General features: G+C 32.4%; 16 protein-coding genes across 21 annotated transcripts; 8 read left to right on the top strand and 8 right to left on the bottom strand.

The window, feature by feature from the left end:
* Positions 1-8444: 8444 nt before the first annotated feature.
* Positions 8445-19305, top strand: Bm9539 (Uncharacterized protein; the record flags this gene model as incomplete). Of its 2 annotated transcripts, none has more annotated exons than XM_043075192.1 (7): positions 8445-8466; positions 16546-16779; positions 17149-17267; positions 17555-17733; positions 17922-18138; positions 18566-18916; positions 19159-19305. In XM_043075192.1, the coding sequence occupies 7 exons, from the start codon at positions 8445-8447 to the stop codon at positions 19303-19305; spliced, it is 1269 nt and encodes a 422-aa protein (XP_042931126.1). The 2 variants fall into 2 exon arrangements, with proteins under 2 accessions (XP_042931126.1, XP_001897988.2); XM_001897953.2 differs by lacking the exon at positions 8445-8466 and adding an exon at positions 14783-14888.
* A 2096-nt stretch (positions 19306-21401) lies between these two features.
* On the top strand, positions 21402-26098 carry Bma-hrpf-2.1 (Uncharacterized protein; the record flags this gene model as incomplete). Its single annotated transcript, XM_043075191.1, has 9 exons — positions 21402-21567; positions 21709-21873; positions 22125-22257; positions 22550-22687; positions 22862-23037; positions 23326-23506; positions 25228-25355; positions 25803-25843; positions 26021-26098. The coding sequence occupies 9 exons, from the start codon at positions 21402-21404 to the stop codon at positions 26096-26098; spliced, it is 1206 nt and encodes a 401-aa protein (XP_042931125.1).
* A 985-nt stretch (positions 26099-27083) lies between these two features.
* Bma-pus-1 (Uncharacterized protein) lies at positions 27084-32673 on the top strand (the record flags this gene model as incomplete). Its single annotated transcript, XM_001897951.2, has 11 exons — positions 27084-27129; positions 27386-27471; positions 28379-28528; positions 28613-28719; positions 28899-28992; positions 29127-29269; positions 30870-31027; positions 31117-31187; positions 31545-31735; positions 32100-32208; positions 32467-32673. The coding sequence occupies 11 exons, from the start codon at positions 27084-27086 to the stop codon at positions 32671-32673; spliced, it is 1362 nt and encodes a 453-aa protein (XP_001897986.2).
* Positions 32674-33799: 1126 nt separating this feature from the next.
* Bma-lcmt-1 (Uncharacterized protein) lies at positions 33800-36243 on the top strand (the record flags this gene model as incomplete). The annotated part of the gene is made up of 7 exons (XM_001897949.1): positions 33800-33940; positions 34311-34448; positions 34628-34817; positions 34997-35232; positions 35519-35628; positions 35857-35943; positions 36126-36243. The coding sequence occupies 7 exons, from the start codon at positions 33800-33802 to the stop codon at positions 36241-36243; spliced, it is 1020 nt and encodes a 339-aa protein (XP_001897984.1).
* A 1153-nt stretch (positions 36244-37396) lies between these two features.
* Positions 37397-41131, top strand: Bm1950 (Uncharacterized protein; the record flags this gene model as incomplete). 2 transcript variants are annotated; one of them, XM_001897948.2, is made up of 8 exons in its annotated part: positions 37397-37522; positions 37982-38065; positions 38183-38329; positions 38728-38840; positions 38968-39067; positions 39558-39659; positions 39907-40032; positions 41021-41131. In XM_001897948.2, the coding sequence occupies 8 exons, from the start codon at positions 37397-37399 to the stop codon at positions 41129-41131; spliced, it is 909 nt and encodes a 302-aa protein (XP_001897983.2). The 2 variants fall into 2 exon arrangements, with proteins under 2 accessions (XP_001897983.2, XP_042931124.1); XM_043075190.1 differs by lacking the exons at positions 37397-37522; positions 37982-38065; positions 38183-38329 and having other exon boundaries at positions 38770-38840.
* A 1380-nt stretch (positions 41132-42511) lies between these two features.
* Positions 42512-53133, bottom strand: Bm3335 (Uncharacterized protein; the record flags this gene model as incomplete). Its single annotated transcript, XM_043075189.1, has 30 exons — positions 42512-42617; positions 42704-42818; positions 43117-43236; positions 43384-43575; positions 43823-43934; positions 44057-44134; positions 44372-44462; positions 44711-44904; positions 45321-45467; positions 45564-45710; positions 46041-46147; positions 46326-46479; positions 46633-46713; positions 46876-47023; positions 47136-47241; positions 47511-47729; positions 47818-47925; positions 48163-48295; positions 48424-48547; positions 48667-48803; positions 48960-49194; positions 49472-49706; positions 49843-49983; positions 50210-50321; positions 50395-50520; positions 50708-50878; positions 51141-51326; positions 52246-52428; positions 52732-52944; positions 53125-53133. The coding sequence occupies 30 exons, from the start codon at positions 53131-53133 to the stop codon at positions 42512-42514; spliced, it is 4230 nt and encodes a 1409-aa protein (XP_042931123.1).
* A 1086-nt stretch (positions 53134-54219) lies between these two features.
* On the bottom strand, positions 54220-59244 carry Bm7569 (Uncharacterized protein; the record flags this gene model as incomplete). Its single annotated transcript, XM_001897946.2, has 6 exons — positions 54220-54664; positions 56607-56743; positions 56846-57087; positions 57582-57705; positions 58013-58112; positions 58838-59244. 6 exons carry the CDS (start codon positions 59242-59244, stop codon positions 54220-54222), a joined length of 1455 nt encoding a protein of 484 aa, XP_001897981.2.
* Positions 59245-61701: 2457 nt separating this feature from the next.
* Positions 61702-63849, bottom strand: Bm9538 (Uncharacterized protein; the record flags this gene model as incomplete). Its single annotated transcript, XM_001897944.2, has 7 exons — positions 61702-61897; positions 62072-62150; positions 62476-62650; positions 62837-62907; positions 63146-63325; positions 63479-63645; positions 63827-63849. The coding sequence occupies 7 exons, from the start codon at positions 63847-63849 to the stop codon at positions 61702-61704; spliced, it is 891 nt and encodes a 296-aa protein (XP_001897979.2).
* A 4102-nt stretch (positions 63850-67951) lies between these two features.
* Bma-npp-14 (Uncharacterized protein) lies at positions 67952-76984 on the bottom strand (the record flags this gene model as incomplete). Its single annotated transcript, XM_001897941.2, has 25 exons — positions 67952-67976; positions 68170-68331; positions 68761-68893; positions 69131-69420; positions 69610-69681; positions 69866-69932; positions 70284-70596; positions 70842-71156; positions 71438-71508; positions 71785-71831; positions 72119-72277; positions 72475-72618; positions 72913-73050; positions 73237-73343; positions 73425-73606; positions 73685-73964; positions 74074-74272; positions 74515-74632; positions 74838-74988; positions 75112-75365; positions 75472-75640; positions 75959-76099; positions 76226-76354; positions 76570-76818; positions 76943-76984. 25 exons carry the CDS (start codon positions 76982-76984, stop codon positions 67952-67954), a joined length of 3957 nt encoding a protein of 1318 aa, XP_001897976.2.
* A 4144-nt stretch (positions 76985-81128) lies between these two features.
* Positions 81129-86384, top strand: Bm3776 (Uncharacterized protein; the record flags this gene model as incomplete). Its single annotated transcript, XM_043075188.1, has 16 exons — positions 81129-81239; positions 81309-81438; positions 81712-81912; positions 82051-82223; positions 82482-82559; positions 82718-82870; positions 82976-83080; positions 83156-83325; positions 84214-84251; positions 84346-84456; positions 84608-84695; positions 84828-84935; positions 85065-85305; positions 85517-85684; positions 85932-86075; positions 86307-86384. 16 exons carry the CDS (start codon positions 81129-81131, stop codon positions 86382-86384), a joined length of 2097 nt encoding a protein of 698 aa, XP_042931122.1.
* A 1120-nt stretch (positions 86385-87504) lies between these two features.
* On the bottom strand, positions 87505-90801 carry Bma-sel-7 (Uncharacterized protein; the record flags this gene model as incomplete). Its single annotated transcript, XM_001897938.2, has 5 exons — positions 87505-87616; positions 87886-88037; positions 88481-88603; positions 89706-89831; positions 90331-90801. 5 exons carry the CDS (start codon positions 90799-90801, stop codon positions 87505-87507), a joined length of 984 nt encoding a protein of 327 aa, XP_001897973.1.
* Positions 90802-94950: 4149 nt separating this feature from the next.
* Positions 94951-96131, top strand: Bm9536 (Uncharacterized protein; the record flags this gene model as incomplete). Its single annotated transcript, XM_001897937.1, has 4 exons — positions 94951-95078; positions 95327-95431; positions 95616-95736; positions 95955-96131. 4 exons carry the CDS (start codon positions 94951-94953, stop codon positions 96129-96131), a joined length of 531 nt encoding a protein of 176 aa, XP_001897972.1.
* A 1792-nt stretch (positions 96132-97923) lies between these two features.
* On the top strand, positions 97924-98865 carry Bm2207 (Uncharacterized protein; the record flags this gene model as incomplete). Of its 2 annotated transcripts, XM_001897936.2 has the most annotated exons (3): positions 97924-98079; positions 98228-98443; positions 98671-98865. In XM_001897936.2, 3 exons carry the CDS (start codon positions 97924-97926, stop codon positions 98863-98865), a joined length of 567 nt encoding a protein of 188 aa, XP_001897971.1. The 2 variants fall into 2 exon arrangements, with proteins under 2 accessions (XP_001897971.1, XP_042931121.1); XM_043075187.1 differs by lacking the exon at positions 97924-98079 and having other exon boundaries at positions 98285-98443.
* Positions 98866-99303: 438 nt separating this feature from the next.
* Bm9535 (Uncharacterized protein) lies at positions 99304-101269 on the bottom strand (the record flags this gene model as incomplete). Of its 2 annotated transcripts, none has more annotated exons than XM_043075185.1 (7): positions 99304-99360; positions 99564-99742; positions 99915-99983; positions 100167-100267; positions 100470-100621; positions 100798-100857; positions 101120-101269. In XM_043075185.1, the coding sequence occupies 7 exons, from the start codon at positions 101267-101269 to the stop codon at positions 99304-99306; spliced, it is 768 nt and encodes a 255-aa protein (XP_042931119.1). The 2 variants fall into 2 exon arrangements, with proteins under 2 accessions (XP_042931119.1, XP_042931120.1); XM_043075186.1 differs by lacking the exon at positions 99304-99360 and adding an exon at positions 99415-99545 and having other exon boundaries at positions 99617-99742.
* A 465-nt stretch (positions 101270-101734) lies between these two features.
* On the bottom strand, positions 101735-104893 carry Bm4741 (Uncharacterized protein; the record flags this gene model as incomplete). 2 transcript variants are annotated; one of them, XM_043075183.1, is made up of 10 exons in its annotated part: positions 101735-101902; positions 102165-102286; positions 102383-102506; positions 102721-102821; positions 102931-103027; positions 103089-103280; positions 103550-103678; positions 103948-104161; positions 104399-104535; positions 104786-104893. In XM_043075183.1, 10 exons carry the CDS (start codon positions 104891-104893, stop codon positions 101735-101737), a joined length of 1392 nt encoding a protein of 463 aa, XP_042931117.1. The 2 variants fall into 2 exon arrangements, with proteins under 2 accessions (XP_042931117.1, XP_042931118.1); XM_043075184.1 differs by lacking the exon at positions 104786-104893 and having other exon boundaries at positions 104399-104466.
* A 1615-nt stretch (positions 104894-106508) lies between these two features.
* Bm5121 (Uncharacterized protein) lies at positions 106509-107785 on the bottom strand (the record flags this gene model as incomplete). Its single annotated transcript, XM_001897933.2, has 4 exons — positions 106509-106580; positions 107047-107157; positions 107343-107469; positions 107676-107785. The coding sequence occupies 4 exons, from the start codon at positions 107783-107785 to the stop codon at positions 106509-106511; spliced, it is 420 nt and encodes a 139-aa protein (XP_001897968.1).
* Between the last annotated feature and the right edge of the window lie 405 nt (positions 107786-108190).

The following is a 108190-nucleotide window of genomic DNA, read 5'->3' as shown; positions in this document are numbered from 1 at the left end:
TACAGAAAACTGATAGTTAGAGAAATTGAAGCAACATAGGCATCTTATTAGTTAAAATGGAACAGCATATTAGTTTCGTGCATGACATTGCAGTCTTTACCTCAAAAAGCTAATACTAAGCTTGTTGCTATGGAGAAATTGTATTCATATGATGCTGCGAAACATCCAATTTTATCCAAATAATTGAATTTGACAAAAATACCTATATCACTTCTTTTTTTAACTCTAAAAATAAGAAATGCTTATGCTGCTACAATTTCTTCTTTCTGGTTTCTGTAACACTATTTCTATCTTTCCGTTTTTTAGTCGCAATTATCGGATCACTTGTTACTTGATTAAATAATTGGAATACTTTTATCTAAACTAGAATTCTTTCGGAATTTTTTTAAAATTTTCTTAAGTGATTTTTTTTTTAAAACTCTTTTGCTATTAAATGATTTTAAAGAAAAGGTGTTGTCATTTGTTGTTATGTAAATAGATTAACCATTTAATATTAGATATATTATAATTTGTGCTCGATTTCAACAGAGATTGAAGTTTCACAGACTAAGTGAGTGTTAAGCAACTTGATAAGTATACTTAACATGCTTTTACGTTATTCGTATTATCTTAACAAATGAAAATTATAGTCAAATTTCATTTGTTAAAGTGAAAAAATAAAGTAAAAGTTTGGCGAGTCTATCAGGAGGAGGAAAATCATAGCATTTCGACTCCTTGAAAAAATTTCAATATATTTTTGATATCGCCGAAAAGGAGCAAAAGTTACTTCAACTACACGAACAAAAGGCTGTGTTAGGAACTTGAAACGATGAGTATGATGGAGGGAGAAGAAGAGACAGCGAAGTAGTGAAAAGCCTTCATCTAGAAAGGCCTGTGCCTATGATAGTGCAAGTTTCTGTTGAGAGGAAAAACAAATTGTCAGCAAGCCTATTTGATTCAGTACCTTTACTTAGTATTTGTCAAGCTTTTTTACTTTGCATAACTTAACTGCCTTCATTTTCACACAATTTCTAAAAGTAATGATCTGTATTGCTGTTTCGAAAGCAATCTTTAAGGCTCCAGTTGATCTTAAACTTCCTATTACTTCTTTTTTGATAATTTTGGAATTTATATAAGGCAGGCGAAAAAAGTTATTAAAGCAGATCTCAGCCACATCTGGTGATGGTTCATATGAAACCAGTAAGCCAATCTATATATATATATATTTTTTTTTTCTTACTTTAAAAGACATATTTTATTGAAAATAATTCTTTTTAGCAGCGAGAATTTTTTCGTGATTTGTCGATTACTGCATTACTGCATAAAATATTTCTGTTATTAAAATTTTATTGAAATTTCTGATAAATAATCCGATAGTCTCGGCAAAATCTGAAATGACAAAATTGTTAATCTTTTTTTGTGGTAGATGTTGCTGAATATTATTTAAAAGTCTTTTAATTTCTTTGAAAGTTGTTTCATTAAAAATTTAACATTTATTACATCTTGTTACAGATAGCTGTTCATCAATCTTCTATTCATAAATGATCTCACAACCAGAAAGAAAAGTTGAACGCTTCTGCGTTAGGAATAATTTTTTTAAATGTTTATAATAAAAACCACTCAAAACATTAAATAATTTAATGATGTAAGGAAAAAAATCCTTCGTACATCAAAAGGCTAGGAATATTTTTTAAAAAGATAATTATTTTTAAACTTTGTTCAAATCATTATTAAATTTAATTATTGTTAATTCTTTAAATCTAAATCAATTTTTCATCTGGTTTACCCTAAGGATATTACCCGTGTGGCAATAACAGAATCTCCATCCATCACTCTTTAACATAAATAACTCATACAATAACTCGAAACGATTTAGAAGACTTAAAGCAGAATTGATGAAACAAATGGTAAAAATTTATTGAGAACATTAGTCTCATTAAATTTGAACTGAAATTTGGAAGAAAGTGTAAGCTTGCGTGATGGAAGTAAACAGAAGTATTTAATTAGATTTGCAAAGTTTCTTTTTATACTGTTTTTGAACTGAAATCTTCCGTTTTTTCTATTTAACTCAATCTTCCACTCTTCCATAATCTTCTTTAAAAATGAAGTTAGTTAATATTATCTGAAGTTAATATTATCATCAAATCGATTTGCACCAAATCGTTGGATAACACTTATAGTAAATAAAATGAAATAGAGGAACCAATTTCGGTTCTCTTTCTGACCTTCCACTGTAAACAACTCATCAATTTTTAGTTGTTTACTCCTCTGAGTCTGCCAATTTCCATTATGTCATCACATCGTATCTTCTTAAGACCTAAAAGGGTTCAGAGGTCACATAGACAATAAGCTAATTTTGAGTTGCTAATTAGTGTGAATCATAATTAGCAGGAGCATTGCCACAACAACCTAGCTTGGTAGTTTTCCTAAACGGATTTACCAATCCACCTCATGGCCATTTTTCAATATCTTCTTTTGCTCCCATTTCTCTGCTGAATTCAGTTCTCCGTAGTTCTTTCAAGTTGCAAATTTTGTAATTTACTTAAATTTAATATTACTTTGCATTATTCTAATTTAAAACTCCCAAATTTTTGAGACTTCAGTATTCTGAAATTCAACCCTGATTTGACGGGAAAAAAGTAAATCACTATATTGCAAATGATTTTTCCCATCAGTTTTTGTTTCTTAAGCACTCTCAGCGCACCTATTTTCCCATGTTCGTAATTAATGCCTGAGCATATTTCAGGTTTCAAAAAACCGTTTCATTGTTATCTGAATTTCAGCTGTATCAAGAATATATCAAAAACTTCAATTGTATCAAAAATTAATATCAAGCAATTGCTGTGTTTCATTCAATGATTTCCTTTAAGATTTCTATAAATTCAGATTCGGTAAATCTTTAAATAGATTTAGAACAATTAGTTTCTTGATTAATAGAACTCGGTTCTTCAGATAGAAGTTTTTAAGCTGAAGGAGATTAAAGTCTGAAAATCTTTACAAATGTTCTTAGCAGGCTGATCGAAACAAAAAATCAAATTCTGCATATTTGCTCTCATATTAGAACTTACCTTTCGAGGCGAAGCACCATTAGAACGAAATTAGACTAAACTTCGAAATTAGCGGTTAGACTGCATTATTTGGATGCTGACATACCCTTCCTTAGGATTATTGATATAACAAGTAGATGTGCCTTTTGTTATATGTCATGCGTCTTTGAAACATCTCCAATTAGTTTGATTTCATTTTTGGCTTAGATAAACCAGGTTATATATGACACGTTAGCTTTATATAATAATTAATTCAATGAAATTAAATTAATTTGAAATGCTTGATTCTCTCACACTGCACCACGTATGTATGATTTCATGGCGTATTTGGTTGAAAAGAAAGGAATAAAGAAGTTAGTAGTTTCTTATTTCAAAAATTCATTACTTTAAAAATAAGAGAATGTAGTAGAAGAGTGGTATGCATGCTAGTTTGTGTTATCAATTTGTCTTATTTGTTCCTATTTTACTCATTGTTCACATTGTTAATTAATTAATCCATTTCCTATTTCGCTTATTTGTTGCTTTTTCTTACCTCCAATTCGAGTCATTAAACCACTTTATTTATTACTTTATATTTAATGCGTCTTTTTAAGTAGTAGAACACTGAACGATACTCACAAGAAGATGTGAAACGAAACCAATTCTAAAATAATTTTAATTAATAAATCCCTTTCTTGAACACTGTTTCACTGTAATCTATAAAATTTCTAATAAACTTAGAAAAACGATCTTTATTTTTTTGGACTTTCACCTTTTTATGGTTTTCCCAAATTCCTCATTTTCAAATGTTCAAAAAATCTCGATTTTCTCGAAATGAAGTGGAAGAAAAGCTTTTTTACAGTTCAAATTCACACAGAGTTGTTTTGAAAAGTCTATTCCATCGTGAAAATTCTTCAGTATTCTTCATCGCATAAATGCACAATCACTGTCGCCCTCCTTCAATTTTCGGAATATTTGGAAACTTTAATTTGAGAATAATTAGAAGGTTTGCTTAGTTCTTTAATGACTGATAGTGAAGTTCAAAATTTTCATTAAAAATGTATAAAGTTAGCAAATTTGTGTCTTAAAACAATAAACCATTCAAATTGCCTGGAATATTAGTGGAGAAAGTTACGTGAAGCATACTACAGCCAATAAGCAATGTTGATGATTTACACATGATTAGATTAATTATATCGTTCGCTTAATTAGCAGTAGATTTTCTAGAAAAGTTTCTACCATGATACTTTAAAAAGAACTAAAAAGTTTGACAGATATAGTATTGAAGAATTAATGCGTTAGTGTCACCATCATACACATCATATCACTCATATCAGACTTTGTTATATAGTGCCTTCTTAATTGCATAAATCAGGATAATAACAAGAGAAGAGATGGGCAAAGATAAGACCTGGCTATCATCTCAATCGTATTTATTTGAATATATCTGGTTGATTTCAAATCAAGGCTGATTGGCTGTGAAGGATAGCAAACAACCTGTCAAGAACGTTCTGTCCTAATGCCAATCAAATGTTGTTCGGTTTTGACAGTCGCCTTACCTCCTTAATATCCTCTGACCAAAATAACTTACTGCTTGAAATACTTCTATATGCCAGTCCATTTCAAATCTTTTTGCGTTGTTTTTTTAATTAGCTTTAAAACATTTGGTTCTTACAGAGAGATTAACAAAATAACTGTTTTATGAAGAGCTAAAATTTTGCTAGTGCTGTAACTTCTGTTATGGTTTTAAATCAAATTGATATGAGTCATTTCTGATATATTATTTTCTGAATTTCTTTTTACTACTACCTGAAATGACCGTATAATTCATATTTTTCTCTCCATAGATTTAAAATAAATAGAAAAGGACTCAAATTTAATTCTCAGTTAGAGGAAAATCGTTAATGTTGAACAACCATCGCAGTAAATAAGTAAATATGAGAATGGAAGGAATTTTTCTATTAAATCATTGAAATTATCTCCCCCGCAGTCACTTTTTGTTTGTGGGCTATTTTATTTTCTCTCCTTACAACCTTATCTATTCCTCCATCATCATGTTTGTTCACACAATTTATTTAAAATCATTTACAATGTATGTGGTAATACATTGTCCATTGTCCACCACTGCCACCATCTTCAATAATCCATTGTGCTTTTTAATTTATCATATTAACAACCTTAAAGCTCAAAATTTCTTGTGAAATTTTGTTTAATTAATTATTGCAAAGTATTGAAAAGATATACAATAAATTTCTCCTTTTACTAAGGTACAGGATTTGGAAATCTGAATAGTATCACACTATTAATTAAAAATTGTGTCAGATGGAAAAAAGAATTATTCCCTGCTTAAAAAATTATTGCTATAATAAAAATTATTCCTTGCTCAAAATTACGTCAAATGGAACTAACGTGCTAAGTGCTTGAAATCACTTATCTAAAATATAGCAGAATGCAAATTTATTTCCTGGGAGGATGGATTCTGTTTTTTCAGGAAGTTTTTTACGACTTAGTTTATAAATCAAAATAACTGAAGAAAATTGGGAAATGTGACTAATAATAAGGGCGAGGAGTAGACAAATAGTAAAGCGAAGAGTCATCTCGAATAGGTTGGCATAAATTATATCCATTATATTGCATTAAAGCTTCCGCTTCACTACTTTTCAATTATTTATACTTTTTATGGTGAACGAAATAGGTATGGTAGTGATCAGATTGTCTGCAAATGCGATGTTGTATAATGAATAGTAGTCTAAGTTATTATGATTACGTTTTATATAGCATACATCCGCAATATTCTGCTGTTCATCAACTTTTAGATCTTTTCTATGATTTCTAGAAATTGCCACATCTTTGAATTTAGTTATGCATATTAAGGCGGATTTCGATTAAGAAGGGAACTGGTTTCCTTTCTCTTTATATGTTTTCCACAAAACAGCCATAACCTCAAATTATATTGATGCGTATTTGTTCTCATTTTAGGAGCTTTATTACAATTTCTACCACTTTAAAATATTGAACTATCATTATCTCTATATCGGAAGCGTCGGTATGATTATCATCATAGTTCATGACTTTCATTTAATTGACTTCTCACTTGTTACAGTTATTGTCATAGTAATAAATCTCAACATTGTTACAACTATACTCTTTATTTCTATGATTATTAAACATGTATTTTGTTTTCTATTGATTTTATTGGAGCAAATTTTCGGAATGTACCTGGGCATTTGTTGCTCATGCTTTCTTTTTATTGTGTGTTGTATATATAGCAAATGTCCGATCGTATGATTCATTCCATGTTGGGTTCAGTTTCATCCCATTTTTTTCATCTATTTTTTCATCTATCTGGTCTTACCATTAATTTATAAAGTTAATTTAAGACGAGTATCTGTGTATATTAACAAGAAAAGGAATTTTAGAGAAATTAAATTTTAGAAGGATTAATTTGGTCTTTCATTAGAAGCATGCGGTATGAGATAATTTCATTCAAACAAATTATTAGTTGACGATAGAATGAACTTTGGTTCTATGAAATATCGGGAATCCAATGAATATTTGCTTAAACAGAAGTACTTGTAAGCACTCCGCAGAGATTCCTCTGCAAAAATTGATGAATGTTCCGACTTTGAAAACGAACAACGTCAACACCCTCTTCTTCTTCTCACTGATTTACTTTTCTTAGCGTCTCACAAAAAACTAGCATCTCTCTCCCTTTCTTTCCTTCTCACTCTCCCTCATCTCTCCCTTGGAAATGTGAAGTTTAATAGTTGGCTTCATTCTTCATTCACTTTTCTTTTCTATCTTAAAAGTTGACTTTAATAACATTTGATTTGAGTGGAAATATCATTAGAAATATAAGTGAGATTGCGGATAATAACACCTGCCAGGTGGTAAAAAGAATTGCCAAGTTTTTTTTTGATTGCATTCCAAATAATTCGGCGCAAAATTGATTCCTTCACATGTTTTATTAATTTTTTACTAAAAGAAGTAATTTTTGCCTTCGCTTTTGCTCATATATTTTTCCTTGTCTCAAGAAGGATAATACCACCAAATATAAATAAATTTATCAGGAAGGATAATAGCAATCATCAATGATTTGTTGTAACCAAAAATGTTTTTTTCTGAATTTTCCTGAAGCAAAAAAAAGCAAAGCGAAGGTTGGAACATTAATAAACAAAGAATAGATTCATTTCAAAGCTTCATTTGGTTATTTTTATATTTCTAAAATTAAATTCTGTTTGTTTGTAATCTAATTTTTTGATGTAATGAATATACGCCTTCATCGATTGCACAAACAAACGAAAGAAGTAAGAGTAAGTTTAAATTAAGTATAGCTGTTTACAATTGACTGTTCCTGAAAATGGATTACAAATGAAGTATGTTCTTTTGTGTCTTGGCGCCAGTGCATTTTGATCGTTAAAAATAAAATATTTTCTAGTGCATTTTGGCCATAAAATAAAAGAAAAAATATTTTTGAAGAGTTTTATTATATAACATTGAATAGTATCTTACCATCATTAGTTTCCCAAAATGGCATTTATAGATTTTCTGCGACAGTTGCATAAAATCATATTTCTCTTTCTAAGATAATGCGACCTGTAACTGTTGCCACTTTCTAGAGAGAATGCATATAATATAATTAACTTTCTAGAAATCCTTCATCGTGATTTTGTCACCAAGACATAAGCTATTGTTATAGTCGTAATAACGAGAAAACTAAACACTTTTATCATTTCCGGATACTGCCAAAAACTAAAGACAAACAACCAAAACACTCCGTTGTCTGTATAATTAAAATTTTAAATTTGTAAATTAAAACTTAAAATTTCTAGTGCAAAGAAAAATGCTAAACTATTTAGCTTGACAGTTCTCTATAGGCTATCAAAATTCCTTTTAATTTTTCAAAAATTCTGTAGTATTGGTCTGAAACGCATAAAAAATGCCTAAAATCTGATCCAAATCAGAAGTTGCATATTCTTAAATTCTAGCTATAGTGTATATTGCAAAGTTATATGCTCAGGAATACAAAATCGCTATTAAACAATATCTCAAATTCAATATACAGTAATAATGCGAGACAAAAGATCCCAGACGCTATCTTTGGCATTTCTTAATGCACAAAATTCATCATCATTTGCTTTTCCTCATTTTCATTCCCCTCACCAGCTGTTATCTTTCTTTACACTGCCATATGGTTTGCACCAGTAATTATTTCTGGCACTTCTTATTTTCCAGAATATATTCAAAAACATTTTTTTCAGGAAAATTTATCGAAACTCTAACATAAAGAATGGAAGCAGCTGAACGATTTAATTGTTAAGAAGTGCGTTTGGCTAATAATTTCTTGATAAGCGGCAATACGTTTGATATTTACTTTATTGATGGCGATGTGACCCAGTTCCAATGAAAAGTTAAAGTTAAAGTGGAACGTGGAGAATTATGCGCGGAGAAAAAAAGAAAAGTTAGTTTTCATTTACAATTGCTACTCTACTTGAAAACTAAGTCCAAACATAAATGAATTTAAAATTCTTGAAAACACCGCTGTTCATCTTTCAATAATATGTCAAGTTTAAACTTCTTGGCAGTAGTGAAGGCTGCTCAATGCTGCTGTTGTCATTTGTTAACAAGCTTCGCATAAGTTAGTACGCAAGTTTTGCTGAGGAAAACCATCATTACGATAGAATTTGCTAGAGAGGACAAGTCAAAAAGAACAAAGAATAGTGTTAATTTCTGGATAAGCAGCAATACATTTGATATTTATTTTGTTAATGGTGAAGTGGCCGAATTCCAATGAAAAGTTGAAGTGAATTAAAGTGAAACGTGAAAATGCGTAGCGGACGAAAAAAAATGACGCTTTTTGGAATTATGTTTTCGAATTCAAAAAGAAACCCTCATAACTTAAGCTCTTTTTTCTTTATTTAGATGTGAGAAGATTTTGAAGAGATTTTTCTTTTCTTATGAAAAGAAAAAAATGAGGAAGCTTTCGAGAAACAAGAAGTTTTAATATTTTTGAAATTATCATCATTTGGAAATTATTTTTTCTTGGAAAAATTTGAAATTTTGAGGGTCGTAATATCTTTTAGTGAATATAAAAACTACTCAATTTCAATTTATTCCTTTCAATGTGGAATTTTCAAACCATTAAGTCTCGTTCCTTTAATTAAATTTTCATTAGTATTGTGTAAAACATTTTTCCTATGTTGGGAATTTGATGAAATACTAAATTGATTTAGTGAGGCGCTAGATGCAGAATATTGGATACATATAGAGAATGTATTCGCCTGTTGATTTTTCATTTCATCATCAAGACAGCTGGGATTTGTATGTTTCTTTCAAGTTCTTTTGAAATTGATTATCACTTCATTTGTAGAATTTGTTGCATGTTTCTCATTTAAAAGCATTTCTCTTTAAGCGATCTCTTTGAAATTATAGTAACTAAAAACACTTTTCACACAAATTTAAATCTCAAAGTATCAATATAGCTACACTGATAAAATTTCCTTATTATTTTTGCTGTTATTCTGGTCAGATAGATGCATATTAAACAGTTGTCGTTCGAAAATTTTTCAACAATTTGTTTAATTATTTAAAATATAATGGAAGAATTGCTTGCACACAATAAACACAGTGTCAGCTGGATGATATTTGCAGTGACAGTAAAAGACAAAATCAGCCTATTTTAAGTGAAAGGTTGTTTATTGTAATTAATTAGTTGCTATTAAAAACAAATAAAAGCCAAATTCACCTTAAAAACATTATCAACTCGAAAATAATAGTTACTTAAGCTTACAAGCTCACAAATAACTGCTGTTTATAAAAGAAAATTTTGACTTTATACCGTGCAATTGAAAAAATAATTAATTAAATGACCAACTAAGTAACAATTTTTCTTTTGAACTCTCTTACTTTTAAAATGCCTCACGAATGCATTTATTAATTCGTTTCACTAAACTTTATGATTTCTCTCTTCCATCCATTTATTTTAATGAATTCATATTGTTAAAGTTTTTTTCTCGTCACTTCATTTTTTAATTTACAAACATATTTCCATATTTTTAGCTTATTTATCAATATCGTTGTACAACTATGATATTCTAGTGTAAACATTAAACTGAAAAGTTATGACGCTGTTATGAAATATATGAGAATTGAGATTATCACTGAAAATGTTCCATTTTGTAAAATACTAAAATTGATTGTTTTTGTTTTAACTCTTGAAGTAATAGCATTGACTCGTTTACAGTAATAGAAGCAATCATTTAACACAGTGTTAAATTCTCACGACTTATCATTTATTCCCGTGTGATAGCATATCTCGTCGAATGAGGAACAAAAATTGTCAGTGGGAAAGGTCGCCATCACCGTGTTATAGTGATCCATCAGAAAAAACTTTAAGACTATTTTCCTTATTTTTTAGTATTTTGAGATCTGTCCATTAGAGCATGAATGGATCATTATTTTTTGTTTTCAGTGCTAGAACAGACACCAGAGTTGTTAAAAAAAAATCAGTTTAATGCCTCTCTCATTTGCTGCACGTACTGCCGAGTATAAGATAATATTTAAGGCTCTTTATATCAATCCTTTTTAATTCCTTTTAATCTAATGGCTGATTAATTCAGCAGAAATCTTACAAAGGAAGTTATTTTTATTACGGTTGTTTTAATAGACATTAATGGTTGAGTATCCAACCAATCATTGTTAGGCTTTTTCTTCAACATTCAATGAATTCATTCCCTGATAATGATTTGAAAACTGTTTACATGTGGTTGATTTTTTTCATGATTCATGCAAAAGTTAATTTATTTCAAATGGTCAATAAAACTGAAATGTTAGACTTATTTCTGATAGTTTTATAGAAGTTAACATAAATATCATGTCAATCAATGTTTCGTCCCATATATGAAAGACGATTTCTTATAAAACTTGTTGTTTTTGTAAAGAATCGGTTCAGCAAACAGCTAAAAATTAAAAAAATATGCATCTTCTCTCAGTCTCATTTTATAAGCTCTCGAATTAAATGAACCCTTTTGCTTGAATGGATCCGGTGTGCAGAATAATGTTTCAGAATTGAGTTATCTAAATTTTCGAAGAAATGATTTATGTAGAATAGAAATATCCAAATACAGACATATATTGAATTAGTAAGTGCAGTGAAGTAGAGTGCATGAAAACTGCCTATTTATTAAAGTCCGGAGGGAAAGCTTGATTAGTACTGATTGAATTCTTCGCCTGGCTTCTAATGCTAATTCGTCTATATATTATCTTTTCCTTTCCTTTTCGCTTGTCACATTTCACAAATTTCCACTTATAAAACCACCAAACGAATTGAAGCGAGAGAAGCAAAGAGTCTTTATTCATTAACAAATTGATGACACATCTAACATGAAAAAGTTATTCCAGCGTCTCGTGTTGGAGTTAAGCTTTCTTAAGCTTAACAAAATGATGTAATTGTGTGAAAATTATTCTTTTTCAATAATTGCATCATGCACTAATGCGTGTATATGTGTTTGCATTCTAGGAAAGTAACAAGATAACAGAATTTTTGTGGCGAAAAATCGCTGTTTTGCAAATTTTTAAAAGCTTAAAAATTATTATAATGCTGATTACCCACTTGTGAACTGAGTACTGCTAAAATGAATTGAACGGAAGAAGTGGAATGTAGACTTGAACTATTAACTGACCTATTTCATCCTTTATCATTTATCAGTGGTTTGACAAACCAGCTAATTTTCCATATGATGTGGTTATTAACACTTCAAATTTTATGTTTCTTATCAGGAGATTAAACCATGCTTATTAATACCAATTTCAATTTATTCTATCATTATTTTATAGCAGATTGGAATCAAGTTTTTAGTTCTGTAATTAGTCAGCATGACATTCCACATGTAAAGCGTAAATTTATGAACTTATAATAATGTTTCTTATTCTTAACATTTTATTTGAAATTGCTTTATGTTATTTATTACTTGTCAAAACTGAATCCAACTAAATGTATCCTAATTGAACTTCTAAAAACCAATTTACCGGTTGGTATAATCAAGTTTTGTCCCAAAAAAGCGAAGAAAAAATTAATTTAACTTCTGTTTATCTATTTCCTTCCTTGCTTAGTTTTATCTCAATGTTTCTGCTCTCAGAAGAGTGACTGATAGGAAAACTGATTGATATTATTTTTGTCTACTGCATCCTTCAGTCTTCTAAAAAGCTTTGCAATAATCTGATTCTGAGGATGCTTAAATTACTTATTTGAAAAGAATTTAGATACTTTTTCCGAAGGAAATTTTGAAAATTGATCGAGAATTTCAATTCTCAGTATCAATCATTTTTAAAAAATGAAAAATGAAGCTCGTATGAGGAACAGCTCACCTCAGTTTAGGTATTACGATTAAATTATATTAAGAATTGAAGTACTTGACAATGCGTTATTAATGACGAAGTGCAGTCTTTTAGTCTTGCATCTAAAATATTTCTAGGAATGACGAATTTGCAAAATATCTTGTGGTTCGGTTTAAAACGATTTTTTTATTTGCTATATAACATTAAAGCAAACTTTATGGATTATTTGATTTTTTAAAGAATTTTGCAGGTTTTATACTATTTAAAAATTAAATATGAACGCAATATTTAAACTCATAATCGAAACAAATGATTAATGTTCTAAGAAGAATGTAAAAAATTTTAATGCAACATATTCGTCACATCCATCTTTTGCCTTCTCAAACGCTTCCTGGTAGAGATAAAGTTTGAAATATTCAGGATCTAAGTTGCATTACCGACTTCAAAAAAGAGAACTTGCTCTTATTATTTGTTTACTTCAAAATTAATACACAAACGCGTAGATTAGATTGATTTTCGGTTTGTCACTTCAAATGACAAAGTGGCTGAGTATTTCAAGATTTCAAAATTTTTAAGAGCTTTCTTTATTTCTGACTTTAGGTAGTTGTATTTATCAAAGTGTAATTTTTTCAACGAAATTTCACTTGCATACTCGAACTTAAACATATTTTGTTCGATGTCTATTCGATGTCTAGAAGGTTCTTGCTGATAACCAATATTATTTTGATTAATTGTGGTATGGACTAAACTAATTTATTATACCTGTTCACTTTTTATTGTGTCTTACTTTGTTTGATGCAAACGTCTCAAAGATTTCTACTTTCAATTTTCCCAGAATTATGCACTGCGGCATTAAAATGTGCAATGATCTGCTTTGACTTTAAGCTATTTCATTTTTTCAACAGTCATACGCTGAGAATATCACGATTAACCTTCTTTTTTTTGAATATTTTGGACAAACTTTTTATTTAGAAAATATATTTGCAACTAAAAAGTAGCTTATGAAACATCGATGAATGCCATCGTTAAAGAAGGAATTTGCTATACTCTATACGTTACGAGATCCAAAAACTTTTCTCCCTCATAAAAAGAAGTTTGAAACTAAAGTATCAAACATCTTCATTGTTTGATAGGTCGTCTTGTCTCATCTCGAAACGCTCATTCAAGTTACAGTTGCAATCACAAAAATCAATCTGATATTGTGAATATTTCTTGAAATGCTATTACTTTGAAAATAGAATTAAAAAGAAAAAAATCTGCTTCTGATTCAAGCAAAAGATATTGATCTCTGATTGCAAGCAGTGGTATTTCCATAAATGGATACTGATAGCAAAAATTTTGTATCTCGTACATATTATCTAAAATATTTTTCTCACCACATTCCGAAAAATCTTGCGCTTTTTGGGGTATCCAAAAATCACTGTCTTTTTATCCCTTCCCCTTTCTCTCCTCTCTGCCTTTCTTCAATCACTTCATACATCTATATACGTGCAAAATGAAGTATTCTCTAAAATCATAAATTCAATTTTATGACTTCTCTCCTGCATAACAGGCATCTAAATCTTTCTTAAGTGAAATATTTAAATTAAATTTAAATATAGATGAATTTCGTATCTCATGATCTCTCTATGGTATACCTAAATAACTTCTGTGAGTTCAATCTCACGTGTCACTTACGCTTGGCACTATGCTGAGCTATACTTGGCTACCAGTGAATAAGAAATTATCTCTATTTGGTAATGTTCGCAATGGTATGTTGTTCTTTCATCGATTGTTCGTAACAATCTTCTTACGACATTTTTATAGTTTCTAATTAGTTTCTATCTAAGCCACACGGAACAGTCCGTCCGTATCCGTTCCAATGAAGACGAGTAGTACCATAAATGACGGTTCCGTTGAGAAATGAGATGAGATGAGTCATTATTGTTTAAATGGACATACGACAGACAGAAAGCGAATAAAAGGAGTAGGAAGATTGTTATATATGAAAATATGAATGGACGAAGTGAGCATGAAATGCTTGATGGAATCCAATAGTTGTGATGTCTAACTGAAAAAGCGCTTCCGTCCAATCCTCGGCTTTTGTTATAATCCTACCATTCTATTTTATTCCATTTTCCTCTTCCTTCATTCTCTTTTCCACCTAAGTTTCTATCGGAGTGAAACATGTTGAATTCTAAAAATTTCACATCAATAAGAATAAAGATGATAGTGGAAGTATTAGTTGTGCTAATATTATTTGTAAATTATTCCAAATTGACGAGTTAATTTAATCTGTCATAAACTGCTATTGTGAACTACTTGCTAATATTTCATTTCGCATATCTGACACATACCGTAGTAATTAGATGTCAATATCACATCCAAAAAATTAATGCGAATGTCTTTTAATGAAAATGAATGCATCTTATTTATCTCATTTCATATTCTAGTGCACTACGATGTATGTCCCAGAGCAGTGGAAAGTTTTTTGCTTCTTTCTTGTATTCGTGCTCACAATCATAACGATCGGTAGAGCACTCTGTGGAGGAACTATGGAATCAAAAAGTTTGTAAATCATATTAATTTGATGAATTCCTGTTATGTGCGCTAATTACTGATATATTACTTAATTATTGTAAGTCAGTTTACGCACACATCACTTCTTGTTTAAAGAAACGCTAAAGTTTATTTTAAAAACCAAATAACAAATAAATCAGTGATATTATTCAGTAAAGGTTGCGATAAATAACAAATTCTTTGTCATAACTTAATCCCTCGTGTCGCTAAAAAGATGGATGCTCTTTACTTCATTCATTTTTTTCTCTCTTATTTTAATTTCCAAATGATGCTTATGCAATAATTTTCCATAAAATTATTAATTTAACACAGATTAATGAGGACACGATTTTATGCTTCAACTGAAAACTACTTCTATTCTAGAATTCACTTCGCTTTTAATACAGTTTAGTCGACTCCCTGTCGAACCTCTTTTTCAAAGAGTATTCTTAAAGAGCATTTAAAGAGAAATCGGGAAATTACTTGCCAAAGAATAATAAAAGGCCCGTAACCGAAATGTTTATTTTTTAGCGATTTTTTGTGATTCACTGTAATATTAATTTGTTTCAGAAATTGGAGCTTAGAGAGGATTTTGCAGTCATAATGAATTTCGCTTGTAATATGTTCTCTTTTCTAGTTGTTTGTCACTTGTTTCACAAAATATTTCCTAATTTATGCTCTTCTTCTATTGTGGATATACTAGTTTATCTAAGATTTTGAAAAGATATACAAGCAGTACAGAAATAAGAGATGGATGTATTGTGAATTAATAAAGCAATCTTTGTCTTGTTATAATTTGGAACTGAAGTGGATGATCAAAAAGGCATCATGGTGACATAATGAGCGAAGTGATGTACAAACATTACTTGGCTTATGCAGTTCATTGGAAGGCTGCTGAGCTAATTGGATAGATGCCTTACTTCCTCCTAATTCCCTTCTCCTTCTCCTTCCTTTCATTAGAGATCCCACTCCCAATGCATTTAACAATATTAAATTCATCCAGTCTGATGCAACGATGCAACGATAAGCACATATCCTCCAATTAGACTTCAGTGTGCGGAAAGCAAGCCATTGTCTCGTTTCACCAAATTTTCTTCAAAACCGATGAATAATTTTTGTTGAGGAAAGGAACCGTTGTTTATATTTCCAAGAGGAGGAAACGGTGTGATGCCTTTTCATTTTCTGCACCATTTCCATCAATTTTTGAATTTGCAATAAGGAGCATAAAAGTTGAATAAATTAAAATTTATACTAGATTCATCTATTCATATCCGGATACATTACTCTATATTAGGAAACCATTAAGAATTGATTGATTTACGGCTCTAGCATTGCGTCTTAGTCGAAATGTTAAATCTCCTTTGAGTGTTGATCGGATAGCCAATAGCATCTTATGGTTTCGAAGTCCAAAACTTTCATAGAGGGAATTTTAATTATAGAAATTTGTTAAATTTAATTACGATTTTGTAATCGCAAGAATTGTTGTTTCCATAGAGATTTCAGTCTCCTTCTCAACCAGATAAAAAGACAATATTTTCAAAAAAAAAAGAAAAAATTTGCTTTAAGATTGAAATATCGAAGCACACAATGTACGCTTTATGGAGAGCAAATGTAAGAGCAACATTTTGTTTTCATTGGCAATTTATAACATTTTTCCATAACTCAGAATTTGGTCTGATGCAGCGTCTCAGCTCATGGTTCGAACAATTGCCTTTGCGACGTCGTGGATCTTCTCGTCGACTACAGAATTGCGATTCAGGATTACATCCACACAAGAGGCAATCCAAATCAGTAGCACCGCGACTTCATTACAGTGTCAGTGCGGTACAAAGTAGTAATTATCGAGACCATTCTGTTGATGCTCTGTCGCAATCTCTGATTATTAATGACCAACTGCATGGTTTGTAACATTTTGCACATGTAAATATAAAATGTAAATAGCAGCTTATAAAGTTCTCTACTTTAGAATAAAGTTTAAACAAAAATATGACCAAGAATTGTTTATAACTTTCTATAAATACTGATCCTGAACTGTTTAACTATAGCTTATAACTTACAATCTGTATATTGTAAGCAGAAACATCATTTCACTTTCTAGAACTTAACTACAATGCGTTCTGTGTTATAACCTGAGATAGTCCAGTATCCTATTATGAATTCCTAGTTGTGAGGCGAGTTAAATTAATAGAAGTTATGTGCAGTCGCAATATTTCTACTTATAACATTTTTATTTATTCAGTCACTTCATTTCAATTTTCTTCCATTGCAGCAATAATGCCGTCTTCTTGGAACAGGCAAGAAACGGTAACTCACTCGTGTCACGACAGTTCAAAGCTTGCCACATCTTTCTTAAAGTCATTCTCTACACCAGCTAGTTCTGGGCGAAAAGTATCTTTTCATGCTTCTTATGGACTAGACCTCATTTATGAGTAATGAGTAAAACCTATTGATTTCGTGGAACTAGCCTTGCCTCTAACTTATAAAAGTTTATCAGTTATACATGGAATAAATAGGCCAACAAATAGAACTGGAGTGACCCGACTTAGTCTCACTTAATCCGATTTAATTTCAAATAATTTGAACTGGACTGATTTTATCACACAATTGTTTGCTGTTTTTCCTTTCTTTCTCAGGCGCCAGCTTGTCTTCTCGAATTTTTCACAATAATTTTTCAGAATATACGTACAAATCCATGGATTTCACATAGTCGCCCATTGGTTCAGACTATTGCTTACCACGGACCGAGATCCAATCATAAACTGATGCACACGTCCATAGATCGTACGGCATCGTTTCGTATCAATAGTCTGGATGAGAGCATTTACAGTTCTGGTTATGGCAGTCAAGATAGCAGGTACAAAGCTTTTCATTTCCAACGCATTATTTCAAAAACTAAGAAACTTCCTTTTGGATGAGCTAACTGCTTCAAGCAAGGCTGTATCTGGCATTGTGGCTTAAAAACCGAAATATCGAGTAAAAATAATTTCCTCCACTTTTAAGTTCTTTAATTGTAAGCTATGTCTTGCTCATTTCTTTATGCAGTCCGGAATCGTCAGTGCATTCGCCGGATTGGCAACCATCAAACACAACAGCAAAGCGTGGTCGACTGGAGGATAAAGCGGTGGAATGCAATTCAATTGATGTGGATGAAGCTTTGGGGCTAGATTTGGAAAGCAAATCGGAAGTAGAGGATCTCAAAACAATTAATGCTGGAGATCGGTTTTGTAAAGATGATGAACATGTATATTATGAACTAGAGGTATGCTTTTATATTCGGTTAGAAATACATTCTTCCATGAAATATGAGATATTGAAGATTTAATTGAGAATTAACAATGAATTCTACCAACTATAATGGAAATGATTTGTTATAACTGTAAAATTCGCTGTTAATTTCTGAGTATATAATTTCGGTCACAACCTTACGACTATACCTACAGCTTAACTTTGCATTCACGTAGCTCTCAAACACTTATAATGCTATTTAGCACAGATATTTTCACAATAGTCCTGTTTGAATAGCGCACCACAGTCATTGTCTCCCAGTGACACAGTAGTACAGTTTAGTAAATCTTTATCAAAGCCAGGGCTTGGAGGTTTGTTGAGTTTAAAGTCTGTCATGAAGGGAAGCAATAAAAGTTTTCGTTTCATCACAAACTGTGTTATACTCAGAGTTTGAATTCAAGGCCTTCAGTCCATTATCATTGCTACTGGATAGCGGAATCTATCCATCGGATTCAGATATTGCTAGCTCATCAGATGGATCGTTATATTCTCAGTGTTTATCACCAGTTTACACCCAACCACATGACTATTATTGGCATTATGAGCGCGGAAATTATGAGGAGGACCAAGTGACCGAGTATCCGAACGTGGCGTCCAGCTTCACATATATTCCTTGTGCTAACTATAATCCAGCACCTGAATTTCACCCCCCTCCTCCTCCACCACCACCACCACCTCTACAAAAAAGTGATCTGGAACAAGCTGAGCTGGATTTTCTAACTGAATTAGATGCACAGATTGCTGATTTGCAGGTAATTTCTCTTTCAACCTTATTGCTTGCAGTAAGGCGCTTATTATTCACAAAGTTCTGATTATATTGTGTAGTTGAAGAGTCCTTCATATTAAATTAGCTGCATTTTCTGACGTTCCAAAATTTGCATTACATAAGGTAACTCAAATCGACATTCAGTTGGCTTTAGAACAAAAACTGTGGTTGTTTGGTGGCTGGCAACGTTGGAAGGCGTGTATCGTGATGAAATGAAATGTTTTTCAGTTGAAAAGTGTAAAGGTACGTCAACTTGTGGATGAGGCCTATGAACGCCGTGATGCACGCGTTCGTCACGCGCGGTTACATCATGAGCTAGCCGAGTTGAGACGAATGAAATGGGTGCTGCACAATCACTTCGAATTACTGCTCTGATTAGACAATTGCTAGTTCTGTAACCCAATTTTTTGTTGCCATCTTCCATGATTCTCCAATCTCATGGATGTATCTGATTTGTAACTGACTGATCTGAGTATTATTACTAGCTTTAAGCACAGATACTTTACTGAAATCAGTTACTTTCCCTTTGCGTTCTGCACTCAGTAAATGTCCTTTATATATTTCTGACATTTCCAGGATATTCCGAATCTAACTTTCAGTAATATTTCCGGTTTTAATACTTGTTTTCATTCCTCAGACTTAGCGGACAAAAATGTACTGTGCTTTTTTCTCGAAAATTTGATTGTTTTCATCCATATATGAGTTATCATAGTATCTATGAATTTGTTCCAGCACTCGAATTTTGTAAATGCTGTAGTGAAAGAAAAATAAAGAAAATTAATGGAGCAGTCCCTACATTCTATAATGATTTTTGCACTTGTAAATAACATTTTAATTAAAATTAACATATATCCTTTTATTATTTTTCGAGTTTTCTAGGAAACCGTTTATTTTTCCTTTTATCATTGGCTTTTTGTCGATGTTGTACGGCTTTGTTCAGTTTATGGCAGTCTTATTTCCCTCTTTGCATAAAGTTTTCAAATTTAAAATCTGTTAATGATAGTCAACGTAAAAACCAATGAACATGAAATAATTCTCTTTGAAAATCTGAAAAATTTTATAGTTTGACAGTCGTCAGTCTTATTGGAGTATTTTACATTTGAAATTAAAATCAACTTGACATCACTATAATTTATCATGAATAATTGTTTAGATGGTGTTATTTGGACTCAATATTTTATGAAAGAATGATTTCTGGGATTTACGAGATGGATGGAACTGAAGAACGGTACAAGATAAAGAGGAAGGTGGATTAGGAGAGTAAGAAAGCAGTGCTGGGTATATTAAGGCAAGATTTTCTATGTTAATTTCTCATAAAGATACATGGTTTTTTGTGCAAATGAAATCATATTTTTGCTACTGTGGAACGTGCTAAACAAAGCGTCATACATCTACTTTTTCGTTGAAGATATGATCTAATGAAATTTTTTGGCAAGTTTACCGACAAAATTTTCTTTACCCATAAATGTAATGCACCTTTCTGGAAATGATGTCGTCTACTGGAGAGCCACTAACAATCATTGGTCACAGTGGTAGCCTAGTATCATATAAAAGGGCATGTTATTGCTCATATAATTAATAATAAACCAGTAAAAAAATGGCATGGCATAAAATCATAGCAAGGGAAATCTCAACGCTGTAAACAGATCATCGCACAGCAATTATGCAAAAAATTGTAAAACTCATATTGCGTCGTATATTTTTGTATGTTGTCATATATGCACAGCACTGAAGACATGGATCTTATCTAACTGGATGTACAGTACTATCAAAAAGACATATTATTATGAAGGAAACCAAAGACCTCTTTTAAGTAAGTGGTTTTAGTTCTATTCTTTTTAATAGGTAGTATCACACTGGATTTCGAATGCTTTTTCTGATATGAAATGGAGGAATGGTCAAACGAAACGACTTCACTAACGACCCCAAATGACCCTTTGTTGTCACATATGTACTGTCCCTTCAATATCCTTGGATCTAAAAAAAAACTGGATTCGTTACTTGAAACAACTTTGTCCATTGAACAGTCATTAACCTGCAGAATCGTGCTATCGCGCTGTACAGTTAGTGCATGCTCTTGAAGAGATTTCATCGATGCGGTTGTCATGAAGAACAAATTCTCTTTTATAGCCGAAGGTATCGATCGTTCTCTGCGATCTGCTTTACTCTCATTTCCTCTGTTGGTTATAGTGAACTCTCTAAGCATCTTAGCTGTAATCGCAATTATTGTATCATATTCATCCACTCATTTCTATATGTAGTCGATCATTTATGATGCGTTATGTACGCCACTCATCTGAACATTGTTTCCTTCCAGGTTTTATTTTAATAAATTTGGATGATGAATCCGGATACGAACTATATACGATTGCGTGGACTTCCGTTTGCCGCTAAAGAGCAAGATGTTCGAGACTTTCTCCAAGGTTTTCTAAAATAAACCATTTTTGAGAAATCAGTACTTGGTTTCTTTGATGCAGTTTTTTTTTTTTTTCGGTTTGAATGCAAAGTCGATAACTTTCACGCTGACATCCAATGGTCGGGCAAGTGGAGAGTGTTATGTGGAGCTCGATGATCAGGAAGCTGTTAAAGAAGCTCAAAAACTTGATCGTAATGAAATAAATGGACGCTACATTGAAGGTATGAAAAAATTGAAATGTTTTGTGCTATGCTGTCCACGCAACAAACAAAAACTTATAATTATGAGTCATGATAGTCGGTCCTAGTTAATTTTTAATTCAGTGTCTTAAGTTTAGTTGTCTTCTCATGAAAAATTTGCAGTATTCAGCGTTAGTGATGCGGAGTTATTAATGATGATACGTCATGGTGTGATCAAAAGTAGTGGTGGTGGAGATGCGGACAGTCGCTATGCTAGCAACTTCGTTGTCCGTCTTCGGGGTCTCCCATATAGTGCAACGATCGATGACATCAAGGAATTTTTTTCAGGTTTCTTTCTTCCCACTTTAGACCTTGATCTAGGTTAAATAATTAGTCTCACTTTTTTACGGATTGCAATCAAGAATTTTCAAGTTAATTGGAACTTTATTGTTTTTGCGAGAACAAGCCAAATATAATTTTCATGCCGTTATACAGCTGATTGTCAGAGTTATATGTCATCCCCGAACAGAATTAAAGGACCGGTAAGCGGTAGTTTGGTATGAGAGTGGTTTTGGTAATATGTTTTAATGGGAATATAGGCCTGGAAGTAGCGGATGCGGTAATCGACAAAGAACCGGGGGGTCGACCTTCAGGGGAGGCATTCGTACGGTTGGCAACCAAAGAATACGCGGAATTGGCTTTGGAAAGAAGCAAAAACTACATGGGTTCAAGGTATGGGAATTCTGTTGGGGATTTTGCAAGTTTTCAATTCTGGGCAGGTAAAATTTGTGTTTGTTGGTAGGGTCGGAATTGAACAGTGGCCATTTGGCTACTAGGGATCCGGCGTGATCTTTGTTTAGCGTAAGTTTTTTACGAAAATTATGAACAATTTATTATTGCCTACTAGTGTTTCTTTCGCATAAATTGAAGTTATTCAAACTTTAATTTCCTGGAATTTAAGAAAAGAAAGTGAAGCATTTTTGATTTGTGGAATACGAGCTGCTTTTAATAATGATTATTTTAGATATGTCGAGGTTTTCCGTAGTTCGGCAGATGAAATGGACAATAGCTATTACGCTGCACGGGGTATACCACCACCAACTAGTGGACCAGTCCCACTGCGTGGGATAAGTCCGACACTTGACTTTCGATTTCGAGACAGGTGTTTCTGTTATTTTTCTCTAACTCTTTTTACTCGAAAATTGCATTGCTGTTTTATCATTATTTGCAAATCATCAGGTTCGATAATGGAGCTAAGCGGAGTATGGTTTAGTTTTCTCAAAGCTTTTGTATACGCCGAATAACTTTGACAAAAGGTAAAAAATAAGCCTTGTAGATATGCAGATTATGGTCGCTACGGTGGACCAATAAGGCTTTCAAGCCTACATCCACGTCCATCGCCATACGATCGCCCATATTATGATAGAGATCGTTATTACCGATATGGTGCACGGTATGATCCAGAATTTGATGAAGCGATGTATGACCCTACCGTTAAGGTTTTCATGCGAGGTAACTCTGTTGTTAATATTTTATCGAATTTGCAAGGATAAACTATTTGTGAGTTCTCAGTATAAATTACAGAGGTTCGTTAGATTCATATACGAATTATATCAATCAAGATTTATTCGCAGGCCAAATGTTCTATATCTTTTTGCTAATATTTATTATTACCATTGTTATTATTATTATTAATTGCTATTATTATTGGTTATTATTACCATTTATTACTATTATTACTTATTTATTGTCATTACTATTACTGTTATTATTAATAATAATAATAAAACGCATTTTGAGGTTTGCCATACAGCGTCACTACGCTCGATATTGAAGAATTTTTCCGACCTCTGAACTGCGTTGAAATTAAGCTTGGTTATAACGAAGAACGTCGTCTTTCGGGTGATGCGCTGGTGACTTTTTCAACAATGGCGGAAGCACGAGAAGCACTGTCACGTAACAAAAACAATATGGGCACGAGGTAATCGATGGAGAACATTTTATCGTGAGCATTGGTTGGTGATATTATGAATTTTCAGGACTTTTAGGTGGCCTTTGGCTATTTCCGCTATCGAATTTATATTACTGGACAAAAGGAGTCATATGCAGTCAAGTTCAAATTATGTGAGGGATGCACTTATTATGCATTGTCGGTAGTTGAGCTAAGATTTGAAAAAAGGAACTGATTACGTAGATCAGAATATTACTGGTCAGTTCAAATAGCAATGTTTTATGATGGATTGAAGTACCTGGCTGCTTCCCATGGATACGCTGTTTTTGGAACGAGGATGAAAAACCATTTCAAGTAAACGGGAAGGTTCCAAAAAGCTTTGAATTTTTTTGTATCAATAAGTACTTTTTTAGAATTAAAAAGCGAAAACACACGAGGTTTTCTGAAGACATCAAAATGTTATTACGAAAGAGGAGAGCAATGAATAAGGAGAATCAAATGATTATGCTGCTTTATGCAAACAAATACGAACACAGGTGAAAAGGAATTTTAAAGAATTCAGACGTTTGAAAAAAGAGAAAACATTGCAAGAAAACACTGAGAATATGCTGAAAGAGGAAACTAACGTAAAAGATTTCGAACTAGAAGTATAAGAGGAGTTGTTCGAAGAAAATGCTGTGAAAAAAGGATGCGATATTATCGAAATTTTTTGAGATAGCGTTGAAAAAAAGCGGAACAGAAGAAGTGGATGGAGTAGGGCAACATCAACGAAACAAGTAAGAGTTGAGCAGGGGCTTTTTGGGAAAACTAAGGAACATTCATTAAATCGGGTGTGTACCACAGAAACTTCTATGAAAATGAAAAACCTGCAGGGAGAAGTGTATGGGAGATATGTTATGAAATTGAAAGAAATATGTGCCGCAAATGGAATTCTTGAAATGGTGCTAGGTAGCGAGATGGTAAAGATGAATAGCGAGAAGGCAGTGCAGGCAAATAATGAAAAATGTGCAGAAAGGGAAAGTGTAGCAGGACCATCAAGCACCACTGAGTGGGATAATCAAGAACAGATATGGAGCAGTAGAAAATCGCTTGACCCTCAGTCCAGTGTCTTTGGTGTCCATGATGAAGTGAAATTGTATACCGAGTATAGTCCCCCATTGTTGTCGCTTATTGGACACAGTTGCGCGAAGCGACAAAAGTAAGTAATTAGTCTTGGAATTACAATATACGTGGATTCCAGACATTCATCTATAGTAAAAGCAGACAGGAGTTTGAAGATCTACAGCTTATAAACTGAAAACTGATCTGTTTTGAAGAACCAAAATTTTACCAGCGATATTTGAAAATACAAGAACGATACAAGTCTCATAAAATGTTAAGAAATAAAATTATAAATAATGATGTTGTTGGAACCAAGGCTACTATTACTTTGCTACTACTGCTCCACTTACTTCCAAAGTAATCGTCGTTGAAGATATTTTTACTCGTGATCTTAAACTTTCGAAGCTTAATTTTTATTTCTCAAATTGTTCAGTATTGTTGGTCCTTTCCAAGTTAATTATGCTTGGTATGCACTAAACAAAGGAAAAATAAATACAAAGACATTGTATTGAGCACCGAGCTGTTCTCGTTTCCGATTTCTTTTATGCTCATAACATTTCTTTAGATGATTTATCTATGCCGAATTTTTCATTCTGGTTTTTGAGTCCCGATTTTCTATTTCTTAGCTTAATGATGTCATTTTTCTTCAGATACATCGAATTATTTCCGGCAACAAATATTCCTCATCCGATTAAAACAGTAACATTCCGCACAGTAAGCGGAGCACCTACCCGTCTAACAGCAGCTCCTCGTCCGTTGTATAGCTCTTTTGCTGAAGGTAATGTTTCCGTTACGTGCTGTAAAATTTCATTTATTCGGAGGAAATATTTTAGCTTCTGGACAAGAACTGTTGTCCAAACTTTATTTTCACATAAGGACCCATCCTTGTTTTTTTGCAAAGTTTTTTGTTTGTTTAAATTCTTGAATGAATCATTTAATAAAAATATTAGCAGATTTTCATTCTTATACGAGTTAATCGTTTTTATTTTTTTGATCATCCTTTTTTCAATAGTCATGCAGATTAGGTATATCTCTTTGAGAATTTTGTCGGTATCATTATTGAGGAAATTTTAAATCATAATTAGGGCGTCAGTGGTTGCAGTTATTGATTATCTTCAATTCTTTCAATACCACAAACTCCTATTAAGGATGACTTATCCTTTTTCATTTTTTAAGGAAACGAATTTTCTCCGCAATATCTGGTTAAAATTTTCCATTTTTTTAGATGAGGAAGCTGCTTATGCAAGTGGAGTTGGTGGACAGCAGGTGAGCTTTCTGAGACTTATTGATGTCGCTTGATCATTCTTCATGTTTGGATTTAAATTGTTGGCAGAATTTTTTTGAATAGTTTTTAAAATATTTTGACACTATTATTAGTATCCAATAAGTTGAACTGGAAAGAACCATAAATTCTTTTACATCATCATTATGAATTTTTTTCAGTACTACAATGATCAGTATGAAGGTCGTCAGTCAAAATATGGTCGTGATTGGGGTGAACCAACACGCACAACTTGGTGATGTGTTAAGAAATATGAAATGTAATTTGATTTGGGAAAGTCGTTGGAACAGTTTTGTTTCCATCTAGGCACTAATTATCATGTTAGGGCTCATACCTGAGGAAGGAGTTATTTCGTATTCCCAGCATTACTTTATTGTTCGCATCCAGAAAACATTTTTCTCGGAAAGCATTGTTGTATTGTTCTAACGAACAGTGCTCAGTTAATTTATTTTATTTTAATTATGCTTTCAGTTTTTACTGACTGTGGAAAACATGATATTATTGCCGTTGTAAAACTGTCTCCATATACTTACTTCGAAATTCGCATAAAATTTTTTTCCACAGTCTCGTCTCCACTTTGCTTAATCTGCTCTTATGGTTTTTGTCCCGTTTGACAATGTTTTCAAAGATATTATTGCTATTCCAAGTGTATTCCACTAGTTGCTTTTCTTTTTTCACTCTTTTCATTCTATTCGTTATACTGCTGTTTTTATTTAACATACTTCATTAAGTTTTGTCCATATTATACTTTAATTTTCTGGACAATAAGTTAATCACTGGGTCTTGCATATTCTTTTGCTTCCAGTGTTTTGCCATTTGAAGTAAGAAATAAAGGTAACGGTTTAGATTACCACTACCACTTTGGTAGAACGATTTTATTAGACATTTACAGAAAATGTGAAGAAATTTGAAGGGGAGTTGAGGTAAAGGGATTTAATCTCAACTGAGTTGTAGTTTTATGGTATTATTTAATCAGCTTTGCTGGATCGGAGCTCAAGATATTAAAAAGATACCAGCAGTGCTTATGAGGGATTGATTGCGAGGGAGAAATGGAATTGGGTGATTTCATATTCCTGCTAGTGAGATTTTTTGGAATTCGGGAAGAGCGCTGGCAGTTCTATATTGGCACTTTTAGTATGTGCATTTTCAGGTTTGATGCTAAAAAATGTCAGTGTTTGCCTGCGGAATGTACTAAGAAAAGTAAAACAGGTGAAGGATAAGTGGATGGACGTTTCTTTGCTCGCTCCAGCTGATTCGGCTGGTGATATTGGTTAGTTTTTTTGCACTGCTTTTGAAATTTGTTGACTTCAATCTATTAATTTGGCATAGATACTGTGTCTGGAGCTCTTTAGTCTAGGATGAGCACGCAATGCTGAAAAATTTGCGATTAGCATATTAGCCACTTATCTTTACTCGTTATTAGAACCTTTAAAAACTTGTTTCAAAACTCATTTGCAGATTGAAATATAATTCTTTGATTTAGTTTGTGTGGCCACCTAAAAATTTGTCGCCCATAATACTTATAGATGAGCCTGTAAGAAAGAGCAGAAGAAAAGAATATTCTTACGCATTGCTGCTGGCATATCAAGGCAAGAAGTACAATGGTATGCAGGTAAAGACATTATTAGCTTTCTGAAGATATTTATTCTATTCGTACTTTAATTTTGCGTGATTTTTTATGGTTCTTAATACCTATAATCATTGTATAGTGTGTTGTGCTTTTCGGTAATCCATAGTTCTTTTTTTTTTTTTTTTTTTGAAGGTCGACGCCGAATGACTTACTTTGAAATATGTTTTTCTTTTTTGAAAAATTTGCATTTTTAAGATTCTTTTTATATACATATATTGATTCAATAATTTTTTTTATTTTACTTCAGAAAAACTTTGGTTACCTCACTGTTTACAATTTTTGCGTAGATCAAATGGTTGATGTGTTACTTTTTGAAAATAAGGGATCAATATATAATTCTCCAAGCATATGTTTTTTACTGCTCACGAACTGAAACGATCTGATTTGATGCATGAACATTATCCCTTCTTCATGGTTTAGACTCGGACATTATTAACACATCGCTTTCTTTATTTTGGCTTCTTTATAATTTACGCTGCAATAAGTTAAAAAATAGAAAACAGTTGAAAATTAAATGAATGGACTTGAAATTAAATAATTGTCAGAAGCTCACAATTGACTTTTGGATGTAATGACTGCAACAAATAATCTCTAGTTTCAATTATTTCAGTTGTTACTTTTTATCCATCGCTTTGTATTGGTCTAAATCAAAATATGAGGCCTCTGTTTTATGAGTTGGGAGTTTGCGATATTAATGCACAGTATTGGCAATACCTGAGCATACACTGACAAAGGATGGGTAACAAAAATTAATTTCGGATCTCAGACAAACAGAAATTTATTATGTTATAATCTGGGATGTTATGATTGTACACCGATATCTTGATTATTTACTCAAACTTGTGTCTTTTGTTGCACTTGGATATAGATGAATATGGATTATTTACAGGTGCAAAAAGATTTTCCCACAATTGAGGGCGAATTGTTCAAAGCGATGGCTAAATGCGGATACATTTGTGAGAATGATGTTTTTAGTCCAGTTCGTTTTGCATTTCAGAGAGCTGCTAGGACAGATCGTTCCGTATCCGCAGCTCGGCAGGTATAATTCAAGTAATTGTCTCATTATTTAATGAAGTGAAAATTTTTATTATTGCAGCTTGTGATCCTTTTTTTCGAAATTTAGATGTGCTCGATGCGGCTAGCTCCAGAAAATCACGAATATTTTCTAAAAACAGCCACTGATAAATTAAATACACATTTACCTGAAGAAATTAGGGTTCTGGGTGTTAGGTATGTTTCAGTTCTTCTTGATTGTTTAATGGAAATGGATTTAATATTGTTTCGTTAGTGCTAATCATAATTTCTTCTTAACTACAGTTATACTTATATTTGTAAACAGCATTCATGATGTAAATAAGTGTTTTTTTTCTGACACTTCACGGAAAATTTTAATAAATTAATATTTCTAGACGTGCAACCCGGTCCTTCAAAGCTCATAAAAATTGTGATAAACGAACTTATTCTTATACCTTGCCGACTTATGCATTTGCTAGGGCAGATGAGGTGCTGTGCTGTTCTTTACGTCATGTATTCAAGTTTAATTTCTTCTTTCAGATGAATTGTAAAAACATTTCGATAAGAAACCTTTTAAAATTAAGAAAATGTTCCCTTTGTTGAAATATTGCATTTAATTTCAGTTGACAACCAGTGGTTTCCGCATGAGCGAAACATCTATTGCTGAATTGAATGATTTACTTGCATTGTACAAAGGAACGCATAATTTTTTCAATTATACTTCCGGAAGGCGAGTTTTTGATTCAGTGGCCAACAACATGACTCAGTTTTCTAATCCTTCTACGCTACTCTGTGAGTTAGATAAAGAAGCATGGTGACATTTGAAATATGTTCCTAACTGCAAAAAGTTTTTTTTTTTTCTTTTGATCCGACTGCCATCGGGGTTAATAGTTTTTATGATAGTTGGTAGCTGCAGTATTTCCTTCTAAGAATGAATTCTTATAAATCATCTGCAAAAAAAAAAGTGAAAAAATTAACCTTCGAGCACCACCAGCATGCCCTACTTTTATTTTTCCACCTCCATTATGCTAGAACTCAGTTTCTATTTCAAAGAAATGTGGCAATTTCAAGTACTGTGGTCATCTTACCAGTAAATATTGAACATCTTTCCCTAATAATCTTTGTGTTGAAATAGAATTTTGTTGCTGAATTGACAAGCAGAAATATGGAATCATCAGGAATTTCAGTTATTTTTATAGATAGCTTTTGTACGAAATCTTATTCCAGTCATCCTTTGTCGTGAATTGTAAGCTGTGTGATATGTATCATCTTTCTGAATTGTGTTCATGCTAAATGGTTTACTTAAATCCATCTTCAGCAATAGAATATTTAAAATGTCATGATAAATTAGTCGGGATAGAATTTTTTCTAATACCCAGGAACGATAGCTTTACCATCCTTTTACAATTTGAAATAGAATAGCTGAAATGTATATCCAGTGATTTTCTGTCTGTTCACGAAGCATTTTGACTACTTAATAAAACTTGAATACCGGATCTCCATGTATATTTTTTTCATAAACATGGGCATTTTATCTCTTATTAGACTAGAGAAAGATTTTAAATCGATATCTACTGAAAATGAATGCTTGTGGGATATGTCTTTTCACGTTTTCTTCGTTGAGGAATTTTTTTCTTTAATTGATGCGAAGGAAGAACTGGTGAAGTCCAAAATTTGACGAAGACCTACAATTGAGGATAACATTTAAAAATATTGCATCATTATGGGGGGATTATTTCCTTCAAGCAGAATTTTTATTTTAAAAGATTAGTTATATTGTATGTGGGACGCCTGCCGGACAACCTTAATAATAGACGATCCTTTTATGTGGGTATTCAGTCCTTTGTTGTATATTGCGGTTCTCGTTAAATTTGTGGAAAAATTGTTATGACTCTGGCAGCGGGAGTGAGATCAAAAGTTACTTTCAATGTTTTGCTCAGGAATTTTCTAGGTGAGCTCTCCAATTTTTTTTTTTTTTTGTGACATAGAACTACAACAGTAAAAACTACACTAAATGTTGATTTTTAAATTTCATAAGCCATTTTTGTGTTGGAGCTTATACTATGTTTCGTTACATGATTCTTAAGTTGTAAAAAAGAAAAAAGTTGAAATGATACAGTAGGCAAAAAATTGAGAATTTGCTAGGCTTCTGCAGCATCGGTTAGGATCGGAAAACATTGAGATTAGCCGCTTGGGATGATAGAAGTTTTTATGGATCAACATAATTATCTACCTCTATTATTCTCTCGATATAGCAGTATCACTTCAAGGGTTTGAATTTAGCAATAGTCGTTTTAGGAATCGCAGTGTAAAGTTTTATTTAGTGTTACTATCTGATCTTTAATTTTTTGCTAAAATATTTTTAGAACTTATGAAGATCGAAGCAGCATGCGATATATACATGATTTCAAATGTGGTCCAACACAGCTTGTTGAAGATGAAGTCCGGGGTGGTATGGTTGAATTTATTACTCTTTATATCACTGGACAAAGCTTTATGCTGCATCAAATTCGAAAAATGATAGGTGCTTTTTGTTTTAGAGATTTAATTTTTGACTTTATCAAGCAAACATTTTTCAACATGTTTAAAATATGAATTCTGGTTCAATTTCAGGGATGACGGTAGCAACTTTCAGGGGTCTCTGTGGCAAAACTGAGGTTGCAAATACATTTCTGAGTGAGCGAGTAAGCTTTTTGCTCTCTAAATGCAAATGGACAGCAAGAAAATCTTAAAGTTATGGTCGTAGTGATAGGGCATATATCTGTGGATTGAGATGGATGAAATTATAATAATTTAGTAGTTATTCAAGTCATATACCTTTTTCAAGTCTTTTTTCACCTACTTTTGCTAGATTTTTGTAGAAGCTTCAATGGAAAATATCATTAAATAATTTCAAATTTCTCTATCTCTTACCATTACAATGGAAGAGTTCGTAAAAGGAGTACTTCACTCAGTATTTCCTAAAAACAAAATTAAGGTAATCATAAAATTAATGGTTCACTTTTTTATGCATTTTAAATTATGGAATCAGTTTGTTTTAGATGGATGTGCCGAAGGCACCCGGTCTAGGTTTGGTGTTAGACAAAGTACACTATGAAAGATATGACAAGTGGCATGAAAAAACACACCAGACATTGAATAACTGGGGTGAAGAAATTGAAACTAAGGCTGATGAATTTCGACAATTTTACATAATTTCGGAAATTTACCGTCAAGAGCTTGCCACGCAATCGTTAGTTTCTGGATCTTTTTTTTTTTTAAATGAAATCTGTTTTTATTTATGCTGTCATCTCAGGATTTTTAGTTAATCTTCCCTTTAGACTCATTGACTATTACTATGTAGATTTGTCCCATGCATGATTGTTAGCAATCTCACGACATAGCTTAACATCACAATAGAATTTGGACCATCATGTCATTCCCACTCTGCTCCGCGCAATGCACTATTTTCCAAGTTTGTATAGTATCAGTATCTTGAAAATTCTTTGAAGAAGTATGTAACAATGAAATTTGAAAAATATATGTGTATATGTGGGTGTGGTAATAGGACATAATTGAATCTTTATTAACTCGAAAATTTCATCTCAACATTTCAGAATGTTCTTATGGTTAACTACCTTAATAAGGCACGATATAACGATACCTAAAATTACAAGGGAATCAAGGGAAAGGTCACCATTAGGACTAGCTTCTGATCATGCATATGTCAGTTTGTTTATTTGCTTTACCGAATTAATGAAATGTTATATGAGATGACATAGTTGAGTTGAAAATTTTTTGTTTTCTAATAAAATGTTTGCCGGAAATTATTCTAACTGGTCTAACTATCGCTTGGATCAAAAAAAAAAAAAAAAAAAAACATTAAGTAGAACTAGAAAGAAGCTGATAAATATTTGGTTTGTCAGTTAAAATCATGGAATGCATTGGAAAACATTTTTTTGATTCAGTTACGTTTATTTTCAGCATGCAAATGAAAAATTAAAAGAAAAAAACCAGATTTTAAATGGATCAAAACGAAGAGATAATGTAGTGGTGGAACTTATGAAAAAGGATTCAAATTCACAGTCAAGGGAAAATTCAGAAGGAAATTGCACAAACAGTACAGCTGTTCTGAGTAGTTGTCCGAAAAGAATGGGGAGTCCTGATACTTCTGCTACATCTTTTCTTTGAAATGTTGTTAAGAACTAACCAGTGCTCCGGGAAAGGCAGTGACATTTAGTTCTTTCGAAAGAACTATTTGTTAAATGCTTTAGGACATTTAGAAGATGAAGCAAGAAAAATTTAATGGTTCTTTAATCTCGGTTGATTAAAAAATCCGATTCTTCATTTACAAACGCGTTCAAACTTTTTTCCAAGGTGTTAGAAGATACTATTTACTACATTTCCACCGATTGTTGTCTTGAAAATTGATTGTATTCGATTATCGATCATTTAGTGTTCATTTCTGAAACTTAGAAGTCTTATTTATTGTTGTTTTCATTGTTGAGTAAGAGTTATTGACGAATAAAACTTTTTTTTGTCTTGGTTTCCGTTAGCGTCCGAAAAATTAGACAAGTTTCAAATATTTTACTTGCGATTGCTTTTGACCACCATTACTACTATTTCAGTTGAAAATAAAAAAATCCAAGTTTTTCCATTTTAATTTCATCTATAACACATGAAATGGATAGATTCACCTATAACTGACTGACGGTGAAGACTGATAACGGGATAAAAAACATGGACTGTATTGGCTATAACTTAATATCATTGTATCGTTAATAACTTGCGGAGTCAGAACTCGGCTGCAAGCCTTAAATGTTTTAGAGATTCAGGAAGGTAATCTAACGTCCTGAAATAGTAAATAAAGAATGCACTGTGAAAATATGTTTGATGATAGGTAGGATTGATTGATTCGGTAGTTTCGTAAGCGGAAGTGACCCATTATCATTTAATATATCTCTAACTCCTTGAACGAATGAGATATTATTTAATTAATCGAATTATCTTTATTATCTTAATTTTAATGGTAGCTTATGAAATTCAATTGGAATTTTTTTTTCACAAAAATGTGAGAGCTTTTGGAAAGAAAAGAACAGTGCTGGAACATTTTAATGCTTGTTCCCTATGGTGCTTATGAAACACAAACGTAAAAATCAATTAGCAATTTTTATCAGCAAGTTCGTTTTGCTTCATGAATAATAATGTTGTCAGGAGGATAAATATTCCCTAAGAGCTTCACTATCTGCCGTTCGATTTAAATTTTTATCTTAATAAAAATGCAAGTTTTATAGAAAGACCATACCATCCTTCAAATATGGAACCGGAAGCAGAGCTTGGGGATGGTTATTTGGGGACAGAAATTGGTATTCGTCGAAGATCGGCATCTGTCTCTGATGACTATTCAGTACAGAAAACAAACGATGATGCTACTGAATGCAAGTACATAGCATCTAAAGTAAACCCTTTTTTCTAAATTTATTACTTCAGTACTTCCTGTGTAAGCTCATATGTCCATCGATTTATATAGATATGTGCTTGTAATTTTTTTCCTTAAAATTTAGAAGGATCATGCTAATTCTGAAAATGTAATCTTCTAAAATGTTTTGAATACGACTACGTTAGAACCACTTCCACTAGAATAAAGTCGAACTTATGTGATTATTCGGCTAAGACATTGATCAGGTGAAGGAGCTCAGGAATTTTAAGCAAAGTTTTGGTTGTAAAGTCTTTATAAACGAAGGATTTTCTTACTTGTTACTTTACACCATTCGTTGATTGACTTTTCTTGAAATGACGTACTCCTACTTCGATGTGGAAAATTTCAGCTAAATTATTTCAAAGATGCATATGTTCATCGATTTATACTGGGTGAGGATTGTAATCTTCGTCGTGATCCTGAAATTTCACGTGGTTATTGGGCCAGGATTGTAGCAGTTAAAGCCGTTGTGGATGCATTTTTAAAAGTATGATTAGGTTATTTTTTAGGTGGTAGAACGCTTTGTTTACAGAGCTGATTACATGTTACAAATTGGAACTTTTAGAACTAAGCTTTGACTCAAAATGAAACAGAAAGGACGGAACGGTGTTTTAGCACTTACTAGTTGTTCTCTTTTCTTGCCTCTGCTAACATACCTTTTTTAAGGCATTCCCTGAAAAACGCCAAATTATTAATCTCGGTGCAGGATTTGACACTTTGTATTGGAGACTGAAAGAGGAGGGAAAACAGCTTTATCGATATGTTGAAGCAGATTTTAGTTCAGTCACTGCCAAGAAGATTCGACAAATGCGAAGGCCTGGTTCACCTAATCTGGTTTCTATGTTTTCGGAACAGCGTGAGTAATTATTACTTTTAAGGAACATTGGGCCTAAACTGAATCTTAATTTAAGGTTACATACAAACAGATGGTACAAAACGAAATTTTAAGTCATTTAAAACAATAAGATGATAAACGAGTGAAAGGAGGTATTTATATCATTCACTGTTTTTCGTTTTAATAAATTGTTTGTTTAGCAAAGGAAGTGGAACATTCAGATTTGCATGCAGGTGATTACCATTTGGTTGGTGCGGATTTGAGACAATTAAGCGAATTCAAGGAAAAACTTGACAGTTGTGATTTAAATTACAAATTGCCGACATTATTTATCGCAGAATGTGTGCTGGTTTACATGGGAACAAGTCAGAGTGACGCACTTTTGTCAGCATGCGTCAGATGGTTTGAGAATGCTTTTTTCTTGAATTATGAGCAGGTCTCTTTTACTTACTCTGTTTTCAAAATTTATATTTACATTTAATTTTATAAGTTCCGCGTTTTCGTAAGTCACCAGCTTTTAGTAATACTGTATTGAATCCCTCTCATGATCATGATCAAAGGTTGGTCAGTATTGCCATCCTTCAGTACCGTACATTCATTATTGTTGTTGCCACAATCTCAGAAAAATGGATACTTTATTTATTACAAATAAAAGTTCATACTCGAATTTTACTTTCTTTAGGAATAGCTTTTTTCTTTTTAACAAAGTAAAGTAACTTCAGGTGAATATAGGCGATACGTTTGGCAAAATAATGGTGTCGAACCTCCATGGACGTGGTATAATTTTGCCAGGCCTTGCCGCTTGTGAGAATTTAGATGCCCAGAAAAGGCGGTTAGTAATTTCATAATAGTAGATTTATTGACACATAATAAAAAAGATACTGTCGTAGTCATATATATTCTTGTTTTTGTTTCTTGCTTCTTATTTGTTAAATGATGCTTCTTTTCTTCTGTTCCATGCTGTTTTTTTTTTCTCTCTTTTTTTTTTTTAGAGATTTCCATTTATTAAGTTGTCTTTTATATAGAAATTATATACATATTCATATAGAAATTTTTTTAGATTTATTAGTAGTGGTTGGAATAATGTTATTGTCAAGACAATGTGGGAAATTTATGGGAAGGAAATCCCGGATATACAAGTGAAAAGGTTTTGTGAATGAAGTTGCTTCTTTTACATTATTCATTTTACGTCTTCTTGTGAAGACTCAGTGTAAATACCACTTTCAAATTTGTAAATCTGGTAATTGATACTCGCATAGTTTTATTAAAGCGGGAATTGACATCCTTTATTTACGAATTGCTCAAGTAGAATTATGTTTGTGTTTTCAGGATTGAGAAGCTGGAATTACTGGATGAAAAGATCCTACTTTCGCAGTTGCTTGAACATTACTGCTTTGTTATTGCTTCAAAAAATGCTCATGCATTTGATTTTGAATGGAAAAAATGACATGTTTCAAAAAGTCTTTCGGTTGTGAAGGAAAAGGAAAATATAAACTGAGAACTTAATCAACAAAAAAAGCAGAGACAATTCCTTAGCGATACGTCAAAATCCGTTAAAAATTACTAATTCAAAATTTGCTCGCATTGTACATGTCAGGAAATGTGTTTCTGCATATATATATGTTTTTGTTGTTTTCCTTTTTCTTTTTTTTTTTTTGACACGCAGACGCTTTTGGTTTAATTTGAAATTACACATAAGTAAAAGTGGTTCCCGAACGATTTTATGTAAAAATTTCAATATATGACTTCTTCTGTAAGCCATACTTGTGACTCAAATCTGCATATTTAAAAAAATGTGTTTTTTCTACTATTTCTCACGTACTGTGAACACCTCACATCGCTTTACATTGAATCAGAAACTAGGTGTAATCCTTAATTTTTCAGGGACCATAAAGCTGTTTATCTCTAGGGAAAACCAAGAAATTTCCGTGTTAAAAGATCTTGCATTCAAAATTTCCCGGAATTCCTAATGCATTAGCACTAATAAAATAGGAAAAATCGATATCTTAATTGCATTTGATGTGTAATCGAAATGATTTGCTCCATACTTTCCTTCCATATCCTTTCCGATATTACGCAAAATGTTGTATAAATATTAGGGAACAATATTTTGATGTTGAAATTAAATTATATTGAACACGGACAAATACTGAGCACTAACATACAAATAAAGTCAGAGAATGAAGAGGTGCTATCTTTACTGCACTAGGTTACGTTTTGAAAAAAAAAAAAAAAAAATGTTTTTGTAGGAGAATGCTTAACATCTAAAACTTTCGTGTGGACGGGTTACTCCTATTGATAAATTGTTTGATGGGTAGGAAGAGCGAAGGTTTTATCCTACGAAATGAAGTAAATGTAATTAATTCGTTCATAAATCAGGTTTCTTGGAGATAAATAATATGTTTCTGAACATAGAGCAAGCAGAAGAAGAATTCCAGAATTTGCTTTATCGTGTGGAGCCGAAGAGCGTAGCAGAATTTCTTAGTTGGATCAATGAAAGTTTTGTTGTGTCAGATGGAAAACGTATGCTTACTCATTTATGCTTTTTTTAAAAATATTTTTCAGCTCTCCGGCAAACTTCTTAGCAAAAAATTTCCCATATGTTTGCTGATACAGATGTGCGCAAGCTTTTAGATAGTGGTAATATTGAATTTGACGGCAGGAGTGAACCCACTTCGGAATGCGATGTTTTGTTGCGAAAGATAGCAGTAGATATTAGGAGCGAGGTATTATTTTCATAAAATCTTTTCATGTCATGTTTGATGAAGTGGCAATTTGGCATCTCTCACATGTGCTTGAACTTAGCATTTCAATTAATTAATTTCACTTTATGAAAAATAGATTTTTGTCTTACCCTAGGACGGCACATCATAAAATGTCTCTCCTCAGCTCATTAACTTGGCGTCCATGTCATCTTGTATTAATTTATGAAATTCTGAAGATTTTTTTCTCATTCCTCTTTTTAAGTACTGTTTGTGGTAGTAGGATGTTCAACAGAAGTTTTAGCATTGGTGAAGTTTCCAAGTAAGTTCGTCCCGAACAAATGATTTATAATCTTATTTCCTCGGTACTCTAGACAGTGGAGAGCTACAATGAGAAAAAAATTGTTTTGAAAAGAAAAATCTGCCCATCTGAAATATGTGTTTTCTTGCTTTTAATTGTAGACTTCAGTATAATTTTTTCAGTTGCCAACGACAGCGTTATTACCCTCTGAAACAGTGTGTTGGCCGCAAAGTGGTTTAGATTCCGATTGCAGTCGTGATACTACGGTAATTTTTCTATTCCATTTAAATTTTGTGAAAAGATTGTAATTAAAGTACTCATTTACACTACTGAGTGCAAAATGCTTGTTCCCCTATAATTGTTTTATGATGGAATGCATTTAGGTACATGTCGATGCTTTCTTATACGACGATGACGATGTAGATGAATTGGTGAATCAGGGTGCATTGAGTCGAGAATACTGTGCGAAATGTGGTTGCAGGGAAATCATGCCCTTAACATTTATCTCGCATTCACTCAGTATCGATCAGGTACCATATACACCACACACATATTTAGGTATACGTATAGGTCATATATACACATACTTTTAAAATTGTATATTATGCTACCATATATTTCTGTTAATCTTTTGTGTCATAAGACTTCTTATCTATAATCAGGTGATTAAATAATAATTCGAATACACAGAATTCACTCCAGTATCACTCATTGTTGTTGTTATCAGTTTTATTTTCTTTTTTTGTAAATTTATATATAAAGTATCCACTACACAAAAAACGTACAAAAGTGCAAAAATGAGAAATTTCTTTAGCATTAACCTAAGAGAAAAGTGACAAATGACATTGAAATTTTGATGAAGTTAATGTTTGGAAAAAGATAGAATTCTACGGAAAAATGAAAAACTAATTATTTTTATAATTTACAGCTGCGGTTTGCATTCACTGTATTAGTTCCTTTAAGTGAGCATATGAAAGGTACGTTAATTGTTGATGTTGGGTCAAGATTGGGCGCTGTATTGTATGCAGTATATAGTTACAGGTTTGTTTTTTGTAATAATAAATATTTTAATTTCATATGAAACTTTTATGACATGACTACACACTTTTGCTCGAATATAATTAAGTATCCAAAAATTCTGTTTTCAAACGTATATATATGCTTTCAGTAGTGGACTGGTGAACGCTATTGGTATTGAAATGAATGAAGACTTTTGTAAACTGCAAAAAAGAGTAATTGAAAATAATGGGATGGAGGCAAACGTAAAAGTGAATACTTAAAGATCTTTTTTCATAATGCTCATTTTTTCTTCAAATGATTAGCCAGCTGGCTCATTAATACAAAATTTATCCTTTAGTGGCTTTGTTCTTGCTTCTTACATTACTTCCTTTTTTTCGTTCATATTAAATATATTGCAGCATGATTATTGTGAAAACTAAAATGTAACACGCCCTTATCATATCTAATTACAATGCTGTTAATTAAGTGGTGATCTTTAATTTTGCCAACAGAAATTACTGAATTGCTTACGCAGTTCTTATACTGATTTACTAACCTTCTTTAAACTGGAAATTGGTTGGTTTTTTTTTTTTCGCGAAACGAAGAGCAGAAACTGGATATATTTACTCAAAAACTATTTTCATGAAAGAAAAAATTTTTAATTCATTTTGTAGTTTTGTCTTTTCTACAGTAACACATCGCATGGGTTAGGTAATAGCGAAATTTAATTGATGCATTTTGAATTTTCGAAGTTTTCAGGTTATCAACGACGATGTTAGAAAACAAGCTAAAGTTGTCAGTGCTGCTGATGTTATCGTTTTACACAATGTGTTTTCATTCTTTCTTCCACTTGCTGATCAAGTAAATAATCTGCTTGGTTTGCAGTATTTTTCTTGTGAAAATGATAGTTTTAAAAATTATGTTATATTTTCTTTATCATGATTTAGGTAATTTTCGTTCTGCACATTTAGTTATTATTTATCATTCTACCAATTTTTTATGGCTAGTTTATATGTTTGAAAATTAGGACTCCATATAATATTGAACTATCATATGTGAGCTGTTTAGTGTTATTGTGCTATATTTTTGAAAATTTCCGAATTTGCAGACAGAGTGTTGGGAATTTCTACGCAAATCCACACGTCCTGGTACTGCAGTCATATCAAATCCTGCTATTGAAGCAATCACAGAACATTTAATCCTTTCATTCAGCATATCCGATTGGCTTGAAAAAGTAAGTATATCTTTCCATGGATTCATTACAAATGCACTTTTATTCTTTTTAGTATATTTATCAACCATGCCTGAATTTTACTTGAAATCAAAGAGATTGTTATTGTAATAGAAAAGAAGAACTCCGTTTATCTCTATAATCACTGAAATCGCAATCGTCGGTTCTTTTCATTTCATCCCTAATGTTCTATTGGAGCTGAAATTAGTTGGAAATAGTTTTTGTGGACTTTACGGAACATTCTCTTACAAGCAAATTTAGACCAAAATTGCCTGTGAAGTGTTATGCAACTGGCCAAAAAATAATCAAGCTTATTAAATTACAAGAGTACTAGTGATGGTTATTATAATTACAATTACAACAGTCACAGTATGGATATAATCGTTGTACTGTCAGTAATAATGGCAATGAAAAAAAAAAAAAATAAAATAAATAAACAAAAAAGAATAGGGAATAATCCGTAGGAATATTTAGATGAAAATTATTACACTTTAGATGTCACTTTAGTTGGTCCGAGATCTTGATTTTAAGAAATATCAGAGATAATAATGTTGCCTCCGTTTACCTATTACTCTTATTTTCTCTTCTTTTATCATCTTTTTTGTTTTTTACCTTCACATTAGCTTTTTAGACTGTCATAATTTCATCTTAAGAATTTAGAAAATATCAAAAATAGACGAGTGAATTAGGAAATGAAGCATATTGTAAGTTATGAAGCCATAAAAATCGAAAATATTACTATTGCTGATAGGTCCGAGTTTGAATTTCTTTTATTGCATTTTTCATTTTACTAAACCAATTCATTCAGTATTCAATGTATTCATCAGTTTATAAGACCAAATCAAATAATAATATAGACGTGAAGAGAATTACTCTTGAAATCAAAATGACACGAATTGAAATTTTAGGGAGATTGAATTTAAAATGAGATAGTGTTTTCATGGAAAATGAACTGAACTTGAGATCAGCCTGAAATAAAATTGAGTTATAGATTGAAACCGGTTATTTGGTTGCACAGTACGCAGGCGTTAACCAAGATTTGTTTAATGACTGCGTCAAGTTGACACTTTACAAAGTGAAGCATCGAGATGAAGCACGATAATGGTATGATGACACGAAATATTTTGAACAGTCGAAATAACGCTAAATAGAATTCGATAACACTTGGACATCATGGACCATTTCCTGTCATGTTAATTCTTATTTGTTAGAATAACTGGTAAAATTTATTTAATAAATTTATTAATATTATGAAATGTAGCATTGTAAAGACTTATAAAACATAACCAGATACAAAGTCATAATAACTTTGTCGTTTTCCTTTCCCTAGTAATACCGCTTGTCAATTACTTTATCCCGTATAAAAATTTTTAAATATAATCTTAAATGAGCCACTAAGATATTTTAAAAAGATAAAGTTTAACACCTATCGATTTTGATCACAATTATTCACGTCAGAATTATTGACAATTTTTAATTCAAAACATTATTAACATTTTAATTTAGTCTGAGATCACTTAACTTTTTTTAGTCCTGAATAGGACTGAAGAAATTTGAGATTTTGTTATTCTTGGTTTAAGTCATATCACAGATTTATGCCATCATTTTCTTGAATTTAAAAGAATAGAATGGAGTGGATAGACCACTTCCATTATTTGAAAATTATGTCGTGATTTTATTCAAAGTAAATACTGAAATTTCTCACGAAATTGGTAAGACGTTTTTATTGGGACGTTTTCCTATTCCGATTAACTTGAATTCCATGCTTTTATGTTTTTTATTGCATTTTGTGTTTTCTAGCCAAAATTGTTATCCGTGATTCATTTAAACAAAATCAAAAATGAAAGTAATTGCTCATAAAGATATGTTCACATTATACATTTCAGTAACGACTTTGTACAAAAAATTATCACAGGATTAAAACGATTTAAAAAGCATGATTCTATATTATTCTTGCTTCTTTCGTTGAATATCATTATTTGTATTATTAACTGATTGCAGATTTATTCACCTAATTACCTTCTTAAGATTAGAATGCCTTCCTGTTCCAATAAATCAATTCATTTTTGATGAAAGATCTTAAATACCTCTTATTATCCTGTGCTTCCTAATGCTTTTCTGATTTTTGAAAGGAACTAAGTGGTCTCAATTCCTCCAAATATAGGCAATTGAAACAATTTTTGCATGTTCATTTATTAAACAATTTTTGATTAGTGTACCATAGTTATCTAAGCTAAATGCATAGAAAAAAAGATTCAATGATAAATTTGATGCAAGTTACGCCACAAAAGTGAGTTCCATTTAAAAAAAAAAAATATTTTTGCTCTATTCTTACAAATATTTTGATTCGTTTATGAGCTTTTGGGAGCATTGATAAGATTGGAAGAGTTCTTTTCAACAATTCATAACCTTTAAAAAAACATCTGTGGCGAGAAATGAACGAAGAAATCAAACAAGAAGTTTAACTGAGCAGTAAGTTTAATCAAGTAGAAGAACATGGTCCACTGGTAATTAGATAGCTAAACAAATGTCCACAGTCCTCACTTGCCAACTCCCATCGATCGTCATCTCGTAGTACGTAGTGCATCCTTCAAAAGATCGCGATATTTATACGAGATTTTATAAAACAAAATTGATGGACTGTTAAACAAAGAATAAAATAGTAAAGGAGTACTTGGTATTAAAGTCTACCACAATTCCATTAATATTGCCACTGAAATAATAGACTTCTCCAATTTTCGGTTCTGGACAACGAATGTTACATGTTCTCAACAATACCTCAATTCGTTCTGCAAAATGACAAGATTGACTAACATAAAAACTTTTTTAAAAATGTAGAACGAATTTTACATTCCATTCGGATTAAAGTGATTTCAATTCATGTATAAATCCATGAACTTTGATGCCTTCTCTTTAAAGGTCCTCAATCCCAAATGAAATCCAAAATTTCCTTCTTCAAGAAAAAAATACCAAAAATCTGAAGAAGTTGAAATCTGCAGTTTTTGATTAAAATCTAAACCATATTTTTATAATGATTTAAACGAACAGTCCTTCTAGAATGTATAGGTCACATTTAAACAATATTACCAGGCATTTGCACTGGTGTCTTAACATTTTGTTTCCAGTGCTTTAGCGATATTTCGATAATGAAATATTCCCAGCCACTCAGGTTTTCAATCCGATAGTTTTCTACTTTTACTGTTGAACCTGCAACATTTAATTAATTTATGCTAAAGGAATTTCAGATTCTGAATTTGTCAGTTTGAAATGATTTGCTTTTTCAGTTATGACATATACTAAAAGAGCGCAAATAAATTTAGTAAAATTTGCTTTACAAAGAAAAGTCGAACGAACCAAACATGTTTTCTGAGCACAGCTCATTTTGCAAGTGCTTTTTTGTAATACTTCGACATTGTGAGCAACGCACTGTGCAACTGGCCTCAGCACAAGAACAGCTCCCATCCCAACATACCATATCGATGGTTTCCTCCAACAGTGATCGCTTGAATCTTTCCGTATAAGTCACTAACTCTTGACCTGCTATGTCTGCAAATTTACTCTACAGCTGATCATTTTATTTCCTGATATCACATAAAACCTAATAAAATTCTTGTAACACTTTTTGTCAATCTATGACACTTTTTTTACGAGTAAACAGAAATACGAAGCTGTTAGCTTTAGAAAAGTGGAATCTAATAATATGAGCTGGATAGAACTTGCAACAAATCTAGCCAGGCATATTTGTAATCGATTTCTGATGAAAAAGTGATTGCTTAAAACAGCTCGCGCTAACCATAAAGAGGATGTCGAACAGTAACTGCCACGGGAGCCAATTGATTTGGCTCATATGTGTTTCTTGGTTCCATTATTCTCAGTTCATAACAAAGCGGAATTTTCGGTTTCAACTGAAAGTATTGAATTTGGTAAACTTTCAAAAATTTGAAATGCTGCTGGATTTTTTACATATTCACGGATACTAAAAACATTGCGGGAACCCACAATAAGAAGGGAAATTTGAAAAGCTTACATCAGTGAGAACGAAATGTACAGCATAACTGCTAATTGTAATGCTATCCAGTAGATGAACCCCGTGTATAGTTGTGTTCTAGAATAGGTCAGAAAAAATTAAATTGTTAAAAATCGATTTTCTCTTGTTTTTAAAGCATATAAAACATTGATTTTGAATCATTTTACAGCTTAATTGATGGGTTGCATAATTCAAGTTTTACTAATAATTATATTTCCTTTAATTCCAGCAAAAGCAATAAATTCTTAATGAGGAACCAATTTCTTTTTGTGGTATATTTTGAATTGAAAATCCTGTAAGTTGTGGCAACTTAACCTGGAGAATTCGGAACAGACTCTCATCAGAAGTGAAACCGGTAAAAAGTCCGTGTGTCACTTCCACCGCTTCAATTAATGACGTTAGAATCCTGGAATAAATCGCACTTTATTTATAGCATTTTAATGATAAGAATTAAATCATTGTATAGCAATTGAATCATTTTAAAACACTTTTTGCCTACTGTTGACCCAAAATACAGAAAAATTAGTGGTGCGATTTCTACCCTGTTCTTGAATTAAGAACTCTTTTGCTATAAATCACGTTTTGATGGGAAGGAGTTTCTGTAAAATTTGGAGTTAATAGATGTCTAAAGTTCTTCCATTTAAATACACTTACTTTAAACAAACTTCTTGTCGAAGGACTCCCGGACTAACTACATCTTGTATTACAGTGACCTTGGTAGGATACAAATCATTTTGCTCTAAACCACGGCGCAATCGCATTCTTTTTGTAGTTAGAACTCGAATTCTTGTCCGAACTTTTGCACTTCCTTCTGTTACCAATGTTATATTACGCACTGCTACTGGCAACTAGAATTTCTTGATATAACCGTTTTGCTCATTCCTTATTTTTCAAAATACAATATTCTCGCAGAACTTAATGTTTTATAAGTAACTTACTAATTTGTAACAAAGTAAAATATCGAAAAATTAGAAGCTTAACAGTACAGTTCACATCTGTCCCTGTTTAAATAATTCATTTAGAAAGTAACAACATCTATTTAGAGCTGATCGATATAATGTAACACTAGCACTTTGTGGTCTTAATTTACAATACCGAAGAAAATAAAAAATGAGACTTTTAAGGCAGGAATAAAAAATATGCCTGAATACATGAATAATCAAAATTAAAAGGATAAAAATTTTAAGGGAAAAGAATGCCGGCAAATGGTATTATACTGCTAAACTGTACTAATAACACAAATATATTACTTTATAGTACTTACATAAAACATGACCGGTATACTGCTTACATTGTGCACCATCGATTTACACTGTTTACAAAGAACCGTTACTCGATTATGATCATTGTCACGTCGACTCATTTTCTGCATTCGGTACTCATAAATTGCTCGATTTGCAAAATATGCATCCTAAATTTGTCATTAAATTTCATAGTAAAGAAAAATATAAGCTTGTAAAATTTATTTCACTGCTCGTCTATTTTCGACTAAATCAAAATTACAAACCAATGCAAACGGAGTTTGTCCATTTTCGTTTAGTTGCTCGTAGATCCAATCAGCCAACAGATCGAGTTCAATTAGTGGAAACATCGGATCCACTTTGCGGCTTACGAATGCCAACAAACCCAGCGAATTGATCAGTAAATCACCACTCTTTTGAAATCAAAAAGACTGAATGAATTGAAATTTAAATGGCAATCAAATTTTGAAATGATGACTGAGCTACTATGAAGCCTTAAGGAACTTAAATCTTTAAAATTCACTCGAGAGGGTATAAAAGTGTTATGTTTTCACATACCTATTTTACTACTACTGAATATTTTATTTTCACTTGAATATTTCTCCTTTATATTCTGAATGCATGACAGCCTTGCAGGAAAATGCGGTAATTTAGGTAATTTATTGAAGCAAATTAGAGAAATTCAAGTGGAATTCCATATCATGCGATTCAAAGATTTTTATGAAAGCAAGGAATTGAATAACCATAGCAATTCGATGTTTCATATTATCGCTAAATCCGAATCCAAGCTTTGCCAGCAGTGAACTACTACTTGACGTTCTTTCAGTTGTCCAATATGGAGGCATGCCATCTGCAGTATTACACTAACATGTTGGGAACTTCTTAACTTCAAAATTCTATTGGTTCTCATTCATAGCAATCAGTTAAGGCATGTTTTTGCGAATACCAATCTCACAGAGGAAATATCACGGCTTCCCTATTTTCTTCGTGATCTAATGATTACAGCAGCAGTTCTAAAGCAATCTTACCTTTCGCAACAGAGTACAGCTTAATTCGCATGATACTGCTCACAGATCGTGGGGCCATGAACGCTAGTGCAGCCACAGTACGTATATTCAGTGCAGTATGATCTGGAAGGCTGAAGAAGCTCTTCCGCAAGCTAATCCAAACACGATCGTTACGCTGCAAATAGTATGAATTTGCTAACCTAATTTGTTAATAGAAACCAGCTAATTCCTACTGTTAATTCTATTCTGAATTTTAGCATTAAGTTGTTTTTTTAATATTCTTAAAAATAAATGTAAACAAAAAAAAAAGATTCCTAAATCTATTCACCGCACACTGGTACACAACACAATCGGAAGCCAACTGATTTACCATTGCTTTGACAAACCAATACCTATCTTCCACAGTTGTCTAAAAAAGGAAGGCAAAAAAAGTGTGGAAGAACCAGAAACTTTATCTTTGCTAATTAAGCCAAAAAAAAAAATCAAGATGGAAAGAAATCAGGAAGAAGTTGAATTCGATTTCAATCTTGGAAAATAACGGAGAATGAAAAAAAAGTGCTGGGTAGCATACGAAATCCATATAATCCAGAAAGTAATCCACCGGAAGCTGAGAATCCATATCTTTAGCCATTTCATTCAAAAGATAGCTGAGCAATGGACAAACAATCCGTTCATCAACGGCAGCTTCACAAAGCAATGATGTTGATAGCGTCGTCAAACTGAAACAATCAAATTATTAAATCTGCTGAAATCAACTTTGCTGTAAGTTTTATGTTATGAGTATCAATAAGAAAATGATGAAATTCAGTAACGGCGTAGAAAGATGCATACAAGAATGATTCTTCGTGAAGCTGTTTTGGCTTCCTGTAATTGGAGAAAGCGCATGATCGAGAGGTTGCACCATGACAGTTGGAGAATGTTAACATCGCAGACGTTACTGGAATACAGAGAACACCATCGGCTTAGATGATTGTGTTTGTGTGTGTGTGTGTGTGAGAGAATAGCTCACTAAAGTTGGCCTAGTGAAGACTAACAATCTCCAGTCCTTTTCAAATTAAGCAATCAATAATTTATGCTAATCATCTACTTTACACGCATTCTACCGTACACTGATTATCTTCTTTAAAAAAAATATGCTTTGCTGATTACTGCAGTGTAGCAATGACTAGTTAAGAATTAGTTAACTTAGTCGAAAAAATGACTTACATGACCCAATGGAATCATCTAAAGATTCAAATTCACGATAAGTCTTTTTGTCAAGAGGATCTAGTGATTTGAACTGATATAATGTTGGAGCAAATGAGTTGATAATATCAGTGAGGAACGACTCATATCCCAAAATAGTTCTTTTCCTACGATAATTAAATCGTAAACTTCCTTCATTTTGAGTGGTCGAATCCAGAATTAGTCCTTCTGATAAGAATTCTAAAGAGATGATATAGTAAGAAATTTCAAATTTTCAGAAATAATGACAGAAAATCGAAACTCGTCAATGATCAGAAAGAAAACAAACGAGAAAAATCGATAGTAATGCCATAGATCGATTCAGTATCAGGTAAATTAATGCTAATATTAGTAAATAATTTGTGAGGATCTCGCTCTCTTCGATATTCATTATAATCTAAAAATTACAGTTAATTAAACCTGTTGAATATTAGACATTTACTTGACATATGAATGATATATTAAAATAGTAGAAACAAGTCATATCATTTCAGCTGGTTTCAAATTTTCAAGAACCATTAATCTTCTCCCATTTCCTTTCCCCTTCTTATTTTAAAGCAGTCCGGATCTAAGCTTTGTTTCCTATAATCGAAATTCGATTCTCGTATAAACAATAGAATTGCTTTTTCATTACCAATGACATTTTTCTTCTTTCCTCTTTCACTCTCCATTATATAATGTACATTAACAGTACGCGTTAAAAGACTAAGTGCTTTGCGTGGATTCAATATCAATCGTTTAAAATATTCCGTTGTTTCTATCCTTTTCTGCAAGTAATAACTTATTCACTGTGTTGCGACACAAATTCAAAGACGATAAAGTATTATAGGTATATTGATTGGTTTATAGAAAAACCAAATTCTCCTGTTAAATGTCAAGTATAGAATTAACTTACAGAGACAATAACTTTCAATTTGACAACGTCGAATATTTCACCTACATCACAGTGGTACCGTCCAGGGTATGATATTTCTTCTTTCAACGTAAATATAACTTCTGCTTCTCCAAGACGCAGAAATCTGTGAAAGTGGCTAGCATAGCGCCAATAAAAGCAAAAAAAAAAAAAATTAAACGAAACTTACTTCTTATTGAATAATTGTTGAAGTAAATTAGATCATAGAGATAAAACGAAGCAAACCTAAGGGCAAATATTCTGACAGAAGTTGTAACTGTTGTTGTAAGATGAATTCGGGTGTAAGCGGGCTGACCTCGTTCGCCATATGCACCCATGTCAGCGCATACGTGTCTAGCCAGTTTCATCATGCAAACCGAGAGCTTCAAATAATTTACATTACTTGAAAATATAACTGCTGTCCAAGTAAAGCCATGTTATCACGCTATACAAGTGATTGCACTGTATTAATACACTTATAACATATGTAAGTCTGAAATGCAAGTTTTAAATTCTTTTCCCTTCTTCTTAAAGTTCACCGTCATGTCCTCTTCTATTTTTTCGGCAAAAATTGAGACTCGTGCGGTAACAGATTCATTGATATAGACATGATGTGGAAGATCGACTGTCATATAAAGCTTTTGCTGTGTAGATATAATCAATGGAGCACTGCGACAAATTGTAAGATCACCCGGTGTCCATGCTGAAGACTGGACAGACCATTGCGTTACTGTATCTGGTACTCGGATCGTTAGATTCAGCCTACCTGAGGACCTGAATGTAGGATACAAAACTTTAAAATAGCTATTGTATTCAACTCAGTAAAGTATTTCAAACTGTGGAGGAGTAGAATTCGCAGTTCATTTCTAGGTTTTAAATTCAAAAACGAATTTCGTTGAAAACAGCCTTATATTGCTTTTCTTGACATAAGAAATTTAATGCAGCTTTTTAGTGTTAAATCTCGCTTCTGTTTGGTTACCAAATACTTTTCCAAAATAAGCCAGCTAATATTTTCAACTTAAGAAACTCTAATCAGAGAAAAAACGCAAACCCGAGATTGTAGTCTTCGAAAAGCCAAACTTCTGGAAAATATTGTCGAATTACCGCACTTAAATCCGTTTTCTCTCGGAATAAAACAGAAGAAGAATCGTCAAGTGTTGTTCGGTTACGTGTTAGGAAACTTATGCTTTTCCATTGCACTTGAGCAGAAGCCAATTTCACCGCACTACCATCTTTGTCGACACCACAACCATGTCCAGTTTTCCGATCGCATACCTTGCTTGTGGCTGAAACTATGGTCGTAGCTGATCTCTTGTTACATAGTTTCAAGTTAAAACATGGCCAAACAAGACAAATCTCGATACAGTAATCTTAAATTTCTAAAATAATTTTTCAGACCGATTCAATAACAGTTTCACTAACTTGTTTGGCTAGTCAGGCGTTCACAAGCCAAAATGAAGGAACGCAAACAAATATTTGAAATGGCTGATGGCGATTCAATAAAATTTGGACAACGTTTCAGATGCTGTAACATTAGCACACCGGCTTCTTCACATGTTTCTTCTACAACATTTTTGTTAAAAAAAAAAAAAAAAAAAGATTTAATGAATGAACAAATTTTTAGTTTAGAATTAATTAAATGATGAATCAACAAGTTATTCGAAGACAAGAGAAATTTTGAGACATTCTATTATCAAAGTTTTAAGTTAAATTCTTTATTTACAACTTTTCGCAAAAGATATCTATATTACCAGTTCAAGTGAAATTCGAAAACACTTTGAATGCTTACCTATTTCGTTTTTTAAATTCTTGGAATCAGTGAAACCAAGAAATAATGTTCGTAAGGAACGCTCCATCACTGACAAGTCCCAGTATTTAGATCTTGAATGTGATAAATGTTTCTGTAAAAATAAACATTATTTGTTCTGAAATTTTCAATACTTATTAAATCTCGGTTAAATTTCATAGAATAACCTGCATGAGTTCGTGCATTCGTATATCGACCGCCGATAGTAAGGCGAGGCTGTTGAAACGACCATTTATTGCTACCGTCAAGTTGTCACTTACTTTAACTAGTGTTTTGGAAACTGATAATGAATTCTAAAATCCTCAGAATTAAGATAAGGACAATGAATATCTTGCTTTACAAAAGAATCACTTGTGGAAATCAGATTAAAGAGAAAGAGAAAAGGATAACTTGCGGAATTTTATCATTTTAAAATTATTTCTCATAAAAGTTCCAATACAACACTACACTACATAAGAAGGTTCTTCATAAATATCAAACCTTGCAGAATGATTCAACAAAAAAGAGAATCGTATCTATTTGTATTGTTCCACTTGCGCTAAACACGTGCAATGCGCAATAAGGTACCATAACATCTGTCGTTTCAAATATTATTTTACCATCATCACGAACATGACCGACTTCCGCGATAGTTTCATCCTGGCACAAGACCTTAATTTACAAGAGCTTTAAATTCTCATTTAATACAGGATTCTCGAGGACATCAAACTTTATTTCATAACTTTAGTTGTGGGTAAATAAGCCACCAAGATTCTAAAATCAATCACCAAAAACCTACAGAATTACCCATAACCAAACGAAAAAGATGAAATGGGTAGAGCGAGCAAGTAGAAACTGAGTTGCATGTTTATGAATTTCCTACTTGAGCCAAGTCCTGGGCCTATTAATACTAATGTAAATTGTGAATTCAAACCAAATAATTCAATTTTGATGCCAAATGTAATGGCACTGAAGCTCGAAATTTTTCTCCAACTCGATATGTTGCATTACTGGGAAGTGACCACTGAATCCAACCATACTGTATCCATTCTGAATGATCAACCGATGGTAGCACCAAAGTGACGGGGCGCGAGAACCGCCCACTAATTTTGCGGCGACCCTAAAGGTTTAAATTCTGACTAAAATATTGTTGTCGTGAAAAGTCTAAGACTGTAATTGAGGACAAAAGTAGTAAATCACAAAGCATACCTTCCTTTTTATGACAACAATGAAACAAAAGATTTACTTCGCCCGAAGAAAGGAGAAATAGCTAAACATATGGACAAGAATGTTCTTTTCCAGCAAACTGTTCCGTTTTTTGCTTCAATAATCTCTCAAAACATTGCTCACATTTGCCTCCTTCCCTGTCTTTTCAAGGAGTCTGTATTAAATATGATATTAAAAAACAAAAATTTCCCGCTTATAAATGTTTGAGATTTAAGGTAATTTTCTAGAGATATGGGATATAGGTGTTTACAAAAAAAAATTATATAAGCGTAGAAGTCCCTTGATGCTGATTTGATTTTTGTATCCATAGAATTAAGTCAAAATTTCGAGTTATCTTGTCACTTCACTTGGGTTTTTTCTTATTTCATTTACTCGAACGAGACTTTTAATATTTGGAAGTGTTTAAAAAAATCGTCGTGTACATAATCTAAAATTGTGCATAAAAAGACCCATTAAAACACTTTTTCTTTACATAATTCTTTACAATATCAAATGACTTACGCTACAAAATAAAAAAATCGTTTTCTGCAGTACACACCAATCCTGAATTTTATTTTCTCCATCTACTCTTTAGTTTGTAATAAAAGACTTAAGACAGTGGCTCAAAAGCTCCAAAGCGACCTAATAATTTTATCTTGGCCAAAGATTGTCATAAAAATCAGAATCTATGCAAGTCTTTCCCGAATTAAACACTTTGAGATATCTTTTTCCTTCTTTTCTTCTTTAAAGGAATTTCATTGAATATCTCTGATCTATGTTGAAATTTGAGTGAAAATAGAATTTTGAACTTTTACTTGAAGAGAAAAGATAACCTGTATAAGTATTACTCGACAACTATGTTCATATAAGTTGGGTGAAAATGGTATAGTTAGAAGCAAACCAATTACTCCCTTATATCTTCTCAAATTAAGAGTTTGTTTTTTATCTGTGGAAATACATCGAACATTAATTTCCACCTCTTGGGCTCTCATCGAAGATAGACCTGTTGATTTTATCTGTAACATATTCTTACATTACTTTTTAAACTTTCTTAAAAGTAATTCACACTGTGCTATCTATCGACTTCTCACATCACAATCTTTTCATTTCATTTTCTCCTCTCTTATAATAATCGAAGTCGTATCTGAAACTGCAATCAATCAAAGAAAAATCAATTAATTCAGCTTGTACCACTAATTTTGATTAGTACTTCTTAATCACTTTGGCTCTGTTAATTATTTTCTCAGAAAATGAGACAGCAAATATCCCTTTGGATAAAAGTCGACCGATGTTTGTATTTCTATCTTTTAACTGCTCACCAATATAGATATGTTTGAAGAATCGCGATAATATCCGGGTTTCAGAGGAATGAGTTCGAAACTTGTCAATCTATTATCGATTTCTATGTCGCGTTTAACTCGACTTCCTGTACCTTGATCTAACACTTCTGCCGTAAGTTTGGCCAAACTTGTTATAGTGCTTCTACCACATCCAACAATGTTTATGCGGTCAGACCAGTGACCTGAATTTATCTAAAAACTTGTATTCAAATTCAAATTAAATCCTAATGCAATAAAATTTCTGTTAGATATGAGTTTGACTATACAACTATCCAGCTTAAAACTATTCCAATTAATTTGAATCTTGACAAAATTATTGGGTTATAGCAAACAAGTGATAAATATACATTTCATGCTATTTCATCCATGAACCTCTAACATGATGCAGTACTTTTATGGTAAGAGGTTGAGTTTTCAATTTATGCATTAAAGTATTATGCAGCATAATATATGTTACCAAAGAAGAAGAAAGAAAGAATGGAATTCTTCTGACCTTTTTGCGCATAATTAGAAGGAATTTATATGGCATCTTTTCTCGATGAGCACGTTACTTCTGGTATTGTTAAATTTTAAGAAGCAGGTCGAAGGCTTCGTTAACTATGAGAAGAGAGAAGTTAAGTAAAATAGCGAGACCATATCATTGACAGAGCTTTTAAAGGAATAGTTACAAAGAGATGGCTGGAAGAAACACTCCTTGGAATGAAAATGATTTCTAAGGAATTTTTCACCGCACTAAGAAATTTTTGTATTATTACCGATTTAATCCAGTTTTCCATCTATTCGTTCTTTTCCACAGGAATTTTTGAATAAATTAATAATCGTTCCCATGAATTAATAAACGACTATTTTGCATAAGAAGATAGAATAAACAGAAATTTTACAACTGTGCAAATCTAGGGACTTTAATTGAAGACTACAGAATCGTCTCATCACTTTGAAAAGTGACTATTAAAGTAGTCGGAATTTTCACACTGATCTAATATCCACCTCCGGTATGATTGTGATAAAAACACAACTAATTTCCCTTTGGTATTTCATGAAAGCTAAGATGAGGGATAAAACTTTACATTACATCACATAAATTGGTGTAATAAACTTTGTGACTCAGAAAAGACCTAAAAATGCTAAGTTACTTTGAGAAACTGGGTCAAACATTCGAATCAATGACATTCTTGAAATATGACTGAGAAATATTTACGCATTTGGATGAAATAATTTAGAAAAAAAATGTGTATTAACAATCTTTTCTTAACTTTTCTTTCAAAATAAATTTTTCTGTATCGCATCGAATCTTCTGCTCAACGAAATATTTCCTTCCTGTTGGAAGTGAAGTAATAGTATAATGATAAAAGAATTAGCACAATGATAAATGACAATGATAATATGAAAATATACAAATGCTTATATTCGAACGTGTTTTTCTGCCATCGAAGCAGCCTGCACCAAAATGCTTGAGATAATCACACACTATTGTTTGAAATTCCATGTCCACAATGGGGCACAATTCCATATTTCGTAACGCTGATTGCATGGTGACAGTATTGTTGACCAGTCATTATTAGTGCTATTTAAGGTATGTATCACTGTTTGATTTTTCACTGTTGAAGAATCAATAAAATCAGCAGACAGAGTATGCTTTCTTGCACCCATGCCAATTCTTAATCCGGTATCAAATCCATCTCCTATTCTTCCTGCACCTTTTTTGAACTCTCTCATTCCTAAATAAGCACAGGGTTGCTGTTCCGGTAATGTTAGCAATGGATAATATGATGATGCACATAAATGTTTATAGCATTCTTGTTCATATCGTGCTATCGCTGCAAAACCGTTTTCATCATCAATTTTCATGCTTGCCAGATAGCGATTAATAATACGTTGTTGAATGGGCATTTGCTCTGTTGTCGATAAACTCCTATAACTATTCTTTGTTACGAATCCGTATTTTTAACTTTATCCGCAGAGACAAGTCTGGAACGAGAATCATTTTAAGGTTTGGAAGTTCTGGAGCAATATCCATTTTTTCTCAAAACACTGAACAATTTTCATTTTTACGATATCTTAGGAATATCTGTCCGATAGCAACAACTATCCACAATCATACTTCAGCGAACTGTTCTCAAATGGAATTATTGGAATAAGAATAATGAAAAACAATAAGTATCCAGCCAAGTATTCATTTGATTTGATGTGTGAAAAACTGATTGCAGCATTAAATGCTATTTTTTGCATCTATTCCAGGTTGCTTTTTTCCTCTAGTAATTGCACACTGCTTTAGTATTGAAATCCTTTTTTGAGACTATAATCGGTAAGATCTAACCAATAAAGATAACGTAAATGCAAATATTGCAATTATTAAAAGTAATTAGAATGAAAATTACAGCAAGTTAGCACAAATAATAAATTACATAATATTAAGTGATCAAGGCCGGTAACTGATAAGTGCTTCAAACAATCAGTATCGTGAAAAGTAAAATAAGAGCAGAGAACAAAAGCTGAAATTCTTTTAAAAAGATATTGCAGTAAGGATTATAAAGCCAATTATACCATTTAATTGGATAAAAATATTACGCAAGATATTCCACTGCGACTAAATCATATATTTTAATCGAGTAATTATAACTTCTTTTAACTAATTAGAAATATCATTTCCATTTCAATTTTCCATATTATATTGCATCTATCTCAGGCTACAGCCTTGTACAAATTAATTTGATATCAAATTTAACTGCATTCTAAATGAGTTATCAAAAAAACCCATCATCGGTTTTGATGGTCACAAAGAGACTTATAGTGCAGATACTAATTTGGAACAATATCCTTGTTCACTTACAAAAAATATGAATGTACTCATCAATACTCGTCAAATATTGTACATATAAATGGAGATCGAAAGATATAAATTTTATGAGCATATAAGCGATTTGCTTTGCATGATATGAAAACTCTGATACTAGCATTTGTTTTGATTTATGTTCTCAAGTTAGAGAAGTCTTTTCACTGCAACATGTTGTACGATTCAGAGCAAAGGCATATCTCCCTCTCATATTATAGGCTAAGGCTAGCAGATCATAAGACAAATTTTGCCAATATTTTAAACGAAGCTATTTGTTCAACTATTATAGTAAAGCCAGAATATACCAACGTTAGATAACGTTAAAGTTATTCAAATTATAAGCTTAATCCTCTTTAGCAAGCCACTTACTAAAACAGCTTAACTACAGTGTTGAAAATTTCAAAGCAAAAAATATATTTCTTAGAACATAAACACTTTCGATGAGTCAGTTTCATAGGATTTTCCGGTAAGAATTCAAAAAAGGCAGATTTGGAGAGAAGTTCATATTTCAATTTTCTTATTTTTAATTGAAATCAACCTCCTGGACTTTTTTTAGAATGGGATTTTTTTCGAACACCAATAATTATCAGAGCTTCAGATTAACTGAAAAACTAAACAAAAATGTAATGTCAGGATTCCACGGAGATTGTGTTCCTTATTTGTGAAAACTAGAAGTTAATTTAAATAGCCTTTAATTACTAAAATAAATATATATATATATATATATATATATATATATATATATATATATATAAGTTCAGTAACAAATTACAGCCACCCTTAAAACCTTTCTGTAGCTTGGAGAAAAGAAACAAAATCAACGACAACAGTACTTTTTTTGTTCAGAAGTTAGTATCTGGTAATTCTAGCAAATTTAATCAGAAGCGGTGAGAGAAGAGAATGAAGCTGTCGAGAGAATCACGTTAAAAGCTAAAGATCCAGAATAGTAAAGTGAGCAGGAGAAATCTAATCGTATTAAAACAGGAAATTTCAGAGAAACTGATTATAAAAAAGGTGCAACCTTGTTGGTGGAGGCACGATTGGCGCTCGACGAAAATAAGGTGTATCTGGTAATAGATGATATGGTGCTGGTAAATTTAGAAAACGATTCTTCTCATTTCCACTATCATGTGATATCTTCTCGTAAAATTGACCTGACTAAAATTTAAATCCTACTCCATGAAAAAATTGTCCTGTAATAATGAAAATTGTTTAGGCTAAAAGAAAAAGGCAACAAAAAAGCTCGTAATCACCACGCACTTCAGGCACATTAGCTTCAGAAATTTGTTTCAACAAAAAAGCAGTGGCTGGTGATGGTCTAGTACCCGGTCGTTCCGGGGATGGCATATTTTCCTTGAGGGTCATTACTGAAGCGTTTGGATAGCACGGAATCTGATGTTTGCTTATACAATTGTTAGAATTGCCTTGGAACGGATCAGCAAATCCGAGTAGCTTCGCATCACCAATAATATACGGATCACTCTCATCCTTATCTTTGATCGCTGCAAGTGCCAATCTTTACCTTTATCTATGTCTACTGACTAACTCTTCTAAGTATGCCAAAGGATCAGTCTTAAGCTTATTAATAAAAATTTGTAGTGGATTACGAAATATTTCAACTACTAATTTCGGTAATTTTCCTAGTGATAGCTGCAGTAGAGAAATAGATGATGGGATTATTAATTATCGTGTGGACCACATTTGACCCTAACTTTGCCATCCTCATTATGCACTTTCATCTTTCTCTAAACCGTCGCTTTAACCGGTCATGCAGAAGCTTCTGAATGAGCTCCATTATGAAAAAGTTTGAAAGAATTATTTACTGGCTCATATCATGCTTCTTAAGATTTTCATTAACAAATTGTCTTCCTTACTATTTCACAGACATAATTTCTCCTCTTCTACACTTTTATTGTTGTCACTACCACAAAGTGTTGTAATGACAACGTCACAATATCACCGCACTTTGCCTCCAACTTCGGAATAATCTATTTACATTGATGAGAAGTGCAGTTCGTCACGTCAACAACAGTTAGTTTGCTATTCACAAATAAGCGAGTTCGTTTGAAACTCCACAATTTCAATAATCTTCCATTCGTTTCCATTTTGTCGCCACATATCTTTCAAGTTTTTCCATTTTTAAATTTGAAGTAAACGTCATCGCAATAGAACACAAAGTGAAAATTAACTTTAAATACTTTTTTTCAAGTTTTTCGTTTACTTAGTACATTCACTGAGAAATCAATTCGGTCTGCATTTACCTCAATCAATCTGTTTCCGGTAGCTGACCAAGCAAAAACTATCTCTACATTCTTCATAAGTTTATCTAAACTACACTTTATAAATAATAGTTGATACTGACAAACAGTCTGGAATTAACTGTGAAATTTAGTCAAACTTGAAATCAACAATTCTGCATTTGTGTACCTTAATGGCTTTCTCTTTTTCAGTTTCGTTACTGAACACAATGATGTAACCGTTATTGTCGCTTATTCGAATCCATTTTACTTCTTTTATATTTCCATATCTATAAGCTCAAATTCTCAAAATTTGTTGCAGTTTTTTATTTCTTCAAAAAACAAAGAATTTGTATTGTAAACGTTTTCATTTGCTAATATATCACGTACATAAACAAAATCTACATAAGATGAGCTTTTCTGTTAATTGCAGAATAAAATTCCTACCGATAAGGCAAGCTCTGTCATTAATTTTTTTCTTATAAGTAATAAAATAGATTTCCTGTCCATTTTTCTATAAATTTTACTACCTGATGCGAAGTCCAATAATGTATATGTTTTTTTCCCTATGTTGGGTTTAAAATCTCCCTAAGCATTACAAAATCTAAATTTTAGATCATGAAATAAAAAGATTTTGATGTTTTTAGATAGAAAAAGATAATTAAGAGTGGAGAATGGAACATGAATTTTAACCTAACTTTAAATATCCGAATCCGATTATTTAAAAACTTGAATTAAATGCTTAGTAAGGCTTTTGTAAATATTAATTTAAGCGATCCTACATCTTCAAAATATTTGCTAAAACAAGTAAAATTTATACTTCAGATCTGCAGTTCATGGCAAAGGATGTCTCAACATTCTCACTGTTTCTTCAAAATGACCTTGTAGGTGCCACGTGGTGTGCGGGATGAAAGAAGCATGTTTCGCCCTTTTTTAAAATATCTGAATTTTAAAGTTCTTCGGTTTTACTCAAACTCATCTTTTTTCAAGCGTTCATCTTCTAACATTAACGAACCGTGAGAATATTTGTGCTACTTCGTTTTCGGATAAAAAATTTCCGGATGACAGTGTTGCAAATATGGACAATGATGAGCTGTACAGTGGTGTCCATTCTTGCAGATAATTTCTGGATGTTGTTATTTCATTGTTAGCATCATTGTTATCATCATCACCACCATCACCGTCACCATCATCATTATTATCGTCATTTCCGTTAGAGAATATTGATATATAAGAAAACAATCCACTAACATCCACTGCCTTAGCCGACAGAGATGATTCGATTGCTGAGCTTATATCACCTATTTCTTGAGCGGGCCCTAAAGTCAGGATCAAATCTCGAATAGTTTCACTAGCTGCATCCTTATCAAGATTCAATGGAATGCCAGTGGCATCGATCATAGTACTTCCAGTACTTCCCATAGTATTTGCAGCTGAAACGGTTAATGTTGTTGAATTCCTAATCTTTGCTGAAATTGCCGTAAAATCGGATGTCTTTGCTCGGAATAACTTCAATCTTTATCAGTCTTGTCGCTTTTGCTCGATGACTGCACAGAAAGGCGTTTGAATGTGACACATACAATTGTCACCTTTCTGCTTGCTCAGAAACAAAAACACTAGCCGAACGGTTTTCCAACTAATATAACAATAACCGTAATTTTTCTAATTTTTTTAATGCTATTCTAAATTGCATCAAATTTGCATTCTCATTTAAAAATACGAATAGCATTGCACAAATTTTCAAAATATTTTGAATTACATGTGACATGAACGTACATTCTATTCAAATAGAAAGTATGATATTTAATTGAAAATTTAACAAAATTCTCCAGCAGACGATTAAAACTAGAAAAACAGGTGAGCAGAATTGCATAACAAACCTTCAGTTTTCCAGTTTTTGTGCACTACTAGGTATGATTTCAGACAGACTCATAGCACCACTTTCTCTAGAAAATGAATTTAATAGTTTTTTAAATGAACACCGAATTATAAAAGTCCAAAAGATGTTGAAACTGGATAAATCTTACTGAGCAAGAACTAGTTCCGTTTTTCGGGAAAATTCTTGATCCTGATGAGAATGATCTTGGTAAAGCTTCAATATATAAGCTTTAATCTTGATATTCGCAATTATTTCTTAAATATAATCTGCTTATAGCTTGCACAATGAAGAAATCTTAAAATGTTGTAAAAGCCCAAAAAAAACGTTGATAAAAAAACAACCTGATAAAAGCAGAACCAGATTTCTTTAATTCTAGTCACCTTTGTTTATAACTAGAGAAAAAAGAAAAAAAATCGAGGAAAGAAAAGACTGAGGAGAAGTGTGACTAGGACTTTCACAACTAATTTTCCATCTCCTCTCAAGTGCCAATCAGTTCTGCTGTTCCAAGCATTAATTTGTCTATCCAACGTGATGCAAATCGATTATGTCTTTCCACGTGACAATTAAGTAAAGGAAAAATCAGTAGTACTAAGCGTCAATTACACGACAAAGCAACGAGCCTCTTGTTGTCCTTTTATCTTAAGAAAATTTTTGTACAAAATGTTTGTTGAATTTTCCTTAAACTTACCTACACTTCAGGGCTCATGACTTCAAGTTAAGCATCTTTAAATGAAGTCAAAAAACTGTAAGCATAATTTTATAAATCACTGATCTTCGGTCAAACTTTTTTCTGCTATTAAAGATTATCGGGAGAGATGTAATTTCAATAGAACTATTGCGAATCCTATTTCTTGTCATTTCATGTATTTTAAATTTTATGTTTGGATTTCTGAGATTTGCAAGTTTTGTAGATTCGATTCCATTCCTGTTTGCCATTGTCTTCTCCGACTGAATGACTAAAGCAATGCTGATGCAATTTTCATCCTTTTAGACAAAATATCTATTCAAAATATACATTATTTTGCTACAAACAAACTGGATTGATAGTAGATGCTTCTTTCAAATTGACGTTAACTCAAACTCAAATATATCAAGTTTATTCTACTGCGTTGACATTGTGACTGGCAGAAATGCATCATTCCATTTCTTATCGACAAATGTCCTAAGATTAAACATAATCAAGCGAAGTAGTATGCTTGATACTCATTGTAATTTGAAAATATAAGTTCATATATTGAGAAATACGAGTTCTTTATCAAATAAAATGGCATTAAAATTTTTATTAAAAAAAAGTAATTGAAAAATCATTCTGCTTGTAGTGGTCACAAATTAATTTGTTGTAATTACTTCAAAGAAAAATTATACAGCTGTAAAAATTTCGTGCTAATTAGATATATGCATTAAATTGTTCACTTAACATTTTAAATGACTGAGAGTAATTGCTTTATAATTGATTGCTTTACTTTTCAAAGTTTTCTAGAACGTTTTCAAAAATATTTTCTTGTCCTTAGAAGCAATGATCTCTGAGGACAGAGGATAATTTTCATCGAATACTTCAAAAAGCTTAATCGATTATTGTGTGAATAACTGGAACAATTTCTCAAGAGTTCAATTCTTACTATTTTCCAATCTTAATCAAACAATTTCTATTTTATTATTGTATTCTCCGTCATGAAGAATTATTTATAAGTTCAGTAACGAATTTGTTTATTCATAATTCTGTTATTGTTGTCTTTGTTAAAGAATAGATAATGATCGGCCAGAATTAGATCAATTGCAATAAGTCTGAGTAATTGTTAAATTTAGAATATTAATGAAAAACAACAGATTAACCTGATAGCTTGAGAAACACTGAAACAAATTGGAATTGAAAGGTTTATTATAAATTGATTTTAAATTAAATACTATTGTAGAATCTTTTATAAATTATAAGTCGGATTCCAACAAAAATTACAACGGCTTAGAACAGTATCATAACGTAATTATGACAGAAAGCAGAATTAGGAATAGAAAAAAAAAGTGGATTTAAAAGCGCCATGTTTGCAAGTCTTAAAATTAAAGAAGCTAACCTTAGACGATTTTAGAATGCACAGAAATGACTTTCCCGAATCAGACGGTATCACTGACTTGCTGCTGTTTGCATTACAATCGCACCAAATAGTTATTTGCCCCGATATTTGCCGGCCATTAGCATGTCTAAATTTTGAGATTCTCAAGTAATTATTATATGAACTAATTGAAGAAACTAAAGAAACCCCAATCATTTTATAAATCACAACCACAAATCCATAAATCTGGATAGAAATAATGATCATTGTTGAATAGTTCATTGGATCAATTTTTTGTTTATATTTTCTAAGGGAATTCTACCTTGCCAACACATCTATTTCATACAAATCAATGTCATTAGTTTCTGTGGCCAAGGTATGAACGCGAAACTGTGATAGCTCTGAAAATATCGAAACTTTCGTATTTTATTTAATCTTTAAGCAGATTTTAATTCTGATGTAAACCTAACCTATTTTATTTGATCGAATCAAGCTGGAAAGAAGAACTAGATAGCTAGGTAGAAATATACATATAGCTTGACAAAAAACTAGATAGAACCATGCTGAAAAAAAAATTAGATAACTATTTTCTCGGTAAGTAGGACAGAAGGCTTTCAGACCAAAAAGAATTCAATATCTAGGAAAACTGGATAGCTGTTTTTCTTGCTTGCTAGTGTTTATGAACTTTAGCATTTGAGAAGCCTTAATCAAAGAAAGAAGTGGCACCGTATTTTTGCACTTGAAATGTAATTGAGTAGGTGTGAGGCTTATGGCGATCTGGTCGTGCGACAATCTTCCATTCTCCAAAAGCCAACTGGTCTGGCAATTGAAACTCTACGGCAAGAAATCGAGTTTTAGAATTCGATCTGGTTTTATGTATCAGTTCAAAACCATCCGGATTCTAAAACTGTTAACCTTTCCACTCAAAAACTTTGCCGACTTCGGTTACTGATACAAAACAAACAAATTTATGTATTTTGCGAAGTAATTTATCTGAAACGATCTATTTCGAATTAGTATTGTGGAAGCAATCTAGCATATTTGCATTCAACTAATAAACATTTAAAAGTATTTCAATTCAGCATACCAGAAGCGCAAAATCCACTGATCCTACATACAACTTTCCGCTTGTAGTGAGTGGTAACGCTCGTACTTTAACTGCAAAACAGATTTTTTAAATATTTTTATCATTTGCTTATCATCATAAGAAATGAAAAATATGAAAATATATTTCGAAGTCTTTCTTTAATAAATCCGAAGTAATAGATTAACTTTTCCTTCTGTTCTCTGATTATTATTTCCAAAATGTAGAAGCGTTAGGGTTTTAATGCTAAGCTTATCAATGATTGCCTTTCAATTTCGTTGAATTCCTAATAAATATTTTAAATTCATATACCAGTATCAGTTGGTTTATAAACAGTTTTGTCAGTCTGTAAATAAATGTTTCTTAGATCGGGTGCACCCGGTATTATTTCTTCAAAAGGCTCACTGTCGTTCTCAACTCGAACCACTAACCGATAGGAATCAGACTGTTCTGATCCACCCGGTACAAAGAACTTTACACGATTTAGTGACCCTGCAATCAACATCAATAATCATCTCTTTGACATATTCATCTCTTTCCGATATCCTTTCTATCTACAAATTAACACTTTAGCTATGTTTGAATAAATAATAAAGAAATAAAATATATTGCTTCTAAAAACGGAAATTGGGGAAGATCACTCACCGGCAACTTTCCTTTGTAATGTTTGTCGGAAGACTAATAACGAAGGGTAGAAAGCATGAATTTCTATGCCAATATCAACGAGATTATTTGCGGAACTGCTGGCAGATATTAGCATCTCATTGATTGCATTCCATCTCAATGTTGATTGTGTCACAACCAAAGGTTTCCTACAAAAAATTACAAACATGAACTGAGATTTCCTCATATATTTTAATGCAATTCTAATAAGTATTCAAATGTTATCCTGCAATTTTGATAAATGGATTAATAAATTATGCTAAATAAATTTTGATAAATACATTAATAATAAATAAAGCATTAGTGGAAGAATATGACTGATTTACTTACTGCTCAGTCCGATGAAGTTTCATTAAAAGTAGAATACAAGTAAGCAAAAGCATAGTTGTCATCTCGGTTTTTTGTTTCTTCATTTTTTGTGATATGAAACGAACGATGATAAAATATTGAAACTATTGAATGATGAGTGGAATAATCAGTGTTATTAATATTTATTCGGTGGCCATGGCTAGACAAATTTTTTGGTACATCCCATTCTCCTAAAAATGTATTAGCAATTCTTTAATGTATTTCATTTTTTCAATAATTTGAATTGCCAACTCTTTCAATTAATTGTAGTTAAACTGGAAAAACGATAAAAAGCTCAGTAAAAAAATCTTTAAAATGATTTTATCAAATCAAAGTACTAAGGAATATTTACTGTTTACTAAATTTACTGTTATGTGCTAAGAATTGCAACTTTCAAGAAACTCATCTGGTTTTCTAATGCACAAATAATTAAATTTACAACAATATGAAAAACTGAAATAAAAATATGGAGAACTGATTAGTGACTAAAATATCCGTCGATCGATTGAAAATGCGGTAAACCAGTCCATCCTTGTGTAAATTTAAAAAAAAAAGACCATTCAATACAATATAAAACTCGTTACACTGCATGAATTTTACAAAACATTTCGGAGCAGTGACTTGTCGCAGGTATTTTACAGCGTTACTGCATAATGTTAATTGTGAAAGATTTTCAATCATTCATCTTCCATTGGATTTTCTAGATTATACGAATTTTCAAAATTAGGATTCTTTTTAGAAGTAATCAAATCGCAAATACAAACAGTTTAAATGGAATGTAACCAATGAAATCAAAATGCTCATATTTTAAGATTTTTAGAGGATAAAAACATTTTTGTGTATATTAAAGATTTTATATAAAATTAAATAAAATCACTTAACCAGCTTCGCTCACAGACATATCAAATTTATCTGGTTTTCAAATTGGCTCGGATTTAAAGTAGTAGTAAAGTTTGAAAGTTGAAATTAACCACTAAGCAACGCATTTCATTACAACTGATTGTTTATCTTGAATTTAAATTCCATTCCAACAGTATTCAAGAAAGTTAAGAAACAATGCTGTTCAAAAGTTTTGTACGTAAAACGAAAAGTTCATGATGGAAACAGTCAAATTAAATTAATGGGATCGGAGACAGCACTAAAGGACTTCACTTCAAAACATCAAATAAAGGAAAAATCGCGACAGATAGCAAAAGTCTTGCAAATAATCGCAAAAAAATTTCGAAAATTTTTCTAATATTCCAAAATTTAAGAAATATATGGCTATAATACGACTCATATGATTGATATTCTAAAATAATATCACACTTCCTGATAAGTTATGTAATAATTATTATGCATATGCAATGAAATTATATTGGTGATTAATTGGACCACACATATGGCTGCATGATAATTTCGGGAAAATGCTAAAGTTAGAATATATTATTAGTTTTCTCGGGTGACAACGAATTGTAAATGAAATGAATGGAGAGAAAACGATCAATATAATATCATCGTTGTGGTCTTGCCGGTGCTGATTTGTTTCGGGATTGGGAATCAGTTTGCTTAATAATCAGCTAACTTGGATTGTTCTGAATTCTTAATGCTCATTACGAACCGTAGAACATCTGACGTTTCAGATGAATTCTGAATTGCGATATGAATTAATATGTAACTATTAGAAAATTAGTGATAGGTACTGCATCAACCAACGAATTAATTTTCATCTTCAAAGAAAAGAAATTCGTACCAAAATTTCCAGTACTATTATTCATATCGAAAGTGAGCAATGATTCCTTTATTTGAAATAAACAGGTAGATGACAGAATTGAAAGAAACTGGAAGGATCACTTAATTAATGTGCTGGGAAGCAGTTCTGTTAATAAAGTGGAAAACTATTGGTCTCACACTAACAAATTGACTTTAGAAATCATAGATTTCAATTAGCAACAATTCTTATGGCAATTTCTAAAGTTACAAATTTCTGAAACTTATCACAGATGTAGTAATTTATCCATGAATAACGATAATTTCTTTATTAGAAACAAACAGGTAGAAAAAAAAAAAACAATTTTCTTTCTTAAAACTATCACTGCATAGCAACAATGAATAGAAGAAAAAGACATTTTAGAAATGCACCGTTTAATGTGTCGTCCTCTGTATAAGTCAATATCAGAAGTAACTATTTCGAATTCCTGGAATTTATCTCAGAGATTGTTGTAGAAAAAAGTTTAATGAGGAAAGATTGTCAATTTTATTTCTCTCTAGTTCAGATCTGCCTGTTAAACTTTTTTATAACATAAAATAGAACGAACTCGTTAAGCAAATCAAAATAAATATACTTCTGCCACGGCACTACGCCTAAGGATTGAATGGATTTTCGAAATTCCAGCAGAACAACAAACTGTATTATTCATTTGTTCATATAAGATTTGTCTGATTTATACATAACAAAACGATGACTCATAAACACAACTAAGGATAATAGAAGATATAGTAATGGTTAACTTTATGGTTAACTTATTCTTTTCATCACATTCCAACATTTCCAGATGAAATCCGTCACCTAGAATTAAACTATGTAGCAATAAAAAGAGCTAATAGAAGTAAGAATTTTTCTGCTTAACAGCAATTTCCCTGAATCTTTTACATTATATTCTCGCTCTATAGAATCCCCTTCCCGTCTAAATCTGAATGAATTTGTGACTGTTCTTTGATGATGGATTATACATTCCGCTTTTCTTTATTTATCAGAAACTTCTTGAGCTCCACTACACAACATTTCACTACTGGTATTGATTAAACTGATTATTGACTTCTTTAGAATATAATTAGAGTATTTGAAGAATTACTTTATTACCGAGTTTGTACAACAAATTTCCATCACGTTTATCCTTTGCTGAGTTCCTTGCATAAAACTCTGTGAAGTAGTATTTAATATATTCTGAAGTAGTTTTTGCGAACATTCCCTAAATTGGCTTTGAAGAAGGTGGTACACAGGAAGAATCAAACACCATCTCGCTCACAGATTAAAATTACACACGTGATTCATTAATGGAACACATTACCGCCCAATTTTGATACTTCTGCATAATCTGAGAGTGCAATATGATACAAGGCAGAAAACAGGAACACACAAACAGAGTTGCAATTGAAATAGTGAATTATTTTGTGGAGAAAAGGATCCCTAAAGCGTATTCACTTACTTGTCACATCAATATATCTGCAAGGCATTGCTCCATACAGGAAGTGATACGGGAGTCAATGAGGAGTTTGCCTTATATTCATTTTGATAAAAATCTGTGAATCTCATAGTTTCATTCTCCATTTCTTCACAAATAGTCTTGATTTGATTGATTTAAAAACTCGCAGACTCTACCAAACATTCGTTCCCTTCTTGCCACCTTATTTCTATACTATTAACATTCTCAAATTCACTGAATACAAATAATGAGATCAGCATGTAACTCAGTAAATTTTATGCTTCAATAATTATGTACTTCCAGTGACATACACTCTACACACCGTGCATTATTCCCCGTCTTAAATAAGAAACTTATGCAATTCCAACTTCGTGCTCTATACTTATGTACTCCTAAACTATCAGAATTCCTATGTCCAAGGTTACGATTAGTAAACATAGCGAAGGGCTTAATAATAAGCAACAATGATTGCAAATATCCACTATAAAAGTCAAAACATTGACAGGCACATACATCAACATGTTTTTGAAAAAACTTTTTAGATTAGGTAGGAAACTTGAATTTGATTTTGAAACAGCCAACAATAACCAAAGATTAGAATTTATTAACTTTAGCCTTTAATCCATAAATTCAAGCTTCTAAGGCAGTAGGAGAAAGTTGTATGAGCTTGAAGAATGATAAAAGAAATCAAAGTAGAATATTTTAAAATTTCGGCCTTGACGAATCGACTTCCCAAAATCTAAACAAAAAATAAATGACAAATTTAAGAATTTATTGGCTGATATGACGGAAACAATGTGGAATACAATTTATGTGACTAAAACATTTATAAACATGCAAGATTTAGCACAAAAAACGAAACAATTACTGAATTTCATCAATTTTTCAATCGCTTTCTTGTAGTTGTTTCTTCAGCCATATTCTAACGCCACATAGAAAAGGACGAACTAAAATGGTCCAAAGATGATCAGTATTTAAAAAATCAATAACAAACCAATAAAACTTTGAATAAGCACGTGCAGTGCTTTCAGTGTTGAACGAGCAATGAATACTACAGTTTACTAAAATATTTTGCACATGTTTTGGTTAATCTTCAATCTAAGACTGGAAAATACATTTACTGCAATGTAAATAAAGAACCTGTTAGTTACAGATGAATTTAGACCTCCACCAAATATTGAGCTTTTTTGAGGTTGCTGCGTCAAAGCACCAAATCCACTCCCACCAAATACAGAAACCAACGATTGCTGTTGCTGTCTTGCAGCCAGTGAACCAAATCCAACGGTACTAGTTTTGGCGAAACTAAAAGTATTATTCGTGTCATTGAATTTAGGTAGAAATTTCGAAAATTTTGTGCAAATGTTTAGATTTCTTCATTTTTATGAAATAGAATATTTATGCTCCATCATATTAGTAAGAACATAACCACGAATCAAAAAAAAAAAAAACATCTGATTGTTTTTTTTTAAACATTTTATTCCAATTTTTTCATTAACCATCATGCACGAATCTCATAAAGTAGTTAACCATAAAACCATTGCACTTAGAAGATAAAAGTATAAAGCATTAAGACTGGCCTAGTTCATGACCGGTAAAATACAGTAATGTTTAACCGACCGTTTAAACTTAAAGAATACATACCCTTTCATTATCAAATCAGTAACACTCTCACATTGCGACACATTTTAGATTTTTTCTGACCTTGCAAATTCTTACATAGCAAAAACTAACTTAGAAAATGCAGTAGTTGCAGGGGTAACATCTTGAGGACGTTGTTGACCAAATGATGAAACAAGAGGTGATGGAGATCCGAATACTGGTTTCGAACCAAATGATGGTGCACCGCCAAACGTGATACTACTAGCTAAAATTGAGTTTTAAGAATGCACAGCTTTTAAAAAACTTACAAGTTTCAAAGAAACAACATTTCCTAATTAATCATTCTAAATTTCAGAAAAGTGGAAAATATGCACAGTTCTGACAGTATGCGAGAGTACATTGACTGACTTTAAAAAATTTAAATCGATTAGGCTATGCAAAATATTTCTTAAATACTAAATCGCACTTCAAATTTTGGAATCACTCGCGATTTAAGTCATACTTGCTGGTTTTGTCCCAAAAAGACTGGATGAACTATGCAAATTAGCTGCTGAACCGAAAGAAAACGAAGTTGATGATGCTACATTCGATTGTTGCATTCGGCTGAAGAGACCACCACCACCAGAAGAAGTTGCTGGACCACTAGCATCAAATACTGAGCTACCTTTGTTAACAGAAGAAGCATTACGAAACACTGAAACTGTCTGAGGCTGTGCAGATGACAGAAATTTGAGCCCAGAACCAAAAATGTTTTGCGTCGTGTTGGCAGTGGATGCAGCACTTTCCAAACCACTAAAGAAAAATTCTTTCAATTCTAATGTTCCTGATACTTTTTTTGGTAGAAAGAGATTTTGAAAATGCTGATGAAGCAGTTCGAAAAAAATAGTTTTTGTAGAGGTTACAGGTTAAAAGAAAAGAGAGTTTATAACAACTTATATTTAATAGAAATTATAGAAACCAGATGTTTTAAGAAAAACTGACAAGGAGAGCGACGATGAGAACACAGCTGTTGGAGCAGATGAAGTACCCTCTGCTTCCATCATTCCATCGTCACTGAAATTCTTTAGTCTAGTATAGTTCAGCAAGTCTAATACTAAATCATTCAGTACATTTGATCTTAAGCTAAAAAAAAAAAAAAAAAAAAAAAAAAACTGCGGTGAATATTTCCCTCACCACAACCAATTTTTTGTTATGCTTGACCTTCAAATGTTATCAAGTGAATGAGAACCATACATACCCTATAGCATCCAAATCTTTTGGCTGCAACTCAACTGTCGTGCTTGCATTACCACCATTTACTGAATCTGAAGAAATAATGGCCAGTTCAGCAGTAACAAAGCATAAGAAGTTTCTATACCTAGAAACTTCAAATAAACTGCGAAGATGAACAGAATAATTGCTAAGGTCAGAACGTTCAAATAACTGACAGCTCACCTATCCTAATTACCTGGGCAGAATGGTTTAATGGTAGGATGCACTCATTAAAAATGAGCAGTGCAACACTTTTATTGTCAACTGGTCATCACCAAGAAACATGCTGAATTAAAAGCCTTTATAAAGTTTTTTATTTTCTCTCGGTTCTGTAAACATTACAAAAGCATAACATTGTCGATAATGCGACATTGCTTAGACTCAGATTTAGAAAAAAAAAATACCATTTACAGCAGATGCTGTCTGCTGGTTCTCTGCTGCTGGTAACTTGAAGGTAAACGATATATTCGTTTTGGAATCTGACATGTTAGATGTCGTCCTTAAGACAGACGAATCTGCTACTGTTACTTCATTGTTCGTGTTTGATATTTCAGAGTTTTTTGTTGAAGTTGTGTCAGTTGCAGTGGGTATTGTTGAACTTGAAGCTATGGTAGCAGAAATGTTTTTCAACGATTCTGATGTTGTAATAGGTTCAACTGATGTTGTTTCATTTTCTTTGCTTTTCATTGAAAAAATTTTCTGTGCTACAGTAGAATTCTATAAGTTCAGGTTAATTTACACACTACTTTTGAATAAGCTTGGATAATTGTATTCAGCAGCAAGATCACTGTTTGAAATTTATATTAAAAAATTCTATGAATTAGCTCTATTAGCTACTCATTCAAGATCTGAAATTTAACCCAAACTGCATCACCCAAGAGCCATCTCGATTTTGTATGGCACACCTTACCCACATACATATCACAGACAAAAACATCGAGTGATAAAAAAACAAAACTGACATAATCAGAGGTATTCGGCGTAATGACGGTGCAAAAAGCAGTTCCTCGAGAAGAAACATCATTCGCTGTTGTTGATGGAGCATCCAAATTTTTAAATGAAAATGTTACATCACCCGGCTGCTCTTCATTCAACGTTACAGTATCTGGAACTTTCGTAAATGAATCTCCGACAGGGAGCTGTTTCATAACTGCCACCGTGGAAAAACAGCTGGAAGTTGTTGGTATGGTTGTAGAACTGCTCAAATTCACGAAAGAAGGAGATGAAGTTGTTGACAAATTAACAGCTGATTTAGTCGGTTTTTGGGATTGGTTGGACTGAAAACGCAATGTAAATCTTCAATATTTTACATAATCTTTTACTGAAAAATATAAATACATAGGAAATAATGAAAAAATTAATTTTTAATATTTTATCGCAAATACGAATCTGCACTATCAAATTTCCTATTTTCTTCTAAACAAAGTAAAAAAAGGATAATCATTTTCTCTGTTAAAATTTACTCGTGACATTATCGAAAAAACAGATTTTTTTTTTAAACATTTTATTCCAATTTTTTCATTAACATTTTACTACAAACGGAAAAACCTGCCTGGACAGCGAAAGATTTATTGGCCCCATCGGATATATAATCTGCGGAAGTGGCCATGTGTATGGACGATTTCGCCTCTATAATGGAATAAGCAAAAAATATATTCTGTGAAACTACAATGATCTGTTAGATATTTATTGTGGGAATCTAAAACTGGCTATTCTAGAATCCTAAAACTGATCTTACTAATTAGATTGGAAGTAAAAATTGTTTATGCGTGAGCATGCATTACTGCCTTCCCAATGCTCCGAATTTTTAATAAAGATACAAAAGTGTGCCCTGAAGAGATACTACCTTTCACTAGCAATTTTGAAGTTAATAGAGGTAATAATATCCCATTTAGTAAGGCATACCTTTAGAAAGTAAATAATCAGATGACTGCGTCCCAATATCCATAACGCTAGAATAAAAAAAAAAAAACATGAACTTACTAGCTTCTAGGCAAAGTTAGGTTGAAGTCCCTGGTTTCAAAAACAATGACTGCTGTGTAAGCCACAATTGCAGCCAAAGCAGTCCTTGATGGTCTAAATTCAACACACGTACATATTCGATTTCAAATCTAAGCCTGACAATTAAAACACACACACACACATTCGATTTCAAATCTATGCTTGACAGTTAAAAACACATGATTCTTCAACTGCTTCCTAAAAATTCTAAATGAGGAAATATCTAAAATTTTCGAACAGCTTCGTAGGTGTTTTTATTGGCATTAATGCTGCTTCAAGCAAGCGATTTTCAATAGCTGCTATGGTTGAATTCGATACACAGTCTAGTGCTTCATGTGAATCAAACACAACAATTTTTGCTTCCGACTGCTTCACATGACTACGTAGAGCCAAAAATCTGAAATGAATCCTGCAACTGGTAAAATATAATAAACTTCTTTGAAGAAAAAAATAAAATACCAACATCAACTTATGAATATACTACAATACCTTTCAGATAAAATGAAAAATAAAAAAATAGAAAAAAAACATATCGTTTTCCTTTAGTAACTAACACTCCTTATTTCAAAAGAACTATTAACAAATTCCCCATACTTCAACAATTCTTTCTGTTGTTCAACAGTAACAACTGCTGTTCCTGCTGCTAATTCCCCGCAATATGTCTTAGAATTGAACGATGAATTTGAAAGTGATTTTGTTGACATGAAAAATTTATTCACGCCGTCTTTTCTCAACGGTCTGGAAAAACAGTTAAAGTATGAATAATATACAAAATGTAAACCAAATAAGACGCTAAAATCAATAAACAATGTAAACCAATAAGACGCTAAAAAGTAATTACGTTAAATACAATCGTAAAATTAATTGAACGATAAGTGAAATTAAATTTTGAGCAAGCACAGCTTTGAGACTATATTTCTACGACTTTAAACAATCGTACATATATAAAACATATTTTTAAAAATACCATTTTAGTAAAAATGACAATTGTGAAATGATTATCTAGAACAGTTAAAAATAAAGAATAGTTACTTTAATCGAGTGCTCAAACTTGTAACTTGTTGTTGCAATTCACACAAGATTTTCCGTCGTGAAACCATTCTCTTGCAGATGTTTTTTGCAGTCGCCGCAATCTGCTGTTCTTGATCAATATTCAGAGTTAAAACTGATCTGAAATTGCAAACAAAAAAGTGGAACAAAACCGCTTTATTAATACTATTGCTTGTTGAAGGATTATGTAACATAAATAAGTTCTTAAATGTAGCTATTGTTAGGTATCGAAAATCAGCTTCATCATAGGCACAAAGTTGCAAAAGTCTGCTTACTTAACCTTTAAAAAAAGCAAGCAAAATTAACCTATTTTTTGCATTTAATGTTGGTATTTCTGTTAATACATCTTCAACATTCGCAATTTTCTGTTCCAATTTCACTAAGGTTTCTACCAATTTATCCAAGCGATGCATCTAAAAAATAGTAAAAAGTAAGAGCAGCATTGTTTCAGATTCCTCACATCATTTAAAATAAATAAATGTTTAATTCATCACATTGTTGAAGTCCAACACCCATTTATTGTCAAACAGCTCTCGATCAACATTATTCGCAATTCCCAACTGTTCTTCAACTGAACACATACTCTCTTTCATCTGGTTTTCTAAAGCATCAAGCCATGATGCCACTACTGCTCGTATTTTCTCCAACTCTAACATTTCATCAGCTAAATTTATGCCTGAAATATAATTTATAAATGCGCCACAAAAATACTTTCTTTAGTTTTCAATTCAAACAAACAAACCTACACACTTACCAGTGTTCAATTCTAGCTGTTTCGCTGAGTTTTTCTGCAAAATTTGAAGCCAATCATTCCGCTCACAAAGTTCAAAGAATTGTTCATCAAAAATGAGAAGTTTTTTCCGAAAATCTTCCCGTAACTGTCTAATCAAATCTGTCCCTGAATTAACTCTCTGGTGTTGCAAATGTTCCCCTATCTGCTGCTGTGAAACTGCTGAATCTTCTACATTAGTACATGGTAAAGATTGATGTAATTTTGATAGCACTGCTGCTTTTGCTAACTGTAACGAGTTTATCTGAAATTATTTCCTTTTCAAAATCGGCAAAACTAATATTACATAAATAAAGCTCTGGATGAAGTATTAAATGACACTGTAACATCAGCTTTTCGTTTCTAGTACAAACCTTTGCCTGCTCTTGCAACTCATTCTGCTTTGGAATACATGTACTTTCAGAAGAAATGGCTGAACCCAATGAATCTGTAGGTACCGGAATAGTTTGACATATGGCATCTGGCGAACCAATACAAGAATACTCATTCTGTTTTACAACAGCCCTTTTTGATATCTTTCCGTAAATCACTGATGGTAAATTTTCTGTCTGTCTAAAAACATAACTGTAGTTGAAACTTCAGAATCTGACTACAAAACAAAAGTTCTAAATATAGCAACCGCATAAATGTTAACAAACAGATACTAATAAAGCAAGAAAATCAATCTCTGAATACCATGTATCTTGAAGAAAACTGCACTGTAAAACTACATTACCAGAAATATTCTTTAATCAAAAAGCAGTCTTTTTTAAGCAAAGTTTTTCTAAAAAAAGAGAGGGAAACCAGATATATACATATTAATGCTTTGATGTTCGGCACGAGAAGATAATGCATTGAAGGCAAGAAGGATCCCTCGAGACGATAAAACCAAGACTGTAGGACAAGGAGGACGTTCCATACTGTATTCGTTATCTGGAACGATTTGCTTCTGTTGTGGGAAATCTTCTCAACGAAGAAAACATACTTTTTGTTTTTTAGAAAAGCATTAACTAATGAAATATATTTTTATTTCTTGAAACATGTTTCATAAGATGACCTTTTCTTTATGAATATTTCTTTCGCTAATAATGAAATGTGATAATTAGTCTAAACAAACAAATTAGATGAAAAAACATACCAATCTTGACAGGGAGGACTGATGAAAAATCGATAGAAATACCAACTGGATAGGTTTCACAGTGTTCAGAATCAAGAGGCATTTCAATTCGCCCATTATCATCTAAAGTCCAGATCTTCCACTCAGATCCGACTTTACCTAGTACTGTTACCTGAAACAAAGGTAAGTTTGGGAAACAGCTAAATATTTATTCCTCAGTTGCTGAGGTCAAATTCGATAATACGGCCAAAAACATAAGTCAAGGATCTTTTTTTCTTGCAAAAGATTCGCTGACCTCACTGGATCTTGATGAGGAGCACAACACCAATTTCCAACCCACCAGTTGTGTAAATTCAACTCGTTGATCGAAAGTGCTTTTATCGCCACAAAAGTTAATGTCATTGAAATGTGTCCATTGAGGTGGTGTATCCTTTTTCACACATAACTTCGTTATATCTACTTCCTGCCCTGTTCTTGGAGAATAGGCAATAAGAATTTCAGTAGTTGCAAGCCAACTGATTCCAACACAACGCAGAGCATTATTTTCATCTATAATGAAAAAAAAAAAAAAGATTCATTACACCGATAAAAATTTTCCTAACGAATGCTAAGCCAGCTTGAATCACCTGTACTGAGTTAAAATGTTTTGGTTTACCTTTCAAAGGAGGTGGTGTCACGCGCACCAATATCATTTCAGGTTTGTACTGCTTTACGTGACCCGAAATGTCGCCTATGACCAACTGTTTCCCCTTTGGACTCCATCCTATACAGGTTACGACATTATCATGTTTAACAGTGCCAATCACACTTATCGAAGACGATTTCTGTAAAAACGTCACTTTTTAAAATTTACCCCGAATGTGCGGACTATGACACTTCCTTAGTATATGATAAACATGTAAGCATCGATCGTATAATAAAACTCAATATACTATATGGCTGTGCCTTCTCAGCTTATTCCATACTTCTGGAGCTTTCCTAGCGCTCTGACACATCCAATAGCTAACACTTTCATATCATTACAATATGAAAACATTTGATGAGATCTCTTTAAAAGATATGGTAAATATATTACGAAAAAAAGTCGAATAAATTAATATCATGATTTCCAAGCCAAAAAAGTAATTACAAAATAGCATTACCTCAATATCAAAAGAATAGCAGGATAACACGCCATCAGACGTAGCAACAGCAAATACAGTATCCTGTTGTGGGTTCCATTTTAGGGAACAAGGTTGGGCAGTTGGATCAGCAGAGAGCTTCAAACTGTAAACGGGATCTCTCTGCAACAAATCTCTAAAGCTCTGCAAGCATTGTTTAGTTAAAAAGCTTTAATTGACTAGAAAGATTTGAAAGTTAAAGATCAAAACATGTGTGTTACTAAACATACAAAATAGTAAGTAGCTAACCTGCTTAACACAATCAACGGAAAATGCACATATATCATAGAGAAATACGAATGCTCCAGATAATGTTCGCATTAAAACCGATAATACGCGACCTGAGCAGTTACAAGCTAACGCAGTCAATGCAACAGGCTGCAAAGATACTGGGACCCAGTGCATAAATTTCTCGAATAAATTAAGCTCAAAAGAAATGATAATTTTAATTATGATATAAATAAACCAGGGATAAAACAGCTCAAAATTAGTGTTGGTGACAATCCGAACAATTAATGTTTTACCAAATTTATGGTAATATTGCTGTTCGTGAAAGTTTAAAAGTCATGTACATAACAGAGACACAAATCAACCTGTTCAACTTGAATGTTGGTTACTTTCGTCTTGATGACAAGTACATCTGCATTGATATCAGCTTTACTGCTGCTTAGCTGATGAACATCGCTACTTCTTAAAGATATCAACTTATCACATCCAGAAGCACAAACAATAATCCCATATCGTGATGAGACAGCAATCCAAGACGGACATATATTATCGTACAATGTTCCATCTGATTTATCGAATATCTTCACACGCTGAAGTGCTCGGAATTGGAAATCCTGAAAAAAGTGGAACCGCACTTCACATTACAAAAATGGAAGTGAAACATGGATATTTTGATTTGTTAAACAAAAGACTAAAGATGTATAGCACTTCTGAAACATAAAGAACTTCAGCGCTTACTGGAATATCCACAAATGCATCTGCCATCTTTCCCTCTCGCATATCAGCTGTACTCCATGTATAACTCTTTAAAAAAAATCTTGTTAAAATTTGAAATACAGTGGAATTAGGAAAATCATTGGAAGGATGTAATAAATACTATGCTACGAATAAGCTCATTAGTAATTAATAATGAATTTTTAACAAATAAAACAGACAAGAACAGGAGGTTCCACTACTTTAGAACGCAATACAGGGAGAGGGAATTGCTCATTTCTAGGAATCAAGTTTTCCCGAATTTGATGTGATCTTTTCCAGAGTTTTCTGAAACAGTAGATAGAATCTCTCGCCTTTCCTAAGATGTTCAGGAAAGAGGTACCGTTTCATTGCTTCGATAAACAACGTACCCATCTACACAAAAAATACCTCACCACATATTTGAACCTAATCTCCGATATGGCTGAAATGTAACCCGCAACGAAACAACGCATCTCATTGGCACTATTGAAAGGAATATGCATTCAGTGATATTTTGAGTTAACGCAACATGAAGTGAAGTGACATCAAGTAGAATGACGTCCCATCCAGAAGGGCATTTTTTGAATATTGAAGCTTTTGTCCAAGACAGAAATGATAAAGGTTAAAATGGAAGCTTTGATTTGTTATTTGGGTGATAAATCAAAGCAGGTTGTGTTTATTCATTGGATATGTTCAGGTAGTGCTGTCCTTTTTATCCTTAATGTATTTTATTGATTTATCAAACTAGTTAACTTAGTTTATCTAACTAGTATTAATTCATCTGGCTAGTTCCAACTGCCTAAATTGCTGTCTTTTTGTGCCGCTTATATGTGCTTGTACGAACTTTGACTTAATCGAAGTGACAGCAATTCAGCAATGACATTTCTGGAAGGAAGTTTTGGAAACCACAAGTATTCTGCGGTCTGTTGAACTGATCGTAACCGAGTGATTAAATGCGATGGCTTTAGGATTGGCGTGCTTTTGAATATTCATCTGCAGATCGGTGGTTGCAATTTGTTTGCTATTACGCTACAATCAATCTATGAACTAACATTTCTCATCTTTTATGACTTTTTTACTTAATCTTATCCATTTTATCCTTTATAGTTTAAAGTTAAAATGGAATCGTTTAATCTTCCGGTAACGTATATTGGTAGGGTAACAACACTAGGGCCGGTGATTTCTTTTTCAGCTTCTTGAAGTATTTAAATCGATATTTTTTTAAGGTAGAGGAAAATTCTAAGTCAGAAATATGAGGAGTAATATCTTAATACGTTAAAATTCATGCTGGTGAACAAAATTATTCATCAAACTTGTTACTGTGATGAGATTACAAAATCTATTAAATTAACTGGAGAAATTGGGAATGCTTTTTTAAAAAAAATTGATATAAATCGCAGCTATTAAGTGATAATATGACGAGCTGTGTTAAAGATTAAATTATCGTAACAATTTCTTGACATCTTAGTCTATTTTTTTGTTTTAGTAATGCAATTGAATTTATTGAACTTTATGTCATTTCCTTTCACTTAAAGTCAGTTGGACTTCCATGAAATCACAGTTTGAAAAGAAACACTGCATTTTAAATGAAAGAAGTCTTTGAATTTAATAGCAGTAAAAAAGGAAAAAAGTGATTTCTCTGAACCTTCTGCTAAAATACTTGGAATAACACAGCAATAAGTCAATGTTCAAAAGGCCTCGCCGATTGTTGCCAAGGAGTTAATTTGTCTCGCCTTACAGTTTTTCCTTCTTTACACAGAAAACAATAATATTACGCCGTAATATCAAAATTCTTCATTATTTTCTCCATGATCCAATATACTTTAGTTTTTTTTTGGCGCTCACTTCAAGAATTAAACCAATTTAACAGAAATTCAATGCAGTTAAATTAATAGGCAATAAAAATTAAATTTGCTACTCGATTTAGTTAGCCGTAATTGTAATTATAAATACTGTTCTAAATAATCTTACACCTAAACACAATTTAATAAATTGTACCAGTACTGATATCATCCAACCTAAATTCATAATCATAGCAGACCGAAACAGAATAATTTTTAGCAAGATTGAAACAAGATTGAAGCGAGTGAACTCAGGTAATAGAAAATTGTTTTCGAGTTTTCGAGGCAGGACTAAAGGACGAATTTCATCTTGAATTCAAGTCTTCTTTTGCAACCAAATTTAAAATTAGAGTCCAATTTCTTTTCAAAATACTAAGTATTTGATGAATATTTGATTTAGTTAAATCACTGAAAAGTAAAGCAATAATCAACTGAAAACAAAGTTATTTATAGCAAAACGGAAGTTTAGCCGACTTTTCCTCGGCTGTGTCATCATCCACTGATCAGAACTCAAACTGTCTTTTTTAACGTTATTCAACTGCGATTTAAGCATCATTACACTTATAAAATGGTTGAAGTTTTTGGTAAGTTAAGTATTTGTTTATTTTTATTTACTTACTTCATCCCTGTTCCTAACTTATGAGAGTTGTGCAATATAACAGTTCGTATAACATTTGGTAGCAATATAGCGTAATATAAGCTTCTATAGTAAAAAGAAAAATAGATGTATATATCGAAAAAAGTATATATCACTCAAGCCACAAGTATTTTAAGGTCAATTGAAATCACAATTTCTCAATGTCAATCAATTGCTTAGCTAAATGGTTTCAAATCTGAAATTCAATTAGGTTTTGGGAACAACCGTGTAACCTCAGCGTCATCTAATCATTCGCTTCACAAAAATTATTTCAAACCTTTCGAATGTATCTCATGCACTGCAACTGTTGACCGCTGCTATTCCTCATTTAATGTGTGACTTCAAATTTTATCAAAACTTAACCTTAGAATTTTGGCATGAAAGACTTTAAAATAAGCACGTAAAGTTTTGGCCGATATATTAACTTTGCATTTCGCATCTAATGCGTAATATGTTTTATTTTTTGATGGAGATCACAGATAGTCACAAAAATTCTTGAATTCCAGCTGTCTAAATTTACAATTTGAGGTAAAATAAAGTTCATCGGAGGTTGCTGAATGAAACTTCAACAAAAAAATTTCGTTCACAGTCCCACAATTGAAACAAAAAATATGGTCAGCTAACCGAAACCATCGATGTAGTGCCTTCCAGAGATGAGCTTTCCCAACGATATCATCGATACGTTCAAGGAATTGAAGTGTAACGAAGTCTAATATTCTGAATTGAACCTCATCATTCTTCTTTGGTAATCTTTTGTCGTCATTAGCCACAGATAAGTATTCGATCATCTCGTAAAACTGAAAGTTTTGGTTAAAATTTTTGTTAAGATATAATTTTCAAGACTTTCATCCAAACTCTCTAGTTTTACAAACAATAAGAATTTTCGAAATTAGCTGTCACCCAGTAGTTTTCAAATGCATCATTCCGCTTTTAGCAACTTATCTGAACCATAACGCTGCTTGGGATTTCTTTTCTATACCCCAAAATTTAAATATGCAAAATTTAAAGGTTTGTCATCCTTATGGTTCCATAACTTGTTATTGAATTCGCCTCTTCACCTAATTATCGTGAAGTTATGAAAATGATATTCTGTACGCCTTATTTAACCACCAAACCAATTAATTTAGCAATTAATTTAGGGTCAGTTAATGTTTTTTTGCATCGACTCGAGCGTTTTCACATTGGGTAAACTTTGTTGCACTACTACCGCAATATGTGTACACACGTTTTGCGAGCAGACGGATTTTGCGTGACGTTGGTAGTGATTGCTATTCGTCGCCTGGGATAGTAACCAGATGGATGTATTTTGTACTGTTTAGTAATATTCTGTATAAAATGTGTGTGCCCGCAATTGTAGTCTTAAGTAAAACTTCAGGTGACGTTACATGCAATATGATGTCACCTGAAGTATGGCATGGACGTTTCACCCCTTCAAACTTCATAAAACAATTGTCAGGATACATAAAAGATGTGTAACAGCATAGAGTTTGTATAATTCAGTGTGTATTTACTGTAGGACAATTTGGTTGGTTTTGTATGTAAATCCCCAGATTCCTTTATGATGATATAACCTGTATCACACTGATCGGATTTCTCTTACTATAAATTCTTACCATCGGAGTTTTCTTACTGTGTGTTCCGTCCATTTGAAATCTGTACAAAGTTTTGACTTGACCAAAATTTCAAGAATCTTTTGTTTGTTTTTGCAGTCATGGAACGTTGTTCTTTTATTTTGAAAAAGAAAAACCGGGAATGTCGGATGCTGGTGAAAAACGGCCAGAAATATTGCGGAGAACATGCTATTTACGATGATCAGAATGAGGTCTCATATTTTCACAAATGAGGTAACTGTAATCTGATGACTGTTTGTGTTTCTGTTGCAGTTTTTCAGGATCGTATCATTTGTCCAAACGATCCAAGACACACAGTGAATAAATCACATTTGCAAAAACATTTATCTTCTCGATGTAATAGTCGTTTACCTGAAGTACCGTGGATCGTTAAAAATTTTAATCTAGCAGGTTTATTTCCTTCATTATTTCTTATGTTTAATTGCATAACTTTCTCTGGGATTTATCTCAAGTGATGACAGATTTAGAAATAATAATTGATGCTGACTCTTTTCTTACATTGTATGTATGTAAATTTTAAAAATAACTCAGCATAAGTTTTACCATTTATGAAATGAGATTAATGGAGTGCTAAGATATTTTAATATTTATAGTTCTATTTGTGATATTTTGATGAAAATTTTTTTCCTTAGTTTGATTTTGTTTACAAAACATATTTTAAAGGATCTCCAAATGGAGTGGAGCCATGGTATCGTCCTTCAGATGGCGAATTTTTGAGAATTCGAAAAATCATTGAAAGAATATACAACCAGATAGCCAATGATATAACAGATTCATTTCTGAAAAATGACTTTATTGAAAACTGTGCTTCAAGTTTTTCAAAACTGAAAAAGAAACATATTTGGCAAATATCATCAATAATTGGTAGTTTTAACAATCTGATTGATAGCTGAGATTTGTTCTGGGACTCATGCCTTTGAGCTGGAACACTGCTCCTTATCTTTCTTAGTTTTTGTTTTATTGAATCATTCCTATGTTTTCAGTATGTTTAATTCTTTATAGAACATCTAAGAATAATCGAGTTGCTTAATAATGACAAGCGCTGGTGTATGATAGATTTTGGAACCGGTAGAGCACAGCTTTCATATTGGATGGCCAAAATTGCTCCAAAATGTCGGTTTCTGCTGATCGAGAAGATGGGATCAAGGAATAAATTCGATAATAAAATTCACAAAGTAAGTACTCCAAGTATTTCACTGTATTTGAGTTTTGGAATTTCAGTTAGTTAAGAGCGTACTATGAAAATGTTTGATATGGAAAACGGAAGTAGTAATATATTTACTTTTTTGAAGTGGAAGGAGAATGATATGTTACCTTTTCGAAACTCCGATAGTTACGCACTATCGACACTCTCCTCATGATTTTTTTAAATAATTTGTCCATTTTAAATTTATGTAGTTTTTTAGTTTAAATTAATTCATTTCAAAATTGAGGAACTGGATTTAGTCTTTCTTGAACGATTACGTTGTTCGGTGGAGCATCTTGATTTATCAAAAATTGATTTGATTCGGGTAAGTTGCTAAAAAGTACTTCAAGGAAGGAATTAGCGATAAAAAGCGATAAAAAAAAAATAATTAAAGCTAGAATTTTCGGAATTTAGTTATTTATGGTTTAAATTTATATTTCAAAAACATATTATACAAATATAACTCTTTCGTGAAAATTTTAGGATGTGGATAATACAGCAGCAGTATGCAAGCATTTCTGTGGTGCTGCTACAGATTTTGGTATCCGGTGCTTAATGAATGGAGTAAAAAGCGGTTTGAATGTAAATGGTTTCGTTTTAGCCCCATGTTGCCATCATCGAACTACATACAATGAGGTTAATGAATTTAAAGTTTATTTTCTTTACTGATAGCATTTTTCAGTAATCTAAGGATAACATGATCAAAACTCATCTTTTATATTGAATATTACTCTTTTTCAGTACATTGGTCGTGCCTTCTTAGGATCTCATGGCATTTGTAGCTCAAATGAATTTGCCGCTTTAAGACATATTTCAACATGGGCTGTTTGCGGTTTCCTTAATCAGGTGTTATCTATAAGAGTTTACTCAGTTGTTACAAAATTTTTAGAATTACGAAGTAAAAGTTTTTATTGACTTTAGGAGAATCTTGATGGTACTGTTTCTCTTTCATCTCATTCACCAAAGTTCGAAAATTTGGGTCAACAGAAAGCAAAGTTGGAATTCATGTTGCTGAATTCAGCGGAGAAAGAACTTCTTGGACAGAAAGCTAAAGCGGTTTTGGAATTTGGTCGAGTCGTAGAACTTCGGAAGTTTGGCTATGATGTTTCCTTGTGTAGATATGTAAAAAGGACTGTTTCTCCTGAAAATTTGCTTATTGTAGGAAAGAAACGATGAGAATAAGTTGTAACTATTAATGAAATTTGATTGAAATGTTATGGAACTAAAGCACTGAATAAGGATGAAATTGCTTATAAAAAGATTTTTTTAATTCAAGAAACAACTTGAGAGATCATCTAGATTTTCTCGTTTCCTAATAAGCATTCAGGTTCTATCGATTTCCTTTAAACTAGTTCTATTTAAATTTTAATTCTCACATCTTTAGTCTGATAACTGGGTGCAATTCTTAGCTTTGGTATTATTGAATACCTTTAAAAAATATGTCCTGAAAAGAAAAGTGGTAATTTGAATTGAAGGAAGATTTGATAGTGTTGGAAAGTATTTTTTTCCGTCTTCGTTACTTTGTTAAAAAGCAGTCCTGACTTCATGATCAGTATCATCTTTTTTTTTTTCTAATTTTTGAGTAATAAACTATTTTTTGTTATTTCGCTCAGTTTCTTTCGTTTTAAAGCTTTCAGTCCTGTCTTCTTTTGAAGCTTTCTTTCCATACATTTTTTATTATGCAAATTTCATATTATGAAGTGTTTTTCCGAACAGTACAACTGAACACTTGTTCAAAGTCTATATATAGGATAATTCAGACTCACCAAAAGTAGATGGAATGAGGTATGATAGAAAAAGAGAATCTGAATTTTGTTTTTCTCTCTGGTATAGCATTATTTCGACTCTTTTGGGAGGATAATTTAAAATTAAATGGGAACAGTTGAAATGCAAACTACTTTAGCCGCTAAGTGTATAAGTTTTGCATGAATATAGTGGTCTGTGGTCTTGTATTTGAAAAAAAAAATTAGCTGTTTCAGAAATTTCGAACGAGTAAGCAGTCTGGATCTTTTGCGAGGTGAGTTTGCTTATATGCATGATCAAATTGTGGAAGTTTATTGTCAGTAAAAACAGTAATGCAATTTTACCTTATAAGAATTATAGCATTGAAGGTTCCGGTTTAAACTCGGTTTCGGGTCCCGAAACATCTGAGGAACAAAAGAAGCGATTCGAAATTGAATGTGAATTTGTACAGGCTTTAGCTAATCCTCATTACTTGAATTGTACGTTTTATTGTTCTAGTTAGTTTTTCCTTTAATGAAGTAATTGAGTTTGTTGTATATTTCCTCTCGGTTTTTTGCTTACTCGTATTTAATATTGATATTAATTGAACTAAATCTCAATTTCAGTAGATTTGAACCGAAGTAATTTTAGTTTTAGCGCAGCGAGGTTATTTTAAGGAGCCGTACTTCATCAATTATTTGAAATACCTTTTGTACTGGAAAAGACCAGAATACGCGAGGTTAGATTTATTGACACCTAGTATTTTCAAGTGTTTTTTCATTAAATAAAATATTTAAATGTTCTGCATTACTTTATGCAGTGATTTCAGTTCTTTTTCCAATGATCTTTTTTTTTTTTTTGGTTTTTCTAGAGCTTTGAAATATCCGCAGTGCTTACATTTCCTTGAAGCGGTACAGAGCTCAGCTTTTCGTGAGGCAATAACTTGTACAGCAAATGCAAAATTTATTGAAGAACAACAGTTGCTGCAATGGCAATATTATACTCGTAAACGCCAACGATTGCATGTTAGCTTTGTTGTTTCAAAATGAGTATTATAAAGTAATAGATCTTTTGATAACTTTCTGCATAAATCAAAATTCCTTTATAGGTGTATACAACGGAACACGATGATGACGAACAGGAATGGAAGCAGCAGCATCCACAACGGCAAAAAACTTCAACGACATCTTCCTAATTTAATTGCTTTATTTTTTGCTTTATCAATTGTATATTCGAAGTCTTTTGTAACTACTGCTGAACCAACGGTCGATCTTCCGTCAACTTGCGAATCATGTGTTTTATTTGCGCGAGAGTTTCAGGAACAGTTAGCAAATGATAGAGCTGTTAAGGTAGGTTTGGAACATTATTATAAGGTAAATTTTTTTTAGATAAATAAAGATGATAAAAAATAAATTAAGACGGCCACTTTTGTTGATGCTGATTGCTGTGCCTATTCTCCTGATGCCATTAATCTCTTTGAAAGGAACACATAACGTTAATTTTTCAATTTTTAATACATTTTCTGAGTAGGAGTTTGATTGAGATATTAAGGTTTTATAGATTTCGGCCGTAGAAAAAGAGTTTAAGTTTGTGGAAGCTTTGGAGGGAACTTGTGAGCGAATGCTGCAATATAAACTGCATAAAGAGAAGTCAGACATTTCACGTTTTGCCAAGGAGGAAAGTAATACAATGAAAGCTCTGAATGAGCTAAGAAGTAAAGGAGTTAAGGTTTGCTCATTTTCAATGCTTCAAAAGCTTACGTATCATATGTTTTATTTTAAAGTGTTGTTTAAGAATTTTACCTCTAGATATTGATTTTTATGAAATCTTAGTAGGTTCAACTACGAATTTTTGGAGTGGTTTTAGAGTTTGCGCTGCTACTTTTGGTTGTAAATGAAACTCAGTCTTCAAATCTGTGACATTGAAAATCTTTTTTAAAGTATATAAGGTTGACGTTAGTAGTTGTTTATTGCAGGTAGAATTAGGTATACCTTACGAAATGTGGGATACTCCATCAGTTGAAATCGTAACGTTAAAACAGAACTGTGAGGCATTACTAGAGCGTTATGAAAATGATCTCGAACAGTGGTATAATATCAGGAATAGACCACTACTTGAGGTATTGTTTTTATATTCTTACCATAGTAATCTTTCACGTTAGTTGTGGAGTATGACTAGGTGTTTCAGATGTTGCGGATGCGAAGTATTAATAGAGAAACAAAAAGAATTGAAATAAGTTCATTTTTCCCAACCACTCGACGGTTGGATGCTGTCTGGAATATAGAAGAAATTTTTTAGGTTATTACTGCCATTATTATTATTACTGAATTTCGGTTTAAATCCATTTCAGGAATATCTGTGTAAAAAACGAGTATTAAAACGCACAGAACGTGATTGTATGGAAATTTCTGATAATCTAGAATTATAGTGATCTGAAATTATAATATCCGTTTGCATAAACCTAAAATGTTTCGCGAACGAATGAATCATGCAGTTGGTAAATTTTGTGATGGAACTTAGCATTTCAATTTATGCATGGTCCTCCCTAGGTGATACTCACTATGAAGTTGGAGAAATTGGAGATCTGTGGAGAACACTTAATACACTTTTTACGTTGACACTTACGGAAATTCAGTACAATATGGTTTGTGAGAGGAAAAAAAATGCTTTGTGCAATTCATTACTCATTTCCATCAATTCGTTTGCGGTATCAGAGTTATGCCTTTTTATAATAAATATGTACTTGTTCTTTTATTGGTCTACATGTTGCTATTGTTTGTGTGTGTGGCAATTGCTTTCTGTTGAAAATATGAAACCAGTCCATGAACATTTATATGGTTGTCCCATTTTTTTTTTATTTGTTGTTGAACTATCTCGCTTCATTTTCCATTTTTCCTCTTATATTTTTGCCTTGTAATGCCCAATGCTTTTTTCCCCTCTGTCGCACTGCATGTGTAATGATTTTTGACTGGTTCGCTTGTGAAACACTGAATTTAAAAAATGTTTGGGAAGTAATGACGTGAATACTCGTTGAGTTGCACGTACGACAAGTACATCGTTTAGTGACATCATTATTGGGAATACATACATGCAGCGGTTCTTGGGAGGCCTTTTGAACTGATGGGATGGAGCGGAGACACTTGAGATTCTCACAGTATTTTGAAACATTTCTTAACTGAGGTCAAAATTTGTGTTAGTTCGAAAATGGACATGGAGTTCAAAAATGACCAGTAAATGTCTATTCTGGCTATAGCCACGATATTGAGTTTTGGTAATGATATAAAAGGAGTCAGTGATGGAGATGGGTTGAATTATAAAAGAGTGTGTATTCGAGTACTGTTTTGGTCGGGCTGGAATAGCTGGGTACGAACCTTGATTTTTGTGCTGCATGTAATATGACAAACCAAAATTCACTACTAGGATGGTTCGTTTAATTTCATTCAAAGGTTATACTTGCAATGGAAGGAATGCATACATACACAATGATAGACTGTAAAGAAGTGAAACAAAAGAGTTCATGAGGTAGACTATCGAACTGTTCGTTGAATTTATCGATTGAGCTGACTTATATGACTTGGTAATAAACCCACCGTAGCAAGACTGGTTTGTCCGAGGAAAGCTGCGTAACGTTTCCATACTGCATCCATCGTATTCGATATCCTGTAAAAAAACTCTTAAAGTTTTATCTATATTTGGAGTTCAAACTTGTCGAGTCATGATAAGTTGAAAGAGTGGTACTTTTAAGAAGCACCTGTTGCACTTGTTTAATCACAGAAAGAGGTACTAATAATGAAAAAATTATTTTTTGGAGTTGGAGGTTTCACGAAATAATAGACTGAGATTACGTGGAAATTGCTGTTGCAATATATTAAATCTGTATGTTTTAATTATGCAGAACTCATCCTTTTTGTCGAAGCACTTAAACCTACCGATTTGGACGTCCTTCTCTAAGAGTCCAATTTCGCACTTTGGCGTTATTTTTTAGATGACTCAGTAACAGCTTAGCTTTAGTTAACTGATTTTCATCACTTAATTGATCCCACTTGAAATAGGACATTGTTGCTTCTACTACCAGGCGTATCTGTAATACCATCTGTGTAAGTATATTCAACAATGGAATATAATTAATCTATTAATATCAGTTATGTACTGTTGTCTGAAGTTATCAGATTAAGTTGAAAGATATTAAGCATGCTAATACTACAACTGCAAAAGGGAACAAAGATAAAGTAATAGAAATAAATGAAACATTACTAAGAAGCTGATCCATTATAACAAATTTTTCTTTCAAGATTGGAAAGAAGTGCAAAATGACTTTGACAGAAACAAATAACTAAAAATGAAGTAAAGAATGAGAAATACAACGTGAAGAATAAGAAAAAAACCTTCTTAAAGACTTGAAATTATCTTTTGTGCTTATTGTATATTTCTTTCTCTTCATGATTTATGATTTTTTTTTTTTTTTTTTTTTTTTTTTTTTAATCTATTTCTCCAGCTATTCATCTTACATTAAAATTATTAAACCTTTGGTAATTGCCGAGATAAGAGATGATCTGCAGTTTCACCATGAAATGTTCTTAAGGAGATATGCACATTTCGAAGTTCCTGGTCGGTAACTGATTCACGTAATATTTGCCATGCAAAAACCTAAACAACATTTGTTAGCGAAGATAAAATGATTAAAATTGTCAGTACTTGCCAGTAATAATCAACAGTTTCATAATTCGAAATAATTCTTCTACTCTATTCCTCTCTTGTCTCTCAATCTCTCTCGTGAAATTGGCTCATTTCTAAGCGAATCCACTTCTATATTAAAATATCCTTGCTTCAACCATATTAAAATAGTAATTGATTGGAAGATCAATTGAACAACTGATAATATCTGCTATTATTGGTTAATGTGCTAGCAGTAAGGAAGAAAAATAAATACAGAATAACTACAGTGGTGATGGGTAAACATTAAAATTATTTTAAGTTTAATTAATAAAGAAGCTGTAATAGCTAATATAATCTGTTCATTCAAGGAAAAAAGGATGATGAACAGTGAAAGGACCTGGCTAATAGAATTCTGTAGATCATTTACTTTTCTTTCCATATAATTCAATATTTGAAAATGAAAAATATTCCCCAAAAATTAACTTTTTTTTTCCTTTTCTCATTCTCGCACTTTTTTCCTTATTCATCTATTACACTCGAAAAAAAAAATGTGAGCAGGAATAGCAATAAAATACAGAAACAAAATATCGATACACGCAAATGTGCAAAATTTCCAGATAAAATAAAATAAATTGTGGGAAAAACAAAAGTTTTTATTATTTAGCTTCATTTTTTGAGTATATATATATATATATATAGAAACAAAATAAGCAACGTAAATTAGAAAGAGTGACATCCGGAACGGTTGAAAAAGAATGTCAACAGCAGAAGTTAAATTAAGGGTGGAAAAATGAACGAATAAAAGATGCTATAAGGCAAAATCAAAAATAGAGAAGTGAAAGGAATAATGGAATTTTCATTAAAGAATAATTGGAATTAAATCCTTTCAGGAAATCTAATTCAGTTTGCAATATGCAAAAATGTTACATTTCTCGCTATTCTATTGATAAAATTGGTAGCAAATAATTCTTCCCTTATTATTTCAGAGTGAAAATAGACACAGTGATGAATTGTATAAGTAATATTAATATTAATGTCATTAGTAAAATTGGAAATATAAATAAATACGTCGGGGAGAAAAACCCTGACTCACCTTTGGTTGAGTGCTTTGAAAACTTCGTGCCGCCTTTTCAGCAGCTCGCCGTACAGCTCCTTCAGGAAAATTACTTTCTGCATGAATTATTTTTACCTCACGATTTTGGTTTGCTGTTGAAACATCCTGTATTTTTAATTATGATATATTCTAATGGATGGAAATCAATCTCACAGAAACTGAATTCATCAAAGTTTCAACTTTACTGCATTTCTGTACTCCTTATAATATATTGACAGCCTAAAATCTTGAAACTGTTGTTTTCATTTTAATTTCTCAAACCGTTCCTCTTCCATTTTAATTCTTATTACAAAATTTTGGAAGGAAAAGTGGGAAGTAATATGACATGTTAAAAACAAAATGTAAAAATAAGAATTTGAGATTAGTTTCAGGTTCACTTTGAAATATAATGTTTAGAAATACTTTGCCATGAAAATTCAGCAAAAATTTTGCAATATAACAGTAGTATATTTGGAACCTTACTTAACTTCTTAAGCTGGCACAATTTGGATATTATGAAAAAGAATTTCTTCACACAATGATAATGGATTAGAACTTTTCGTTTTTCGAAATTCTTAGTTTACTGTAGTTTCAGCAATCAAGTAAGTACAAATGATCAGATTACCTCATCCAGTTCATCATCGTAATCATCAACTTCTTCTTCGTCACCTTCACTGTCGTTAGTTGTTATAATACCAGTTGATATTGTGGTTGATCGCTCTTTGGCAGAAAGAGACGACGACTCGGGTAATATGTCATCTTGCTGCTGTTGGACAGAATTTTTGTTGCTGTCCAGTTGCAAAAAAGGAACTGTATTGCCTAAGACTATTTCACCAACTTCATCTTCAACTGGGAATGCCGGTATCCGTTCTATTGGTTGTCCCTGTTCTTTTGATCCCATGAAGCCACCACTTCTGCGATCGCTCGTCGTTTCACATGACTGAGGATGCAAAAACTGTAGTGTTGTCAACTTCTCTTTTGATGATTTCTCGGGTGGACGATTTGTAAGCAGTTCCAGAACAAACGATAGTTTCAAGTCAATGTCATTCAATCGCAAATTAATTCCATTCAAAATTGCTTTGGAGTCGTTGTCCATGGAACGGAAAAAAAAATTGAATTCAGATTCAGCAATTTTAGCAATATGTTGCTAAACAAATGTATCTGTTCTTGAAACTTCGTTGCAGCTTTTCGCCAAATGCAACTGGTCGCTTCAAAAAATTTTGATTTACAAAGAGAAAATTTTTCTGTGGTCCTTACTGACGAATAAATATTGTTTCACAAGCATACGGTGCTCCCTTAACAATTGACTGAAATTGCAGGAAATTTTATAGTTTTGTTATGGTAGAATCAACTGGAACTTTCTGAAGTTTGAACACACCGCTTTACCGCAGTTTAGCAACAACGCTACCTAAATCAACCATACTAGAAGGATGCGATGACAGCAATTTGCGACGAGGTTGAAAAGGAATGGAAATTTTGAGGTTGAGGATAGATAGATTTTCACATACAAAATAAAATTCATCGGTCTCTGCATGTCTAAGTGCCTGAAAAACTGGTCATACCAGCTGCTTTACCACTACTACTACTACTAGAAGTAGTAGTATAGATACTACACCGTCGTATCACTTTACCGCACTGCTACTGTTTCATCTCGCTTCACTGCACTGCAGTGCCATTGCAGTTTTACTAAATTGATCCAAGTTTTTCACCTTTACTGACATCACTTCTCCCCTAGCCTTCCCTTAACACAATTACTCGCTTATTCAGGCTTAAAACTTTCGAAACTGCATCCAGTCATCACTTTAACTCGATTTCATTTCGTTTTCTAAATCACAAAAACTGGTTTCCAATTCAATTCATACTTTTCCAGAAGCATCTCCCTTCTCATCGGTTCAATTCATCCCCCAAAATAAACCAGATTTAATAATGCTATGCCGTCAATACCTTTCTCTATCTATTCGGGCTTTTCCCTCTTTCCCTCAGTCATAGTTGTATTCAACTATGATTGAGGGAAAGAGTTGTATTCAATTATGACTGAGGCAGTTTACTTCAACATCACTTCAGCAGGACACTTCAAAACTAAATAGACAATTATAAGTTTACATCAAAATTGTATGATTTCTAATATCCGACGATAGTGCTAGGATATTACCACATGCTAGATAACCACATGCCTTGCCCCTCTGATCGCATTACTACAATGCTTTCAACCACGGATAAATGATACTAAGTCTGAACTGTAAAAATAATACGAATGAGAAAATTCATTTTAATTTAAACACAGAGTTATAAAAATGTTGTTACTGAGTGAAGAGTCATGAAAACGTTTCAATATTAGCAATTCGCAACTCACATAAAAACATCTATATCACAAATCCTCGAGTCATAAATTCTGACTTTTGATCGGGAAGAAAGTTAATTGAGGATTTTACAGAAATGAATTTTGCATCAAATCTATTTACACTTCAATAAACTATAGACCATAATAGTACTAAATACCAGTATGATAATTTCAAGGAATAAATTCACAACTAAGTTAATAGATTCTTGCATTCATTACCTGATCTAAAAAAAGTTTGCCTCAATCAATGCAAGACATCTTTTTGTTGAATAGAGAAATTCTACAGTTAAAAAGGAAGACGCTGACGTCGGAAGCCTTCAAAAACAAATTTGGGAGTTTGCCTATCTGTTTGTTTGTGTATGATTGCATATCTTTGTATACATTTATATTCCAAATGCTTATGACAAACAGGTATACAGTTTGGAGTGGTTTATTGTGTATGCAGAGGGAAGGGCAAGGCAAATTTCAACTGGATTTCCATTTCTACATATGATTCAAACTTATAGATAGAAGCCAAGAATCAGAATGATTTCCCGTCATCTCATAGTTTATGTTTTCCTCAAACAATATCAAATCCTACTCTTTCAATAATTCTAACACTGTTTTAACATTTTGTCTCTAATATTTGTCATATATGTCATTTACAAATGGTAATGTGAGAACATCGAAGAAGGTACTCAGAAAGAAATTTTACAGTTGCTTCAATTTTAGAATCACTTCCCATCATAAATACATCTCCCTATATTATTTTGCTAATTTTGTGTCGGATGAATGATAGCTAAGTTCAAAATTTAGAAAGTGAAATTGACAATTAACTAGTTCTCAACATTTTTATGCAGTTCGCAAATAAGACAGGCAGACTATCCATGACTTTTGAAATAATTAGATTCACTGAACTAAATAGTAAGTCGAAAACAACATCTGGTCGATTCAAATGAAACAAGGATCACAATGATTTTCGAACAGTCCATAGGAACTTACAACAAGATGAACTGAACTTAGGAGAAAAAAGTTCGAGAAGAATGCTACGATATTTGGTAAGCAGCAATGATAGGGTCACTAACAGACGTTTTGACTTGCTATATGATGAATTGACCAGTGAAAACTGGAAAAGGGATGTGAGGTCAAAAAAGAAAAAGATGTGAGTGATAAATCGATAACTTACTCTTACTCATTTCTGAAGGTGACAGCAAGCAATATAATTTGTCATCTATAATAAAGCAATTGCTCACCGTGCACTTAGTATTCGGAATTATTTCAATTTTTCTAAAGAACAAAGAACAAAGCAAGAAAAAGAATAATTTAAACCTGATGCTCTCTTCGTGTTGTCATTGTAGTTAGTTGTCCCGAAAAAACTATTTTTATGTTTGTTTTGAAACCGGTTTTTTAGGTCTTAAAAGCGAACCAATACATACATTTTTACTCTCTCCATTTGCGGGACAGTAGATAGAAAGAGGAAAGGAAGCCAATAGTGATTGCTATCGCTTAATTTTTAGATTATCGAAGTTGTTGTTGAAATTTCTCACTGGTAAACTTTTATCCAAAAATAACATTAGTAGCGTAAGACGGTATTTTCGATAGAAAATTAATAGCACATCCATCAGAAAAGGTTTGAATAAAACTTGGTTTATTCAAAATTATCAAGACAGTTGCATACGAATATCAAGAGGGCGGGGGGAGGGCGGAGAGAGAGGGAGGAAGGGAGACAATCGTAATGTAGCTGATTTTATTGGTTTGTCGAATTTTGATAAGGGCCGATTGATTTTCTTTCGGAAAGCTTTCCTGATCTCAGTGAGATTCGTTTGATGTTGATAGTGTGGGGTAACGTAATAATAATAATTCCTTTGTCAATAGAAACAATAGTATAATAAATTTCATAAAGAAGAATCGAAGTACAAGTTAGTGAAAATCCCTTTCATAAGTTAAACTGTCTCGTGTGTTTCCATGACATGTATATATAATGTTAAAGTGGGAGTGGTCGTGGTGAATTCTTTGTTAGGCTTCAAAGGTCGTTATAAAATAATAATATCAATTTAATGTCAGATATAAACATCACATTGGGAACAATGTGCAAAAGGGTCATCCGACACTTTTTTTTAAATAATATTTTAGAGTTTCGCAATAATAGGAATTTGCGACACATGGGATTAATTGTCGAAAGCTACTTGTTATGCTTATCAATTTATCATCCAACCAACGTCGGTTAGATCGAGGTTTAAGTTCGAGGTTTCAGATTTCAATTTTGCTTGTCTTGCTGAAATAGCTTTGGAAACAATGTATAAAGGGTTAAGGTATAAACACACCCACCAAAATTCCGGGATTGCTATGGAAATAAATCAAAGTGAATTGATCGTTTTGCACAAGGAGGACGTCAAAAGTGCGTTGGTTCGTCAAGTGTTAACCAAGAACTCAGATTTTGTATTTGCTTCCTTTTTTTGGATAAGTGCGGAGGTTGAAGCTTGGTAGATGTTGAGAGGTAGATGTCGGGGGGGGGGGGGGTTTGTAAGTTAGAGGCTGAAAGGAAGAACTGAGATAGATGGTCTTGAACTATTCTCATTATTCATGTTTTGAGAGTAAAGTTGTTAGACATGAAAGGTTTTCGATGAGAAGGCTGTTGTCAGCAAAGTTGAGAAGTTATTAACTATTTATAATCCATTATTTGATAACAATAGTCAAGAAGTTGCCACTGAGAAAAAAAAAACTTGTGTGTTCTTTACTGAAAAATAAAATGTTTTTCTTTACTATATTTTTTTACTCCATCAGCGGTTGAAGTGAGGATTCGTATTGCGCTAAATGACGATATCTGCAAATCTGGTGAGAATTTCAGTGGTTACTTCGGCTTTTCTTCTCAGTTTTAAAATTTTATAGCTGAAATGACGAGACCTCTTGAGAGTAACTAAGCATATGTCTACTAAGAAACGCAATCGCTCGAAAGCAGAAGAGGAAGGGTTCGAGCCAGGAAGTTGGGAATGCACTGTATGTACGTTCCGAAATCGACATGAAGCGTTCAAATGCGAAATGTGCGATACAAGGTTAATAATTTATTCGAACAGACATTGGGTTAAAGTTTTCAGTGATTTCACATTGTAAATGTTTATCTGCTTCTCATCGCATATCGGAAGGCTCATTGTATATAATATTTCAAGGAAGACAGTTTATCACTGTTCCATGTCATGTTTCAACCTCGGAATTGTGAGTTATGCTAAACTTATTGGCATTCATTGGTTTCAAGCCTTCAGTATTTTCGAAGGCAAACTCTTAATTAAAATTCCTTTTTCAGAAAGGGAACATCAACAAGAAAGCCACGTTTGAATCAAAATGTTGTGCAGCATCATACAGTTGTGCAGAATTTTGTTGTTCAGCAGAGTCTTGCGGAGAAACCAAAGTCCATTTATTGCTAGTTTGAATACATTTCTAGAAACAAAAAAAAAAAAGTGTGAATTGTCGGTTACTGAAACTGCAGCTTTGATATCTGAGATGTCAAGACAGTCATAGCTGGAGCGAAACATGGTAGTTTTGAAGAGGAATTCTTTAAATTCCATGCCTGACTTCTAGTCCTCAAATTACAGAAGAAGGGTTGGACGACCAACAGCTGACTCACCAAGCACTTCCAGGCATTCTCCGGAAAGCACTTCATCCGGTTCTGGTGTTACAAAGTCTACAGTCATTTCTAGAGCGAACAATAAGCGTGTATGTTTCAATTTTAATTTTTTGACTTTTTAATAGTTGTTTATTATTTTTTCGTTGATTTTGGCCATGAAGAATGATTTTTAGTGTGCATAAGAAGTAGACTTTAGAGTCACGTAAAGATTGTTGAGAGTTATATTTAATTTGAGTCTAAATTAATGTTCAGGCAATATGTCTTCTGTACCCTCTTTCGGTTTTGAAAAGCATCTTTTTCTTTTCAGGTAATATCATTGCGTGATTCATTGATCGTCAGATCCTCAGCAAAAAAACATATAGTTACCGTGAAGGGTATACCTGCTTGCATTATAGAATATAAAAAACGTGAAGATGATAAGAAGTTATTAGAAAGACGTGCTTCGCCCAAGCAAGCATCTTTGAAGAAAGATTTAACTGCATAACTGGCAGAAGTTTTGAATCGGAATAATTCCTTTCGAAATAGTGAAAGTAAATTTGTGGGAAGTCAGTATTGCAAAAAATTTTGCCTTTAATCTTTTTAAACTCTTTGGGTGCTCCCGCAAAAATTAGTTAATTACTTTTATTTTCTGTACAAAACTAGTTTATTATTATGAAGTTATATTCATTTTATATTAATATCGTATTACATTAGCAAATTTTAAATTGTTGAAGTTCATATAACGTGCATTTCTCAGCAGATATATTGTTTCTACCTCTCCAGTCCAGTGAGTATGAACAACAGTCGAAATCTAATTTACCATTTGTTGGCGTAAATCTATTCAACTACCATTTCTTAATCTGACACTTTTTATAAATTTGATTGTGTTTAATTGAGTTTTTAACCATTTTCCTTGAAGTTATCTACGATGTTTCATGTTTCTTCTGAAGATTCTCATTATTCATTACTGAATTTAATCCTCAAAACACAGATGGACATAAAATTTCGTGATTAGATATTTTGTAATGTCTTGATCTTCATTTGTTTAGGTGAGAAATAATAGGATGAGAGCTGATATCATGTTGTAATACATTACTATATGGTCGATTGTCAACTAACATCTTTGCCAGTTCGCAATTGGTTAGTCATATTGGCGTTTAACAAACGCATGCATTTAGGCAACGGAAATTTCGTCCAAATTTGTTTGCTTTTTTTCTTCCTTTCTCTACTTTTTTATAACTCAAATCAGTATTATTTGAACACAGAATTTCGTAATAATAAGTGGTGGTTGAAATTTTCACTTAATTAGTTTGATGTTTGCACCATACTTAAATTAGATGCTGGGAAGGCAAAATAGGTGAGAGTTTAATTTGTTTATTAAGACTTTTCTATATATTTTTTTCAGTTTTCTTTAAAAACAATAGATTAATCATGTACATTAACTATATTGTTTTTTCTGTTTTTAACTGTTTTCTTTGTTTAGTGACTACAGATCAGTTTAAAAAATGTCTTTAATAGAACTTGGAGTTTAAGAGATCGTTAAGTATGGATCAATGTTAACTGTATCTAATCTGATGTTTGCTTCTATTAATTGCGCCTTGTTTTTCAAATATGCTTACAGCCTTTATAAATGCTTGAGCAAAGATTGGATATATGCAGATGGCGGAAGAAATGCAGTGGAGATCTAATCGGCCGAAATTTATTTTCAGTTTTACACACTGTACGAAATTAACCCAAACTGTTGAAAAATTCTTGTCTTAGAGTTACGGTTACGAGTTATAATCTTTAGCAGTTATGTATATTGATATGCTTTGTATAAATACTGAAAGATGCACTCAAAGTATTTGTAGTGAATAAATGTTTAGTGACGTGTAGTGAATAAATTCAATACTTACCATTGTATTATGGCTACATTATTGCTTATTTTTGTCAGCAAAAAGGAGTCGAAATTAACATCTTGCACACCTCTATCTGCTGTCATTCCTCGTTGGGAACTCGTTTAATTGTACCCGTTTCGATGTTCAGAAAGGCTTGTCTAAATTGTGGTGGGAATAATTTCTGAAGCACGGTAATGAGCCGTATAAAATGATGCACAAAGTTGGAAGTAAGGTAATTAGGAGAAGTCTATTGTCATATGAAATGAAGCAGTTGTGACGGACTCATTCTATCGGGCTAAGAATTCTTTTTCAATCGTTTCAGGGGTACATTATTGATGATAAATTTGACATTCTTGTTTATCATTTTTAATAGACCTGCTAGATTCAGGTTTTTTTCATAATTTAGTGAGTTTCAGTAAAATGCTCAGAACAGAATTAGAGATTGAACATATCGAACAAATTGATGGACTAAAACTTATTCGACCGAAACTTTTTCCGGATACTCGCGGTTACTTCGTAGAGTCATACAATGAGTATGAATTAGGTGCTTTAGGGTTTTCCGAGAAATTCAAGCAGGTAGATTCATTATTTGTTAACTCTCCAAGTATTTAGTTTTGTCTTGAACATTTCAAAATAATGGTAATAGCTGATCTACGATATGATGCTTACAGCCGGATTTTCAGGTCTTATCGGTTAACTACAACTTTTGTCTCTTACATTTAAGGATAATCATTCCTACTCAAAATGTGGCGTTTTACGTGGCTTACATGCACAGCCAGGAATGGGTAAATTAGTATCGGTTATAAGTGGTGAAATATATGATGTTGCTGTTGATATAAGATCAATGTCGAAAACTTTTGGAAAATGGTACGGTGTTGTTCTCGATGAAAAGACGCGGACAGCTTTTTGGATACCAGATGGTTTTTTGCACGGATTTTATGTAAGCCTTTTCTTTTTAGATTCTGTATTTAGAATTTTAGAGAATGCATACTCAGATAATCCCATACCAGTATGTTCTTAAACTTTTTAAATTACGCTTTAAGTTCTCCATTTATTTCCAACAGTGTTTGTAATTGGTTGTTTAAAAGCAGAACTGATCGCAATTAATGTGATATACTTTATATTGTTTTCACATCTTTACTGTTCCATCTTAGACTTGAATTTCAGGTTTTATCAGAAGAAGGAGCACATGTAACATATAAATGTACAGCGATATACAATGAGCAAGTGGAATTTGGTGTAAATCCGTTTGACCCAGAATTAGCCATTGATTGGCACATTAGTAATTCTTACAAATTGATTATTAGTGACCGAGATCGATCTCATCAGAATTTGAAGTGTTTATCATTTAAGAAAGAATAAATGTTTGTGGTGTTTCTTTGCTGTGTTTCGACTAGTATTTTTCAAGATCTGAGAATTTAGCGATAAAATATATATATATTTCTAAATTAGATATAAAAACTATTGGTTTATTTTCTCATTTGTCTTGCTAGTGATTATATGAGCATACATCACTTTTCAAAAGAAAAATTTTCTGGCAATATTTTGTTTAACGATTATTGATTTGGTTTTTAATTTCTAGACAGACGAGTCCTGAAATTGTAGAACTAATGCTTTATAATCTGAATTTCTTCTTTTCTTCCAGTGCAGTGGGTATAATAGGTTCTGTATTAATATTTATTTTTAAAGCCTTAAATCGCTTCTGTAATTTATAACATTTGGTTGGTAGAATAATTGATCAAAATTTACTCTATCAGAATAATCACAAATTAACATCACGAACAAAAATCCAAACGTAAGTCAAGTATGTGCTATTAACTTATCTTTAGTTTCTTCGACTTGAATTGCTTGTTCATTCTGCAAGCAGTAACTATTGCGTGCCATTCTACATTGAGTACTGTTTTCATCCCTTTATGACTTGAACTTCCAGATGAATAGTTTGTATATTTTAAATGCCAACTTGTAAGCTCTACCTTTTCGCCTTGAAACAACTCGAAAAAATGCGCGCCGGTGTATGGGGATATCGAAAATTTCGAGATGTGCTGGAATTTAAAATTAACCCTTTCAGCTGCAGGCGTTTCTTTTTTATTCCGAGTAGATGTAGAAAACGCACTGTCTTCTAACGCAGCAGCTGCTCGTCGGGCTATCGATGTATTTAATTTGAGTAATCGAAATCGTTGTTCACGAATGTCCCTCCTTGATGACTGCGAATCAAATAATGAATAGTCTGATGAATCACCTCAAAAGAAAATTTGGTCGTCTAGTTTATTTCTCTACTGTCATAGCGCATCAGTACATTTAGTTCCATAACGAATCTGATGCAGTGTATTCGATCAGTTCAAATTGAATTTACTTTGTTCGAAACACTATACCTAAGCGATAAAACGCTATGCCAAAAAAATACATCTAACTTTGTTGCAGTGCTTTTCCCAATTGATGATCGATCTCCTCACCTTCCAGTTTCACGCCATATTTTCCTTCTGCAATTACAATATCATTGAAAGTGTAATCTGATGTCATTTATCTTTAATTAAGCTACATCATAGTTCATATGCTTTACAGTTAACAATAGTAGTAAATTCGAAACTTAGCTTAATTTCCCATTCGCTAATTTCGTCGTTTTAATATTTTGCTTACTAATGTTTCTCATTAAAGATACGAACTAATCATTTCGAGTGATTCCATAGCGAGCGTATTCTCTAATGAATATTCATATGATGAATCGGTGGTATCCAAATCACCAATAATTTGATAATTTCTTCCCCTTAAATGACATTCTATAGGGATAAAATCATTTTAAGTATTTAAAAGTTTAATGACTCTAGAATTTTCAAAGTAATTCTTAGATATTCGATTTTAAAACTATCAGAGAGGTACTGTAGAGTATGAAATTACGAAATTGGTAATCTTCAAGTGTTGTATTTCTCGAATATGCAAAGAGCCGATTGTCAAACAATTGCGCTTACCCTCGGTCTTTGCACTTCTGCGTTTGTAAACTACCATCGGCAACATGCTCAATGTCATGATTTGTCGTGACCCACATTGGTGTTCCAGTTCTGTGGATTACTTCGACAGATTTAAATTTTCCCGTAACTGGCGCATTAATCTGATTCAGTACCTGAAATTGGAACCAACTGTTCTTGCAAACTTCCCGAGTATTATATTACAGTCAGAAAAAGCTCTTTGGATTTGTTCTTTTCTCCGACTGTTGATAAGGAGAGAATTTTGAGTTCGGATGAGACGAAATTAGTCAGATGAAAGCCAGAAAATTAATTCTCAGATAAATATGTACACCTTGTTTTGTTCTTCAGGCTCTTTCTTTTCCATTAAATGTGTTGTGTCGTCAGCAGTTTGCTGCAAGTTGTTCCGGTTATTCTGATTTCAATATTTAAATCTGTGGAAGGTTTTCCGTAATAAAATTTAAGTTTAGATGAAATGAAATAAAAAGTATATTTCGGATGAGTGCCGATCCGTTAGCAGAATAAAGAATCGTATAACAAATATTTGTTCACAGCTTACCGTATGGTAATTTAAATGACTAAAAAAAATTGCAACGATATCATGAGAGCTTTTAGTTTCCGGTTCAATCAAAAATCCTGGAAATCCTGAATCTTACTTTTCTATCTGAGTCATTATTTTCAATTGCAGGAAAACGTGATACAGAAAGCACAGTCTTCTTCTTTTTCTCCATCTTTTTAAACTGACACAAAATGAGGACAGGTATTATTGGCAGACCTATCATTAAAATGCTTATTAAAAATGTCATCGAAAAATCGCACACATTTGCAATATAAATCATCACAGTTCTGATAAAAATATAAAAAAATGATCGAAATGAAACACTTTTGTATTTTTATGGCATTGCATATGCAAATTAATATGCAGCTGAAAGACTCTATTCATTTCATCTGAACTTTGGCAGTAGATGAAACAAAAATTGATCGATTTTCTTTTTTCTCTTCCCTACCTTTAACTTTATTAATGCTAAAAGCACGATTACTACTTTACATTGCATTCACAATTGCTACTTCCACATTTCTAGGAATATTACGTCCTCCTAAATGCAAAATAATAATATTGTTCCAACTGCGCAGCTTTATTTAGATCCAATAAGTTATGGGTTACACTCCGAGAACCGAAATTATAAAGAAGAGAAATCATAGAAGATTGTTTGTTATTGTAGCACTGAATCTGTTTATAAATTTTTATACCGATAAGAAACAGGGAAAACTTAGAAACTATACATGTATCGGTTATCGGTAACGATCGTAGCCGTAGTGCCCGTTATATTCCGAATTGTGTTTTCGAGTATTTCGAAATTTTTACAGTGACCTTTGATCCATTTTTGATTACTCTCTGAACCCAGAATACTTTTTACTGTGCCGTCAGCCCAATTTACCTGTGAATATATGATTTTAGATTGTAATAATGCCAATAATGATAACGGTAGTTAATTATTAATTAATTGCCGTAGTAATCAAGGACAATAAATATACTTGGTTATAAAAAGACATAAAATTTCAAATTTTTTAAGATGTAGTTTCCGACTTTACTTATTTTTCGAATCAAACACATTTTAAATTGGTGGAAAAAGGCTTTTGAAGGAAGTAATTTTGATATCGCGACTCTTTAAAAAATGAATAATGAATAAGCGAGCGAACCCTCTTTAGCAAAGCATTGCGCCTCAAACAAATCGTCGTCTGATGTGATCGAGCAATTTGGGCGAGCAATAATGCGCTCGCAAAACACATCCTTTCTCGTATTGCTAACAGTTTTAAATTAGCTGTAAGTAAATACTGATTATGCAAAAAGTATAATTGTATACTGCTAAGTGGCAAAGAAAGTACTTTTTCATGAAATGTGTTTTTCGAAAACAAACAGCATCTATGTGCAAGCTCAACAGCGAATACATCAACTCGTTTCGTGAATTCTCGAGAACGATATCGACGTTCAAGGCCTTTCTGGAGAAAAAATTGCAAGGTTGTAGAATAGTTGCAGCAGATCTGAATAATAATTAACCATAATATGTAAATACCGCTAATAAAACATATGAAAGTTTGGCAAATTAATGATTATTCCAAAACAGTTGATCCATTGAATCTTTCCTAAACTTCTTGACATTCTGTGGAAATATTTCTATCATTAATATTGAAGAAGGTTACTACAGAGTTAATTCTTATAATAATATATTTGTAACAGTAATATTTCTTATATAACCTCCTGTGTCAATTCATTGGTAAGCTGTCCAGTAGATTTATCAAATATGATAGCATAGACGGGTGCCTTAGGCTGGATTAGCAGCGCATTTTGCCGTTTTCCTGAAGCAGAAATAGAGAGATAAGTGTGAACTGGTTTCCAAATGATTTACTGCACTCATGTTAACTCACGTGACTGGACCGCCGTTCTTATGAGAACAAAAAAATGTACCTGCCTGAATCAAATGAATTCTCGTGTGATTATTCCGTTTTGCGAAAGACAGCCATGCCTTTGAATCAACAGCTTTCGCTCCAAATGTTTTATCGTTCTAAAAAAAAAAAAAAACTTTGTGAGTTAACAATCAATGTAATAATCAATACTAACATCACCTGTAAAATAATCAGTGATTTAAGATGTCTTAAGTCAGCCAGAAGTGTCACTATCGACTCATTAAGATGTTGTGGGGAGACAGTTAAATGTTCCAAGAATAGAAATAATCCAAGCTGCAGAAATGGCCTGCGTACTTTCGTTAAATTTATAATGCACAATGATTTGAGTTGTGAATCAAATTTATACAGAATCTGCAAATATTTAAACCTTAAATTATTTTAAATGTTTTTTAGAAACATTTTTGTTATAGCTGGTTGCAAGTCCTTCGAATTTTTCAACATCTCAATTCTCTTAACCATTTCTTTTTTCTGCAAATTTCTCTAAATCTTCTGACTAAATTAAAATGGTAATACATATTAGATCATTTGCATATAATGAGAGAGGTCGTTCCATTATATATTTTTTCAATTTCACATTTCGTCCAAGAATAATTTGGAAATGCAATAATAATTTTCTGTACATCATCGATGAAATCATTGCATTCATATGGTTCCAATTGAAGTTCGTGAAGTGATAATTTAGTTAGCCCATGCAAATATGATAATAACAATGACAAAGTCTTCAACATCTCACCACCTGTTCCAAACACCTACAAAATTTTATTTATTTATCAAAAATTTTCCACTTTGTAGGTAATTACATTTGTGGATAAATAAGAATAGCTCTCATAACAGATAGTATAAATAATTTAAACAACCGCAATGTAACAATTTATGCTGAAAATGCAATTTCTTTTTCTCACCTTCTGATAGTAGTCTTAAAAGTAAAGAGACAGTTCTTTCTTTTTTTTTTTTTTTCAATTATATCACTGCTATTAAATAAATAAGTAAATGCAAAGAATATCACTGAGATATTTACCCGTTCAGTTTGACCTTCACCCCTTACATGCACATGAAGTTGCCATTTGAATGAAAATGATCGTATTCCTTGGAGAGGTTTTGCTAACGAGTTTCTCTCGTAGTATTCCGAAAAATTGGTTAAAACCCGAATGAATTCGTATAAATTAAAAAGAATTGTTACCGGTTCAATTTCCAATACTTTCCATTTTGTTGTCGCTTTCATTATTAGAAACCTTTAAAAAAAGAAACAGAGAAAATATTTATAATAATTAATAAATAAATTAACTTCAGACTACTTGCAATTTCACTTCAGAAATTACCCGCCGTTTATACCTAGCAAATAATGGTTCAAAATTTTTAAAAATTTTAAGTTGATACGACCTTAACTTGATCCAACATGAAGAAATTACATTCACTTTATATGCTATTACTGAGTTTCAACTTAGTTAAATTTTCTGATTTCAGCTAACCTCAATTTCCAGTGATCAATCATATGCTGCCACCCTGCATGTGATGTATACTTGCGTCTTGTAAACATCTTGTCCTTGTATTGAAATCGTCGCCATGCATAATCTTGTTGGCTTACACGATACCAATTCAAACATACCTTTAAACAAATTATTAATGTTCGATTACAAAAAATTCTGGTCAGAAAAAGTACATAAAACAAAACCAGTAATAGAATTTAAATGTACTTTAAGGATAAAGAGGAAAAATCTGCTTCCTCATTATCAATAGAATGTATTTTTGTTTTTAACCAAAACCCAAGCAAAGTTGATTAAATTAGTTTTTCAAATCCTAGACAAATTTTTTTTTTGCAAATGTTGTTTTGGATAAATATTTGAAAAATGGTTGACCTGCGAACAGCGTCCCAAATTTTTAATAGGTAATTGGGAGAAAATTTCTTCCAATAGCAAATCTGGTAAGAAGGCCCAACCATATGGCTCTATAAGAGAAGTGCACATGGCTCCAAACAATTTTTTAGCATCCTATAGATTGTTAATGTCCAGTAATAAAATGAATTTATTGATTATTAGAAGAGCGATGCGCACATAAAATCTTGTTCCAATTATTTTCAGATTTATTGTTATATGGGTCATTTCCATTTAGTCCAAGCATACACAAAGTTCTGGCCATACAAGATAGGATCGGAAAACTTTGAAAAGAGCTCCTTATCTTAAAACGACCAGGAAAAAGACTATCTGTTTATCGAAATGCGGGCAGTGATGTTTTCAAGCGATGCTGTCAGCTGTTCTCAATCTGTGCTGCAGTGCATAACCTTTCAAACCTTTCAATTGGATCCATACTAAAGTATTACTGAATCAGCAAGGATTGTATTCATTCATTTTCTAGCCAAGCAGTTTAACGTTAAAAGCAATTTTTTTCTAAATTTTATTTCAAAAGTTACTGCTCAGCCAGTCTTACGATGGAATGTGTTCGAAACAAAAATGCATGTTAAACTAATTTTGTAGCATTGTCGCATTTGTTGCGAAGTGTGACTGTGAATTGATTATTGTTCCAACACATACCCTCTTTGAAGTGTTAATCATCAAGCAGTTCGAGAAAAGTTCGCAGTTAGCACTTTGCATCTGTATGGACTCAGATTTATTGCTGCATGGAAGTGGTCGAGCGGTATTAAATGGTTATAAAGCTTTGAACCGAGTGAATCAAATCTTATACAATGTTACCAGTCTGATATCACCGCAGCAAATCATTTTAACGCTTAGTTGGGGCATCTGATAGCTGAGTAATGACTAAGAATCTCCTTTACTTCAATATTTATATAATTTATTTATGCTTGATACTAATACAAGGGGTCTTAAGAATTATTCATTATTAAATACTCTTTGGAAGTATCTATATATGGCTGTTCATTAACAATCAAGTATAGGTGAGGAATTGCTGCACAATGGTATTAGTGGTAATAGGAGCTGCTTGTCATCTACATATAGTAGAAACACAATTGCTAAATACTTCATTCAAGAGTTATCAGTGATATATGGCTAATATGAGGATAGCTTACGATGACAGTTGATAACACAGAGCGGATTAACTTTAAAAATTTTTTAATGTAAAAGTAAATTGAGAAAGTTGCATGTGTGAAGTATGTCTTTGCCGAGTGATCTTTTATTTTTTGTCTTGTTTCAAAGGGATAAACCATCTTTACTTTTAAATACTAAAATATTATCATTTGTCTCTTTTGTACACATAGGACAAGTGGAAGTAGTTGAAACTTTTTCATTATATCATTTAAAATGAGTGAATAAACAGATGTAAAATGAATAGGAAAAACGATGGATATGGCAATATGTGGGGAGAAATAGAAAGATGGAACTTGATTTTCTCACGTTATTTGAAAACTGAAGTTTCCAACACAGAAGAAGTCCATCTCGAAACTTCCATGGCTGTTCTAAATGAATTCTTGTTTTTTGCATAAAACATTTGGAGAAAATTATTCATTTTTTTTTTTTTTTTTTGAAATGACTAAATTTTCAATTCTGATAAAACAAATTCAGAAAAAAGCTTGAAAAATCATTATGCGGAATTTAAAACAGGTACGAGGGCGGAAAATAATTCAATTCAGTTGGAAGCTTCGCCCTGAAGAATCTTCACATCTCGCAGGAACAAAAGACATTCGACAATGAAACAAACCTGAAATGAGGCCACATTAGATTTGTTTTTTAGTTCTATAAAATGCTAATCAGAAATGAAATGGAAACGGAGCTGAGAAGTAATTAGCTTAGAATTGCAGGAGTCCAAAAATGATTTGAAATTATTTTGTTTCAATCCAGGGCTAAACAGTTCAAATCAGAAAATCAAGTTGCACTAAATTAGGTTCAACATGTGAAAATAATCTTTATAAATTAATAATTATGGTAAGAGTGGCTAATTATTTTTTGAAGTGGGCAAAATTCAGCAAAAAGAAAGTGTAAGAAGGACAATTTTGGAATGTAGACAGTAATTTCATTCCATTTTTTCTTCCTGCATTGCCTCATTTTGAAGCAAAACTGTAGCTTCCGATCTATTTCAAAAATAATTCAGCCACTATGGAAGAGCATTCTCGAAACTGGCAATCGTCGTTTAATTTTTCGAATAACAGCAAAAAAAAAGTACGAACAGTTGTAATAATGAGGTATGTTTGGTTATTGCTCACTTCGACAATAAACCAGATGATAAGGATTATCGCAACTAGGAAAAGTACCATGCATATCGCTGAATACACTCGTTCCTGAAAAGTGTATAAATCTATAATTCAATCAGTGGATTCTTACTACTTATGATTATTTGTTTTAGTCGGAAGAAAAATTCGTATAATTTTTCATTTGAATTCCTATTTCCATTACTTCTAATTCTTTCCAATACGGTGAAATAATGAAAAAGTAAAGAATGGAAAATCTCGGAGTCAATGTAAACCATTTTCCATGCAGTGATGTTGAGGAAATTGATGATAAAAAGGACAATATTGATGATCAGAACGACAAAGTTCAATCCGGAACAAAATCCAATTCGACCTTCACCGAAGCATGAACGACCACCATACCTGAAACACTTAACTTTTCAAATTTCACGATGAAATACATTGCAAATTAAACTGCTTATTTTCCGGAATATTTCATTGCATCAGTCAGTGGGTTTTTTTATTCTTCAATTTGCTGTTATGTTCTGCTTTAAAATTTATCTTTAAAATCATTCAAAATTATTCTTTGAAATTAATTTCTTTAAAATTAATTTGATTGCATAAAATACCATGAAGTGCAAAGGAGAGAACAGATAACGAAACCGAGAACGATCTGCACAATTTTGATAATACCACGGTTGCTGCTCAAATAACGAGTGTTCAGGCTAATGTCACCCATTTTTCTTACAGTGTTGATCTTGGTTCAATATAAAATCTGAAATTTATGAAATTTTAAGTCAACATTGAATTTTATATTTTTTGATGATAATTACGAATGTTTTAATAAATTTTCGAATTTGAAAATGATGATTTTCGAATATTCCGTCTTCTTTATATTAATCTTTTCAAAATATAGAAGAGAAAGAATGAAGTCAAAAAACTGAAAACCCTAGGGAATTTAAAACTGGAATTTGTAAATTAGCGTATGTTCGACTTCTAAACCTGCAGAGAAACTAAATATTTTCGCATAGACAGTACCAATTAGAATGATTAGCCTCGATGACTCTTCGAGAAAATAAGCATTGAATAGCAGCGCATGGTGACATAACAAAAGTGTCATTGTTTACAGCACATTCTATGGTAC

The sequence above is a fragment of the Brugia malayi genome (assembly GCF_000002995.4).
Source record: "Brugia malayi strain FR3 genome assembly, contig: Bm_v4_ChrX_scaffold_001, whole genome shotgun sequence".
NCBI classification, from domain to species: domain Eukaryota; kingdom Metazoa; phylum Nematoda; class Chromadorea; order Rhabditida; family Onchocercidae; genus Brugia; species Brugia malayi.
Note: the sequence above shows the minus strand (reverse complement) of the source record. Positions and strands in the feature narration are given on the sequence as shown.